The sequence below is a fragment of the Bufo bufo genome, chromosome 4 (assembly GCF_905171765.1).
Source record: "Bufo bufo chromosome 4, aBufBuf1.1, whole genome shotgun sequence".
NCBI lineage: Eukaryota > Metazoa > Chordata > Amphibia > Anura > Bufonidae > Bufo > Bufo bufo.
Window position 1 is genome coordinate 381,793,039 of NC_053392.1, and position 144,179 is coordinate 381,937,217.

The following is a 144,179-nucleotide window of genomic DNA, read 5'->3' on the forward strand; positions in this document are numbered from 1 at the left end:
CTATCTATCTATCTATCTATCTATCTATCTATCATCTATATATCTATCTATCTATTTATCATATCTATCTCTCTATCTATCTATCTATCTCCTATCTATCTATCTATCTATCTATCTATCTATCTATCTATCTATCTATCTATCTATCTCCTATCTATCTATCTATCTATCTATCTAATATCTATCTATCTATCTATCTCCTATCTATCTATCTATCTATCTATCTATCTATCTATCTTCCCATTATCTATCTATCTATCTATCTTCCCATTATCTATCTATCTATCTTCCCATTATCTATCTATCTATCTATCTATCATCTATATATCTATCTATCTATTTATCATATCTATCTCTCTATCTATCTATCTATCTCCTATCTATCTATCTATCTATCTATCTATCTATCTATCTATCTATCTCCTATCTATCTATCTATCTATCTATCTAATATCTATCTATCTATCTATCTCCTATCTATCTATCTATCTATCTATCTATCTATCTATCTTCCCATTATCTATCTATCTATCTATCTTCCCATTATCTATCTATCTATCTATCTATATATCTATCTATCTTCCCAATTTCTATCTGTCTGTCTATCTATCTTCCCATTATCTATCTACCCATTATCTATCTTCCACTTACCTATCTTATCCATTCAATCTATGTTTCTATTATCTATCTATCTGTACAATACCTATCCAATCCATTATCTAATCTATCTTTCCATTCTCTCTCTATCAGAATATTATACACACTCTAGTTTTATTTCCATAAATAATTCTTTCCAATGGTTTTCATTTAGAAATGAGACATAAGAAAAGCCACCAGACTACTCACAAAGAATGAACTAAATGGAATCTGCATAGGCACCTCGTCCAAGTGCGTCAGACACAGGTCCTGCTTGGAGGAGGGAGTGAGGCATTCCAGACACTTAGTTTTTGTTCCCCTATTGATCGTCGTCTTCTTCATCATCCTGGGAGTCACTTTTTCCTCCTCACCAATAGGGAGGTGATGCTGCTGCTCCAGCTGCTGTCCATAGGCTGAGCACACAGTATCTAGAAGGGAATTCAGAGGGTGCAGTTAGTCTCAGGCAGGCTCTAAGACATCAGGGGATTCCCTTGTGTGCGGAAAGTCTTCTTGGTGCTCAGGATGCAGCTCTGCAAGGGACGTGTGCTGGGGATCTTTGTTGCTATAGCACATGGGGTGTTCTCTGGCTCCCTGAACATCCTGCTGAAGTTCCTGATAAGCAACTGCCACTTCACCTTCCTAACCCTAGTGCAGTGCACCACCAGCTTTACTGCAGCTGTCACCCTGGAGGTGCTCCGGCGCTGCGGGAAGATCTCAGTGCCTCCATATGGGCTCAAGCTCGCCAGGACGTTTGTAGGAGTGACCATTTTCTCCACTCTGCAGTCCACCCTGACCCTGTGGTCCCTGAGAGGACTCAGTCTTCCCATGTACGTTGTGTTCAAGCGATGTCTGCCCCTGGTGACTGTATTACTGGGAGTACTGGTGCTTAGGAACGGGCTGCCCTCTGTAGGGGTGATCATTGCAGTATTAATCACCACTTGTGGTGCTGCTTTGGCAGGTAAGTACACCATCACTAACCATTCAATGCTTTCATGCTGCCTCATGTTACCTGGAGAGCAGGGTGTCAAATACTTTGGACTTTAATAAGCAGTAAACCTAATGTCTGCCTTATTTCTGTGCCACTTCAGACTATGGAGAAGGTAACTGTAGTGGTCTTCATCTCAATGACTTGCAGGACACCCATGCCTTGCCTATCTCCAGGGCCTCTGCTGTTAGGCTATTAGCAGCTCTTTTTAATATCATTCTACACGCTGAGGGTTTATTTCTTTTTCAGTTCTTTGCTCCCAAGTTTTGCAGCCCTTGTCATGTTTGCTTACTGTACCATTGCATTATTTTTTTAAATGACTGGCTTTCATTTCACAATAACTGTGGTGATTTTACTGGAAATAAGACTTTGGACATGTGCAACATTCTAGACAAAGTTATACCCACACTTGTCCCACAAACTCAAAATGGCAAAATCAAATCAATATCAGTCCCATTTCATCACAAAAACCCAAATCACAGTCACTATGTAACAAGTTGCTTTAAGTCTTCAGTGCACAATATCATTAGGAGGATCCTCCCAAGAGAAGTAGGTGACTTCCCTGCCCAACCATGCCTAGACATAGACATAGACATGCAGCATGCAGTAGAACATGATGTCAGTTGACCTGTTGTGTCATATATTAAATTTCATCGTATCATAGAACAATAGTGATACTGGACTCAGTGGACGCTTCCTTATTTAACAAGACTTTGAATAAGATGTTAAATGTGACATAATGAATTTGTGTCATGTCTAATGTTTTTGTAGTCACCCCCGCAACTAGCATAATGTCCCCCATTAACCTGTCTTCTTATAAACCTATTCAGTCTAAGGTTATATTTATTATGTCAGATTGTACTGTATTTAACATCCTGGATTTTCTCTTACATTATCATGCTAATTTAAAAAGCATGAAGAAGACATCTCCAGAGTCTTGTTTTGTTCATATATCTAAAAATAAGTAGTATTATTAGCATTACTTAGTGCACATTTTCTTTTTTATATACCTAAAACTACTGAAGGAATATCAGCACTTTCCATTTCAGTCCTACACAGGCAACTTGTATGTATCATCCATATATAACCACAATTTAAATCAGCTTGATGTACCTTAACTCAGGTCATGGCTTGGAGAATTAGAGTAGTTGATCACGTTTTCATTGACATACACATGGAATGGTTAAAATGTATGAACATTACAAAATCAGCATTATAAAAAATTTAAGAGCACCTTGGGACAGCAGGCCCTTAAAGGGACACTACCATCCTATTTTATCTCACATATTAACAGCCTACTGTGAATATTCTATGTATTTTATTTTATTTTTTCATAAAACAAGTGGATGGGTTTCTGGGCATAATATCTGGTCCACTCCATGTATTCTACTTCCTGCCCTGGCTCTTAACTTCCACCTAAGTTTGGATTTTCAGCACAGAAAACAGCCTCACTTGACTATCTCAGTCAGACCATTCACTGCAACCAGAGAGGGAAGGAGGGAGGATTGACTGAAATATTACACTGATAAGTGCAGTACCCTTCTGAGAGCATCTTTCTCTAGGCCTATCAAGCCAACAATAGAGCTGTCATACTGTTCTCTAAATTCTACACCTGCTATTATACTAGCAGATAGCATCTTCCCTTCTCAGCAGCAGTAAACTAAATAGTGGTTTACCTTTCTATATAGGGTTTTATCTCTCTTTGCTAACTGCTATAGAAGGACTATATTTTATATTTAATTTCCAATGGTATATAGTACTGCTGAAGAAAAACAGCCCAAAATTTTAAACATTTTTTTTGATGAATACTGTTTTAAAAAAATCCCTTTTTTGACAAAAGTGTACCTTCCTAGCATAAAAATATTGTCAACAGGACTAAAAGATCTATTACATACTTTTAACTCATTGCTTTCCTCTATGGAGTAAGTCTCTTAAGTATATATTAAAAGGATTTTCTGAGAATTTAATATTGATGACCTATCCTCCGGATAGATTATCAATATCAGATTGGTGGGGGTCCGACACCCGGTGAGTGCCTTGGCCTCTTCAACAGCCAGGAACCTGTGGTTCGGATATTGCTGACTTATCATGAGGATAGGTTATCAATATAAAAACTCGGACAACCCCTTTAAGGTTGAATGAAGCCCTAACCCAAAAGAAAGCAAAATGTAGGTTTTCGCCTAGCTGCCTAGCATTAATTTTAACAAAGCTTAATTTTGCATGCTTTGAAGAGCAGTCCATTATTGGGAAGGAAGTGTAACATCCCGATAATTGGCTGCTCGTTCAGTGGGGGTGAAGCACTGCATTTACATGCTGCAATCACCTATACAGTATGAGAACTAGTGATGGCTACTGCTATGTCTCGTCCCCATAGAGCTGCAATGTTTAAGGGCAGCCGATCGCCGCTTAGACCGCACGATCTGCTGCCCAGAAATTATAATTTACTTGTATGTATTGACTGTTTTACCCAATGAACGAGTGTTCTCCTCATTCATCAGGTGATCGGCTGCACCTCTAGACGAGCAAATTATTGGGAACAAGCGTAGGAACGTTAGTCCCCCGACTTTCGGGCCATGTAAACCTGCCATTAGACTTAGGTTCCGTAAATGACTTACTTCCCTGATACTAATCTAGGATCTGGTAAGCTACAATAAGTAGATCAGTGACATTTTGTTATTTAAAATAGACACTGCAGTGTTTTCAGAGAGCGCTCATTTATTTTGTGCCTTCTTTCACATTATACACTGTAATGTACACAATCTGCGGGAGGACTTCCAGATTATTTCCAAAGCAATTTGTGCAATTGAAAGGAACATAACTTCCATTAATTCATGAAGGTTACATGGCTTGTTGCTTTATCAGTGATTTGGTTTGATCACATAAGTGATTTGTGCTTTTTTTTATTCTGTTCACAGAAATGTATTGATAATAAAGTTAATATGACATTTTATGAATAGGGCCGCAGCAGCATTGTGTACAAGCAAGAGCGCATATTGCTGCTCCTGCCCATGCCCCCGGAGGTTTACTAACTCTTGGCATAATGCCAGGATTACCTGAGCGGAGTGGGCTCCTGCTTCTGCCTGCTTCGCTAAGCTAATCATCCTGCATATCAGCAATTAGCTTAGCGAAGAAGGCAGGAGCCCACTTTGCTCAGCTAATCCCGGCATAGAACATAGGTACAGGGTACCAATGTGCTATGCCAAGAGTTAGTAAACCTCTGGGGGGCATGGGCAGGAGCAGCAATGTGCGCTCTTGCCTGTGCGCACTGCTGCTGCGGCCCTATTCATAAAATGTCATGTCCATACCCGTACACCGCTGAGCAGTCAGCGGTGTACAGAGAAGTGAATTTTAAGCGCACAGGGAATGGTGCACTTTAGGGTGTAAAACTATAATAAAAATACAAAAAGCCTTAATAAAGTATATTAGAAAAAGTTTTACTATGCCATTAGGAACATCTTAATAAAATTGTATTCAAACATTTAGTTGCTCTTTAAAGACTGACAGGGTTTCAAACCCAGGAATACTAAATATGAGGCAACTACCTTACCACTGAGCTATAGGCTTGCCTAGTATCAGCATGGGATTTTCTTCATCTATGTGAATCAGCATACAAATACACAGTAAAGCTAAAAGTCATTGCAACAATGACACGTAAAGAAAGTCACACATCACTTTGTTTCTTATCTAATGTTTAAAAACATTAACTTGTCGTTTTAAGGTTTCTATTGGGTCTTGAATCCAAAAACTCCAGTTTATAAATCAGCTACCTAACCACTGAGCTATGCCTTCATCTACTGTTGTAATACTTTAGCTTACTGCATTGTCCTAAAATGAACACTGTACGAGAGGGTTCCAATCATTTGTGAAAGTTGTTTTCCACTTATTCCAGAATCCACATAGCCAATGTGCCTAGAATTCTGTTATTGGCTCCTAGGTGGTTCAGCTGGCTTCTAATACTTTATTACCCCTACAGTGTAGGTGGAGACTGCAGTGGGTACATTGAGGACAGTTTTCACATTATAAGACTCGCTACATTTCTGTGTGGGAAATATAGTACATGACAAAATAAAATAGAATATGAGAATTATTTTGTAATTTCAAGAATTTATCATCTTTTAGCATAGCATGCAGTTTATTGATAATGTCATACTGACTAGTTTGGTTTTATAATGACAGTGTCGAAGTTGTAAAATTGTGTAGACTGAGAGGATATTGTGTTAGGTTTCAAATGAATGTCATTAATGTCATTAGACCCTAATGCAAAAATTCAGTTCGGGCCCCGCAGCAGAAGTCACATCTTCTCTGATTAGAGTTGTCTGCTTCTCAAATATTGACTGCAGCATTTAACACCGTCTCCACCAGTGATTTTGCGCCAAAGCAGAACCCCTTTCGTTGCAAGTATTCTTTGGAGAACTGGACATCCTATCCAAAAGAAACTCCGTTTGCAGCTGCAGTCCTCGAGAAAAAGTCTTATTTACACAAGTTCACAATAGGGTTGTGCCTATTACTAGTTCAACCCCATAAGGTGAGTCTCCAGATTTCTCACTTCCTGTCGTAATGATACTGAACATACTACCCTATTGTGCGCCCCTTTTCTCTTTCTTTCTCTATTCCCCTCATGTACCGTATTTGAGTGGAATCTAGATACATCCAGTATTAAAAAAAAGAAAGAAAGAAAATTGTGATATACAGAAGCCTGGAGTGGTTCTGTGTGTGGTCTGAGCTGGGAGTGCTGAGAGACCAAGAGGCTGGGATTAACCTGAGGTTTGGGGGGTCCCGCGACGCCTAGGGATAATAGTCGTATGGTCAGCGTCGGGCGGATGACTAGCCCACAATCCCCCAAAAGACACCGGTGTGGTAACAGCCAGGAGGCTGGTGGACATTAGGCTGGGGAAAGCCGCATGGGTTCACGTGTGTGTGAACGGTGACCTAGGTGAGTCAGTGATATACTGTGTTTAGGTAGTGTGTAGCCGGGCAGGCTTTCATTTTGTTTTGTATCGTTTGTTTGTGCTTGTGTCGCAATAAAGCACGAATTGCGACATGAAAACCTGTTGTCTGCGAAGGCATTTGTGAGGATGATCCCCGGAAAGAAAGCTACCCCTCACAATGGACACTGAAGAGTACCACTTCTCTTGTCCTGTATACTGGTTGTAGTTCTCAGTATCTGCTTCTATTCAGTATATTTGGACACTACACAATACCACTTCTTTTGTCCTGTATACTGGGTGTAATTCTCAGTATCTGCTCTTATTCTGTATATATGTACACTGCACAGTACCACTTCTCATGTCCTGTATACTGATGGTAATTCTCAGTATCTGCTCTTATTCTGTATATATGGACACTGCACAGTACCACTTCTCATGTCCTGTATACTGATGGTAATTCTCAGTATCTGCTCTTATTCTGTATATATGGACACTGCACAGTACCATTTCTCCTGTCCTGTGTACTGGATGTAATTCTCTGTATCTGCTCGTATTCTGTATATATGGACACTACACAGTACCACTTCTCCTGTCCTGTTTACTGGGGTAATTCTCAGTATCTGCTCTTATTCTGTATATATGTACACTGCACAGTACCACTTCTCATGTCCTGTATACTGATGGTAATTCTCAGTATCTGCTCTTATTCTGTATATATGGACACTACACAGTACCACTTCTCCTGTCCTGTTTACTGGGGTAATTCTCAGTATCTGCTCTTATTCTGTATATATGTACACTGCACAGTACCACTTCTCCTGTCCTGTTTACTAGGTATTATTCTCAGTATCTGCTCTTATTCTGTATATATTGACACTGCATAGTACCATTTCTCCTGTTCTGTGTACTGGATGTAATTCTCTGTATCTGCTCTTATTCTGTATATATGGACACTACACAGTACCACTTCTCCTGTCCTGTGTACTGGATGTAATTCTCTGTATCTGCTCCTATTCTGTATATATGGACACTACACAGTACCACTTCTCCTGTCCTGTTTACTGGGGTAATTCTCAGTATCTGCTCTTATTCTGTATATATGTACACTGCACAGTACCACTTCTCCTGTCCTGTTTACTAGGTATTATTCTCAGTATCTGCTCTTATTCTGTATATATTGACACTGCATAGTACCATTTCTCCTGTTCTGTGTACTGGATGTAATTCTCTGTATCTGCTCTTATTCTGTATATATGGACACTACACAGTACCACTTCTCCTGTCCTGTGTACTGGATGTAATTCTCTGTATCTGCTCCTATTCTGTATATATGGACACTACACAGTACCACTTCTCCTGTCCTGTTTACTGGGGTAATTCTCAGTATCTGCTCTTATTCTGTATATATGGACACTGCACAGTACCATTTCTCCTGTCCTGTGTACTGGATGTAATTCTCTGTATCTGCTCTTATTCTGTATATATGGACAATACACAGTACCACTTCTCCTGTCCTGTATACTGGGTGTAATTCTCAGTATCTGCTCTTGCTTGGTATATATGGAAACTGTACAGTACCACTTCTCCTGTCCTGTATACTGGGTGTAATTCTCAAAACCTGCTCTTATTCTGTATATATGGACACTGCACAGTACCATTTCTCTTGTCCTGTGTACTGGGTGTAATTCTCAGTATCTGCTATTATTCTGTATATATGGACACTGCACAGTACCACTCCTCCTGTCCTATATACCGGGTGTAATTCTCAGTGTCTGCTATTATTCTGTATATATGGACATTGCACAGTACCACTTCTCCAGTCCTGTACCGTGGGTGTGATCCTCAGTATCTGCTCTTATTCTGTATATATGGACACTGCACAGTACCATTTCTCTTGTCCTGTGTACTGGGTGTAATTCTCAGTATCTGCTATTATTCTGTATATATGGACACTGCACAGTACCACTCCTCCTGTCCTATATACCGGGTGTAATTCTCAGTATCTGCTCTTATTCTGTATATATGGACATTGCACAGTACCACTTCTCCAGTCCTGTACAGTGGGTGTGATCCTCAGTATCTGCTCTTCTTCTGTATATATGGACAATGCACAATACCGCTTCTCTTGTCCTGTGTACTGGGTGTAATTCTCAGTATCTGATCTTATTCTGTATATTTGAACTCTGCGCAGTACCACTTCTTTTTTTTTTTTTCTTCATAAATGTATTTTTATTGAAAATAACACAATAAATACAAAAAAGTAAACCGCACCCCCAGTCCCGCAGTTGTCTCCATTGCGGGAGTAAGGACAATCAAGCATGACAAATCAGCGTGACATGCTCACTACATTTAAACCAAAACAACGGCACCACAAAAGACGCCATTGCAGGGACCCCCGGGCGGCGGGAGGAGGAGTTGGACACGCTTAAGCAGAGAAGGAGTTGTGATCTATATAAAGGAAAGGTGAGTATGCAAATAATATAAGTTGAGAAGGCAGTGTCATCAGGTATACTGAGCTGGGAAGTTACAGAAGGACGTCATCACAGCTTGCGATAAACCTTCCAGGGCAACCAGACCTGCAATAAATATTCATGTCTGCATTCAATCCAAGAGGTAAGTTTCTCAAGCCTACATATTTGGTCAACCCTATTTAGCCACTCTTGATGAGAGCGAGGGGAGGGACTCATCCAATGTAAAGGTATTAACGGTTTAGCTGCCAAGATGAGAAATGTGGCTAGTGCGGTTTTACAGGGGCTGAAGGTAGGAGTGTCCTGCCAAGTGAGAACTATATTTGGAGCTAGTGACAAGGGATCAGGGCAAACCAAGTTGATTGTCTCTTCTACTTTATCCCAAAAAAGCCGGATTCCATCACAAAACCACCATATATGTGATATTGGCCCTGAGTCAGAGTTACATCTCCAGCATTTATTTCTGTCCACTACCCCCCTCATATAAGTATGCAGGTGTTCTATACCATCTAAATGTGGTCTTATACAAATTTTCCTGCAAACGAACGCACCTAGAGAAACCGTGAGACCTAGATAGGATCTGTTGAGCTTCTATGTCAGAAAAGTTGATGTGCAATTCCTCTTCCCATTCCGTCAAGAACACAGGGACCGCAGGGGAGGATGGAATTAATAGTAGCTTATTTAATGGTTGAGTAGAAAAAAGAGCCTTCTCATAGTCCGTTACTTGTCGATTGACAGGGCTAGAGGCAAGAAACTGTTGACAAACTTGACGGAAATGGGAATATTGTAGAATATGTAAGTTATTAGTTAGTTTCTGTGATAGTGAAGTATATGGTGGGATCTTGTTGTGAAGTAGAACTGAGATTGGACATGAGCGTAGTTGGTCCCATAAGTCTCTAGCATGTTGTGGAGGCGGGGAGTCCCCAGACAGGTATGGTAAGTAGTATGATGGTGTTTGAGGAGAGGGGAATGGCACAATAGATGGATGGTTGCGTACCTCATGCCAGGTCAGTAAAAGGCCTTTGGTCAGGATATTAGTGATCCCTGTTAGGGTTTGTAGTCACGGTTTATACCACATAAAGTAGCAATGAGTCGACCAGCACACGCCGAGATGCACGCCGCGCGGGATAGGACCGATTCCACGTGTAGCTAAATGGAAAATCCCAGCAGACGTGGCTTGATCTTCAAGAAATTTTATTGTCATAAATCAATATGTCCCATCCCCTAGACGATGGGACATATTGATTTATGACAATAAAATTTCTTGAAGATCAAGCCACGTCTGCTGGGATTTTCCATTTAGATATACCACATAAAGGGCATGAATGAGCGATCTAGTCCATCTCTCTCCAACAAAGCAGATAGAGAATTGCCCATATATTTGTTAACATCCAGCCAACGTTGTAATAATATAGCTGTAAAGTATAGCTTTAGGTCCAGAATGCCAATACCTCCCCAGTGCTTCGGGAGAGAGAGGAATCCATAGATCAATCTAGGATGGGCATTCTTCCATATAAATCTGGAGAATAATCTTCTGACCTTTTGGAAGAAGGAGTCTAGTAAGTATATAGGAGCAATTTGCATCAAGTATAGAAACTTGGGAAGTATATATGTAGTAAGATAATGTTTTCTCCCTATCCACGAAAGCAATTGGAGTTGATCACAGGAAAGTTGCGTACTTACTTGGTTGAGTAGAGGGCGCTAGTTCAGCTCATAAACCTTGGAAAGATCATCAATCACTTTCAAACTCAAGTAAGTCAGGGAGGAAGTCTGCCATATGAAAGGCGTAGTAGCTTTCAGCAGTGCTGCTTCCTCCCTGTCTAAAGTGATGTTAAGGACCTCGGACTTTCCAAGATTTTGAAATTAGACAGCCGTCCAAAATCCTGGAGTAGGGATAAAACATGAGGAAAGGCTTGAGTTGGGTTTATGATGAATATAAGTAAATCATCCGCATAGGCGGCTACTGTGCGAGTTCCCGATGGAGCTTGCAATCGTCTTATATGGGGGGTATTGTCTTATTGCCTGAATCAAAGTCTCCATGCACAGAACAAAGAGGCTAGCCTAAGGATATAAATTCTCCTCTGTTATTGGCTTTATGAGCCTCCCACACCGTAGGGAATGGGATATCCGGAGTGATATGGAGGTAAAGTAATCAGATAATTTCTCACACAATGATGAGATTGTGGAGTCATCCCTCAGTAGGGTTTCATTGAGCCTCCATGTCCAAGCTTTACGGCAGGGCATCGGCAGTTGTATAACAATATTGATCGGCGCATGGTCTGAAACCGAGATTGACTCTATACCTGGGGATCTCACCCCAGACAGCGATGCCTGAGAAATAAAAAAAATAATCAATACGTTGATAGGAATGGTGTACATGTGAAAAGAAGAATAATTCTTTAGCATCAGGGTGTAGTGTTCTTCAAGCATCTACTAAGTGGAGACTTTCGAGTGAGGCTTTCAGCTTACTCAGATTTGCGAAGGAAATAGAGCGAGAGGAGGAGGAATCCAGTAAAGTATTAAGGGTCATTTTACCTAACCTGTGTTGGGGGCATACAAACTCACCAAAGTGATAGGTATATTATCTAATTTCCCCTTTACAAAGATAAATCTGCCCCCGGGGTATGATTTAGATTGTAGGCAGGTAAATGCTACTCCTTTTTTAAGAGCAAAACTGGCGCCCCTGGATGCCTGAACCCCATTAAAGCTGTTGAACCAACCAAAAAGAATACTGGAGTTTGGGGATTTTGTGGGCCTTAAAATGCGTCTCCTGTAAGAAGAGTATTGAGGGTGAGCTCTTGCACAGCAGTGTAAATACCTGAGACCTTTTTTGCGGTACATTAAACTCCTGACCAGGCCTAATTTTGCAAATCTGACATATCTCAATTTATGTGGTAATAACTTTGGAACACTTTTACTTATCCAAGCCATTCTGAGATTGTTTTCTCGTGACACATTGTACTTCTTGATAGTCATAAATTTGAGTCTATATATTTCACCTTTATTTATGAAAAAATCACAAATTTACCAAAAATTTTGAAAAATTTGCAATTTTCAAAATTTCAATTTCTCTGCTTTTAAAACAGAAAGTGATGCCTCATAAAATATTTATTACTTAACAATCCCCATATGTCTACTTTATGTTGGCATAATTTTGGAAATGTCATTTTATTTTTTTAGGATGTTAGAAGGCTTAGAATTTTAGAAGCAATTCTTAAAATATTTAAGAAAATTGCCAAAACCCACTTTTTAAGGACCAGTTCAGGTCTGAAGTCACTTTATGGGGCTTACATAGTGGATACCCCCATAAATGACCCCATTGTAGAAACTACACCCCTCAAGTTACTTAAAACTGATTTTACAAACTTTGTTAGCCCTTTAGGCGTTCCACAAGAATTAAAGGAAATTGGAGATTAGAGTTGAGCGGACACCTGGATGTTCGGGTTCGACGGGTTCGGCCGAACTTCACAAAAAAGTTCGAACTTGACCCCGAACTCGAACCCCATTGAAGTCAATGGGGACCCGAACTTTTGAGCACTAAAATAGCAGTAAAAATGTCATGGAAAGGGCTAGAGGGCTGCAAATGGCATCAAAATGTGGTTAAGAGCATGGCAAGTGCTCTGCAAACAAATGTGGATAGGGAAATGACTTTAAATAACATAAAATACGTAAAACTAAAAAATAATAATCTTGATCTAGGAGGGCCAGGTCCATATGGAGTAGGAGGTTGAGGAGGCGGTGGATGTGGCGGTGGAGGAGGTAGACTACACTGCTTTTTGGTTTAAAATGTATTTAAATTTTTTTAAATTAGGGTACACTCCAAAACATTGGGAAATATAACCCTCCAGTCGTGCTAAACACACGTTCAGACAATATACTGGCTGCAGGGCAGGCCAGCACCTCCAAGGCGTAAAGGGCAAGCTCAGGCCATGTGCCCAATTTGGAGACCCAGAAGTTGAAGGGGGCATACCCGTCATTCAGTACGTGTAGGCATGTGCACACATACTGCTCCACCATGTTGGTGAAATGCTGCCTCCTGCTAAGACGTTCCATATCAGCTGGTGGTGCTGGTTGTTGTGGCGTGCTGACAAAGCTTTTCCACATTTTGGCCATGCTAACCCTGCCTTCTGAGGTGCTGGCGGTGCCCCAGCTGCGTTGGTGACCTCTTCCTCATTCTCTGCCTTCGCCTTGTGCTTCCACTGTGCCCCCGCTGTCAGGTGGGAATGCCACCAGCAGCGTGTCTACCAGCATGCGCTTGTACTCGTGCATCTTACGATCACGCTCCAGTGAGGGAATTAAGGACGGTACGTTGTCCTTGTAACGGGGATCCAGCAGCGTGGCCACCCAGTAATCAGTTAGAATGTGGGCAACTCGGTGGTCGTTGCGGAGACACTGCAGCATGTAATTGCTCATGTGTGCCAGGCTGCCCAGAGGCAACGAAAAGCTGTCCTCTGTGGGAGGTGTATCGTCTGTGTCCTCTCTATCCCCCCAGCCACTCACCAGTGATGGCCATGAGCTGGTCTGGGTGCCACCCTGCTGTGAACATGGTTCCTCCTCCTCCATCTCCTCCTCCTCATCCTCCACCTCGTCATCCTCCAGAACTGTGCCCTGGCTGGACAATTGTGTACCTTGGGTTTGTGGGTGCAGGAACCCACCCTCGGAGCCACTTGGGAATGACTGGCCGGAAACCCTACAAAATGATCCATCTTTCTCCTCCTCCTCCTGTGCCACATCCTCTTCCATCATCGCCAGGAGCGTTTTTTCAAGGAGGCATAGAAGTAGGATAGCAACGCTGAGAACAGCGTTATCGGCACTGGCCATGTTGGTGGAGTACTCGAAACAGCGCAACAAGGAAGACAGGTCTCGCATGGAGGCCCAGTCATTGGTGGTGAAGTGGTGCTGTTCAGCCGAGCGACTCACCCGTGCGTGCTGCAGCTGAAACTCCACTATCGCCTGCTGCTGCTTGCACAGTCTGGCCAGCATGTGCAAGGTGGAGTTCCACCTTGTGGGCACGTCGCATATGAGGCGATAAGTGGGAAGGCCGAAGTTACGCTGCAGCGCTGACAGGCGAGCAGCAGCAGGGTGAGAAAACCGAAAGCGCGCACAGACAGACCGCACTTTATGCAGCAGCTCTGACATATTGGGGTAATTTTTAAGGAATCTCTGCACCACCAAATTCAGCACATGCGCCAGGCAAGGGATGTGCGTCAAACCGGCTAGTTCCAGAGCTGCTACGAGATTTCGCCCATTATCGCACACCACCAGGCCGGGCTTGATGCTGACTGGCACAAACCACTCATCGGTCTGTTCAAGGCCCGTCCACAGCTCCTGCGCAGTGTGGGGTTTGTCCCCCAAACAGATAAGTTTTAAAACTGCCTGCTGTCGTTTACCCCTGGCTGTGCTGAAGTTGGTGGTGAAGGTGTTACGCTGACCGGATGAGGAGCTGGTAGAGGATGAGGAAGCAGAGTAGGAGGAGGAAGCAACAGGAGGCAAACTGAAGCGCCCTGCAATCCTCGGTGGTGGAAGGACCCCTGCATTTACCCAGTGTGCTGTTATGGAGATATAACGTCCCTGACCGTGCTTATTGGTCCACGTATCCGTAGTGAGGTGCACCTTGCCAGCGCAGTGCACACCTGATTTTGTCCCCTACTTGGTTGTGCAGGGAAGGGATTGGTCTCCTTGAAAAGTAGTGGCGGCTGGGCACATCGTACTGTGGGACAGCCACCGCTATAAGGCCTTTAAAACTATCCGTCTCCACCAGACGGAATGACTGCATTTCAAAGGCCAATAATTTAGAAATGCTGGCATTCAGGGCTAGGGATCGTGGGTGGGTAGGGGGTACTTCCTCTTCCTCTCCAGCGTTTGGGAGATGGAGAGCTGAACGCTTCCGTGGGACATTGTGGAGATGCGTGGTGACCCAGGTGTTGGTGTTGCTGGCAGAATATTTGCGAGGTGGCAAGTGGCACTGTCACTCCAGAGGTGGATAAAGAGGCCGAGACTGCAGCAAAAGAGGAAGCAGGAGGAGCCAGAGACATTTCTTGTTTTTTGAGGTGTCTACTCCACTGCAGCTCGTGATTTGCACTTAAATGCCTGGTCATGCAGGTTGTGCTCAGGTTGAGAACGTTTATGCCTCGCTTCAGGCTCTGATTGCATAGCGTGCAAACCACTCGTGTCTTGTCATCAGCACATTGAAGGAAGAACTGCCACACCAGGGAACTCCTTGGAGCTGGCTTTGGTGTGCTCGGTCCCTTGCTGCGGTGGGCAGTAACAGGCGTACTGTCTAGAGAACGGCCACTCCGCTTTTGCACCCTGCTCCCTCTTCTGCTGTGCTGGTGGCTCTGTGCGACTACCGCCTCTTCCTCCGAACTACATAGGTCACTCGCATGACCTTGATTCCATGTGGGGTCGAGGACCTCATCGTCCTCCACATCATCTTCCACCAAGTATTCACCCCTCCCTTCCTTGTCGGTCTGCACACATTCGAAAGCCCCAGCAGTTGGCACCTGTGTTCGTCATCATCCGAGACGTGCTGCGATTGTCCTCCCATGTACTCATCTTGAAAGATAAGTGGTTGGGCATCGGTGCACTCAATCTCTTCCACTTCTGGGGCAGGGCTAGGTGGATGGCCCTGGGAAGCCCTGCTAACAGAGTCATCAAAAAGCAGAAGAGACTGCTGCATAACTTGGGGCTCAGACTGCTTGGCTGATTTGCAAGGGGGTGAGGTGAAAGACTGATGGACATCGGCTGCAGGTGCCAATTGTGGTCTTTCAGCAGGAGACTGGGTGGGAGACTATGTGAAGGAACTGGATCCACTGTCTGTAACTCAATCTACTATCACCTGTACTTGTTCAGGCCTCACCATTCGTAGAGCCGCATTAGGCCCGACCAAATACCGCTGCAGCTTCTGTCGCCTATTCGCACCTGAGGAAGGGTTTTCACTTGTGCGTGTAGCTGGCACAGATCAACCACGTCCTCTCCCTGCAACAGGAGCTCCACCAGCAGCACCACGACCTGGGCCACGTCCCTTATTTGACGCTCTCCTCATATTTCTCGAATTTAGGATCGTGCCCTAAATTGGTGTGTAATTAATAGTAGAATATAATGACAGTATGTAAAGGGTGTATCTCACACGACCTGACCCACAGTAGGCCTCAATTAAAGATTTGTTTGCCCAAAATGGCTGTATTTCAAATACATGAATCAATCCCCTGTATTTAAAGGGTGTATCTCACACGGCCTGACCCACAGTAGGCCTCAATTAAAGATTTGTTTGCCCAAAATGGCTGTATTTCAAATACCTGAATCAAACCCCTGTATTTAAAGGGTGTATCTCACACGGCCTGACCCACAGTAGGCCTCAATTAAAGATATATTTGCCCAAAATGGCTGTATTTCAAATACCTGACTCAAACCCCTGTATGTAAAGGGTGTATCTCACATGGCCTGACCCACAATAGGCCTCAATTAAACATTTGTTTGCCCAAAATGACTGTATTTCAAATACATGAATCAAACCCCTTTATGTTTAGGGTGTATCTCACACGGCCTGACCCACAGTAGGCCTCAATTAAAGATTTGTTTGCCCAAAATGGCTGTATTTCAAATACCTGAATCAAACCCCTGTATGTAAAGGGTGTATCTCACACGGCCTGACCCACAGTAGGCCTCAATTAAAGATTTGTTTCCCCAAAATGGCGGTATTTCAAATACCTGAATCAAACCCCTGTATGTAAAGGGTGTATCTCACACGGCCTGACCCACAGTAGGCCTCAATTAAAGATTTGTGCACCAAATGGCGGTATTTCAAATATCTGAATATAACCCAAATCTATAAAGGGTGTATCTCACAATGACATACTGTATGCAGCAAAGGCTGACAAATAAACTTTTTTTGCACAAATGGGTGTTGGTTTAATAACTGAATATGGCAGCAGTATATAACCCAGGAATTTCAAACGTCAAGATGCTGCAAGGCCTGAAATATTGTGTATTTTGCCCCAAAAAGGGTGTTTTATTAATGAAAGAATATAAGCCCTGTATATACAGGGTGTATCTCACACAGCCTGACCCACAGTAGGCCTCAATTAAACATTTGTTTGCCCAAAATGGCTGTATTTCAAATACCTGAATCAAATCCCTGTATTTAAAGGGTGTATCTCACACGGCCTGACCCACAGTAGGCCTCAATTAAAGATTTGTTTGCCCAAAATGGCTGTATTTCAAATGCCTGAATCAAACCCCTGTATTTAAAGGGTGTATCTCACACGGCCTGACCCACAGTAGGCCTCAATTAAAGATATCTTTGCCCAAAATGGCTGTATTTCAAATACCTGAATCAAACCCCTGTATGTAAAGGGTGTATCTCACACGGCCTGACCCACAGTAGGCCTCAATTAAACATTTGTTTGCCCAAAATGGCTGTATTTCAAATACCTGAATCAAACCCCTGTATGTAAAGGGTGTATCTCACACGGGGTGACCCACAGTAGGCCTCAATTAAAGATTTGTTTTCCCAAAATGGCTGTATTTCAAATACCGGACTCAAACCCCTGTATTTAAAGTGTGTATCTCACACGGCCTGACCCACAGTAGCCCTCAATTAAAGATTTGTGCACTAAATGGCGGTATTTCAAATATCTGAATATAACCCAAATTTATAAAGGGTGTATCTCACAATGACATATGCAGCAAAGGCTGCCAAATAAACTTTTTTTGTGCAAACGGGTGTTTGTTTAATAACTCAATATGGCAGCAGTATATAACTATCACGGTCGGCGTGGCTATCACATACGTGACACAGAGGGAGGGAACGAGGAAGGCCCTGCCCAAGTGAGAGGGAAGATGGTGACCCCTGACTCACCTGGCGGCTGGCACCTGGCTGCCCTGACGTCCCTAGACGGGTTCCTCACCCGTACGCCGATCACGTGCCTAAAGCCCTGGCTTTCCCTGAGCTGAGCCCTAGGTAGTGAACAGGGCGATGGGAACACTAGTCCGCACCACTAACTCTAAGGGAAAACACCAAGGGGAGGACAGACAACACAGACTCAACATATATTCCCAGGTGGGTGACAACAGGAGACAACAATAAGCCCAACAGGGATCCGGAGGGTAGCACTCAGGAACGACAACCAGGATAAACCACTCCAGTGGGTCAGTATAGATGTCCAGGCAGGAAGCTCTATAACTGGCAACTAGAGAAGTGTGAGGGGAGAATATAAGGAGGTAGGGAGTGGCAGACAAGAAACAGCTGAGGAGGAGAAGCTACGGATCCCTGAGAGAGACAAAAAGGATAGCAAGGCAAACACAGAAAACAATCACTGAGAAACAACGTGATCTTTAGATATAGAGCGCGCAGCCACCCGCTGCGACTTCCTGACCCCGGGTATAACGGAGTCAGACGTGGCTCTTGATACCCTCGTGACAGTACCCCCCCTTTCACGAGGGGCCTCCGGACACTCAGGACCAGGTCTCTCCGGATGAGAGGCATGGAAAGTCTGAATTAACCTGTTGGCGTTTACCTCTGACGCTGGAACCCACATTCTTTCCTCGGGACCGTAACCCCTCCAATGCACCAGATACTGAAGAGAGCGGCGGACCCGACGAGAATCAACAATTCTGGCTATTTGAAACTCCAGATTACCAGCCACAATGACAGGAGGAGGTGGCAGCGGCGATGGTTCTAGAGGTGGAACATACTTCTTGAGTAACGATTTATGGAAGACGTTATGGATCTTAAAAGTCTGAGGTAGCTCCAGGCGAAAAGCCACAGGGTTAATGACGGCTACTATTTTATAGGGACCAATGAACCTAGGACCCAGTTTCCAAGAAGGAACCTTCAACTTAATATTCCTAGTAGACAACCACACATAGTCATTCACTCCTAGGTCCGGACCTGGCGACCGTTTCTTATCGGCCATGCATTTATATTTACCACTCATCTTTTTCAAGTTAACTTGCACCTTCTGCCATACCGATGAAAGAGATGAAGAAAACCTTTCCTCTTCGGGAACCCCAGAAGACCCCCCCTCTTTGAAAGTACAAAATTGGGGATGAAAACCGTATGCACCAAGGACTTGCCAGTGGACTCCTGATAATGATTATTTATGGCAAACTCAGCTAACGGTAAATATGATGACCACAACTCTTGGTTTTCAGACACAAAACACCTTAAATATGTTTCTAGATTTTGGTTGGTACGCTCAGTCTGTCCATTCGACTGAGGATGGAAAGCTGAGGAAAAGGACAAGTGAACCCCCAAACGGGAACAAAAAGCTTTCCAAAACTTAGAAATAAACTGGGTTCCCCGATCCGGAAGCAGGGGCGGGCTGGGCCGGGGGGCAGGGAGGCAATTGCCCCCCAGGCCGCCCGAAATAAACGGCCACTGGGCCGACCGTCTTAAAAAAAAAAAAAATTTTTTTTTTTTTTTTTTTTTATTCTTCAGGGCCGCACCGCCGATCATCACCACAGGCGGCGCGGCCCTGGATGTCATTGCGGCCGTGCTGTGTGCTGTGGGGCAGGGGAGGGAGAGGCGTGTCCCTCCCCTGTTCTTCTGATAGGCCGCAGGCACTAATGCCTGCAGCCTATCAGAGGCCGGCTCAGGCAGAGCAATGACGTCATTATCATTGCGACGCCTGAGCCAGCACACAGCAGGGACACAGGCCAGAAGAGGCTGCATCGCTGCTGATGGAGGTAAGTATTAGTGTTGTTTTTTTTTTCTTCTTTGCAGGGGGCTGGCACTATTGGGGGGGATCTGGCACTATAAGGGGGGCTGGCACTATGGGGGGATCTGGCACTATGGGGGGGGATCTGGCACTTTGGGGGAGCTAGCACTATGGGGGGGCACTATAGGGGGAGCTGGCACTATAGGGGGGGCTGGAACTATGGGGGAGCTGGCACTATGGGGGGGCTGGCACTAGGGGGGGGCTGGTACTATAGGGGGGGCTGACACTATGGGGGGCTGACACTATGGGGTGCTGTCACTATAAGGGGGCTGGCACTATGGGGGAGGAGCTGGCACTATGGGGGGGCTGGTACTATAGGGGGGCTGGCACTATGGGGGGGGGATCTGGCACTATGGGGGGGATTTGGCACTATGAGGGGATTTGGCACTAAGGTGGGGAATCTGGCACTTTGGGGGAGCTAGCACTATGGGGGGGGCACTATAGGGCTGGAACTATGGGGCAGCTGGCACTATGGGGCGGCTGGCACTATGGGGGGCTGGAACTATGGGGGGGGCTGACACTATGGGGGACTGGCACTATAAGGGTGCTGGCACTATGGGGGGGGGCTGGCACTATGGGGTAGGAGCTGGCACTATGGGGGGGCTTGCACTATAGGGGAGCTGGCACTATGGGGGGGGCTGGCACCACGGGGGGGGGGCTGGCACTATAAGGGGGCTGGCACTATGGGTGAAGTGGCACTATGGGGGGGGCTGACACTATAAAGGGGCTGGCACTATAAGGGGGCTGGCACTATGGGGTAGGAGCTGGCACTATGGGGGGGCTGGCACTACGGGGGGGGCTGGCACTATGGGGGAGCTGGCACTATAAGGGGGCTGGCACTATGGGTGAAGTGGCACTATGGGGGGGCTGACACTATAAGGGGGCTGGCACTATAAGGGGGCTGGCACTATAAGGGGGCTGGCACTATGGGGGGGGGTGGCACTATGGGGTAGGAGCTGGCACTATAAGGGGGCTGGCACTATGGGGGGGCTGCCACTATGGGGGGCCTGGCACTATGGGGGGCTTGTACTATGGGGGGGGAGCTGGCACTATGGGGGCATTTCTTGCTGGCACATTATGGGGGGGCACCATGGGGGACAGGAGCACTATGGGGGTATCTGGGGGCTCTAAAGGGGCTTTTTTTTTAATTATTGGCACATTCTGGGGGGCACTATAGGGGAGAGCAGCACTATGGGGCATCTGGGGTTACTATAGGGGCATTATTTGGGGGCACTATGGGGAAGTGGGGGCTCTAAAGGGGCCTTTTGTATTGGAACATTATGGGGGGCACTATGGCATTTGGTAGCACTAAGGGGGCATTTTTTACTGGCACATTATGGCAGGCACTATAGGGGAGAGCGGCACTATGGGGCATTATTTGGGGGCACTATGGGGGAGTGGAGCACTATTGGGGCATATGGTGGCACTAAGAAGGGAAATTTTTTTACTGGCACATTGTGGGGGAGAGGAGCACTATAGGGGCATCTGCTGGGGGTACTAAGGGGCATTTTTTTACTGGCATATTATGGGGGACACTATGGGGAAGGGGGAGAGGAGCAGTATGAGTGCATTTACTGGGGCACTATATAGGGGTATTTTATACTGGCATACATTATGGGGACATTAGCTCAACTGCGGGCACTAAGCGGGGGTATTTCATGTACTGTCATATTATAGGGAAAATTAGTACTACTAGGGGGTATTATGGTGAGCTTTACTACTACTGGGGGGCTATGAGGAACATGATTACTAGGGCACTATTGGGGCATTATTACTACTAAGTGTGCTCTGGCAGATAATTATTTCTATTGGTGGGATTTTGGGGGGCACTGTTACTTTGGGGGCACCCTAGCACAGTATCAGCTTAGCACAATTATTTTTGGGGGACATTATCTTTATACTATTAGTGTCTGGGCGCAGTTATTTTTTAGAGCACTGTGTGCCAATAATTGTTTAAGGGGGCACTATCTGTGTGGTAGTAGTATTCCCAGGGGTACTGTTTCTGCAGTATAGTATTGGGGGTGGCAGGAAACTAATGTCTGTTTCTCAATCTCTGCAGAGACGGGAGATGGCTGAAAAATCATCATGGCGGTCTGGTCTGAATGGAGAAGATGAGGAAAAAGAACGTCTACAACAAAGGTGACATTGGATGTAAGAGGTATGTGGTGCTATGTAGGAGAGGAGATGCTCCGGCTCCTCCCCCTGCCATTTGCAGAAGGAGGATTCAGAGCTGGGTGAGGATGACGAAAGGGGGCAGCAGGCCACGGGCGGGTGGCAGATGGTGGGGGGGAACCACAAGCCTTAAGCAGGATCTGGGGAGGGAGGAGAGCGGAGGAGCTTCCTGGCTGTAGCTTGTTGTATAAGCAGGCAGTGCAGCCAGGACAGGTCCTCCCCTCTTCGTATGATGTGTAGACAGGCCTCAACTATAGAATGTCAGCTGTACAGTGTGTGTTGGGAGTGGCCTATTAAATGTAGGAGGGGCTTTTAATAATGGGCGGGGCTAAAAATGGGCCACTTGACTGGATTTGCCCCCCAGGACTAAGGCTGCCAGCCCTCCCCTGTCCGGAAGGGACCCCGTGAAGCTTCACGATTTCACTGATAAACACCTGAGCGAGAGTTTTAGCATTAGGAAGTGCGGGTAGCGCAATAAAGTGTACCATTTTTCTAAACCTGTCTACTACTACCAAGAGAACAGTTTTACCCGCCGACAACGGTAAGTCAGTGATGAAATCCATTGACAGATGTGTCCATGGCCTATTGGGGATGAAAAGTGGCAATAAAGACCCTGCTGGACGTGTATGAGAGACTTTCGCGCGTGCACAAGTAGAACAAGTAGACACGAAATCCATTACATCCTGACGCAACCTTGGCCACCAAAAACGACGAGATAAAAGCTCCAAGGTTGCTTTACTACCCGGGTGTCCAGCAAGTGCCGAATTATGATGTTCTTTTAATAATTCAAGACGCAGGTTTAATGGTACAAACAATTTCTCTGAGGGGCAAGAGGCCGGGGCGTCCCCCTGAGCCTCTAACACCTTTCCCTCTAGAACAGAGTGTACAGCAGAGACAACCACTCCTCTTTGTAAAATAGGTACCGGATCACAAACATTACCCCCTCCAGGGAAACTACGAGATAATGTGTCTGCCTTGGTATTTTTTGCCCCAGGACGATAGGTGATTACAAAGTTAAATCTGGTAAAGAATAGCGACCACCTAGCTTGTCTAGGGGTGAGACGCTTAGCTGATTCTAGGTACAGAAGGTTCTTGTGATCCGTAATCACCGTGACTGGGTGGATTGCTCCCTCTAAGAAGTGACGCCACTCTTCAAGCGCCAGTTTAATCGCCAACAGTTCCCTATTTCCAATATCATAATTCTTCTCCGCAGAAGATAATTTTTTGGAAAAGAAAGCGCAAGGACGCCATTTGCTAGGAGACGGACCCTGAGACAATACAGCTCCCACTTCCACCTCTGACGCATCTACCTCGACAATAAAAGGCTGGGAGACATCAGGTTGAATTAGAACAGGTGCCGAGGTAAACCTCTCCTTTAGAGAGGAAAATGCACCTTTAGCGGCGTCAGACCATTTGGAAAAATCCGTCCCCTTCCTAGTCATGTCGGTAAGGGGTTTAACGATCACTGAATAATTTTTAATGAACTTTCTATAGAAATTAGCGAAACCCAAAAACCGTTGTAGGGCTTTAAGGTTCTCAGGAAGATCCCAATCTAAAATTGCCTGGACCTTCCCAGGATCCATGCGGAAACCTGAAGCAGATAATAGATATCCCAGGAACTGTAATTCCTGAACAGCGAAGACACATTTTTCAATTTTCGCATATAATTTATTCGTCCGTAGGACCTGCAGTACTTGCCTGACATGCACCTCATGTGTTTTCAGATCAGCCGAATAAATTAAGATATCATCTAGGTATATGACTACAAACCTGCCGATGAGATGACTAAAAATATCGTTAACGAAATGTTGGAAGACAGCAGGGGCATTGGTCAGACCGAAAGGCATAACTAGATTTTCATAATGCCCCTCAGGGGTGTTAAAAGCTGTCTTCCACTCATCCCCTTCCCTGATACGAATCAGATTGTAGGCCCCCCTAAGATCAAGTTTGGAGAACCACTTAGCACCCGCAATCTGATTAAAAAGGTCAGGAATGAGAGGAAGAGGGTATGGGTCACGGATGGTTATCTGGTTTAACTCACGGAAATCTAAGCAAGGACGCAGGCCCCCATCTTTCTTTTTAACAAAGAAAAACCCTGCAGCCACGGGTGAAGAAGAGGGTCTGATGTGTCCCTTAGCCAGACTCTCGGAGATATAATCTTTCATGGCTTGTCTCTCGGGACCCGAAAGATTATACAACCTGGACTTGGGTAATTTTGCCCCGGGAATCAGGTTAACTGGGCAATCATAAGGACGATGAGGTGGTAGTTTCTGACAACCCTTTTCAGAAAAAACGTCCTCAAAGTCCGAAATAAATGTAGGTAGGGAAGCTATGGAGGCGATTAAGCAATTGTTATTTAAGCAATTCTCTCTGCAATGCTCACTCCACTCCAATATCTCCCTGGCCTGCCAATCCACCACTGGATTGTGCGCTACCAACCAGGGAAGACCCAATACCACCGGAGAGGGAAGGCCCTCCAGAACGTAACATGAAAGACACTCATTATGGTGGTCCCCTACCCGAAGGTGTAAATTACGAACAATGTGGGTGAGGTTTCTCTGAGACAGAGGAGCAGAATCTATAGCGAATACGGGAATAGGTCTTTGCAGCGTACAGAGAGACAAACCCATAGTGCGGGCAAAATGGGCATCAATCAAGTTTACCACTGCTCCACTGTCTAGAAAAACAGAAATAGACTCTGTCTTAACACCAAAAACAATGACCGCTGGTAACACAAATTGAGATGTTCGTATGGAGGAAACGTATACCCCCCGGCTGACATCCTCCGCACAGCCCGGGGTTAGTAGTTTTCCGACGGTCTTTTGTTTTTGAGAAAGGAGGGACAGACATTAATGAAATGACCCCTCCCCCCACAGAAAAAACAAGCCCCCCCCCTACGGCGAACCTCGGGAGGACGGACCTGACGAGAAGTTCCGCCTAGCTGCATAGGCTCATCTAAGTCAGTACAGGCTGACTGTTGCTTGGGAGAGGTAACCAATTGCTCCGGAATTTTCGATCTCTCCCTAAGACGTCTATCTATTCTGATAGAGAGGGACATAACAGCATCAAGGGAAAGGGGGGTCTCATACAGCGCCAGTGCATCCTTAACCCTTTCAGATAACCCAGAGCAGAACTGACTCCTGAGAGCCGGGTCGTTCCACTGAGTATCCGTAGCCCACCTACGGAACTCTGAGCAATATTCCTCTGCTGACCGATCTCCCTGTAGGAGTCTCCGTAACTTCGACTCAGCCAGGGCGACTCGGTCAGGGTCATCATATATGAGACCCAAAGCCCCAAAAAATCCCTCCACTGACCGAAGAGCCTGAGAACCAGGGGGTAACGAGAACGCCCAGGATTGCGGATCCCCCTGAAGCAGGGAAATGACAATCCCTACCCGCTGTTCTTCATGACCTGAGGAGTAAGGGCGCAACTTAAAATATAATTTGCAGGCCTCACGGAACGTCGCAAATTTGTCCCTTCCCCCAGAAAATCTGTCGGGAAGAGCAACCTTGGGTTCAGTGACAACCTGGTTACCCATAGCAACCGCTGGGGGTGCGGTCTGCTGCATTTGCTGCTGTTGTCGGAGAACAGACGCCTTCCCTCCTGCCACCTCCAAAGACAGGCTTTGAAGCTGTTCTGCCAAGGCATCAATAGGATCCATATTGGATTCTAAGTAGAGAGAGAAAAAAAAAACAACAAACAAAAAATTATATAAATTTTATTTATTTTTTTTTCTCAAAAAGTAAGGGCCAGTTATAATATCACGGTCGGCATGGCTATCACATACGTGACACAGAGGGAGGGAACGAGGAAGGCCCTGCCCAAGTGAGAGGGAAGATGGTGACCCCTGACTCACCTGGCGGCTGGCACCTGGCTGCCCTGACGTCCCTAGACGGGTTCCTCACCCGTACGCCGATCACGTGCCTAAAGCCCTGGCTTTCCCTGAGCTGAGCCCTAGGAACAGGGCGATGGGAACACTAGTCCGCACCACTAACTCTAAGGGAAAACACCAAGGGGAGGACAGACAACACAGACTCAACATATATTCCCAGGTGGGCGACAACAGGAGACAACAATAAGCCCAACAGGGATCCGGAGGGTAGCACTCAGGAACGACAACCAGGATAAACCACTCCAGTGGGTCAGTATAGATGTCCAGGCAGGAAGCTCTATAACTGGCAACTAGAGAAGTGTGAGGGGAGAATATAAGGAGGTAGGGAGTGGCAGACAAGAAACAGCTGAGGAGGAGAAGCTACGGATCCCTGAGAGAGACAAAAAGGATAGCAAGGCAAACACAGAAAACAATCACTGAGAAACAACGTGATCTTTAGATATAGAGCGCGCAGCCACCCGCTGCGACTTCCTGACCCCGGGTATAACGGAGTCAGACGTGGCTCTTGATACCCTCGTGACAATAACCCAGGAATTTCAAACGTCAAGATGCTGCAAGGCCAGAAAAATATTGTGTATTTTGCCCCAAAAAGGGTGTTTTATTAATGAAAGTATATAAGCCCTGTATATACAGGGTATATCTCACACGGCCCGACCCACAGTAGGCCTGAATTAAAGATTTGTGCACCAAATGGCGATATTTCAAATATCTGAATATAACCCAAATGTATAAAGGGTGTATCTCACAATGAATTCTGCAGCAAAGGTTGCCAACTACATTTTTTTTGCCCAAATGGGTGTTTGTTTATTAACTGAATTTGACAGCAGTATATAACCCTGTAATTTCACATGTGCTGATGCTGCAAGGCCTGAAAATAGTGGTTTTTGGCAAAAAAGTGTGTTTTTAAAACCCCAGAAAATGATGGCTATATTTCTAGCTTAAATTGCACACTGACTAATCCAGATGTTGTATATTGCAAAAAAAGTGTTTTTTTGGTAACAGAATATGAAAGCTGTATATATTAAACTTGAATTTAACACTTGCAGATCAGGAAAATTTAGTTTTTTGGCAAAAAAGTGTGTTTTTAAAACCCCAGAAAATGATGGCTGTATTTCTAGCCTTAATTGCACACTGACTAAGCCTGCAAATGCATCAGATGTTGTAAATTGCCCAAAAAATTGGCATTTTCAATGTCCCAAAAGCTCAGATGCAGTGCTAGTGCACTGAGCTTGCATAAAATGGCCGCCGTCACCGCCCACCTAACTGACTTATTAAAGTTATTTTTTTTCCGGTCACTGGGATAAGAAAATTGTGCCCTGCACCCACAAAACACAATGTATGTAGATCGCTGAGTTAGATTCAGATTTTGAGCAAAGACTCTCTCCTATTCTCTCCCTGAAATCACCAGCAGCATCCTCTCTCCACACTAAGCACAGCAGAGTGACGTGCAGCGCTGCGTGACTCCAGCTTATATAGAGGCTGGGTCACATGCTACACTGGCCAATCACAGCCATGTCATTAGTAGGCATGGCTGTGATGGCTTCTAAGGTCAGACAGCTAACCGCTTGTTTATTGGCTGATCTGCAGCCTTTCAAAAAGCGCCTAGAAAGCACCGAACCCGAACTTTTACTGAAATGTTTGGGTTCGGGTCCACTTTACAGTTCACGTTCGCTCAACCCTAATGGAGATCAAATTTTTACATTTCACTTTTTTGGCAGATTTTCCATTTTAATAATTTTTTTTCTTTAACACATCGAGGTTTAACAGCCAAACTAAATTTTATATTTATTACCCTGATTCTGCGGTTTACAGAAACACCCCACATGTGGTCATAAACTGCTGTATGGGCACACGGCAGGGCGCAGAAGAAAAGGAGTGCCACATGGTTTTTGGAAGGCAGATTTTGCTGAACTGGTTTTTAGATGCCCTGTCCCATTTGAAGCCCCCCTGATGCACACTTACAGTAGAAACTTCCAAAAAGTGACCCCATTTTGGAAACTAGGGGATACATTTCCAGTTTTATTGGTACTATTTTTGGGTACATGATTTTTTGATTATTCATTAGAACACTTTATGGGGCAAGGTGATTGTGGTTGTTTTAGCACAGTTTTTATTTATTTATTTTTACAGCATTCACCTGAGGGGTTAGGTCATGTGACATTTTTATAGAGCAGATTGTTACGGACGTGGCAATACCTAATATGTATACTTTTTCTTATTTATTTAAGTTTTACACAATAATAGCATTTTTGAAACAAAAAAATTATGTTTTAATGTGTCCATGTTCTGAATGCTATATATTTTTTTTTTGGAGCGATTTTCTTATGTAGGGGCTCATTTTTTGCAGAATGAGGTGACGGTTTTATTGGTATCATTTTGTGGGACATATGCCTTTTTGATCACTTGGTGCTGCACTTTTTGTGATATAAGGTGACAAAAATGGCTTTTTTTTACACAGTTTTTACTTTTTATTTTTTATGGTGTTCATCCCCGGGGTTAGGTCATGTGAATTTTTTATAGAGCTGGTTGTTACGGACGCGGCGATACCTAATATGTATACTTTTTTTAAATTTATTTCACTTTAACACAATAATAGCATTTTTGAAACAAAAAAATGATGTTTTAATGTGTCCATGTTCTGAGAGCTATATATATTTTATATTTTTTTTGGAGCGATTTTCTTATGTAGGGGCTAATTTTTAGCGGAATGAGGTGATGGTTTTATTGGTACCATTTTGTGATGTTAGGTAACAAAAATGGCTTTATTTGACACAGTTTTTATGTATTTTTTTTATGGTGTTTATCGGACTGGGTGGATCATGTGATATATTTATAGAGCCGACCGTCACGGACGTGGCAATACCAAATATATCTATTTTATTTTATTTTTTCTATTTTTAATTTTTATTTTATTCCTTTTTTTTATTTACATGTGAAACCTTATTTTTATTTTTTTATTTTAACACTTTATTTTTTTATTTTACACTTTGCGTCCCCCATAAGGCCATACAAGACCTCTGGGGGACATTTATCTTCGCTTTGCTATTTTTTTTCCCCCTATTGATTTCTCCTGTAACTGGGGCTGACATAGTAGCCCCAGTTACAGTGAAAATACACCCCCTAGAGAGGCTGTACAGCGGTATACAGCGCTGTACAGCCTCAGTGCAGGGCTGATCATGGTCTATGATAGACCCAACAGCTCCTGCACTCTCCTGGCCCTGGCTGTCACATGACCGCCGTGCCGGAACATTAAACGCATAGCGTTTCCTGCACTGTATACACAGCGCTCGGTGAGCGCTGTGTATACAGCGATCTAGAAGGCAGGGACACCTGGGAACTGTCCCTGCCTTCTCTAAGGGTTGCCCTGCTGTCACTGACAGCGGGCAACCCGATCTGCAGCTGCACGATTAGCGTGCAGCTGCGATCTCTGAATGGACGTTCAGAAACGTCAATTCAGAGATAGAAAACCACCCCCCGGACTTTTATAGGCAACGGACAGGCGGATAGGAGATGGTTAACATTAAAGGAGTATATTACATGTTTTGTCATGTCACAAATTAAGGAGAAATTAAACACATAAGGATAGTGTGTCCCCATACGGCACCCAAGGATCCACACAGATAACTAATACAAAACTGAAGAGAACAAATAAAATGCAAATAAAAGGAAAATAAGAATGCTAATGTGACGAGCTCAGGCTGGACCATGACTGGGACCTCAACAAGAAGCACCAGATCGTACGCTCGCCTTACAGGACAGAGTATGACAAATGCATTAGTGCGAATGGGGGATGGGGGAGAGTTGGTGTGTTATGAACACCATAACTTAGGCCTGCCCCACATAGGATGCCAAACACGACCAATGCAACAAACAGGGGAAAGGCAAGGACAGAGAAAAAAGCGAGATAGAAAAGGATAAAGATGAAAAAGGTAAAGGATATCAAGGGTAGAGAGAGAGAAAGAAATACTGGAAAGAACCCAGCGGTCATAATAGACCTCAGAGATGTGAGTATGGCTATAAGAGGGGGTGATTTAATCACCTACTCAACAACAATGGGAGGAAGCACCTCACCATTAAGACCCAAATCATATGTCCTTTTGTTTGCGGCTATATGTGTCAGTTAGTATACACATTCCGATAGGGGTAACAACCCCTGTGTACAAAAAATACTTGCAAGAGTCCTGTGTGATCAGGTAGCGGAGTGCTTTAGCAGGGATCTCTTCACCTTCTGCAGCTGTTTCCTTTCACCAGCGATGGACAACGGTTCCAGTGGAGAAGGTAGGCTCTGCAAATCGTCATCCATCGGAACTTGCATCCCGGAGGGAACCTGCATCGGAGGAATTTCCAGCTTAGGCCTGCAGATCTTCTGGAGTGCGGATGATTATCTGCTTATTATTTTTGAGAATCACAATACCGAAGGGGTAAAGCCACCGATATACCAGGCTATGCGCTCTCAGATGTTCCAGAAGTGGCCTCATGGTTCTCATTTTAGAGTAGTTGGTGATAAATCCTGGTAAATATGCACAGGGACCGATTCCAGCAAAACCTCCCCTTTCTCCCGAGCTTGATGCAGAATTGCCGAAGTGTCTGCAAAATTAAGCAGTTTACAAATTACGTTTCCCGGGGGTTCTGTAGGCCCCGGCTTGGGGGCGGAGGGCCCTGTGGATGTGTTTGATCGTTAGTCAAGGCCCGCTCTTGGCCTAATATTGTGGAGAAAATAATGGCAGCTACATGGGGAAGAGCTTCCAGTGCGTGCCCTTTAGGTATGCCCTTTATCCGCAAATTATTCCTGTGGTTGCGATTTTCAAGATATTCGATCTGGTTAAAGGTGGCATTAAGCTGGCGTTCTTGTTCCATGAATTTGGACCTCATCGAGCCGCCAAAAGTAAGTAGGCCTGGCTGCTGTTCTTCCAATGAGTCCACGCGGCCTCCAAGATGGCGGAAATCCACTCTGATATCTTTCTTTCCTCATGATAGGCAGCATGGCCTGTGTTTTTTAATAGTATCTTTTTATTTATTAATTTAGCAAAAAGCATAACAAACACATCAAATACAGACAATCATCAATTGAGTCCAGTACAAATCAAATACATGGGATCAATCATAACAGTTCCTCATGACCCAAGTTCGGGACAGAAGAAAAAGATATCACTTTCAGGATGAACAGTACCCAACATATCAATCCTAAGGAAGATTAAAAGTACTGCACACACACACACACATTCACACACACGCCTTCATTGGTCAGAACAATCTTTCAGTCATCTATGGTACTAGAGTCTGGGCTCCAATCCAGGGGTCCCATATCTTCATGAAGCGATCAGGGGTCCCTCTTCTCTCATACACAAACTTGTATAATTCAAGATCAGCATTAACTAGATGTACCCATTGTTGCACAGTAGAATTCTTAGGAGGTTTCCAGTTGAGAAGGATAGTTTTCCTAGCATAATATAAGAGTATTCTATACAGTTTCCTGCCAAATTTGGTTGGAACAATCTCGTTGGCTACTCCCAACAGACTAGTGAGCTCAGTACAGACGTTAGGAAAGCCTAGTTTGTCATTAAAATATTTATGGATCTCTTCCCAGAAGCCATGAATAATCGGACACTGCCAAACCATGTGTATAAGACAACCGTTTTCATGTCCACATCTTGTACAATGAGGGTTCGGCAATTTACCCATTTTAAATAGCCTCACAGGAGTATAATACCGTATTTATCGGCGTATAACATGCACTGGCGTATAACACGCACCTTCATTTTAAGGGAAATTTCAGGAAAAAAAATGTAATTTCAAATTGTACTGCTATGGGGTGGGGGGATCTGTGGATGGAACTGTTATGGGGGGGATCTGTGGATGACACTGCTATGTCATCCACAGATCCCCCTCATAACAGTGTCCATTTCAAATTGTACTGCTATGGGGTGGGGGGATCTGTGGATGGAACTGTTATGGGGGGGATCTGTGGATGACACTGCTATATGTCATCCACAGATCCCCCTCATAACAGTGTCCCCCAATACACCGAGCCCCGCCGCTCACCGAAGTATTTATAAACGTGAATCCTAATCCTGTTAATAAGCTGCCGTCTCCCATGTTCCCATGTCCCCCCTGTATCCCCACAGCACTTACTTAAGCTTCCATAGCAGGCAGAGCGGACGGCACCAGTAACGTCACTCACTGACGTCGCGCGTCTGCTCCGCCTGCTTCATTCATAAAGGGGGCGGAGCAGGCGCTCGACGTCAGTGAGTGACGTTACTGCTGCCGTCTGCTCTGCCTGCTATTGAAGCTTAAGTAAGTGCTATGGGGATACAGGGGGGACATGGGAACATGGGAGAGGGCAGCTTAATAACAGGATAAGGATTCACGTTTATAAATACTTTGGTGAGCGGCGGGGCCCGGTGTAAGAGTACAGTGACTGCACCGGGCCCCGCCCCTAGTTACGGACTCCAGCCCCTCCTCTCTCCCGGCTCATACAGCACAGTCTGTGATGCTGCATCTTTGCCGGGCCACAATGAATATCGGCGTATAACACGCATACATCATTTGCCCCCTATTTTCAGGGGGAAAAAGTGCGTGTTATACGCCGATAAATACGGTAAATCCTATGAAGCCATTTAACTTGAATCAACTGATCCCTAGCACTTACCACTGTAGATCTCCATGTACAGCTAGATTCTTTAACATGAACATCTTCCAAACCTTCAATGTCCCTTTTCCACCTAACAAATGCCCTGTCTAGGGGGGAGTCCTGCAACGCCATCAACGACGCATACAGGGTCGACACTGGTTTGACCAACGGAACCCTCCTAATCGCTGCCTCACCTGTACCACACTCCAGTTTTAAAGGTTCTCTACCAAACTGAGCCTGACAGGCATGCCTGAGTTGAAGATATCTATACAAACAACGCTGGGGCAAATTAAATTCCTGTTTCAAACTATTAAAGGTCCTAAATAGGCCCTTATCATATAGTTGGGTAAGGTAGCGCACCCCCCTCTGAGGCCAAAATTCAAACTCTAGTAATGAGAACAGCTCCGGAAGCACTCTGTTTCTCCACAAAGGCAAATATGGCGACCAAGTAATATCATTCTCATCAGGGTTACATTTCTGACCCCATTTGACCCACATCTGTACTGCAGCAGCCATCGATTGGGTGTAATGCACTGCAGACCTAGCCCCCCTCCTATATGCCAAGTTCGTAAGTGCCTCATAGGACCCCAATAAAGCTGCCTCCAACACTACCGCCGGATTACCTGAGTCAGCCCGTACCCACCACGCCACATAGCTCAGCTGCACCGCTACATAGTACATGTACAGGTTTGGCAAGGCAAGACCCCCCCGCAGGTAAGACGCCTGGAGGGTGGATCTCGCTATTCTGTGAGAAGACTTATTCCATAGAAAGGGAGCGATTATTCTATCCAAAGTAGCAAAATGTCTCTTGGGGAGTAACACTGGGGCAGCCCTATATAAGTATAGCAATTTTGGGAGAAGAATCATTTTTACAACATTGATACGCCCAATCAGAGTTAAAGGAAGGTTTTCCCAAGCCTCTAGCTTTCGAGTAATGGATTGCATTGTAGGAGAAACATTCAGATCATAAAATTTTGCCACTTCTTTATGAACAATAATCCCCAAATATGTAAATTGCTCCACAATCTGAAGCTTATTGTTCACCGAAATGCGAGCTGGGTCAACATCATCAATCAGACAGAGACTAGACTTAGCCCAGTTCACACGGAGACCCGAGAAACCCCCAAATTGATCAACAACACCTAAAAGGGTATCCAAGGATTTCCCTGAATCTGCTAGGTAAACCAGCATGTCATCAGCATATAATGAAAGCTTTTCTGATATTCCAGCTATTTCCCAGCCTTCTATACCTGAGTTAGAGGATATGAGTATCGACAAAGGTTCCATGATTAATGCAAATAACAGGGGGGAGAGAGGGCAGCCCTGTCTAGTGCCTCTACCCAAGGGGAAGGAGTCCGATGTGTACCCATTCACCCTGACTCTCGCCGAAGGGGATCTATAAAGCATTTGTAACCAGCACAAAAATTTCTCCGGAAAGCCCATTTGAGTCAGCACTGCCCACATAAATTCCCATTCTACTGAATCAAATGCTTTTTCATTGTCTAAGGACGCAAGAGCCCTCATACCTCTGTTATCATGTTTGACCTGAAGATTAGTGAACAATCGCCTTAAATTAATATCTGTGGTTTTCCCTGGCATAAAACCCGATTGATCTACCCCAACCAAGGAGAGAATTACCCCCCGCAATCTTAACGGCAGTACCTTCGCAAAGATTTTGACGTCAAGATTCAGAAGTGAGATAGGTCGATAAGAGCTACACTGGTCAGATGGTTTCCCCGACTTGTGAATCACTACTATCGTTGCCTCCAGAAAGGACGGTGGTAACGAACCACTTTCCAGTGCATACCTCAACAGCTTCCCAAATCTACTAACCAGGTCTTTAGAAAATCGCTTATACCATTCAGCAGGAAATCCATCGGGTCCCGGGGTTTTCTTGGTTGCTAAGGAACTAATGGCCGTTTCAATCTCCAGGTCAGATATATCTGCCGCCAGGGCTCCCCTGTCATCCCTGTCCAAAGAAGGAATATTAATACCTGCTAAGAAATTGACAACTTCCTCCGAAGTACACGTGATCTTGGGGGCATACAATGTCTCATAATAGGAGGCAAACTGTCGGCAGACATCTCTGGGCTCCCTCAATAAGAGCCCCTGATCATTCAGAATTCCCGCCACCACCGTTTGTTGAGTCTCAGATCTAGTCAAGTACGCCAAGGCCCTGCCACACTTATCACCATCTGAAAAAATAGTTTGCCTCTGATTTAAAAGTTTCTTCTCAGTATATTCAGTTAAATGCAAAGTAAACCTACGCTGCGCCTCAAGCCACAAAGTCTGTTTCTCAGGGCACGGATCTAGTATATATAACCTCTCCTTATCAGCTAGTTCCGTCTCTAATTTTATCCGTTTGATATTCAGTTCCTTTCTATGAGTTGCAATAGCAGCAATCAATGCCCTTCTCATTACTGACTTGAAAGCATCCCATTCTACCAGAGGATTCGTAGACCCTTCATTTTCTGCCCAGTAATTCCCCATTGCATCTAGACTCTCGCTCACCACAGGTAATACCTCGAGCCACATAGGGTTTAACCGCCACTGCTTATCAGTCGAAGCCAGCGGCTGTGACAGTATCAGAAGGAGGGGGGCATGGTCTGAAACTCCTCTCGGTAGATAATCACTAGACTTGATATAGGGGGATAAATCTCTGCTGACAAAGGCCAGATCTATACGAGAGAATGAGCCAGTAGAAGCTGAATAGCAAGAGAATTGTGCATCTGTGGGGTGGAAATAGCGCCACGTCTCTACTAAATCATAAGTATTAGCCCAATGTGATAGAACATTGTTGTGTGAGGCCTGGGGAACCCTTCTGTCCCGTATAGGATCTAAAGTGGCATTGTAGTCACCCATAATAATGTAAGGCATTGCTGGAAATCCTGCTATTTTAGCTGTAATTAAGTCTAGGACCTCTCTGCGGAATGGCGGAGGAATATATAGTCCCACAAATAGGTACTGCAGGCCTCTGACACAAGCATGTAAAATCACATACCTACCATAAGGGTCTAGCTGCACAGATAGTATTTGAAACGGAAGACTTTTAGCAATTAAAATAGACACGCCTCTAGCGTGGTTTGAGTAAACCGCATGATATGTGGGGCCTATCCATGGGCGCCGCAAAGCTAGTACTTTCTGGCCCTGCAGGTGCGTTTCTTGCAATAACATTATGTCAGGGTTATACCTCTTCAGATAATTGAACACTAAAGACCGTTTAATCTTATCATTCAGACCCCGAACATTCCACGAAAGTAGCTTAATTACCGCCATTTATTCTTCCAAAGATAACATCTCCATAGTTTCCGACCAATGAAGGCACATTCACGCACACATACAATCCACATCAAAGAACCCCTCAACAGAGAAACTCTCTTCAACCCACCCATTCCCAACCTCCCTAACCCACCCTGCCCAAATCTTCCTAACATGGTTGAGCCTAACACCCCAAACTAGCAACTCCTGGGTACGATAACCTACCCTAACTCATTAGAACATATATACCATATAGGTACGTTGGTGATAGGAAGCAAGTATATACGTCTACCCACAACAGTGCATAGTCATACAGGGTGTTGCCACCCAGCATACCAATATGGGGTTAAACATCTGATCAATAGACAAAGTCAAAGAACAGGGATTCTAACAGGAGTAATAATGGTGCATTTAAACCAGATACTCCCCCCCTCCCCCAACCATCTTGTCAGCAAAACAATTTAACATTTAATCATGTATTATTTGCTCCAGCTGCCATCACTATAGTATAAACCATCAGCGGTGAGGCCTTGCATTTAGATTTCTCTAAATCCATTCAGTAGCCTCTTTAGGAGTACTTAAAAAACGGACTGTTTCACCATCCTGCACCCTCAAGCGAGAAGGGTAGATCATGGCATATTTCACATTTTTGTCCCTCAGTAAACTGCTTCCTTTTCTTCTGGACCTCTGCAGTAAAGTCCGGGTAAAAGGACAAACGGACACTCTCATAGCTGACATTCCCCTTCTGTCGAGCAGCTAGCAAAATAGCGTCTCTGTCCCTGTAGTTCAGGATCTTCATGATGAAAGGTCCAGCAGGGGATCCCGGCGGTAAGGGCCTGGTTGGAATCCGATGTCCCCTTTCTATAACAAAGCAACTGGAAAGTGAGATGGGATGTAACACTTCTTTTATGAGCTGTTCCGCAAAAATTTCTGGGGTAGACCCTTCTGCTTGTTCCGGTAAGCCCAGGATACGGACGTTGTTACGTCTATTGCGGTTCTCAGCGTCCTCCGCCCTGGCTTGCAGCATCTGTACCTGTTGCAGCAGCTGCCTGGTGTCATTTCCAGCTGCTCTGGACGCATCTTCCACATCACTCACTCTTTGCTCCACTGCAGATGTTCTTTCACGTATTTTGTCAACATCGTGTCGCAAACAGCTAAGGTCAGACTGTAGATGGTCTATCTTTGATGTAAGAGCAGCTTGACAGGCAGCTATAGCTTTCATAATTTGAGAGGCTTCAGCAGAGGAACCAGGGACAGGAGACCCCTCACTTTCCTGTTCAGTTTGACTCATGGCATCCATGAATCGTTTAACAGATGATGGAGGCACAGAAGAAGTTTTGCGGCCCATAAAAATAGTCCACAGACACTTTAAAGATCTGCTGGGGTTTGTCACTCATGCAGCAAATCAAGATGAGGCTTTATTGAATTCAGCAAGTCCTGCCACACAGCCAAGTAGACTGCCAGATATCTTTACATTCCTCAGGGGGGAGGGGGATAAGTACACCAGCACCACCATTAAACTTTCATATAAACTGTGGTGAACTCTGCAGCTTTCATATATAAGGGCTCCTAGCAGGATTACCGCTGCAGGACTTCAGGATAATAGTGGAAGTAGGGAGATACAGAGCATTTCGCCGATCCACTCCGTTTGCTGGGGTAGAGAGGAGCGCCGCTGCACATACACTTAACGGCAAGATGGCGCCCACCGCACGGCTTCTTCCCACCTCGGTCATCGGGCTCAAGACTCCAGCAGGTATCGGCAGCAGTCTAAGGTAAGTTGTTAGCAACTTTCAGCAAGCCGTACCTTGCGGCGGATCGTGCCCCGGCCTCACTCCACACTCTCCTCAGTTTGCGTCCCTCCGCTCCTCTCCCTCAATCCGTTGGCATCCACAGCGCCACAGCCAAAACTCAGCAATCCAGCAGCGGGCAGAGTGTCCCCAAGTATGAAGGGATCCAACATATAATGAATGAGCTCAAGAAACCCCGATTATGCCAGGTGTATAAAGGATATTTCACAGGATTTTGTAGGAGCACTGCAATCCTGCTTCCTCACTCCATGCTGGCTCGGCCACGCCCCCCAGCATGGCCTGTGTGATTGTTTGCTTAAAAAATGCACGGGTAATTGGCTCTGAGTCCTTTAGCACTGTAGACTCGGGCCCTCCAGCCACGCTATCTGTATCCGAGTTCTCCGCTGCTTCCGAATCCAGCATCTCAGCAGCCGGCACCATCTTGGATGCTGTAGCACACGGAGGGATCTCTGCTTGTTGTTTCGGCGGTTTAGGGGTTCCAGGGGTTTCCTTGCCTCTATCCCATGATAGGCTGGTATTAGCTAAAGATAGGCCGGGAAAGGCACCAAGTGGAAGAGGAGCTCCGGATTATGCTGCCATCTATGCCGGCCCCCCAGTACCACTTCTTTTGTCCAACAAGAAAAGGGAAAGGATTTAGCTAGAGAAGCAACTGGAACAGGAGAATCACCACACAAGCAGAGCACTCCTCAGAAGAAATATTAGCCGCAGGGAAGCCAGTGAAAGGCGAAACATATAAGGGAGCCACCTGACTGATAATGAGCAACACCTGCAAAGAGGTGGAAACCTGTCATCAACAGTGAAAACAATAGAGATCTGTCAGATTGACTCCTGAGTCTTCCGTCTATATGAACTTCAAAGATCTCTCCCAGAGCCAGCGGTGACACCTGTATACTGGGTGTAATTCTCAATATCTGCTTATTCTGTATATATGGACACTGCACAGTACCACTTCTCTTGTCCTGTATATTGTGTGTAATTCTCACTTTCCTTATCGTCCTTCAGCACACACAAAGGGTTAATGTCTTGCTCCTCAGTCTAGGACAGAAGACAAATCATTAGTAAATCAGACTAATTAACCCCCCCTATAAAGGAGTGCACACCCACTAGGCAGACATGTTTTTTTCTTCTGTATAGGACAGTGAAGCTCACACATACAGATGCTCCTACTGCTGTGAAGGCCAGTATGGTTATTAAGCCTCATATTGTATAGCTGGAAGTGTTTACCAGAGTATCCTGTATGATATGATGTGCTGAAAGTGTTTCCAGAGTTACATACATGTTATGATGTGCTGAAAGTGTTTCCAGAGTTACATACATGATATAATGTGCTGGAGTGTTTTCCAGAGTTTATTTTCCCCATCGGATGTTCCATGGGATCATTGAGCTGATATTTATCCTGGAGTGTTCCTGGTAAGTTTCTCATATGCAGTGAGTGTTCCCTGCAGACTATCAATGTGTGTTGCAGGGTGTGTCCCTGTGAGAAGTGCTAGTTTGGCTGTTATAAGCACATTCATTACCTTCAGGCCTGCAGGCAGTCTCCATATCAGGAGTTATTTTTCTCAATGAAGTATACAGATGCAGCTGGGCTAAACTTGATGGTTAACTAACTGTTTGAACGTATTTCAGTGGCTTTTGTCAAGATGGCACAAGATAAATGTGCCATATGTTATCAGAGTCATTTTTAGCTCAGCTACATCTGTGGCTCTGCACAGGTGTGAGATCTTGCTGCAGCAGTGGAATCACAGCAGCTTTAAGGATCCTGTGTCTTTGAATGGCTCATATGTAGCTTGTATGTATTTGTGAGCGAATTAATATGTTACAATTACAGAACTCTTCAGAGAATCCATAAAGCTAATGGTAGTATGTGCGCCAACTGTGGACAGCCTGTTCCTGTAGACAATGTAGGAGATAACAAAAAAAAACAACAACCAATAACCCCCAAAAAGTTTGAAGAACACTCATATAAAATATATGCAGTTTTATTAGTACATACAATATACACAAAAATAACTTAAGGCACACGGTCATGGGAAGACGGGGAACCCCGTGTAACGGGGAAGTAATCCCCACCCTCATACGTACCGCACTAACAAGGAGACAGATCAGAAAATCCGAAAGTAGTCAACCACACACAAAGGGTCCAATATAGAGTACCCAAACATAACATGTAACTAGATACATATCCAAATAAATAGATGTGAATTGTATCTATTGCTACCACTGCCATGTCAAGGTGACACATAAAAAACAGTGGCCAGCCTACAATTACTAAAGAGCACGAGGTCTGGTCACAGCTGTGCAAAAATATAAACAGAGCAAAGGCCCGGCAATGTTAGGTATACTGTGACAATCACTGATACATGATCACGCAAAAGCGAAAAGTGAATGGCTTACAACTTGAAGACGACATGTTGATAGTGACCTGTGACGTGGAGTCTCTATATATGTCAATTCGGCACAACGACGGCATACAGGCGGCCTCTCACTTTCTGTCTATGTCCAATGTGGAAGGTGAGTATAGAGCATTCATCATCTCGATCTTAAATTTTACATTACATCACAACTTTTTTATGTTCAAGGGATCCTTCTACCTACAGCTCCAGGGGACCGCGATGGGGGCGTTATGTGCGTCCTCATACTCTAATCTCTTCCTGGGGCTGTGGGAAAGAGGGATCTTCTTGACAGAACCAGTGAATCAGATTGAGAAGGTACACCTGTGGAGTCGGTATATTGATGATATACTTATGATATGGCAAGGTACCTTGGAAGACCTACAATCCTTCATGGCATCTTTGAACAACAACGATTTGAACATTCACCTCACATATAAGGTTGGATGAAACAACATGGATTTCTTGGATGTCCTATTACAAGTAGACAGTGATGTGTATATATATATATATATATATATATATATATACGGATCTCTTTCGTTCGCAAACCAACCTCCATCAATAGCCTTCTTCAGCACATCCGAAAAAATTGGTGAACAGCATACCTATGGGGCAGTTCTTACGGCTGAGAAGAATTTGTTCCCGAGACAGTGATTTCGAAGCATAAGCCAAAGAATTATATGAGAGATTTCAAGAAAGAGGGTACAGTGAATCCTCACTAAGAAAAGGATACCAACGGGCAAAACACTCCAAGAGAGACACTCTTTTACATAATCGTCCTCCATTGAAGGACTCAAAAGTGTAACAAGGTACGATTCATTACATCATATACCGTATTTTTCGCCCTATAAGACGCACTTCCCCCCCCCCCAAAAGTGGGGGGAAAATAGCAGTGCGTCTTATGGGGCGAATGCTGCTGATTTTGCTGAATTTTCAATGATACACCCGCCGCGATGCAGCGCGGCGGGTGTATCAGCTGTGAGGGAGTAGGGGCTGGGGGCCGGCATCTGCTTTTATAATGACAGCGGGGCCCGTGCAGTGACTGTATTCTACTACACGGGCCCCGCTCACTGTATAATCGTATCTGTAATAGTTAATTGTTATGTTTATAATAGGGTAATCAGCGCCTGTATACTTACAACTACAAGCGCTCGGTAACAGAGAGGAGGGAGGAGGCAGTCCGGGAGGACGGGCGCTGGCAGCGTGAGTCACTACGTCACGCGCCTGCGCCGCCCACTTTATGAAAGAAGCAGGCGGTGTGGGCGCATGATATAGTGACTCACGGTGCCAGCGCCCGTCCTCCCGGCCTGCCTCCTCCCTCCTCTCTGCTACCGAGCGCTTGTAGTTGTAAGTGTACAGGCGCTGATTGCCCGATTATATACATAACAATTAACTATTACAGATACGATTATACAGTGAGCGGGGCCCGTGTAGTAGAATACAGTCACTGCACGGGCCCGCTGTCATTATAAAAGCAGATGCCGGCCCCCAGCCCCTGTATTGAGGGTCATTCCCTACAGGGACACTTATGGAGGGGATCTGTGGATGACACATAGCATAAGATGCCATATATGTGTCATACACAGATCCCCCCCATAACTGTCATACACAGATCCCCATAACCGTGCCATCCAGATTCCCCCATAAGTGTCACCCACAGATCCCCTATAAGTGTCACCCACAGATCCCCCATAAGTGTCACCCACAGATCCCCCATAAGTGTCACCCACAAATCCCCCATAACAGTGCGTCACCCACAGATCCCCCATAACAGTGCGCCATCCACAGATCCCCCATAACAGTGCGCCATCCACAGACCACAATTAGTTCAAAACCCACCAAAAGCACACGTTTTGGTTCAAAAATTTTTTTTCTTATTTTCCTCCTCAAAAACCTAGGTGCGTCTTATGGGCCGGTGCGTCTTATAGGGCGAAAAATACGGTAATTCTGGCTATATGGAAGTATCATCTATTCTTAGCAAATATTGGAATGTTTTGCTCATGGACCACACAGTGAAGAACTACTTACCTGCTTATCCATCAATAACTTACCGACAGGAGAAAAATCCACAGTCACCACCAGGATGCAAACTCTAACAGATTATTTGGTTCAAAAGGCCCCAAATGGGGATGCCGCCCTTGTGGCAATTGTGTAGCATGCCCTAACATTCTGTCAACTACAGGTTTTAAAAATGCCTCAGGCCACAAAGAATACCAAATCACACATACCATTACATGCAATACGGCTGGTGTAGTTTATGTTGCAAGTTGTCCTTGTGAACTTATGTACGTGGGTCTAACATCACGTGAGCTTAAGCGACGCACTAGAGAGCATGTGTTGGGTATACAGGCAGCGAGGGACGAAGATGATATTGCTTGTCTCAAGACTATTCCCCGACACTTCAAGACACACCATTCATGTGATGGTTCACTCTTAAAGGTAAGGGGGATTGATAGAATTTTTGTGGGTAATAAAGGAGGCAACTGGAAGCGTCTATTGGCATAACGTGAGGTCAAGTGGATTTTTGAGCTGAATACTGTAGTTCCACATGGCCTCAATGAGAGTTTTAGTTTTTCCCCCTTCTTGTAAGATATTTGTAATTTTAGAGCCTGCTAGTATAGGGTATGTAATTGTCGTGTGCTCTTGTTTATTATTTGGTCTTACAGGTCTTGTCTACCATTAGGGGTTCACTGATGGTATGGGTAGAAGGTTACCCAATTTTAATCCACACAGGATGTTTTTAATTGTTGGTCTTTTCTTAATATGTTGTATTAATTTTATTTATTATTTTGTCGTCTTTTTAGAATTTTTAACCACTCGGTGCGCCATGCACAACTCTGATCTACAATGGAAATGACAGTTTATATAGAACATTATTGTCTTCTATTATTAACCTATGCTGCACTTGCACTTTGATTAATCATGTTGTATATTTCACATGTACTTTTTCTGGTTATATTGATGAAATTCATCACTGTATGTATTCACATGTTGCGTTGTTTTTTATATGTGTCGGTTTATATTTTATCACATTGTCACTTGTTGATTATTGATATATTAGTATATTTACACATTTGGAGTCCTAGTATTATTATGTATATTAGATAATGATGATAAATTCTGGTCAGTTATGCACTTTGATCTTCACGAATGCCTTCCAGGGTGGAACGCTAAGGGTTACATCTCTTTCGATCGCTAGAGGCGGAACTTCCGGATACCATCAGCCTTTTTGCGTTCCACAGTGGAACGCATAGCACTTCCGGTATATCGGCATACGATCTTTAGTTTTTCTTTGTATCTCTCTTATTTTAATTATTCACCTCACCTCCTCTATTTAAGCCAGCGTAGGTTTTACTGCTGTCATGAAATTACTGGATAGCGCCAGCATGGGCGGTTCTACTTGAAAAGGAAGTGACGGCATGCGTTCAAACCTGGAACGCATGCCATATACATCCTCATGTGTGGCCACACATCATCAGGTACACCTCAAGTGTTTTTAATATGGTTCATTAATATCTTTAGAAAAAGCCCTGTTTGTCACTATGTCTACACATCCCCTGAGGAAGCTAACGCGAAACGTGCGTCGGGGTTTTTGGGACTCTGCCTGGTTACTATACCTTATCTTTTACCTCTATCCTCTTGTCACTATATTGTGGTGCTGCGCTTTTCACTTTAATACATCATGCTGTAGGCATTTGGTATATCCAATCCTTGTGACGTAAGTTTTATATATGGTGGTCCAATCATCTGTCCTAGCATCTAGCAGGAGGATAGCAGTATATATCCATTGTGTCTTTTAGGTATTGGGTCCCATTTTGTCCTGTGTGTTTTATCCGCCATTGTTTGTTTATGTATAATCTTTTTGTATGTACCAATAAAGAATATATTTTCATACTACTTTTTGTCGTGCAAATTTAATTGAAAAACGCAGAATATAGAACATGCTGCGATTTTCACACAACGCAGAACTGATGCGTGAAAAACAACGCTCATGTACACAGACCCATTGAAATGAATGGGTCAGGATTCAGTGCGGATGCTATGCGTTCACGTCACGCATTGCACCCGCGCGGAAAACTCGCTCGTGTGAAAGGGACCATAGTGCAGAGTTGTGGAATAATTTACATCTCAGGTCCTTTCTGTTCATAAATATAAGGCCTCTTTCACACAAGCGTGACGGATTAGGTCCGGATGCGTTCAGGGTGCGTTCAGTGAAACTCGCACCATTTCGCAAGCAAGTTCAGTCAGTTTTGTCTGCGATTGCGTTCCGTTTTTTCCGCGCGGGTGCAATGCGTTTTGATGTGTTTTTCACGTGCGTGATAATAAACTGAAGGTTTACAAACAACACCTCTTAGCAACCATCAGTGAAAAACGCATCGCATCCGCACTTGCTTGCGGATGCAATGCGTTTTTCACGCAGCCCCATTCACTTCTATGGGGCCAGGGCTGCGTTAAAAACGCAGAATATAGAGCATGCTGCGATTTTCACACAACACAGAAGTGATGCATGAAAAACAACTCTCATGTACACAGACCCATTTAAGTGAATGGGTCAGGATTCAGTGCGGGTGCAATGCATTCACGTCACGCATTGCACCCGCGTGGAAAAGTCGCTCGTGTGAAAGAGGCCTAAGACTTTGTTTATCTACAGCTCCTTTTACCTTATCTACTGTCTCGTCTCATCTGGATTGGACTCTATGTTTGTGATCAGGAAGATTGTGATTCATAATGACTGCATACCTTCATTTACTTTTATTATTAAAAGCTGCGTTAGCTCAACTTGAAATGGTTGCATTTAGAGAGGCTAAGCCCAAAAGGGATGGTAAAAAAACAAACAAACACTAGGGTATTGCCTGATGATACTATATTAAAGGGATGTATGTCAGGAGTGTGGTCACAGCCAGATAGGAAACGTGATGGGGGAGCTAGTGTGTATTACAGATCCTGCAGTCTCAGCTCTCTGGGGAAACTCCACTAAGGTAATACCCCAGTGGCCATTCTGGTTAGGAAGACTTTTTTCTGGCAGTTGGTTATTCCCTGTTTAGACATAATAGTCAGAAGGATTGTTTTCCTGCTGAAAAATAGTAATTCCTTGGCTACAGCAGAGTCCAAAGCAGCTTTTGGCCTCAGTTGTCTAGGTACATAGAGGATAGCTTCGCTAGGAAGGTTTGCTTAGCCACTAAGATTGGGAGTCCATTCGCAGAACCATATCTGTTTTTGCAAACCACAAATTGCAGGTCCTGCAAAACACGAATACAGGCTGTTTCCACGGATGTTACTTTTGTGGATCAGAACATCCTGCCGTTTAATGGCAATGCCTATTCTTGTCTGCAAAACGGACAAGAGTGAAACATTTTCTATATTTTTTTTTTTGCGGGGCCACGGAATGGAAGTGCAGATGGGGATGGCACACCTTATGCTGTCCATATCTCCCCGTTCCATTTAAATCAATGTGTCTACATCAGATCTGTAAAATTGCTGGACTTGTGCGGAAGGAAAAAAATTACAGTCGTGCTAATGGTCACTGAATGTTCCTGAGTTTCATGTGATCCAAATAGACACTCTTCGTGCAGAGGAACAGTCTGGTTAAGAACTGTTTTGTTCCTTACCGTTTCATCTGTCTAGGAGGTTTTGTCCCCAAATTATTACTATTTAGAATCAATCTTTATTACTAAAGGGTCTCCTTTCCACAATATACCTCTAGGTCTAGATTCGTTCTTGTCATTATCATTCCGAAGAACACCAAGAGGTGTTCAGAGGGGCCAGGCAGAGGAGATTTAGTGTTCAGGCTCTCCAAAGCACTAGAAAGTAGACATTTGAAACAGGAAAACATCATATTTAGGACACCAGACTTCCGCTAGGAGCATGATTACAAAATCTTTTCTTAAATTGTGCAAAGATTACGTCAGATGCCTGGATAGAATCTTGCATTCAGAAAGGTTACTCCCTCAAGTTAAAGAAATTGCCCCCAATGCAAATAGAAATCAACCCTTCACAAAGCCTCATATGTTTTTTTTCCCCCATGACTTCACAGAAAATACTTGACCTCTTTCCCAGAAAATTTCAAGAGTCCTTTCAAGAGTATATGCAGTGCTGAAGCCACAGGTAGGATGGATGCTAATAATAGATCTGATGTATCTAAAGAAATACCTTCTCAGTAGAAATTCAAGATGGAGAATATCCACGCTGCCATCAACATTCTCCAGTAGGATGATTTTATGGCCAAGATAGATCTCGGAGATGCTTGTATGCAGGTTAGGGTACTTTCACACTAGCGACAGGATGGATCCGACAGGCTGTTCACCCTGTCGGATCCGTCCTGCCGCTGTTTCGCCATGGCGCCGGACCGCCGCTCCATCCCCATTCACTATAATGGGGATGGGGGCGGAGCTCCGGGGCAGCACGGCAAAAAGCCGCCGGACTAAAAGTACTGCATGTCCGACTTTTTAGTCCGGCGGCCTCTCACCGCAAACTGGCGTGCTGCGCCGGAGCTCCGCCCCGTCCCCATTATAGTCAATGGGGACGGAGCGGCGGTCCGGCGGCACGGCGAAATAGCGTGTCGAACAGCCTGTCGGATACGTCCTGCCGCTAGTGTGAAAGTACCCTTACTGCCAACTCATCGCAGGTTCTCAGGTGGGGCATCACTCACCAGGGTATGGTATCTTCAATTCACTTGCCTTTCCTTTGATTTATTTATTGAATTTCTACTAAATTTGTTGTGACATTAACTGCAGCCCTAAGGTTAAAAGACTTCCAGTTAGATTTCAAAAATTGGTTGCTTAAGCTCACAGGAGCAGATCTTTTGGTTCAAGCAGGCCTACAGCATCTAAGCTGGAGATATTTCAGCTTACAGCCTAGAATCTGATGGTTCATAAAGGCTTGTAAGATGTGGCAGTGGAAACTTTGCTGGCGGCATGCTGGCTACTAATAAAACATATGGTAGGTAAATGTCAAGGTATGGTTTTAGAATCCTAATGCTTATCTTCTGAAGTCTTAGGCCCCTTTCACACGGGCGAGTATTCCGCGCGGATGCGATGCTTGAGTTGAACGCATTGCACCCGCACTGAATACCGACCCATTCATTTCTATGGGGCTGTTCAGATGAGCAGTGATTTTCACGCATCACTTGTGCATTGCCTGAAAATCGCAGCATGCTCTATATTCTGCGTTATTCGCGCAACGCAGGCCCCATAGAAGTGAATGGGGTTGCGTGAAAATCGCAAGCATCCGCAAGCAAGTGGTTATAAGGGAAAATAATAGCATTCTGAATACAGAATGCATAGTAAACTAGCGCTGGAGGGGTTAAAAAAAAATAATAATAATTTAACTCACCTTAGTCCACTTGATCGCGATGCCCGGCATCCACTTCTGTCTCCTTTGCTGAACAGGACCTGTGGTGAACATTAATTACTGGTAAAGGACCTTTGGTGACGTCCCTCCGGTCATCACATGATCCATCACATGATCTTTTACCATGGTGATGGATCATGTGATGACCGGAGTGACGTCACCAAAGTTCCTTTACCTGTAATTAATGCTCACCACAGGTCCTGTTCAGCAAAGGAGACAGAAGGAGATGCTGGGCTACGCGATCAAGTGGACTAAGGTGAGTTAAATTATTATAAAAAAAATTTTTTAACCCCTCCAGCACTAGTTTACTATGCATTCTGTATTCAGAATGCTATTATTTTCCCTTATAACTATGTTATAAGGGGAAATAATACAATCTACAGAACACCAATCCCAAGCCCGAACTTCTGTGAAGAAGTTCGGGTTTGGGTACCAAACATGCACGATTTTTCTCACGCGAGTGCAAAACGCATTACAATGTTTTGCACTCGTGCGGAAAAATCGCGGGTGTTCCCGCAACGCACTTGCACATTTTCCCGCAACGCACGTGTGAAAGAGGCCTTATACTTTGAACTGGAAGGTTTCCAGTTAGGTTTTAACCTAAACACTGGAAGAGTGCATTTCACAGCTGCCAATCCTTATATAAATGCAGTCTTTATGCAGTCATGCATTTTAAAAGTTTTTTTTTAAAGCTTTATTCAATTCAAATTAATTGGTTAAGCCTCCTATTCCAGCCTGGGATTGTACTGTTCTCCTTAAGACCCTGGTTGAGTCTCCATTTGAGCCTCTTACAGAAGGACCACAAAGGTTCGTATTAGAGAGTAGAGATGAGCGAATCGAATCCCACGAAGTGGAATTCGATCCGAATTTCCTCGTGCTTCATTTTAGCGAATCGATTTAACCTGAAATAGTGTAAAAACAAAAAAATTCATACTTACCTTCTCCATTTGCTCACGACGGGCCGGCTGTCACCATCTTGATTGAAGATCTCGGGCGAAATGCCGTGCATGGTGACGTATGATGTCACCACGCTGGATGGAGTGATGATGTAATCTCGCGCTGCGCAAAATTTCGCTCTAGATCTTCAAGCAAGATGGCGGCTGCCGACCTGTCGCGAGCAAATAAAGGCGGTAAGTTTGATTTAAAAAAAATTATGTTAATTTGACACAGTTTTTTTTACACTCAGATGCCACGATCATGTATGAACACGGCATCTGAGGGGTACAATGACAGGGGGCGGCGCTATTGCAGCTCCTTGTCATTGCACCCGCTACCTACAAAAAAATGCGCTTTGTGACGAAGTAATTGGTCACAAAGCAATTTTTTTTTGTAAAATTCGGCGAATCAAACTTTTCAAAAATTTGCTCATCTCTAGTTCGTATCTTGGAAGGTTTTATTTCTGGTTGCAATTGCATCAGTCAAGAAAGTGTGAAATTTGCGAGCTCTATCATGTAAAGGGCCTTATCTGAAAGTACATCAAGAAGTTTTGATTTTAAGGTTGATGCCCTATTTCCTACCAAAGGTCTCATCTCATATGAATGTCATTTGGGAAATTAATCTCCTATCTATCAGAATCCTCAAGCAGCTGAGCAATACAAACTTCATCTACTGGTCATTAGAGGATGGGGGTCCATCATGTCGACTGACCTGCTGTTTATAGAGAGGCATAAAAGTCAGCAAGCCTACACTGCTCGGATCGAGAATACAATCATATCTGCTTCTCAATCTCAAGTACTCCAGTTACCAGGTGGAGTTACAGCACACTCAACTCGATCCACTCAGTCGCTTGGGTGAGGGGAAAAAAAGTGGCATTGGATAAAATATGCAGGGCTGCTACATGGTCTTCTCCTTGCACCTTCACAAAACAGTACAAGCTGGATGTATCTGCAACGAAGCACCAAATCCCAGGGCCCCTTTTGTAATGGTGGCGGTACCTAGGTGTAGGAATGGGCGAGTGGAATAGGGTGGCCTAAAATGTTACTTTATGTTGTATGAGTGAATGTCATGGTGTTCCTGCCTGGATACGGTTAGACCCCAGGCTTTGGCTCAGAAGCAGACAAATAGGGTGGAATAGTTGAGGAATTTGAAGAAATAATTGAGTCCAGACCTTGTGATGAAGTTGAATAGCAGCTTTACTTTGATAAACTTTCATCAGACACAATCTACCAACTTTGTCTTGGTCCCAGCAGGCTTTGGCATTAAAACTCTGGCAGGCTAACTGGTCTCTGCTACATCTGTTGCTCTGTGGCTCTGCTGTACTGACAGGCTGACTGTATGACCCTGCTTCTTCCTTATGCTGCAACTTCTCTCTTTGTAGTCTGTCTCTTAATTATGCCAGGTAACTCTCCTCCTGGCTTCTGAGGTTCTAAGCTGTGGCCTCCACATACAGCAGAGGTGAAGGTCCTCTTGCTGGCTTGGCCTGGGCATGTCCAGCAGATCTAACTGTAGCTCTGCCGTATTTTCTGCCACCTGCTGGTGAACCAGGCATATTACATTTGAACATGACAGTTGCAAAACATTAGAAATGCACAGTGTATAGGACCTGAAATAAATGCATAGATGACATGAAATTAGCATACACAGATAGAAGCAGGGCATAGGAGTGGTAACACCACTCGGGGGCGTTTCATTCAGCCTTTGACAGACAAGTGATTATTAAAGTGCTGCAACTTCTCGGTAAGCAAATTTACACTATCTGCTCTTAATCTGTATATATGGACACTGCACAGTACCACTCCTCTTGTCCTGTATACTGGGGTAATTCTCAGTATCTGCTCTTATTCTGTATATATGGACACTGCACAGTACCACTTCTCTTGTCCTTTATACTGGGTGTAATTCTCAGTATCTGCTCTTATTCTGTATATATGGACACTGCACAGTACCACTTCCCCTATCCTGTATACTGGGTGTAATTCTCAGTATCTGCTCTTATTCTGTATATATGGACACTGCACAATACCGCTTCTCTTGTCCTTTATACTGGGTGTAATTCTCAGTATCTGCTCTTCTGTATATATGGACACTTGTCAGTAAAACTTCTTTTGTCCTGTACACTGGGTGTAATTCTCTGTATCTGCTCTAATTCTGTATATATGGACAATGCCCAGTACTACTTTTCTTGTCCTGTATACTGGGTGTAATTCTCAGTATCTAGTCTTATTCTGTATATATGGACACTGCACAGCACCACTTCTCTTGTCCTGTATACTGAGTGTAATTCTCGGTATCTGCTCCTAATTCTATATATATGGACACTGCACAGTATCGCTTCTCCTGTCCTGTATACTAGTTGTAATTCTCAGTATCTGCTCTTATTCTGTATATATGGGCACTGCACAGTATCGCTTCTCCTGTCCTGTATACTGGGTGTAATCCTCAGTATCTGCTCTTATTTTGTATATATGGACACTGAACTCTACCACTTCTCTTGTCTTGTATACTGGCTGTAATTCTCAATATCTGTTCTTGGTCTGTATATATGGACAGTGTACAAGCATCTGAAGAAGGGATTTGAAGGAGTTTATTTCGCTCGTTGCTGCCATTTTTTTCAAATACATGACAGCCTGTTTAATTTGGGATGTTTGTGATTCAAGGGCATTATGTTTATGGTGTGATGTGGGGTCATAGTATATGAATGTAAAAAATATCAGGCTGTCCATGATTTTTGGTTCTGTTGTCCGGAAAAAAATAAAAATAATTGGTTGTCAACCCTAGACTGGGGTCTGTATTTATTTTGGGTCTAAGGTTTTTATTTACGCTGGGCTTTAAGTTTAACCCCTTAAAGGGACACTGACAGGCCAAATCAGCATATATAGTTAGATATATGACATTACAGGTCTTATAGAGTCTTTTAAAAGCATATAAGTATCCCCCCTGTCCACCTTATAAAGAGCGAAATATAAAGTTTTATAACCTGCTTCTCCAGTCAGCAATCTGCCCAAGGGGCGGCGTTTCATGTGCAAATGCGCCCAGCCACAGCCAGCCTTCCCAACTGCCGTTCTTAAGCCCCGCCCAGCTCATCATTATTCACTTCGCTGGGCGGCGGCTAGAACTCTCCCCAGTCCCGATCCTGCGCATGGGCAATTCAATCCTCTGGGCATCGTTCATGCCCAAACTTCTGCGCCTGCGCCCCGCCGTGGTTAGATCGCGCATGCGTACACACACAGCCTGCCTGCGTCTTGGAGGCAGCTGCAGCCTCAGCCATGCACTGTTCAGAGCAGCGCTTCAGAGCGCTGCTCACTCACATCGTCAAAGGGGTTAATAGTGTGTCCCAGAGGATTGAATTGCCCATGTGATCACACTAGTTCTAGCCGCCGCCCAGCGAAGTGAATAATGATGAGCTGGGCGGGGCTTAAGAACGGCAGTTGGGAAGGCTGGCTGGGCGCATTTTCACATGAAACGCCGCCCCTTGGGCAGATTGCTGACAGGAGAAGCAGGTTATAAAACTTTATATTTCGCTCTTTATAAGGTGGACAGGGGGGATACTTATATGCTTTTAAAAGACTCTATAAGACCTGTAATGTCATATATCTAACTATATATGCTGATTTGGCCTGTCAGTGTCCCTTTAAGGACCCATGACGTACATGTACTTCATTTCTTTGCGGGACTTAAAGACTCATGATGTACATGTACTTCATGGGGATCGGGCGGGTGCAGGAGCTGTGCCTGCCCGATCAGCGGCAGGGGTCTGGCTGTCACTGATAGCCTGACCCCTGCTGCATGCGCTGGCATCGGTGAAATCACTGATGCCGGCGCATTAACCCTTCATGTGCCGCGGTCAGCGCTGACCCTGGCACGTGCGATGTCGGGCGGGGATTGGTGCTGCCATCGGGTCCCTGTTCTGCTGTGACGGGGACTCAATGGCATGGAAGGCAGCCCGATACCTTCCTTAGGCTTAGGCAGCCCGATTTTCGCATCGTTAGCCGGCGCATGCGCAATAGTTACTGTGATTACCGTACAAGGAATGGGCATCTCAGTGCGCATGCGCCGGCCAAAGGAATGAGTGCACCGGTGCGGGATATCGGCAGCATAACAAGTTAGAACAAAGGCGGTCAGAGGGAAAGGATGGGCGGGCAGAGGGTAGGGAGGGGCGGGGGGACGCAATGAGAAGGCTGAGCAAGCAGGGCACCTAAGAGAGTAACGCCGCCCTGGGCACTTGCGAGCCCTCATTTGAATATCTTATAAAGATCGTTTTTGAGGGTTCTATAAGTCCAGGATTGATGCCAGAGGTAACGTTTTTATTAACTGTAAGCATGCTAGGGAGCTGTGGGAAGGGTTAAAAAAGTGAAATGCTGGTGAAAGACTCCCTTTAAGGTGAAATATGACAGGGTCCTTAAGGGGTTAAACATAGTTTAGGGTCTGATCTGGGTTCTGTATTCACTTTGGGCGTGATAAAGGAGTCATATACGCTACTTGTGAATAAGTTAGCAAGGTTTGGAGGACATACTGTATGTAACTGGATGGCAAATGGTAAAAATTTCTGTGTATCCCCTAACACCGGAATGTCTCTCCAGCTGTTGTAAAACTACAACTCCCAGTATGCCCAGTCTGCCTACAGCTATCTGCCTACAGCAGGGCATGATGGGATTTGTAGTTTTACAACTGCTGGAGAGCCGCAGTTTGCCCATCACTGACCTAACACATTCTGTGCATCGGAATCTCTCTAGTGAAAAATAATGAATGGTGGTGTTTGTGTGTCTGTGTGTATGGGGTATATTTGTGTATATATGCTATATATGTATGTGTGTGTGTGTGTGTGTATATGCTCTATATACAATGACAGGCAAAAGGGTAACAATATTTTGAACTTTTGACTTTCAGGCTCCATATTTCACCATCCACTACAGCTTTTACCGTGAGAATACCATCATTTTTTAGATAATCATCTTGGCTATCTCATACATAAATTGGACTTGCAACTATTTAGCATATGATTAGCTATGCAGATTCTTGTCATGTAACTGCATTTCTACTGTTTTGCTCCTAAAATTCTAAATTTAAATTATTATTTTGTAAATCCACCTTTGGCTTTTAACACTGCCTGAATCCTGGGCATGCTCTCGATCAGATTTAGGCATGTCTTGACCGAAATCTGTTCCTAGGTCACTTTTACACATTCCCAATGTTGGTGCATACTGCTAGACTCACTTGGGTACGAATACAGCTTTTTCTTCAACTATACCCACAAGTGTTCGATTGGGTTGAGGTCTGGGGGCTGTATCTCTACTTCATTGTCGTTGAACCATTTCTTGGCCAATCTCGATGTATGTATCTGGTCATTGTCCTGCTGGAACACTGTTGTTCTTTTCATACCCATATTACTCGAGTGTACGAAGTAACTTGTCTTGTAGGATACTCACATGTAGCTCAGCATTGAGACCACCATCGATCCTGGTTAAGTGTCCAATGCTTTTGGCTGTGAAACAACCCCATATCATCAGGCTTCCTCCACCGAACTTGACAGTTCCTTCACTCTCTCAATCCGTTAGCACATTTTTACCTTGTTTCTTCCAGACCCATTTGCACCCATCAGAGCCCAGTCTGTTGACTTTCATCTCATCGCTCCAAATCACCCATTTACAATCTTCTACTGTCCACTGTTCCTACTTTTTTACAAACTCGAACTGACACTTCTTATGACAATATTGAAATTGAGGCTTCTTCACCTTATTTCGGGCCACCATTCCAGACTTGTGTAATGGACGTTGCACGGTGCTTGCATGGACATCTGTGGTCTCACTATTACGAAGCATACGAGTCACCTCCACTGCCTGGATATCCACCTCTTGGCTTTGGAATGGATAAACGGACTTCATTTCGTATTCTTCCAACTGTCACGGCACTCACATGATGCAGTTTGGCCGAGATACTGCTATCGATGAGGTGGATGATGCTGTTTCTCTTTCTTTTTGGGAAATCTTATTTATGGCTCAAACGAATTCCAAATGTGCATAACTGATGCACAGGATCGTTTTTTTTTTTTTACAGGATCCTGTTTTTTTTTCTTTATTTTTCAGAAGAAAGGAAAAGAAAGGAAAAATAACTGTGATGTGAACTCCCCCTAAGCGTGTCCCTGACTCTCTCCCTCTCAGTGTTAGGCCTCATGCGTACGACCGTATGTATTTTGCGGTCCGCAAAACACGGATTTGCAAAAAATATGGATGACGTCCGTGTGCATTCCGTATTTTACAGCTGGCCCCTGATAGAACAGTACTATCCTTGTCCTTAATGTGGACAATAATAGGACATGTTCTATTTTTTTTTGCAGAACGGACATACGAAAATGGAATGCACACAGAGTAACTTCAGCTTTTTTTGCGGACCCATTGAAATGAATGGTTCCACATACAGTCCGCAAAAAAACCAGAATGGACATGGAAAGAGAATACGTTTGTGTGCATGAGGCCCTAATGAACCCACATCTATTCCTGTCTATATGGCAGGATCCCTGGATTCAGCTCCTAGTTGTGGACCGAGGTTTGGCACAGCAGACAGCTCTGAAGCCTTGGGAGGTGAGTAATCAATAAACACCAGATAGTTGACTTATTCTCTTCTATAGACCCGTAAACCCTTTTGCTAACAATTTGCTGCAAATCCAAATGATCTACAGTTGGTTTTGTCAAGGTGGACCACCGATTTTACCCTTTTTTCAAGTCTAAAATCTAGGCCAGATATGCAACAGTGAAATTCTGCTATATTTTATTTCATTTTATTTTATGTATTTGTTGGGGGTGGGGTGGTCATTTCACCTTTTGCCTCCAGTATCAGAAAGGCTAGGTGCATCCCTGACTAGGATGTTTGGAAGAAAAGATGAGTGAGTACATTAAAAAGGTGCACATGAAAAAGTACATGAAAAAAAAATGAGTGAATAGTCCCTAAGTACCAGAATCCCTAAATAGGCAAGCTCCGTGTAGATAGAATGATGATTTGAACCTTTTTTGATCAGCGCTGTAGGCAGGAAACTTGATACCAGTTGGTTCTTGGTAAAGGGAAAGCTTTTATTACCAGTTGGTTCTTGGTAAAGGGCAAGCTTTTTATTATTATGTTGACATAATAATAAAAGCTTTCCCTTTACCAAGAACCAACTGGTATCAAGTTTCCTGCCTACAGCGCCGATCAAAAAAGGTTCAAATCATCATTCTCTCTACACGGATCTTCCTATCCCAATGGCCACATCTGAGGCACGGGCAAAGAACCTTGGCAGCAGTATAGGCACCCCGCATGCTGGATGGTAAAATACCAGCAAGGCTAACTATAGTTGTTGTGGCGTGACACAACACTTAGCGGTAAGCGCAATTTTATATATAATATCTAATCCTGTGATACAGCGACACACACGAGGTGTGGCCTCCTATTCTCTTCTTTTTTCTATAAATAGGCAAGCTGAGTTTGACATGGCATGTGTGTTGACAAGTATGGGATGCATTTTTTCAGAAAACCTTATAGTGGATACTGGTCTGGCGGAGATCCGGATGCTACCCGCCAAAAATGCTGGGATTCGGCTGGACAAAAAACACTGCTGTTCTCTGCTGGAGCAGCCTGCCGGAACTATACCGCAAGTGTGAAAGAAGCCTAAAATGAGCTTTGGTAAAGAATATCCGTTTTCACAGCACAGCACTACAAAGATGCTGGGCTCAATGTTTTTGCCCTCACTGATCCCTCCTACACCTACATTTCAATAAATTAGAATATCATTGAAAAGTTAATTTATTTCAGTAATGCAATTCAAAAAGTAAAACTCATATTATGTAGAATATACTCTAGATTCATTACACACAGAGTGATCTATTTCAAGGTTTATTTATTTTAATGTTGATGATTATGGCTTACAGCTAATGAAAACTCAAAAGTCAGTATCTCAGAAAATTTGAATATTTAAAAAAGTTCTATTTTGTAGACTCGTGGTGTTGTGTAACACTCTAAAGAGCCAACCAACAAAAAAACCCTGAAAATGTTTCCTAAGCCTTTAAATGGTCCCTCAGTCTGGTTCAGTAGACTGCACAATCATGACTGCTGACTTGATAGTTGTCCATAAGCCATTGACACTGTCCACAAGGATAATAAGCCACAAAAGGTCATTGCTAAAGAAGCTGGGTGTTTACAAAGTGCTGCATCCAATGGAAAGTTGAGTAGAAGGAAAATGTGGTAGAAAAAGGTGCACAAGAAACAGGGATAATTGCAGCATTGAAAGTATGGTCAAGAAAAGGCTATTCAAGGATTTGGGGGAAATTCACAAGGCGTGAACAGTGGCTGGAGTCAGTGCTTCAAGAGCTACCTCAAACATAGAAATGTAAAAATGCAACAAATAAAGTATATTAGAAAAACATTTCTGATCACTACCCCTACACATTAAAAGAAAAAATATAAATGGCAGCTACACTTTTATTATATTTAAAATTCTGTTTAAAAATAAAAATGCAGTACTCACCTCATGGATCCTCTGCTTCTTGGTCCAATGATGATGTCTTGACCCTGGGGCATGTGACCACTGCTGCCAATGTTCGGCTGTAGCTGTTCACCCCTTTAAATGCTGTTTCAGCTAGAGCAACATGGTGACTGCCTTTTAACACAGTGGTAGTGTCACCCAGAAAATATCACAGTGAAATTGTAAGTCAGACTCCCATTTTCTTAGAAAAGAATAACTGTCAGCAGCAGGGTCGGACTGGAATTAAAAAGTAGTTCTGGCACATAAACCTCACCAGCCCACATGCAATATCCATCCCCCTAACCCAGAAATAGTCGTATAATGCGCACTATGTCCATTACAGAAGTACTGACCTGTGTATGAAGTAGTACTGTATAATGCACACTATGTCCAAAACATAAGCACTGACCTGTGTATGAAGTAGTACAGTGCCACTATGTCCATTACAGAAGCACTGACCTATGTATGAAGTAGTACTGTATAATGCACACTATGTCCATTCCAGAAGCACTGACCTATGTATGAAGTAGTACTGTATAATGCACACTATGTCCGTTCCAGAAGCACTGGCCTGTGTATGAAGTTGTACAGTGCACACTATGTCCATTACAGAAGCACTGGCCAGTGTATGAAGAAGTACAGTGGACACTATGTCCATTACAGAAGCACTGTCCTGTGTATGAAGTAGTACTGTATAATGCACACTATGTCCATTCCAGAAGCACTGACCTATGTATGAAGTAGTACTGTATAATGCACACTATGTCTATTACAGAAGCACTGTCCTGTGTATGAAGTAGCACAGTGCACACTATGTCCATTACAGAAGCACTGGCCAGTGTATGAAGAAGTACAGTGGACACTATGTCCATTACAGAAGCACTGTTGTTACTGTACCTTCTGTGACAGAGGTTAGAAGATCGAAGAGACTGACTGCACGTGAGGATAACTGATTCTCAGTGTTGTGGTTTGGTAATGACCACACCTCTTGCCAGGTGCAGCCCGTGGTCATTACTGCTTTCCCTGCCTATTTTGGTCTCACACTTCATACCATGCGGTTGATATTCTCTGCTTGGATTTGGAAGAGTTGGTGTGTGGACCTTACCTGTGTTCCTGCTCATCCATTTTCTAAAAAATAAGTTGCACTGCTCTTTGCATTTGGTTGTTCCCCTGTTCTTGTGGTTACTAGGCCTCAGGGAGACGCTGGTTCGTTCACCTGGGAAGAAACCAGTAGTCTCATTCCCTGCCACTACCTAGGGCATTTCAGGGCTCCTAGGGTTTAGGTTCCGGCGTATATATTTTCCCACCTTCAGGGTCTATACATACTAACAGGAATCAGGGCCAGGTTTAGGGGCTTCCGAGGAGGTGACCTTTCCCTAGCATTGAGGCCTAGTTCTGTGTCCCTCTCCTGTATTCGTGACAACTGTCCTGTGTATAAGGTAGCACAGTGTACACTATGCCCATAACAGACGCACTGCCCTGTGTATAAAGTAGTACAGTGTACACTATGTCCATTACAGAAGCACTGTCCTGTGTATGAAGTAGCAGTGTGCACATTGTGTCCATTACAGAAGCACTGCCCTTCGTAGACACCCGCGGCTAATGTCTACAATTGGCAGTAATGCCAACTGCAGACATGTATCCCTTCAGATGGCATGGTCACATGTGATCACGGCATCTGAGAGTGCTAAAATCTAGAAGCGCGTGTAGATTGGGAAAAGCGTCCTTTGCTAATAATGAGTCTGAGCCTGTACTAGGCTTATATGCTCATTATTTGTATATCACAGTTCATGCCAGCAGGTGGCAGCACTGAACTGGGATATAGCGAATTTTGTATAGAATAAAGGAGCAAATTCTATAACTTTATACAAAATAAAGAGCAGAAGTCAGTTTTATTGCATAGTGAACGCTGTAAAAATAAAACCCTTAAAACTGTGACGGAATAGCATTTTAGTTTTTTTGTTTCACATTACACCCTATTTGGAATTTTTTTCCCACTTCCTACTACAATGTATGCAATATTAAAGAGTAGGGTTGAGCGAACTCGAACTGTAAAGTTCGGGTTCGTACTGAACTTTAGTATTTTTAGACCCGAACCCGAACATTTCAGTAAAAGTTTGGGTTCGGGTTCGGTGTTCAGCTATTTTATGGCGCTTTTTGAAAGGCTGTAGAGCAGCCAATCAACAAGCGTTTAACTCTGTGCCCTTAGAAGCCATCACAGCCATGCCTACTAATGGCATGTTGTGATTGGCCAGTGCAGCATGTGACCCAGCCTCTATATAAGCTGGAGTCACGTAGCGCTGCACGTCACTCTGCTGTTACTAGTGTAGGGAGAGGATGCTGCTGCTGTGAGGGAGAGAATAGGAAAGAATCTTTAATCAGAAATGCTTGTTAACTCAGCGATCTACCTAGATTTAGTTTTGTGGGTGCAGTGCACAATCTTTTTACCCTGCCCTGAGCCCAGTGACACAGAAAAAGAACTTTTATCCGTCAGTTAGGTGGGTGGCGGCTTCCATTTTATGCAAGCTCAGTGCACCAGCACAGCATATGTGCTTTTGTGACATTCAAATCCAAGCTTGAAATACTTAATAATAATAATAATAATAATCTGGGTTTACAAAAACACACATTTTTGGCAATATCCTACATCTGGTCCCTTTGCATATTCTTTTATTAAAAAAACACCCATTTTGGGCAAAGTACTTAATATTGCAGCCCTTGCTGCATCTGTTATTGTTAAAACAAGCTTGAAATACTTCAATAATTTTCTGGGTTTTAAAACACACCCATTTTTTGCAATACCCTCCATCTGGGGCCTCTGCCGCATTAGTCAGTGTGCAATTTAAGCTAGAAATACAGCTATAATTTTCGTGGTTTTTAAAAACACAAATTTTGGGAAAAATACTTAATTTGCGGCCTTGTATGCATCTGTCAGTGTGAGATACACGCTTTAGATACTGCTGTGCTATTCTGGTATAAAAAAAAACACCCATTTTGGGCAAGATCCTAAATATTAGAAATATGAGGAGAGCGTCAAATAAGGGACGTGGCCCCGGTCGTGGTGCTGCTGGTGGAGCTCCTGTTGCAGGGAGAGGACGTGGTCGATCTGTGCCAGCTACACGCACAAGTGAAACACCTTCCTCAGATGGGAGTAGGCGACAGAACCTTCAGCTGTATTTGGTTGGGCCTAATGCGGCTCTACGAATGGTGAGGCCAAAACAAGTACAGGCGATAGTACATTGGGTTGCTGACAGTGCCTCCAGTTCCGTTACATTGTCTCCCACCCAGTCTCCCGCTGAAAGATCAGAGTTGGCACCTGCAGCCGATGTCCATCAGTCTATCACCTCACCGCCTTGCAAATCAGCCAAGCAGTCTGAGCCCCAAGTCATGCAGCAGTCTCTTCTGCTTTTTGATGACTCTGCTAGCATGGTTTCCCAGGGCCATTCACCTAGCCCTGCCCCAGAAGTGGAAGAGATTGAGTGCACCGATGCCCAACCACTTATCTTTCAAGATGAGTACATGGGAGGACCATCGCAGCACGTCTCGGATGATGATGAAACATAGGTGCCAACTGCTGTGGCTTTCGAAAGTGTGCAGACCGACAAGGAGGGCAGGGGTGAAGACTGGGTGGAAGATGATGAGGAGGACGATGAGGTCCTCGATCCCACATGGAATCAAGGTCATGCAAGTGACCTGTGTAGTTTGGAGGAAGAGGCGGTGGTCACACAGAGCCACCAGCACAGCAAAAGCGGTGCGGCTGTCCTCTAGACAGTACGCCTGCTACTGCCCGCCACAGCAAGGGACCGAGCACACCAAAGCAAGCTCCAAGGAGTTCCCTGGCGTGGCAGTTCTTCAGACAATGTGCTGATGACAAGACACAAGTGGTTTGCATGCTGTGCAATCAGAGCCTGAAGCGAGGCATAAACGTTCAAACCTGAGCACAACCTGCAAAAACCAAGAAAGGTCTCTGGCTCCTCCTGCTTCCTCTTGTGCTGCAGTCTCGGCCTCTTCATCCACCTCTGGAGTGACAGTGCCACCTGCCACCCTGCAAACAGAGGATCTGCCAGCAACACCACCTGGGTCACCAAGCATCTCCGCAATGTCCCACAGAAGCGTTCAGCTCTCCTTCTCCCAAACACTGGAGCGGAAGAGGAAGTACCCCCCTACCCACCCGTGATCCCTGGCCCTGAATGCCAGCATTTCAAAATTACTGTCTTTTGAAATGCTGTCATTCCGTCTAGTGGAGACGGAGAGTTTTAAAAGCCTTATGGCGGTGGCTGTCCCACAGTACGTCGTGCCCAGCCGCCACTACTTTTCCAGGCGTACCATCCCTTCCCTGCACAACAAAGTGGGGGACAAAACCAGGTGTGCACTGCGCAATGCCATCTGTGGCAAGGTCCACCTAACTACGGATACGTGGACCAGTAAGCACGGTCAGGGACGTTATATCTCCATAACAGCACACTGGGTAAATGCAGTGGTGGCTGGGCCTGAGGCGGATAGCAGTTTGGCGCATGTCCTTCCACCACCGAGGATTGCAGGGCGCTTCAGTTTGCCTCCTGTTGCTTCCTCCTCCTACTCCACTTCCTCATCCTCTACCGGCTCCTCATCCGGTCAGTGTAACACCTTCACCACCAACTTCAGCACAGCCAGGGGTAAACGACAGCAGGCAGTTTTAAAACGTATCTGTTTGGGGGACAAACCCCACACCGCGCAGGAGCTGTGGACGGACCTTGAACAACAGACCGATGAGTGGTTGGTGCCAGTGAGCCTCAAGCCCGGCCTGGTGGTGTGAGATAATGGGCAAAATCTCGTAGCATCTCTGGGACTAGGCGTTTTGATGCACATCCCTTGCCTGGCACATGTGCTGAATTTGGTGGTGCAGAGGTTCCTTAAAAATGACCCCGATATGTCAGAGCTGCTGCAGAAAAAGCGGGCAGCCTGTGCGCACTTTCTGCGTTTTCACCCTGCTGCTGCTCGCCTCTCAGCGCTGCAGTGTAACTTCAGCCTTCCACTCACCGCCTCATATGCGACGTACCCACAAGGTGGAACTCCACCTTGCACATGCTGGCCAGACTGTGCGAGCAGCAGCAGGCGATAGTGGAGTTTCAGCTGCAGCACGCACGGGTGAGTCGCTCTGTGGAACAGCACCACTTCACCACCAATGACTGGGCCTCCATGCGAGACCTGTCTTCCTTGTTGCGCTGTTTCGAGTACTCCACCAACATGGCCAGTGCCGATAATGTTGTTCTCAGCATTACTATCCTACTTCTATGCCTCCTTGAAAAAACGCTGCTGGCGATGATGGAAGAGGATGTGGCACAGGAGGAGGAGGAAGAGGGATAATTTCATAGGGTTTCCGGCCAGTCATTCACAAGTGGCTCCGAGGGTGGGTTCCTGCACCCACAAATGCCAGGTACACAATTGTCCAGCCAGGGCACAGTTCTGGAGGATGACGAGGTGGAGGATGAGGAGATGGAGGAGGAGGAACCGTGTTCACAGCAGGGTGGCACCCAAACCAGCTCATGGCCATCACTGGTGCGTGGCTGGGTGGATACAGAGGACACAGACGATACACCTCCCACAGAGGACAGCTTTTCGTTGCCTCTGCGCAGCCTGGCACACATGAGCGATTACATGCTGAAGTGTCTCCGCAACTACCACTGAGTTGCCCACATTCTAACTTGTGCTGATTACTGGGTGGCCACGCTGCTGGATCCCCATTACAAGGACAACGTACCGTCCTTAATTCCGTCACTGGAGAGTGATCGTAAGATGCACGAGTACAAGCGCACGCTGGTAGACGCGCTGCTGGTGGCATTCCCACCTGACAGCGGGGGCACAGTGGAAGCACAAGGCGAAGGCAGAGGAGAAGGAAGAGGTCGCCAACGTATCTGGGGAACCCACCAGCACCTCAGAAGGCAGGGTTAGCATGGCCGAAATGTGGAAAAGCTTTGCCAGCACGCCACAACAACCAGCACCACCAGCTGATATGGAATGTCTTAGAAGGAGGCAGCATTTCAGCAACATGGTGGAGCAGTATGTGTGCACACGCCTACACGTACTGAATGACGGGTCTGCCCCCTTCAACTTCTGGGTCTTCAAATTGGGCACATGGCCTGAGCTTGCCATTTACGCCTTGGAGGTGCTTGGGTGCCTGCCCTGCAGCCAGTGTATTGTCTGAATGTGTGTTTAGCACAGCAGGGGGCGTTATCACAGACAAGCGCAGCCGCCTGCCCACAGCCAATGTGGACAAGCTCACGTTCATTAAAATGAACCAGGCATGGATCCCACAGGACTTGTCCGTACCTAGTGCAGAATAGACATGTATACCGGCCTTAACCAGCCATTGTTATACTACAGCGCAATTGCTCATTGTTGTACCCTAATTAAAAAATAAAAAATAAAAATTTAAACCAAAAAACTGTGTTGGCTACCTCGTCCTCCTCCACCACCGCTTCCACCTACACCGCTACGTCCACCGCCTCCTCAAACTCCTACTCCATATGGGCCTCTACCTCATAAATCAAGTTTTTTATTTTTTTATTTGTACGTATTTTATGTTATTTCACTAATTTGTCTGTTTCATTTTCGGGTGAAATTTACCACTTTTTGGGTGTGATATACCCCGGCTGTACCTAGTTGACAGTTAAAAACATTTCACTAATTTGTCTGTTACATATTCGGGTGAAATTCACCAATTTTTGGGTGTGATATACCCCGGCTGTACCTAGTAGACAGGTCAAAACATTTCACTAATTTGTCTATTACATTTTCGGGTGAAATTCATAGATTTTTGGCTGTGATATACCACTGCTATACCTTGTAGACAGTTAAAAAAATGTCATTAATTTGTCTGTTACATATTCGGGTGAAATTCACAATTTTTTGGGTGTGATATACCCCTGCTCTACCTAGTAGACAGGTAACATTTCACTAATTTGTCTATTACATATTCGGGTGTAATTCACCAATTTTTCGGTGTGATATACCACTGCTATACCTAGTAGACAGGTAAAAAAAAAAACATTAATTTGTCTGTTACATATTCGGGTGAAATTCACCAATTTTTGGCTGTGATATATCCCTTCTCTACCTAGTAGACAGGTTAATACATTTCACTAATTTTTCTGTTACATTCTTGGGTGACTTTTTACAATTTTTGCCGTGAATAAACCCCTGCTCTGCATAGGTGACACGGACCGAAATTTTTAAAAATCATCTGTTCCATTGGTGGGTGACATTAACACATTTCTGGCGATGAAAAACCCCTGCTCTGCATAGGTGACAGGGAATTAAATTTGTAAAACTCGTCTTTAATTGGCCCTTTCATTCGATCCTTCTGCTTTAATAACTTGTCCCACATTTTAGCTAGATCACATTGCAGCCATTGACCTCCCTTGGATGTGGTATCCCTTTCTCACGCTCCCTCTCCGGCATGGAACCCTGATTCGCCGATAACCATGATCAACATGGTAGGCTCAGAAAAGAACATCGAAAGTTGATAGAGAAAATATCCAAATGGATCGTGGACGTCACGGAGACGTGCGATCAGGCAGAAGTTATCTAGAGTCAACAAAGCGGCAGCAGGGCCTCACCTGGCTAACGTTTCCAAATCCAAAATACCACAGTGACATTTTTTATTAATCATTCCAATAACAGGGCATCTTAAGAGTCCTGTATTGTTATTTATCGTCACTACCTCCTCGAGTCGGGAGTGGGTAATTGCCGCGTGCCCCCTCCTTTCCTTCAATTCTTCTGCTTTAATAATTTGCCCCACATTTCCACTCAATCACAATTAAATTTCATCCATTAATCTTGTAACGGATCTCCTGGCACCCCGACCAGGTACCTCCGTCGATGGATGCTCCTAGTGCTTCCCGAGGACTCCAAGCACTCCACTTGACACCGTAAGCACTGCAGACCCCACGAACCGCCGAAGTTTGGTTGAGGTCTCACCATCTCCTACCCACCCTGGACCTACGACAAGGCTCCAGGCTCCAGTGGGTGAACCTCTCCTAAATCCAGAGAGCAGGAACAGCTCTTACAAGAGCTAGGAGTTATAGCCAGGGGAGTATGCAGCGTATAGCAATCCCCATACACATGAGACGAGGCTCTATGTTGAATGTAAAACAGGAACTCTTTATTGAACACACAAGCATTGACTTATATACACATTTTCCAACAAGGGTACCACCCCCGTGGACCTGGTTGGGAACTGAGGACATGACATCGCAGCCAATCCTTTACAGTTTAAACACAAAAACTAACCCTATTCAACAAAAACAATGGCATTGTCTGTGACACAATTAACAAACACAACATGCAAACAGACATCTTCACCCCCTCCATAATGAATGAATAGGGACAGTGGAGACACATGTGATGGGATTATCTCCTGAGTGTATCATATGGTGATCTACTCATCTAGGAGTCGGCTGCTATTATAATCAACTATCTTAAACCCATCACTAACACAATCAGTGGGAGTCTCAGTGCAGAGTTAACCCTTTTTGTGTTGCTGAATCCACACCATGCCTTTTTAATGGGCAATAGGAAATATGTGGCCTATAAATACACACATAAATCAGGGTTCATAGTTCCTTGTAACCCCAAAAGGTCTTAGGGGGTCTCCATAGTTCTCTGTTCATAGTCTATAGGAAGGAGGCTGGCCCTCAGGCTTCTCCAGCAGCCCCAGTGACGGTTCAGTCCGTCACAGATCTCCCTTGGATGTGGTCTCTCTTTCTCACGCTCCCTCTCCGGCGTGGAACCCTAATTCGCTGCTAACCGTGATCAACATGGTAGGCGCAGAAAAGAACATCGAAAGTTGATAGAGCAGATATCCAATTGTATCGTGAACATCACGGGGACGTGCGACTTGGTGGGGCAGTATTTTTGCACACGCCTACATGAACTGACTGATGGGTCTGCCCCCTGCAACTTCTGGGTCTTCAAATTGAGCACATGGCCTGAGCTTGCCCTTTACACCTTGGAGGTGCTGGCCTGCCCTGCAGCCAGTGTATTGTCTAAACATGTGTTTAGCATGACTAGAGGGGGTTATCACAGGTTATATTTCCCAATGTTTTGGGGTGTACCCTAATAAATAAATAAATAGAAATACATTTAAAACAAAAAAGCAGTGTAGGCTACCTCCTCCTTCTCCTCCACCGCCGCTTCAACCTACACCGCCACATCCACCGCCTCCTCAACCTCCTACTCCATATGGACCTCGTTCTCCTAGATCAAGATTATTATTTTTTATTTTTACGTATTTTATGTTATTTAAAGTCATTTCCCTATCCACATTTGTTTATAGAGCACTTGTCATGCTCTTAACCACATTTTGATGCCATTTGCAGCCCTCTAGTCCTTTCCATGACATTTTTACAGCCATTTTAGTGCTCAAAAGTTCGGGTCTCTATTGACTTCAATGGGGTTTGGGGTCAAGTTCGGGTCACGTTTGGGTCCCGAACTCGAACTTTTTTGTGAAGTTCGGCCGAACCCGTCGAACCCGAACATCCAAGTGTCCGCTCAACTCTATTAAAGAGGCTCTGTTACCAAGATCAACCCTAGTAAACCAGACATACTGCCTGGTAGGGCTCATCATGCTGATTAAAATGATAGCTTTGTTTTGCGTGTACTATAAACAGCTGCAGAGAAATCTGTGTTTTTACTCATATGCAAATGAGAATTTCTAGCACTAGGTGGCGGGGCTGAATCCTTTGAGCACTGCTTTGTAAAACCCTTTGTGCTCTGCATATTCTCTCTCCACTTGATTAACAGGGCTAGACATGCTGAGGGCAGAGCTGTGTGCTAGCAAGTAGATATCATATATTCCATATACTATAGCTATACCACATTGAGATCTGCTCAGAAAGCTAATCTAAGTATTACTAGCTCCATACCTGTGCCTGAACAAATGCAGAAGGTGAGGTCCAGAAATGAATGTCCGAAGTTTTATGAATTTCCATTTTCACAATATCCAATATTTTGTTTATATAAACCATTTCAATGTCCAAGTTGGATCTTTATAGGTCACTATATCAATGGGACTTTTAAGCCTGTTTCCTAATTTATGGACCCCTGTTGAATAAAAGAGAAATGTGCTGAAATGTTAGTCATTTTTTACATGTAGGAGGACATTTATCAACAGGGGTGTAGCTAAAAGCTCATGGCCCTGGTGCAAGAGTTCAGCTTGGGACCCCGTTTTCACTCAGTGCTTTGTGGCAAGGGATAGAGGTGCACTGAGGCAAAAATTGAAACGGCACCCTCCACCCATGCCAAATTTTCAACCTAACCTCTTCCCACTTGCACTACTGTGAAAGACATTCTTGAAAAACATTACATACAGCGCTACAAAACATGCAGGAGAATACAGCGCCGCATGCTTTTTACATACAGTGACATCTCATCTGATATATGTATATATTCTCTTTCCTCATCCATCTCTTGTCTCTGTAGCGTTTCCTACTTTTCCATCACCTGAACACCCCTCTACCACACAGATAGTTATTGGCACATAGTGCCCTAAAAATAACTGCGTTAAGCAAATGGTGTCCCTGGCACTAATAGTCTACACAGAACGTCCCCCAAAAATAATTGTGCCAAGCTGAAACTATGCCAGGGTGCCCTCCACAGAAATAGTGCTCACCAAAGTCCCACCAGTAGAAATAATTATCTCCCAGAGTGCATAGTATTAACAGTGCCCTCAATACCCCTTTATATTGTGCACCAGTACAAAAAATACCCCCTTACCTTTAAGATCAGATCCACATATCAGATCAGACTCCCATATCGCACCTCAGATCAGTCCCCCATATCAGATCCTTAAATAAGACCCCAATATTAGAACCTCAAATCAGACCCCATATATGATCCTCAGATCAGACCCCATATCAGGTCCTCAGATTAGACTCCCATCAGACATTAATGTTAGACCCCCATATCAGACCACCTTTAGACCTTCATTTGAAACCCCCATATCAGGCTTCAAACCTCAGATCAGGACTCCATTTCAGATTCCCCCATATTAGATCCTCAGATCGGACTCCCATATCGCACCTTAGATCAGTGCCCCATATCAGATACTCAAATCAGACCCCCATATCAGATCCTCAGATCAGACCCCCATAAGACATTCATGTTAGACCCCCCCATATCAGACCCGCTTTAGACCTTCATGTCAGACTTCCATATCAGCCCTCAGATCAGACCACCTTTACACCTTCATGTGAGACCCCCATATCAGGCCTCAAATCAGACCCTCGTTAGACCATGACACCCACATCCAACCTCAGATCAGAACTCCATGTCAGACCCCACTACCCCAATTTCATCTGACTGACTGTAGCTGTACGCAGTCAGGACAGTGCAGTGCTGCTCCCAGAGAAGATCAATCATGGAGAGGTGAGTACCGACAGTGCTTCACTCCCCCCATAATGGAAGCACTCACTAGTATTTTATAAGATGCACTGCAATGTTGCAAATTTTGCAAAGATTAGGGAATGCCCAGCTTATACAACATTTTTGCAACTTTTTTTTGCCTTTTGTGCCCTGCACTGCCTTGATGGCATAGATTTCAGGTTTGGTGCATGGACCTGTAGAGGTGTGCTACAATTAAGATGTGTGTGCCTCTTAATAATCGTGGCTCATCTCATTAGTAGTAAATAGATTAAGGGGCTATTCACAGAGAGCTACCAATGCTAAACATTCATTTTGATTGAAGTTATTTGTAATTTGTGAAGGACCTGCATTATCACAAACGTTGTCCATCTCTAAAAATCTGTACAGGTAATTGGAGAATGCTCCCCAAGTGAAAAAAAAAAAAGAACTTCACAGTGCTTTTAGATCTTCCTGTATGATCTTTTGTGAAGTATTTCCCTTCAAAAATTACTTTATCTGTAGACCTCATTCTTCTTTATTCAACAGGAAGTAGTTATCATAGCCTGCATGTTACAGATTTAGTGAAGATACAGCCTAGTCACCGGTCTCCAATTCTTCGAGCCTATTATAATTCTCTCTCCTCTCCAACCCCTGCTCACACTGCAGAGGGAGACATTGCCTTCTTGTATATTGTCAATTTTCTAGTGAACACGAATGTAACAGATTTCCACTATAGGCACACAGCTTATAAATCCCTTGGGTAAGATACGCGAGATATTGAAGTTATATTGATCATTCTCTATTACTTAGCCATCTCTTTCTCAACAAAGTGTAGAGCTTTAGTGATTCACATCTCTCCCATTCTGCCTTTTATTGAAATACATGGAGAGTATAGATTGCAAGTAAATGATGCTAATATACAGCATAATACACTCATCGTTTAATACTAGATTAGAAATTTGAAATGACACACTGAGCTATATAGCCCATGAGGTTTTCATGTTGTGTAGATCTCTGGAAACATGCTTTAACATATAGAGGTTAAATTTATGTTTTGTAATGGTTATTTATTATATTGTTATTTATTATATTATTTTGCCTTAGTTCCATTATTCATTGTGAAATAAGATATTGTTCTTAAACATGTTTAGTTTTGTGTTTGAACTAAATGGTTTTATCTTATATTTCAAACAGGGGCCGGTGACCTGAGCGGAGAAGTTGTAGGATACATAACGGGAGTGCTGGCTGTATTAGTTCATTCTGCTTTTCTTGTAATTATCCAAAAGACAAGTACAGATAGTGAACATGGGCCTGTGACTGCGCAGTACATAGTTGCCATTACTTCAACTCCTCTGCTCCTAATATTCTCCTTTGCCAGTTTGGACATGATCAAGGCATGGTCTTTTCCAGGTTGGAAAGACCCAGCCATGGTTTGTACTTTCATTGCATGTACTCTAATTGGTTGCGCCATGAATTTTACCACACTACATTGTACATATATCAATTCAGCCGTCACAACAAGTTTTGTTGGAGTAGTAAAGAGCATTGTCACCATTACAGTAGGCATGCTTGCCTTTGATGATGTGGCACCGACTTCCCTTTTCATAGCCGGTGTCGTCGTCAACACATTTGGGTCCTTAATCTACTGTGTGGCCAAATATTTTGAGATGAGGAGACAGATCAACTATGAAGATCTGGAAAAGGAAGCAATTAAAGATGAAAAGGAGCCTCAAGCTGGACAGCCTCCACCTTTTGTCATGGAAGAAATTTTACAGGACAATAGTTCTGAAGGAAATGCACAAGAAAAGTCAGTGACTGAAACTGAGAATCCCACTGAAGAAAAGAAAGGAAGCACATTGGCTGCAGTTTTGAAATCACATGGTCCAGCAAAGACTTCTGATGAAGACGGCAGTAGTCCGTTAAAAGATGCTTATCTTGGAGTATGGAGGATGGTCAGGGGTACTAGATTTTTAAAGAAGGATTACCTTATAGAAAATGAGGAGCTTCCTAGTCCTTAACAATTACATTTACCTACATTATGGTAATCATGGAACTGAGATTTTATATTCAGTCAGAAGGGATGATAAAAATATCATGCAGAAATGTTGGCACACTTTCAGTTAAAGACAAATATACATTTCACACAAATTTTTAAGGTCATTTCCACCTGTAAAAGAGACTATTATATTTGAATACATAATTTTTATGTACATTATTAGTCTTCCTACTGAGACAAAATTAGAAACAATGTGTATGCATCTTCTAAGTAATATATGGGATAGGATAAGTTTAACCATAGGATACTTGTTACTTTTTTACATTCATGACTTAAAGGGGTTGTCCGCTTGTTACTATTGATGACCTATCCTCAGGATAGGTCATCAGTATCAGATCGAAGTTTTTTTTTACCACTGGCACCCTCGTTGATCTGCTGTTTGAAGAGAAGGCAGTGCTCATACAAGCGATTCCTTCTCTGCTCTGCTTACCTGCTCATCGCAGTGATTGCAGTGGAGAGAAGGTGTAATTACAAGTATGGCATCTCCATTCACTTTCTTGGGACATCTCTGTCTGTTCAAGTGAATACTACAGAGCTGTTCCATAGAATGGGGACGCCATACTTGTAATTACACATGCTCGCCACTGCAATTTTTGCGGCAAGCAGGTAAGCAGAGCAGAGAAGGAGGCGCTGTTTTCTCATCAAACAGCTGATTGGCGGGGGTGCTGGGATTTGGACCTCCACCGATCTGATATTGATGACCTATCCTTAGGATAAGTCATCAATAGTAAAAAGCAGATAACCCCTCATCTCAGACTTTGACCCACTATCTCCAAAGAGGCCACCGAAGTGAAGGAGAGCACACAGTGCTTGTGAGCACACCATGCTCAGTCAGCTATTTTCAGAGCTCCCATAGCAGTGAAAGGAGAGAACACCACGCATGCATGACCACCTCTCCATTCACCTCTATGGGACTGCCGGGAATAGCCAAGCCAGGGTTCGGCTATTTTCGGAATTCTTATAGCAGTGGCAATGCTTGCACAGTACACTCTACTTCACTTTAGGGGGTTCGTTCAGGAGATAGGTGCAGGTCCCAGATATATATATATATATATATATGCGGTATATATAAATATATGTATGTATATATATATATATATATATATATATACACACACACACACACAGTATATATAGTATGTTAATATATTAAGAAAATATTTAGTTTTACCTATAAGAAATATTATTTATTTATATATCTTGCCTCATGACCATGCCAAAATTAACCTCACAGTAGTTTCTTCAAGCTGGCACTTGGACTAGATAAAGGGTTTGGTATAAAAAAACTTTTTTAAGGTAGCCAATATAACATCATGAAGTGGCAATGTTCAGTTTTCACTTTTGCTATTACTATACCGTATATCTATATGGTTTATTAACTTAAAACAATGCATTGCATTCACTAAAAAGGGTTTAATAAGGAATTCTGACATTATCCATAATTCCTTTGTTCCAGAGGTGTTCCATCACGTTTTTTATGCTGCTGTTATTTTCCTATGTGGCACCAAGACCCCGGTGCAACTTTAACCGCTGCATATAGTTACACATTAAGTTATACCTCTTGCTGTACTACTGCAGTGAGGAGGATGTACATAAAAGATTCGGACCGCGCGTATCATAAATATAAGGTATAAAACAGGTTATTTTCTCTTCCTCTCTTCAAAAAGGTACCGAGGTCTGCAGATCTCCTACTGATGGATATCCTGCAACTTACAAAGAAAAACAATAGGGTAGATCCGTATGGTTGTACTGCCCTGTGATCCACAGATTGTACTTACACGGCACTCCACCAATCACAGGCGTATCACGTGATTGGTGGAGTGCCGTGTAAGTACAATCTGTGCATCACAGGGCAGTACAACCATACGGATCTACCCTATTGTTTTTCTTTGTAAGTTGCAGGATATCCATCAGTAGGAGATCTGCAGACCTCGGTACCTTTTTGAAGGGAGGAAGAGAAAATAACCTGTTTTATACCTTATATTTATGATCCGCGCGGTCCGAATCTTTTATGTACATTCTTTGAAAGTGTGATCGACCCCACAACACTCCTCGGACCTGCAGCATTTTTTTGCGGACTGGTGATTAAGTATATATTTTTACTGCAGTGAGGAGGAGTTTGAATATAGTGGTGGTCACTAGTGATGATCGAGCACCAAAGTATTCGGGTGTTCGGCCCGAACACATTGCTATATTCGTGTGCTTGGCCGAGCACCCGAGTATAATGGAAGTCAATGGGAGACAACCAGGCACCCCCTGCTCGGAAGAGAAGAGGGTGTCTGGTTCATAAAAAAAGTTAAAAATTGATGGAAACCCCATCAAAATGGTTTGGAAACAGCATTAAGAGGATAGTTGGATGCCTCTTAGACTCCTATTACGTACGACATACAATAGACAACCACACAAAGGCTATATGCTAAAAGCCATGTATGTGCAAGCCATCAATATATCCATGAGGCAGATGACAGGCTTAGTCAGCATACCTTACAATGGCAGCCTTGTGCACCATAAGATATTCCAAACCAGCTCTCATCTGATTGAGAGCCAGTAAGCCTCAAAGTTATTTTGCATCTGTTAGATGGCTTGGGTAGACCTGTACACCTAGATCAATAGCATTAGGGCAACAAAAAGTTTTCTGATTGTCCTAACATAATATTCAATAACCTTTCTATACAGTTTTGTCATGTAAAAACTAATTTGCATAAACATGGGCATGGGAACAGCGCTTTCTATTGGTTTCACAGTCTTATGACAAGTCTAATATTCTTGTCAGAAGACTATAAAACCAATAGAGGGTGCTGTTCATAATTCAATAGCGCCATCTATTGGTTTCATAGTCTTCTGACAAGAATATTAGACTGAGTCTTATGACAAGCTTATTAGTGTAGCCTTTTGCATGGAAAATTCGCGATTAGAATATTCGCGATCTACACTAGGATGATATATGACACTGGGACATCTGGGTAATAACTCAGTGATAAAATCTGACACTGGGAAAGCTGGGTAATAACTCGCGATCTACACTGAGTTATTACCCAGCTTTTCCAGTGTCAGATATTATCACTGACTTACTACATAATTATTACATAATATTCGCTATATTGCTATAGATTCGTTTTTTAGAATATTACGAATATTCTAAAAAACTAATATAGAGCAATATAGCGAATATGATCTTAGCGAATAGTCTTGTCATAACACTATGCAACTAATAGAGGGTGCTGTTCATAAGTCATGAATTATGACTCATGAACTGCGCTCTCTATTAGTTGCATAGTGTTATGACAAGACTATTCGCTGTTGTGAGTGAATAGTCTTGTCATAACACTATGCAACTAGTAGAGGGCGCTGTTCATGAGAGATTCTGCTAATTTGCATGTCTTTCCATAATGCCAATGTTTATGCAAATGAGTTTTTACATTACAAAACTGTATAGAAAGGTTATTGAATATTATGTTACGACAATCGGAAAACTTTTTATCGCCCTAATGATATTGATCTAGATGTGCAGGTCCACCCAAGCCATCCAGCAGATGCAAAATAACTTTGAGGTTTACTGGTTCTCAGTCAGATGAGAGCTGATTTGGAATATCTCATAGTGCACAAGGCTGCCATTGTAAGGTATGCTGGCTGTTATCTGTCTCATGGATAGATGGATGGCTTGTACATACCTGGCTTTTAGCATATAGCCTTTGTGTGGTTGTCTATTGTATGTCGTACATAATAGGAGTCTAAGACGCATCCAGCTATCCTCTTAATGCTGTTTCCAAACCATTTTGATGGGATTTCTATCAATTTCTAACCTTTTTTTATGAACTAGACATCCTCTTCTCTTCCGAGCAGGGGGTGCCTGGTGTTCTCGTATTGACTCTCATTGTATTAAATTGTATTCGAGCACCCAAATTATTCGGCTGAGCACTCAGATCTGCCGAGCATAGCGATGCTCGAGCCGAACAGCAGTTCGGCCGAGCATGCTCGCTCATCACTAGTGGTCACGCATACATACTGTTGATACATTCAATATTTGACTGACAGAAACAGCTGAACGCTCAGACTCTGGAGATCACTAATGTTGGTTGGGGCATTGTTAAAGGAAACCTGTCAGGTTGAAGCCTCCATGACTTCAAAGCTCAGAATGAGCAGGAATTTAAATGAATAAATTACATGTTTTACTGAATCTTTGCTGCCAGTAGCTTACATTGCATTTTCATGGTGATAGGTTCCCTTTAACATTATTCGTTTTTTTAGAAAGTTTAGAAAAAGCTTTTGGGGATGTGAGTTCACCAGGACCCAGGGGACATTGCTAGAGTCGTAATAGATTAGTGGACCAAGCCCAAATAAATATGTGTTAAATTTTTTATGCAAACCCATGGTTCCAGTGCCAAAGACATATTTGGATGGACATAGCATTTAGCGCTATCACACATACAGGAAAATACAGCACTACATACCTATTACATGCAGTAATGTCTCCTCTGATGTAGACTTTCTTTATCTTCTTCATTCAGCCATAACTACCATGATGACTTCTTTCAGCCATGTCTCATCTCTGCAGAATTTGGCACACAGACATCTTACATTCCTCACTTTTCTATCCTCCTCCTCCTGGTGTCTCTGTCTTATGCCTGCTGTGCACTACAATGCCCCCAAATACTATACTTCTGAAATAACAGTGTGTAACAGAAGCCCTCTGTTTGTCTGTTGGAATATTGTGAATTTTGGGGTACTTTTTAATGCGTTATAAAAAAAAAAGTGGTTTACTGTCTGGATATGATTGGGTTGCCTACAGTGTCTGACCTACCGTATTTTTCGCCCTATAAGGCGCACCGTCCCATAAGACGCACCTAGGTTTTTGGGGAGGAAAATAAGAAAAAATATATTTTTAACCAAAAGGTGTGCTTTTGGTGGGTTTGGAACTAATGGTGGTCTGTGGATGGCACTATTATGGGGGATCTGTGAAGGACACTGTTATGGGGGGATCTGTGAAGGACACTGTTATGGGGGGATCTGGGGATGGCACTGTTATGGGGGATCTGTGGATGACGCACTGTTATGGGGGGATCTGTGGATGATGCACTGTTATGGGGGGATCTGTGGATGCCGCACTGTTATGGGGGGATCTGTGACAGACACTGTTATGGGGGGATCTGTGAAGGATACTGTTACAGGGGGGGGGATCTGTGGCTGACACTGTTATGAGGGATCTGTGGCTGACACTGTTATGGGGATCTGTGGATGGCACTGTTATGGGGGATCTGTGGATGGCACAGACCCCCCACCCCATAACAATGCCATCCACAGACCCCCCAGCCCATAACAGTGCCATCCACAGACCCTCCACCCCTTAACAGTGCCATCCACAGATGTCCCCCATAAAACTGTCATCCACAGATTTCCCCCTCCCATTGCTCCAGTATACAAATATAAAATGTCTCATTCAATTAAAAGTGATTAAACATGCCCCCTCACTCCTAATATTACTGTACACCCTAACAGCTTCTGTACAACGCAGGCAGGCGTCACTCACTGACGTCACATGCCTGCGCCGCCTGCTTCATTCATAAAGTAGGTGGTGCAGGCACGTGACATCAGGGAGTTACGCTGCCGCCCGGCCTGCCTGCCTGCATTCTACAGAACCTGTTAGGGTGTACGGTAATATTAAAAGTGGGGGGGGCATGTTTAATCATTTTTAATTGAATGAGACATTTTATATTTGTATACTGCAGCACTGGAGTGGCGGGGCCGGAGTACAATGACTGCACTGGCCCCGCCGCAATTGCCGGCCCCCAGCTCCTCCTCCCAGTCCCTCGCCGCTCGCTCATACATCGCAGCCTGAGATGTAAAAATGTCAGCATTCTAGTACCCCCAGTAAATATAATACCCCTATAGTGCCCCCAGTAATAATGGCTCCCTGTAGTGTCAATGTAATTTTTTTCCCTGCGGATTTCACCCTTTTCAATGGAAGGCTAATATTTGCGGCAGAGCCGCATCAAATCTGCAGGAAAACCACACAAGAAAAGTGCTTAATCTGAACTGTGTGCAGGCATCCTAAAAGACAGATACTACTTTTTTTTTTATCTACTCCTGGTTTTGGCTTTAAAAGAGTACCATTGGTGTCTAATATTGCAGCTCAGCCCAATTTATAGGACAAGCTGAGAGGCATTGCTAGCTTTTAAAAAGATCAGGGCCACAAGCCTCAATGCATATGATGCATATGCTGAACCTCCTTCCCTCCCAAAAAAATTGTAACCACATGTAGACACTAGAATGTTAGTGCCAAACAGTGGCGATCACCATGTCACATCATAAATCAATTAAGGGCACACAGCACAAAAATAGTAAAATTAACCTATTACTGGCCCTAATATTGCCCTACCTTGTGACCTCTGGAACCGCCTAATATATATATCCAACCACTCTCTGTGTTTAACCAGTGACTACACCAGTGTTTAACCAATTATCCATCATGAAGCACCACTGGCTAGTAAAAACTATTAGCATGCCCTATCAATTTTAGGTAACAGGTATTCCTCAAATACCAGTGTATACAGACAATGGTTTTGACTAACCAAACTTCATAAAAGTCCTAAGTAAAGGCGGGTTAACACGGCACAATGTTACAACCGATTGTCGGGAAGGAACAGTTCCTTCCCAACAGTTGGCGGCTTGTTCAGTGACGGAGACTGCTGCATTTACTTGCATTGATCTCCTTCACAGTATAAGGACAAAGGATCACTACTAAGATCCATTGTCCCTATACAAAATCATTGTTGCTGGGCAGCAGATTGCTGTTTAGACAGCAGAATCTGCTGCCCATAAATGATGATCGTTGGTGCCTGCACGAACTACAGGATCACCCGATGAATGAGCTTTTCACTCGTTCATTGGGTAATTGGCAGCATATTTAGATGGGCAGATTGTAGGCAACAAGCGTTTGCAGGAACAGTCATTCCCGAAAATCGGGCCATGTAAATCCACCTTGAAGAGATACACAACTGTCTGAAACTAGAATCTGTCTAAAAAGTGGCACACTTTGGGGACACTATATATGCTGAGGGCAATGTATTAATACTGGGGACACTATGAGGGGAAAATAATTATACTGGGATCAATATGGGGCAATACATTTAGCCTGGGGAACTATGGGGGCTGTTATAGTGAGGGCACTGTGGGGGAGGTACATAATATATACTAAGGGCACTGAAGGGGGTGGGATTAAAAACAGCCAATGGAATTCATCTATTTTTAACAGCTATTAAAAATGGATGCAAAACGGTCATTAAAAACAGATAGGCGAACAGAAAATAGATACACACAATTATTCTAAATGGCCATGAAAACTAACAGTTTATCCGGATTTATTGGATTTTTTCTTCACTTTTGTGTGCCTTTACCTTAAATGCACTGCAACCTTTAGCATTCACATTGCACATGTATAAATACATACACATGACAAAACAATTATTACAGGTATATAGATACACATTACACATATATACATACATATAACACAAACATAATACACACATCACACTTACCCTTTATGTAGATGGATGGACATCTGTCATGCAAGCAGTAAAGCTTTCGGTCCCTACACTTTATAGGGAATGGTGAGCAATTTAGGAGGGAAGCGCAGGACAGGTCTTTGAAGTTTCTTGTATTGGTCCTTTGCTGCTATCTTCACTGTCTGCTGACTCTCCCCTCCTCTGTCTGCCCGACTACTACTGTGAGCTGCAAGGGCAGGAGAGGCATGGAGCTGCAGGGTCTTTATCAGGAAGAGTGATGGGGGGCTGTGGGAGGACTCAGCCAAACTAGTGTAAGCCATTGTGTAGTGGCCGACTTACTAGCATAGAGCAGCAGCTCTACAGGAGACTCAAGACTGGTGGGTGGTGCCTCTGTTGTGAGCAGAAGTGGCTGTTTCCTTTAGTGAAGCTGATGTGAACAGGGCCCAAGTGGTTGGGGTGAGGGTTTGGCATTGTAGCCTGTAGTCCTGAGAGGAGGAGTCCTTATGCTCTCAGCAGCAGCGTATGGCAATGAAAAAAATAGAAGATTTCCTTACTTAGGTGCTGGCTGGAGGTTTGGGGCACGATGCTTGTAATCTGAGGCACAGGCCCCGGATCTAAATGCCTAGCAATGCCACTGAATAAGCAGCAATACCACACACACCTCATTGTCAAAAGTGCTGCCGTTTCTAGTCAACCTATTTAAGTGATAATTATACTGTGTGTGTTTCCTATCTTTTATTAATTTAATTGAATTTAGATAACATTTTAAAGGGGTATTCTTATTTAGATATTAATAAGGAACTCCCTCTCTCAACCAATTGGCTTCCTGCAATACAAGAAGAAAGTTGAAAAGTGTCTTCTAAAAATAAACAATAATTGGGCAGACTAGATGGACCAAATGGTTCTTAATGGTTCTTATCTGCCGACACATTCTATGTTTCTATGTTTCTAAATGGAGTCATTTATCAAACTGGTGTAAAGTAGAATTGGCTTAGTTGCCCATAGCAACCAATTAGATTCTACCCTCCGTTTTTAACTGCTCCTTTAGAAAATGAAAGGTAAAATTAAATTGGTTGCTATAGGCAACTAAGCCAATTTTACTTTACACCAGTTTGATAAATGACCTCAAAAATTTAAAGTTTCAAAAAATGCATTAATCCATATACTAATAAAAAAATATAAAAAAAACATATTAGGTATCACTTCGTCCATAACATCTGACTCTATAAAAAATACCACATGATCTATTCCGTCTGGCCAACGCCGTAAAAAAAAAATGCCAGAACAGCCATTTTTGGTTACCTTACTTCCCAAAAAACATATCAAGCGACCAAAAATGTATATGTACCACAAAATGGCACTAATGAAAACATCACCTCATCCCACAAAAAAAAACCTCACAAACAAGACCAATGTCAGAAAAAATAATGGCGACCCAAAATCATAATTTTTTTACCAAAAATATTTTCTGTAAAAGCGGTAAAATGTGTGTGTGTGTGTATATATATATATATATATATATATATATATATAGCAACTGCAGTTGCTGCCTTTTCTTTATCCTGCTTCCCAAAAAGCTAAATAAAAAGTGATAAAAAAGTTGTATGTACCGCAAAATAGAACCAATGGCAACTCATCCGGCAAAAAATAAGACTTTAAACAGCTCCATTGAGAGAAAAATAAAAATGGTATGGTTCTCAGAAAACGGCTGAGTCTGACAGCAACATGGCACCTGTAAACTATCAAAATCTGCACTGCAAAAGCCAAAAAGTGGTCTTTTCCTTTTGAACCCTGCAGCGTAACCAAACAGTAGTTTACGTCCACATTTATGGCATTTCCGTACCCAGTACAATCTGCCTGACAATGCAAGTAGTGTAGTGTAGTAGTCTAGGCATATCTTTGGAAAACTTGCAATTTTCACTTTGCACGGTTTGCTGCGCATTAATTTCAGCAAAGTACCAGTGGGGTCAAAATGCTCATTCCACTCAATAAATACCTTTATGATTTTCCCAAATGGCTTTGGAGGTTCTATTTATTATTTCACCTCAGATCTTCTACAGTTGTCAGCACAAGATGCGTAATTCACCACATTGGGCATCAAATGCACATGGTGCTATTTTACTCTTGAGCCCTTTCAAACGTTCATACAAAAGATTAGAGCCACATGTAGGGTGTTTCTAAAACCAGGAAACATAGCATAATAATAGGGCTGACTGTTTATACTGGCACACAGTGGACACAACATATGGGGTTCTGAAATGGCATACAGTATCTGTGGAAAAATAGCAATTTTCACTTTGCATCATCTGCTGTGCATTAATGTTTGCAAAACACTTGTGGGGTCAAAATGCTCACTCCACCCCTCAATAAATACCCTAAGGTGTGTAGTTTGCAAAATGGGGTCACTTAAGAGATCTAAATAACCAGATTGGGCCTCAAATGCGCATAGTCCTCCTTTTACTCCTGAGCCCTGTTGTATGTCCAGGCAAAAAATATAAATTTTCACTTTGCGTCATTGTCTGTGAAGTAATATTTTGCAAACCACATGCGAGATCAAAAATGCTCACTATAATCCTTGGGAAATTGTGTGATTTGTTATGGTTTCTAAAATGTTTCAATTATAGAAAAATAATAGGACCTCTCAGCATATGTAGGACATATACTTTCATAGTCACAATCAAAACAATTGGTCTTTAGACCATATTTCGTCCTTTTCATGTGCTGCTAATTAAAACAACTTTTATGTGACACTATTTAAAAATCTCAGTGTTTGAGCTGGATTATAGGTGATTCTTAGCTAGTTGTGTCTATTGCCGCTGTTATCTTTCACAGCAGCACTGAGTGATTGGAAACACTGTAGCTGTTCAGCCCTGTGCACTTGGGCTGGCTACATTTTACTCTGCTGTCATTCGAATTACTTTTTTTTCACCTAGATATCCTGCTCACCACTGAATCTAAAACCACACACAGACAGACGACCTGCTTCCCAACATGTTTTGCTGGAGAACCAGCGTCTTCAGTGGATAATACAGGTATACAGGTGCTCTTTTTTTTTATCTGAACCCTGCTGTGTGTCCATACAGCAGTTAATAACCACATATAGGGAGTTTCCATAACTAGGAGAAAATGCGTAACAAAATGTGGGGTACATATTTTCCCTTTGTGAAAAAAATAAATCTGGGGATAAAACAATATTTGTTTGGAAGGAATGTAATTTTTCATTTTCACAGGCAAGTATTTCTAAATTCTATGAAACACCTGTGGGGTCAAAGTGTTCACTACAGCCCTTGAAATATTCCTTGAGGGTGTAGTTTCCAAAATAGGGTCACTTTTTTTTGTTTCCTTTGTAGGGGTACATCACGATCTTTTCAAATGTGACATAGTGTCCAAAAACCATTCCAGCTAAATCTGCCCTCCAAAAGCCATATGGCGCTCCTTCCCTTGTGAGCCCTGCAGTGTGCCCATACAGTAGTTTACGACAACATATGGGGGGTTTCTGTAAACTGATAAATCAGGGTAATAAATATTGTGGTTTGTTTTGCTGTTAACTCTTGCTGTATTACAGAAAAAATTTATAAAATTGGAAAATCGGCAAATAAATCTCACCTTAATTTTGCTTTAACTCCTGTGGAACATCTAAAGGTTAACAAAGTTCATAAATTAGTTTTGAATAATTTGAGGGCTTTCTTTTTTAAAGTGTGGTCATTTATGGACGGTTTCTATTATGTAAGCTCCTCAAAGTCACTTCAAAACTGAACTGGTCCTTAAAAAAGTAGGTTTTGGAAATTTTAAGACTTCGAACTTCCTAAAAAATGAAAAGACATTTACTAAATCATGCTAACATAAAGTAGACATATGGGGAATGTTATGTAACTATTTTTTAGGTATAATTACTGTAAATTCAAATTTAGAAAATGTTTAAAAATTTTCTGTTAATTTTAGATTTTTTATATAAAGGTTACACATATTGACTCAAATGTATCACTAACATAAAGTACAATGTGCCAAAAAATTGTATCAGAATGTCTTGGATAAGCAAAGCATTCCATAGTTATTACCACATAAAGTGATACATGTCAGATTTTCAAAATTAGGCCTAGTCAGGAAGGTGAAAAGTGGCTGTGTTGTGAAGGGGTTAATGAATTTCCCAGATAAATCTATGTAATTATCATAGTCTATGTTTTTATGAAGATGTATTTTTAATGGTAATGAAGATTTTCTTCTATAAGAATAACAATATAAAATTGCACTTGTTTCTTACAGGTAAAAAAATCGAGGTCTCTGTATTTTTTACAAGACTATATTTAAGTAGACACATAGGGGGAGATTTATCAAGACTGGTTCTTTCTGTACCTGTCTTGATATCCCCTGTGCTGCCCAAGGATGCCCTAATTTATGACGAGACGCATGCTTTATCATGAATTAGGTGCATCCTCCTACAGTCCGTGCACCTAACCAGAAATCTATGACAGCTCAGAGCTCCCGTAGATTTCTGGCTTCATTTACTCCAGAAAACTGGGGAAAATGAAGATAAATTTGTTGTGGTGACTTGCCACGCCTTTTCCCAGCTTTTGCCACTCCCCATTTTAGAAAAGTGTCGAGGACTGCGAGAAAGGGGAGATGTGACAATTTTTTTAAATGTCACAGTTAAAAAGTCACAGTTGTGACTTTTTAACAACACTTTTCTGGGACACAAGCAATGATAAATCTCCCTCATAGTTTATTTTATTAGAAGGATTGACTATATTAAATTAAGTGTTTAAAATAATATACTCTTACAACCACTTGACTCAAGTGACTATTGTGCACTGAACTATGATGCATTACTGCACTACAATGATTTACGCCTTGTAAAATGTGTACTTTCTTAAACTGTAAAAAAGATAAATCTTATTTATTGTTTGTACCATATAGTTCTAGTAAATGTACTGAATTATGTGAAGATAAATGAAATTTAAACCTATATTTATTGGTCAAATCTGAAGAACAGATGTTCTCAAATGCAGTCTGACACTAGAAAGTTGAAAAATACGAATGCTGGTTTCCAAACCTTATGTTTAGAACCAGAAAAATTGTATCTAAGGACTCAAATGTAATATATATTTTCAATCAAAATCTGGTAAAAGACTAAAGTTCCTTTTAGCGTAAAAGTATGTATGCATTCTTTCAAATTAAATATTTGCAAAATTTACGACTGTATGGCATTCTGTTTTCTAATTCATTTAATTCATAATTATGTGTGACCTGTGCAACATTTAAAAACAGTAGTACAAAATGTCTATGAACCCTAAATAAAATGATATCTACTCAAGGCTACATTCACATCCCTGCAGAGGAACAGTCTACCGGAGTTACCATATCTGGCATAGCTGAACATTGCCAAACACTTCCAGGCACCGCCAGATCCCCTTTGCCTATAACAGAACCTGACAGGGATCCAGAAGGTTTCCAGCATAAATGCTGGCATTCTGCCAGACAAATACCGCTGAATGTTCTTCTGACGGAATAGACTACCAGACTTACCAGCCAGAGGTGTGAACATAGCCTAAAGCTACAGTTGCAAGAAAAAGTATGTGAACCCTTTGGAATGATATGGAGTTCTGCACAAATTGGTCATAAAATGTGATCTGATCTTCATCTAAGTCACAACAATAGACAATCACAGTCTGCTTAAACTAATAACACACAAAAAATTAGATGTTACCATTGTCACTACCAGAGCTTTGGGACGTTCTCACAGCTCTGTTTCTCCACCCCTGTGATGATGTCACTACTAGAGCTGGGAGGAGTTTTCTGTTTCCTTCCTCCCAGCTGTTCCTCCTCCGTTTGATTTCCCTGCCTTTATATTCCCCCTCCTCCTATTGTAGGTGTGGATTATATTTCTCATTTGGGTTGTAGCTCTTGCTTGAGTATCTTCCCTTGTATGCTATCCTTTCACTGGACCTGTGTTCTGCTGCAGCAAGTACTCCGGATATTGCCAGCCTGTCTTTGGATCCGTCTTCACTGAGGCTGCAGCCCTTCAGCTAAGTGTGCAGACATTGCTGTGTATCTGTGTGTTTTCTGACTGGATCCGAGGCGACCACGGTTCCCTCCATATACTGAGCAGGGCACCGGTGGCCGTGCCCCTTCCACTATTGTAGGGGTTACAGTGGTCATCAGTCTTAGGTATGCGGGCATGCCTCCTTCCACCATTTGGATCCGGGCATGGGCTTAGCAGCATAGGGAGAGCTTTTGAGGGTCTGACAGGGGTCACCCTTTATCCTCCCTAGTTTGGGTCCGGTCAGTAGCTCTATTTTCTGTGCATGCTCTTGTTGCTCACATACAGCCGTGACAACCATGTTTTTATTGAACACACCATGTAAACATTCACAGTGCAGGTGGAAAAAGTATGTGAACCCTTGGATTTAATAACTGGTTGAACCTCCTTTGGCAGCAATAACTTCAACCAAAAGTTTCCTGTATGTCATGGTCTTACCTTCCTGCTGTTCTCCTTCGTTTGACATGTGCTGGCGGCCATCTTGGTTTCTGGGTTTCTTGTAGCCTTCCACCCTGCGGCTCCTCCTTCCCACTGGGAGGAGCTGGATGCCTAGCTCATATATATAGGAGGTCTGTGGCTTCAGTTCCTTGCTTGGTCCTCTTGTGTTCACATGCTTCTAAGACTGCTGCTGCTTCTGGTTCCTGATCCTGGCTTCGTCTGACTACCCTGCTGGTTCCTGATCCTGGCTTCGTCTGACTACCCTGCTGGTTCCTGATCCTGGCTTCGTCTGACTACCCTTCTGGTTCCTGACCTCTGGCTTCGCAAAGACTCTGCTCGGTTTCACCATCCGTTTGGACTTTTGCTTTACAGCTTTATTTTCAATAAAGCCTTCTTATTTTCACTTATCTCTTGTTGTACGTCTGGTTCATGGTTCCGTGACATTAGGACCAAGCCATGAATTCTGACGGTACAGGGCCATCCTCGCTACCCACGCTGGTTGCCAGACTTGATCAGCAGGATCACCTGTTGGGTCGGTTCGCTGTGGCGTTGCAAACCCTGCTTGAACGCACGGCTCATTTCGCTCCCGTTGCCGATGGGTCGGTTGTCGCTCCTGGGCTCGCTCCTACTGCCGCTCCGGTTGTTGCGCCAGAGTCTACCCCGACACCTGTTGTTGCGCCTGCGGTGTTTCGGGGTATGACCGGTTCTGCCCCTCTTCCACAGCGCTTTGGGGGAGAGTCAACTCAGTGCCGAGGTTTCCTTAACCAGGTGGGCATTTATTTCGAGTTGCTGCCACATGCCTTTCCTACTGAGAGATCAAAGGTGGGCTTCTTGATCTCGCTGCTCTCGGACAAGGCCTTGGCCTGGGCCAGCCCTTTATGGGAGAACAACAATCCGGTGGTTGCCGAGTTTTCCGGTTTTGTTGCTTCTCTTCGGAAGGTATTCGATGTGCCGGCTCGTGCTGCCTCTGCTGCGAAGCTCCTTATGTCCATCAGACAGGGTTCACGATCCGTAGCTGAATACGCCATTGAGTTTCGTACCCTGGCAGCAGAGGTGGGCTGGAATAATGAGGCTCTGGTCGCTGCTTTCTCTCATGGTCTCTCGGATGCCTTGAAGGATGAGGTTGCAGCTAAGGACCTACCAGTTGAGCTCGAGTCTCTTATTTCTTTCCTGATTTTGATTGACACCAGACTCAGGGAGAGACCTTCCTTTAAGGAGAACCTGCGGAGGTCTTCTAACAGATTGGTGCCTACGTTTGCTGTCCCACCCGTGCCTCCCTCTCCTCCCACGCCTCCTGGGGATGACTTGTCTGGGGGTGAACCCATGCAGCTGGGGTTTGCTCGCCTGTCCGAGGGGGAGAGGGCACTCCGGAGACGCGAGGGCCGATGCATGTACTGTGGTCTCGGTGGGCATTTTCGGTTGGCATGTCCGAACCGTCCGGGAAAACGCTCGTACCTGAGATCCTGTCGGGGGCAGATCTTGGGTGGAGTCTCCTCGTCCCCGGTTTCCCGTGTTGACAAACCACTGATCACTGTTGTCCTCTCCTGGGTCGGGGGCTCGGTGACGACCCAGGCGTTGGTGGACTCTGGTGCTGGTGGTTTGTTCATTGATAGTGTGTTCGCTGCCGCCAATTCCATTCCTCTGCAGGCTCGAGGTTCCCCACTGGCTCTTGAGGCGATAGACGGCAGACCCCTTCTGCCGCCACACGTGACTCATGAGACCCTTCCAGTGGGGATAGCCATTGGTGCCGTTCACAGAGAGTCGGTCTGCCTCCAGGTTATTTCGTCTCCACACTACTCGGTGGTCTTGGGGTACCCCTGGCTCCAGAAGCATAATCCGACTTTCGATTGGAGATCGGTCGAGATCCTCTCGTGGTCACCGCAGTGTGGGGCTAGTTGCATCCATGGGTCTGTCAAGTTGCTGTGTACTTCCTCGGACTCTCTGTTGCCTCCTGAATACGAGGAGTACCGGGATGTATTCGATTAGGTGCGCGCGGTTGCCCTACCTCCGCACCGCCCATACGATTGTGCCATAGAGTTACAATCTGGTGCCGTTCCTCCTCGTGGCAAAGTCTATCCACTGTCGGTAGCGGAGAATGAGGCCATGGAGGAGTACGTGAGGGAGGCGCTTTCACGCGGACACATTCGCAAATCTTCGTCCCCGGCAGGGGCTGGATTTTTCTTTGTGAAAAAGAAGGGCGGTGAGTTGAGGCCTTGCATCGATTACAGGGGTCTCAATCGCATCACGATCAAGAACGCTTACCCGATACCCTTGATTTCCGAGCTGTTCGATGGCCTTAAAGGGGCCACGGTCTTTACCAAACTCGACCTGAGGGCGGCATATAACCTGGTAAGGATCAAGGCGGGCGATGAGTGGAAGACCGCGTTTAACACCAGGACCGGTCATTATGAATCCTTGGTTATGCCCTTTGGGTTGTGCAATGCGCCCACAGTCTTTCAGGAATTCATCAACGATGTTTTCCGTGACCTGTTGCAGCAGTGTGTGGTGGTCTATTTGGATGACATCTTGGTATATTCTGAATCCATGGAGGCCCACATTCTGGATGTCAGACGAGTGTTGCAACGGTTACGAGAGAACAAGCTGTTCGGTAAGCTTGAGAAATGCGAATTTCACCGATTCCAGGTAACCTTCTTAGGTTACATCATTTCCGCTGAGGGGTTCTCCATGGATCCTGAGAAGGTTTCGGCTGTCTTACAGTGGCCCCAGCCCAGTGGTCTTCGTTCCCTGCAGCGCTTTTTGGGCTTCGCCAATTATTATCGGAAGTTCATCAGGGACTTTTCTATGCTGGCCAAGCCTCTCACGGATCTGACCAGGAAGGGCAGTAATTCCCAGGTCTGGCCGCTCGAGGCCATCCGAGCTTTTGAGGCCCTAAAGTCCGCCTTTGTGTCGGCTCCGATTCTGTCGCATCCCAACCCTGGGTTGCCCTTTGTCCTCGAGGTGGACGCGTCTGAGACGGGAGTAGGCGCCCTTCTGTCTCAGCGTAGAACACCAGAGGGTCCTCTGCTTCCCTGTGGGTTTTACTCCCGGAAACTGTCTTCCGCGGAGTGCAACTATCAGATTGGTGACAGGGAGTTATTGGCCATCGTGCAGGCCCTTAAAGAATGGAGGCACTTGCTCGAGGGTTCGGTGGTTCCGGTTCTCATCCTGACGGACCACAAGAATCTGACCTACCTTTCTGAGGCCAAGAGATTGACACCACGTCAGGCCAGATGGGCTCTGTTCTTGTCACATTTTAATTACGTGGTCTCCTACCTACCCGGTTCCAAGAACATCAGGGCGGATGCCTTATCACGGCAGTACTCCGAGCTGTCCAGGGAGGAGTCGATTCCGACTTCGGTCATACCTCCGAATCAGATCCTGGCCGCCATTCGCACCAGCCTGACCTCTCCCCTGGGTGAGCAGATTTTGGCGGCTCAATCTGGTGCTCCCTCTGGGAGACCCAACGGCAGATGTTTTGTGCCTGAGGAGTTGCGCACTCGGTTGTTGCGAACCTACCATAACTCCAAGACCGCGGGGCATCCTGGAAAGAATCAGCTGTCCTGGGCTGTTTCACGTCTGTTCTGGTGGCCTTCCCTACGTTCCGACATCGCCGCATATGTAGCGGCATGCTCCGTTTGTGCCCAGAGTAAGTCCCCTCGGCACCTTCCGTTGGGCCTTCTGCAACCCATAGCCACCGGGGAGCGCCCATGGTCACACCTGGGGATGGATTTCATTGTGGACCTCCCTGCATCCCGAGGCCATACGGTCATTCTCATGATTGTGGATCGGTTTTCCAAAATGTGCCACTGTGTTCCTCTCAAGAAGTTACCCTCTGCACAAGAGTTGGCCACGATTTTTGCCAGGGAGGTCTTCCGGTTGCACGGTTTGCCCAAGGAGATTGTGTCGGATCGGGGGAGTCAGTTTGTGTCCAGGTTCTGGCGCGCCTTTTGCTCCCAGTTGGGGATTCATCTCTCCTTCTCCTCGGCCTACCACCCTCAGTCCAATGGGGCCGCAGAACGATCCAATCAGGCCTTGGAGCAATTCCTTCGTTGCTATGTCTCCGATCACCAAGACAATTGGGTTGACCTCCTGCCTTGGGCTGAGTTTGCCAGGAACACGGCGGTGAACTCTTCCTCTGGGACGTCTCCCTTCATGGCCAATTATGGGTTCCAACCTGCCGTGTTACCGGAGGTATTCTCTCCCCAGGATATTCCGGCTGTGGAGGATCACCTTTCCGTCCTACGTGCTTCTTGGGTACAGATCCAGAAGTCCCTTGAGGTCTCTGCGCAGCGCCAGAGACTCCAGGCTGATCGCAGACGAGCGCCTGCTCCTTCCTACCAGGTCGGAGACCGTGTATGGTTGTCCACCCGCAACCTCAACCTTCGAGTGCCCACTCCCAAGCTGGCGCCTCGCTTTGTTGGTCCCTTCCGAGTGCTTCGCAGGGTAAACCCGGTAGCCTATGCCCTTGCGCTTCCTCCTGGCATGCGGATCTCCAACGTGTTTCATGTCTCCCTGTTGAAGCCACTGGTGTGTAATCATTTCACTTCCTCGGTCCCTCAGCCTCGTCCGGTCCAAGTGGGCAATCGTGAGGAATATGAGGTGAACAATATCCTGGACTCACGCCTGGTCCGCGGTCGGTTGCAGTTTTTGGTCCATTGGCGTGGTTATGGTCCAGAGGAGCGTTCCTGGGTTCCCTCCGCAGATGTCCATGCTCCTGCCTTGCTCCGAGCCTTCCACGCACGCTTCCCTCAGAAACCGTTTTGTGCTCCGCGGAGGAGGGGCCCTTGAGGGGGAGGTACTGTCATGGTCTTACCTTCCTGCTGTTCTCCTTCGTTTGACATGTGCTGGCGGCCATCTTGGTTTCTGGGTTTCTTGTAGCCTTCCATCCTGCGGCTCCTCCTTCCCACTGGGAGGAGCTGGATGCCTAGCTCATATATATAGGAGGTCTGTGGCTTCAGTTCCTTGCTTGGTCCTCTTGTGTTCACATGCTTCTAAGACTGCTGCTGCTTCTGGTTCCTGATCCTGGCTTCGTCTGACTACCCTGCTGGTTCCTGATCCTGGCTTCGTCTGACTACCCTGCTGGTTCCTGATCCTGGCTTCGTCTGACTACCCTTCTGGTTCCTGACCTCTGGCTTCGCAAAGACTCTGCTCGGTTTCACCATCCGTTTGGACTTTTGCTTTACAGCTTTATTTTCAATAAAGCCTTCTTATTTTCACTTATCTCTTGTTGTACGTCTGGTTCATGGTTCCGTGACACTGTAGTTGCAGATCAGACGTGCACAACGGTCAGGAGTAATTCTTGACCATTCCTCTTTACCGAACTGTTTCAGTTCAGCAATATTCTTGGTATGTCTGGTGTGAATCGCTTTCTTGAGGTCATGCCACAACATCTCAATCGGGTTGAGGTCAAGACTCTGACTGGGCCACTCAAGAAGGTGTATTTTCTTCTGTTTAAGCCATTCTGTTGTTGATTTACTTCTATGCTTTGGGTCGTTGTCCTGTTGCAACACCCATCTTCTGTTGAGCTTTAGCTGGTGTACAGATGGCCTTAAGTTCTCCTGCAAAATGTCTTGATAAACTTGGGAATTCATTTTTACTTCGATGATAGCAATCCATCCAGGCCCTGACTGTCACGGATGTAATAGGGGAGAACACCAAAAGACAACAAGATGGAAGGGAAAAGACACTAGGCCTCACCGCTAGGGAAGGAAAAGGGTCACCACCTATGAAACCCTGCTCCTGGCCCTAACTCCTATCCGTATGGGCACCTCTCGATGGTAGAGATGCCTATACACAGGAACCTAGAAAACCCTGGTGGCCCTCAGATGCCCTAGACTTATGACAGGGCAGAGACAACCCGCTCCTTGCCTGGTGAAGGAACCAGCGTCTCACTGAGGCCTAGTAAACAACAGAGGGGGGGGGGAGGAATACAAAACACAACAAGCGGAACACTTAACTTCTAAGGATGATGGATGATGGATGATCAGGACTTCAACTAGAACCACACTCCAGCTCTTCCAACACCAAATGAAGCTATCCAGAGCAAGGAGTGATGGGTGGAGTCCAACTAAATAGGGGAAGGTAAAGGTCACATGATCCACACCTGAACAGGAGGTGTGGGCATACAAGCAACACACAGACAAAGTGAAACCAAAAGATGCTGTCAGATCACTAATGAGCAGATAATCTTTCAGATCTTCTCAAACCTGTCACCGGTGTGACAGTACCCCCCCTTCTACGGGTGACATCCGGGCACCCAGGACCAACCTTATCAGGATGAGATCTGTGGAATGCTCTCACCAGACAAGTAGCATTAACATCGGTCGCTGGAACCCACATCCTCTGCTCTGGTCCGTACCCTCTCCAATGAACGAGATACTGGAGGGATCTCCGGAGAACTCGGGAGTCCACAATCCTGCTGATCTGAAATTCCAAATTGCCGTCCACCATGACAGGAGCGGGAGGCAAGGAGGACGACTCAACAGGTTCAACACATTTCTTTAACAACGATTTATGAAATACGTTATGGATTTTTAATGCCTGAGGAAGTTCAAGACGGAAGGCTACAGGGTTAACAATGGCAGTGATCTTATATGGACCAATAAATCTTGGTCCCAACTTCCAAGACGGTACCTTAAGTTTAATGTTTCTTGTAGACAGCCACACAGAATCACCCACTCTCAGGTCCGGACCACTCATACGTCTCCTGTCAGCCGCACGCTTATACCTGTTGCCCATCTTTTCCAGGTTATTTTGGATTTTCCACCAAATAGAAGACAAAGAAGAGGAAAATCGTTCCTCCTCAGGAATACCGGAATTATGAGCACCAGAAAATGTACCAAACTGTGGATGGAACCCATATGCCCCAAACTGCGACTTATCAGTGGATTCCTGTCTACGGTTATTTATAGCAAACTCAGCTAACAACAAAAATGAAGACTGATTCTCTGAAACAAAACATCTCAAGTAAGTCTCCAGATTCTGATTAGTGCGCTCCGTCTGTCCGTTCGACTGAGGATGAAAAGCCGAAGAGAAGGACAATTGTACACCCAGACGAGTACAGAACGCTCTCCAGAATCTGGAAACAAACTGAGTCCCTCTATCGGACACCACATCAGAGGGAATGCCATGTAGTTTCACGATGTTGTCGACAAACGTAATGCAATAAAGTGTGCCATTTTACTAAAACGATCGACAACCACCAGAATCACGGTCTTTCCTGAAGAATTCGGTAAATCCGTGATAAAATCCATGGACAAATGGGTCCAAGGTCTGGACGGGATGGGCAATGGAAGCAGAGATCCGGAAGGCCGAGTATGAGTCACCTTAGCACGTGCACAGGTACCACAGGCTGACACAGAGTCCTCAATACACTTACGCAACCCCGGCCACCAGAATCTGCGAGAGATGAGATCGATAGTCGATCTGCTCCCAGGCTGCCCAGCAAGCACCGTACAGTGATGTTCCTCGAACACCTTGTGACGTAATTCGGGGGAACAAACAATTTCCCCTGAGGACAAGAGTCCGGAGCATCCTCCTGTGCCTCCAACACCCTGGACTCGAGATCAGGATAAAGAGCGGAAATAACTACCCCTTCAGATAAAATGGGACTAGGGTCATTAGACTCACCCCCCCCCCCCCAGGAAAGCTATGTGACAAAGCATCCACCTTGACGTTCTTAACCCCAGGGCGGTAAGTGACGATGAAGTTAAATCTGGTGAAAAACAATGACCATCTGGCCTGCCTTGGGTTCAGTCTCTTAGCCGACTCCAAGTAGGCCAGATTCTTGTGATCCGTAATTACCGTAATAGGATGAATTGCTCCTTCCAACCAATGCCGCCATTCCTCGAACGCCAACTTAATGGCCAGCAATTCCCTATTCTCCACATCATAATTCCTTTCAGCAGTCAAAAGTTTTTTTAGAGAAAAATGCACATACGCGCCATTTACTGGGTGAAGGACCCTGCGACAATATTGCTCCTACCCCAACCTCTGACGCGTCAACCTCAACAATAAATGGCTGAGACACGTCCGGTTGCACCAGAATAGGGGCCGAAGAAAAACATTCTTTCACAGCAGAAAAGGCCTGTAATGCCGCATCAGACCAGATAGAAATATCAGCACCCTTCCTAGTCATGTCTGTTAAAGGTTTAACCACCGATGAATAGTTTAAGATAAATTTACAGTAGTAGTTGGTAAACCCCAAAAACCGCATAAGAGCTTTCAGATTTTTGGGTCGATCCCAGTCCAACACGGCACGGACCTTCTTGGGATCCATACGAAAACCTGAGGATGATAGCAGGTAACCCAGAAATTGCACTTCCTGTACAGCAAGTACACACTTTTCCATCTTAGCATACAATTTATTCTCTTTTAGGATCTGTAACACCTGTTTCACATGATCCTGATGAGTCTCCATATTAGGCGAATAAATTAGTATGTCATCAATGTATACAACGACAAACCTCCCCACCAGATGATGAAAGATGTCATTGACAAAGTATTGAAAAACCGCAGGAGCATTGGTTAATCCAAAGGGCATGACCAGGTTTTCAAAATGACCCTCAGGGGTATTAAAAGCGGTCTTCCACTCATCCCCCTCCTTGATCCTTACCAGATTATATGCCCCCCTCAGATCCAATTTAGAGAACACCTTGGCACGAACAATCTGACTAAACAAATCCGGAATCAAAGGAAGGGGGTAAGGATCACAGACGGTAATACGATTGAGCTCACGGAAGTCCAGACATGGTCTCAGGGTACCATCCTTTTTCTTTACAAAGAAAAATCCAGCAGCCACTGATTACCATTCTCAGAAAACACATCAGAAAATTCAGAAATGAACGAGGGTACAGTTTTAGTGGTAACCATAGAGAACGATGCATTAAGACCATGCAAAAATTGTCCATGCAAAAATCACTCCACTCGAGAATCTGTCTCACTTGCCAATCGATGTTAGGGTTATGTTTGCTTAACCATGGTAAGCCCAACACCAATGGAGCAGGCAGACCCTCCAACACATAACAGGAGATAGATTCCTGATGTAAATCACCCACTCTTAAATGAATGTCATTCACTACCTGCGACAGGCATTTTTGGGCGAGAGGTGCTGAATCAATTGCAAAGACAGAAATACTATTCTCTAATGCATTAGTAGTCAACCCGTGAATGCCTACAAACTGTCCATCAATCAATTTAACTCCTGCCCCACTGTCGATAAAAGCTTAGATTTTCACAGTTTTGGACTCTAGCGCCACCTCGGCTGACAGGAGAAAACAGGTACTACCAGTAAAAGACAAAAGTAGATTTTCTTGCTGCCCACCAACACTTCCAATAGTAATTTGGGGATTAAACTTTTTTTTTCTTTGGTTTACACCTTGATGCTTCAAGTACGGACAAATATTCACAAAATGTCCCTTCTTGCCACAACAAAAGCAGACTCTTTTCACATGACCCAAGCTTTTGCCAGGAGTAGCTCCTCCTAACTGCATAGGCTCATCATAAGGCACAACCACCCGAGTCTCTCCACCATAAGTGTCAAAGGAAGCAGTAACCTTATTGGACAGTACGTTCTGAAGGTGAGGACCCCTAGATCTCTCCCTCAGGCGTCTATCAAGACGTACAGCAAGGGACATAGCTGCTTCCAATGACTCAGGATTTTCGTGAAAAGCCAATGCATCCTGCAGTCTCTCAGAGAGACCCTGGCAGAATTGGCTACGGAGAGCAGAATCGTTCTCCTAAATTCAGAGCAAAAGGTCTCCGCAGAACGTTCTCCCTGCCGCAAACCCCGTAACTTGGTCTCGGCCTGTGAGATCCGATCCGGGTCATCATAGATTAGACCCAAGGCTCTAAAGAATTAATCTACCGACCTGAGGGACGGTGATCCGGTCGGCAGAGAAAAAGCCCAAGATTGTGCGTCCTCTTTAAATAATGAAATAATCATACCCACATGTTGACACTCATCACCAGAAGAGTATGGACGAAGCCTAAAATATAATTTACATGACTCCCTGAACCGGATGAAATTGTCACTACCCCTGGAAAACCTGTCCGGGAGAGCTACCTTCAGTTCAGGGCAGGCCTGGAACCCACCACCGGAACCAGCAGCCTGTGGGCTCTGAATTTGCAAAATCATCGCACGGAGGTCTGCTACCTCCAAAGTCAGATTCTGCATCTGTTCGACCAGTGCAGTCATAGCATCCATAGCTGCACAGATCAGAACAAAAAAAATGGCGGTATTGGCTCTGGATAATGTCACGGATGTAATAGTGGAGAACACCAAAAGACAACAAGACAGAAGGGAAAAGACACTAGGCCTCACCGCTAGGGAAGGAAAAGGGTCACCACCTATGAAACCCTGCTCCTGGCCCTAACTCCTATCCGTATGGGCACCTCTCGATGGTAGAGATGCCCATACACAGGAACCTAGAAAACCCTGGTGGCCCTCAGATGCCCTAGACTTCTGACAGGGCAGAGACAACCCGCTCCTTCCCTGGTGAAGGAACCAGCGTCTCACTGAGGCCTAGTAAACAACAGAGGGGGGGGGGGGGGAGAATACAAAACACAACAAGCGGAACACTTAACTTCTAAGGATGATGGATCATGGATGATGGATGATCAGGACTTCAACTAGAACCACACTTCAGCTCTTCCAACACCAAATGAAGCTATCCAGAGCAAGGAGTGATGGGTGGAGTCCAACTAAATAGGGGAAGGTAAAGGTCACATGATCCACACCTGAACAGAAGGTGTGGACATACAAGCAACACACAGACAAAGTGAAACCAAAAGATGCTGTCAGATCACTAATGAGCAGATATTCTTTCAGATCTTCTCAAACCTGTCACTGATGTGACACTGACGCAGCAAAGCAGCCCAAAACCATGATGCCCCCACCACTATACTTCACAGTTGGGATGAGGTTTTGATGTTGGTGTGCTGTGCCTCTTTTTCTCCACACATAGTGTTGTGTGTTTCTTCCAAACAACTCAACTTTGGTTTCATCTGTCCATAGAATATTTTGCCAGTACTGCTGTGGAACATCCAGGTGCTCTTGTGCAAACTGTAAACGTGCAGCAATGTTTTTTTTTGTATCCTCCCATGAAATCCATTCTTGTTTAGTGTTTTACGTATCGTAGATTCGCTAACAGGGATGTTAGCATATGTCAGAGACTTTTGGAAGTCTTTAGCTGACACTAGGATTCTTCTTCACCTCATTGAGCAGTCTGCGCTGTGCTCTTGCAGTCGTCTTTACAGGACAGCCACTCCTAGGAAGAGTAGCAGCAGTGCTGAACTTTCTCCATTTATAGACAATTTGTCTTACCGTGGACTGATGAACAGCAAGGCTTTTGGAGATACTTTTATAACCCTTTCCAGCTTTATGCAAGTCAACAATTCTTAATCGTAGGTCTTCTGAGAGCTCTTTTGTGCGAGGCATCATTCACATCAGGCAATGCTTCTTGTGAAAAGCAAACCCAGAACTGGTGTGTGTTTTTATAGGGCAGGGCAGCTGTAACCAACACCTCCAATCTCATTTGATCTCATTGATTGTACTCCAGTTGACTGACACCTGACTCCAATTAGCTCTTGGAGATGTCATTAGTCACATACTCTTTCCACCTGCACTGTGAATGTTTACATGGTGTGTTCAATAAAAACATGGTAACATTTAATTCTTTGTTATTAGTTTGTCCTAGACCTATTATTGTGACCTAGATGAAGATCAGATATTTAATACAATTACTTCAAGAGCACCTGTCAGTAAGGTCAAGCCTATTAGGTCCCTTTCACACGAGACGATTCCGCGTGGGTGTAATGCGTGACATGAACGCATTGCACCCGTACTGAATTCTGACCCATTCATTTCAATGGGTTTTTGCACATGAGCATTGTTTTTCACGCATCACTTCTGCGTTGCGTGAAAATCGCAGCATATTCTATATTCTATCTATATGAATGGGGCTGCGTGAATAACGCATTGCATCTGCATGCAATGCGTTGCGTTCCGTTTTTAACCTCTTAAGGACACATGACGTACCGTTACGTCATGATGTCCTGGTACTTAAGGACACATGACGTACCGGTACGTCATGTGTTGTTCCGATCACTGCCGCCCGGCCGGCAGTGATCGGAACCCGGTGCCTGCTCAAATCATTGAGCAGGCACCTAGGCTAAATGCGCGGGGGGGTCCCGTGACCCCCCCATGTCGGCGATCGCGGCAAACCGCAGGTCAATTCAGACCTGCGGTTTGCTGCGATTTCTGCAGTTTCTGATCCCTGCGGTCCCTGACCGCGGGGATCAGAAACTTTAGTATTCCTAAAATAGATCTGTATCCCTCCCCCTGCACCCCCCGAGTGATTTTAGCCCGGTGGGAGGTGCAGGGGGAGGGTTGCGGGCAGTGCGGGCGGTGCGGGAGGCGGGCGGTGCGGCAGGCGGGATCGCGATACCCCGCCCGCCTCCCCTTGTATAATCGTTGGTTTCTAGTGGGTATACCAGGGTGCCAGCACATTGCTGGCACCCTGGTATAAACGGCTGACATCTGCGATGCGATGTCAGCCGTTAACCCTTTCCATACAGCGGTCCGTACGGACCGCTGTATGGAAAAGGTTAACAGCGCAGGGGGCTCCCTCCCTCTCCCATCGGGGGGCTGCTGTGCCTTTGCAGCCCCCCGATGGGAGAGGGAGAGAGCCCCCAGAGAGCCCCCCTCAGCCCTGTGCTTACCCTTCCCCGTCTGCGCAGTTCTGAGCAGACGGGGAAGGTTCCCATGGCAACAGGACGCCTCTCAGGCGTCCTGCTGTCCATGGTGCTGAACAGATCTATGCTAAAAGCATAGATCTGTTCAGTGTAAGTAAAATACAGTACAGTACAATATATATTGTTCTGTACTGTATTATACAGACATCAGACCCACTGGATCTTCAAGAACCAAGTGGGTCTGGGTCAAAAAAAAAGTTAAAAAAAGTGAAAAAAAAGTAAAAATCAAAAAACACATTTATCACTGATTAAAAATGAAAAAAATAAAATTCCCTACACATGTTTGGTATCGCCGCGTCCGTAACGACCTGATCTATAAAACGGTTATGTTACTTTACCCGAACGGTGAACGCCATAAAAATAAAAAATAAAAAACTATGATGAAATTGAAATTTTGCCCACCTTACTTCCCAAAAAAGGTAATAAAAGTGATCAAAAAAGTCGCATGTACGCCAAAATAGTACCAATCAAACCGTCATCTCATCCCGCAAAAATCATACCCTACCCAAGATAATCGCCCAAAAACTGAAAAAACTATGGCTCTTAGACTATGGAAACACTAAAACATGATTTTTTTTGTTTCAAAAATGAAATCATTGTGTAAAACTTACATAAATAAAAAAAAAGTATACATATTAGGTATCGCCGCGTCCGTATCGACCGGCTCTATAAAAATATCACATGATCTAACCCCTCAGATGACCACCGTAAAAAAAATTAAAATAAAAACGGTGTAAAAAAAGCCATTTTTTGTCATCTTACTTCACAAAAAGTGTAATAGCAAGCAATCAAAAAGTCATATGCACCCCAATATAGATGCCAATCAAACCGTCATTTCATCCCGCAAAAAATGAGACCCTACTTAAGATAATCGCCAAAAAACTGAAAAAACTATGGCTCTTAGACTATGGAGACACTAAAACATTTTTTTTGTTTTAAAAATGAAATCATTGTGTAAAACTTACATAAATAAAAAAAATTGTATACATATTAGGTATCGCCGCGTCCGTGACAACCTGCTCTATAAAATTACCACATGATCTAACCTGTCAGATGAATTTTGTAAATAACAAAAAATAAAAACGTGCCAAAAAATCTATTTCTTGTTACCTTGCCGCACAAAAAGTGTAATATAGAGCAACCAAAAATCATATGTACCCTAAACTAGTACCAACAAAACTTCCACCCTATCCCGTAGTTTCTAAAATGGGGTCACTTTTTTGGAGTTTCTACTCTAGGGGTGCATCAGGGGGGCTTCAAATGGGACATGGTGTAAAAAAAAACTGTCCAGCAAAATCTGCCTTCCAAAAACCGTATGGCGTTCCTTTCCTTCTGCGCCCTGCCGTGTGCCCGTACAGCAGTTTACGACCACATATGGGGTGTTTCTGTAAACTACAGAATCAGGGCCATAAATAATGAGTTTTGTTTGGCTGTTAACCCTTGCTTTGTAACTGGAAAAAAAATATTAAAATGGAAAATCTGCCAAAAAAGTGAAATTTTGAAATTGTATCTCTATTTTCCATTAAATCTTGTGCAACACCTAAAGGGTTAACAAAGTTTGTAAAATCAGTTTTGAATACCTTGAGGGGTGTAGTTTCTTAGATGGGATCACTTTTATGGAGTTTCTACTCTAGGGGTGCATCAGGGGGGCTTCAAATGGGACATGGTGCCAAAAAAACAGTCCAGCAAAATCAGCCCTCCAAAAACCATTCAGCACACCTTTCACTCTACGCCCCGCTGTGTGCCCGTACAGTAGTTTACGGCCACATATGGGGTGTTTCTGTAAACAGCAGAGTCAGGGCAATAAAGATACAGTCTTGTTTGGCTGTTAACCCTTGCTTTGTTAGTGGAAAAAATGGGTTAAAATGGAAAATTAGGCAAAAAAATGAAATTCTCAAATTTCTTCGCCATTTGCCAATAACTCCTGTGCAACACCTAAAGGGTTAACGATGTATGTAAAATCAGTTTTGAATACCTTGAGGGGTGTAGTTTCTTAGATGGGGTCACTTTTAGGGAGTTTCTCCTCTAGGGGTGCATCAGGGGGGCTTCAAATGGGACATGGTGTAAATAAACCAGTCCATAAAAATCAGCCTTCCAAAAACCATACGGCGCACCTTTCACTCTACGCCCCGCTGTGTGGCCGTACAGTAGTTTACGGCCACATATGGGGTGTTTCTGTAAACGGCAGAGTCAGGGCAATAAAGATACAGTCTTGTTTGGCTGTTAACCCTTGATTTGTTAGTGGAAAAAATGGGTTAAAATGAAAAATTAGACAAAAAAATGAAATTCTCAAATTTCCTCCCCATTTGCCAATAACTCTTGTGCAACACCTAAAGGGTTAACAACGTATGCAAAATCAGTTTTGAATACCTTGAGGGGTGTAGTTTCTTAGATGGGGTCATTTTTGGGTGGTTTCTATTATGTAAGCCTCGCAAAGTGACTTGAGACCTGAACTGGTCCCTAAAAATTTAGTTTTTGTAAATTTCTGAAAAATTTCAAGATTTGCTTCTAAACTTCTAAGCCTTTTAACATCCCCAAAAAATAAAATATCATTCCCAAAACAATTCAAACATGAAGTAGACATATGGGGAATGTAAAGTCATCACAATTTTTGGGTGTATTACTATGTATTACAGAAGTAGAGAAACTGAAACTTTGAAATTTGCTAATTTTTTCAAATTTTTGGTAAAATAGGTATTTTTTGGTGCAAAAAAAAAAATTTTTTTGACTTCATTTTACCAGTGTCATGAAGTACAATATGTGACGAAAAAACAATCTCAGAACGGCCTGGATAAGTCAAAGCGTTTTAAAGTTATCAGCACTTAAAGGGACTCTGGTCAGATTTGCAAAAAATGGCCTGGTCCTAAGGTGTAAAAAGGCTGTGTCCTTAAGGGGTTAATGCATGTTACTTAGCAACAGTTGAAGGTAGATTCCACAGGAAGTGAGCATTTTCAGTGTCTGCCTCATACTGCCTGTGCGGAGCTGGTTTCTTGGAGGTATTGCTGCCCTTGCTGAGCTCCAGACAAGATGCCAAGGCAAGCCAGCAAGCCTATGGATGTTGAGAAGCTGATCGTGGTGGTCCAGGAGAGGCCCTGCCTTTGGCACAGCAGGTCTGGCGACTACCATGACTGACTTAAGAAGGATGCCGCCTGGGAGGAAGTAGTATAGGAGGTGTTCGCCAGTGTTTGGTCCAAAACCTCTGAACCAAAGCGCATTACTTTAAGTAAGTGCACTCACCTAAAGAATTATTTGGAACACCTGTTCTATTTCTCATTAATGCAATTATCTAGTTAACCAATCACATGGAAGTTGCTTCAATGCATTTAGGGGTGTGGTCCTGGTCAAGACAATCTCCTGAACTCCAAACTGAATGTCAGAATGGGAAAGAAAGGTGATTTAAGCAATTTTGAGCGTGGCAAGGTTGTTGGTGCCAGACGGGCCGGTCTGAGTATTTCACAATCTCCTCAGTTACTGGGATTTTCACGCACAACCATTCCTAGGGTTTGCAAAGAATGGTGTGAAAAGGGAAAAACATCCAGTATGCGGCAGTCCTGTGGGCAAAAATACCTTGTGGATGCTAGAGGTCAGAGAAGAATGGGCCGACTGATTCAAGCTGATAGAAGAGCAACGTTGACTGAAATAACCACTCGTTACAACCGAGGTATGCAGCAAAGCATTTGTGAACGGAGGACAACCTGGAGGAAGAGAGTGAGCAGGCTAACCAGCAGCATTCTTCCGCTGCTGAGGAGGAGAATCCCCCTTCCCAGGAGACGGAAGAGATGGCTGAAGCCGGACCGTCCACAAGCTCCTGGCCCCACATCCCTCCTGCAGAGTCCACACCTTCACTTCAGCTGGCGGCACATCGGAAATGGCCGTTGCCTTCAGCTAAAGTGGAGGTGAATACTCGTCAGGAACACTGGGTGCTAAACCGCTCTATAGTGGGTGAGATGTAGATTCACCCAAAATAACATATAAATAGACGCATTCCGCAAATGTACAAAAAAATCACCTAGTCACACATATCAAGGTTGCCCACCACATATAGCGATCGTGGCCTGCCTGTATGAAAGAGCAAACAGCTAGGTCACATGGTAATTAGGATCATAATAGAGCAACAATGGTATGTGTAAGCAGTAACAACAAAATAAAGCACAAAACATAGATTACAGAATGCATAAGTTACCCATGATATGCGGAAGCGTTTCGCCAAGACCGACCCCACCGATGTTTTTGTTGCGCTTGAAAATTGGCGCACCTATAAGAACATCTATGGGCCACCACCTAGGGCTCCTGCACATATTCCTATCAGGGCTCCCCACTACCCTCCTTCTCGACAAACATTACCCCCTCCACCCCAACAATATGGCCACCAATACATTAGTGCGCCAGCATATGTGCACCATACTCCCTCCGCAGCTCTGGCTGCTCCACCACAGCACTTTGGCCCCTCTTCTCAGGGCACTTACCAGCCCTCTCAATCTGATGTTCCCCCGCCCACACCATCATGTTATTACAACTTGTAAATTATGTTTTCTATATATTTTATATATTTTCTTTATCTTGTCAGATCTGACTATATTTTTTGTTCTGATTATTTTTTAAGTAAATAAATAATAGAGACCACAAATGGACTTGGTGTTTTATTTTATTAAAAGTAATATACACTGTACTTTTATGTACATAAAGTAGTAAAGATGACTAATTATGTTGTCATAATGAGGGATTAGTTGATATTTCACACACATTTTTATTTACATTTTATGCATGCGAAATATGTGATAATTATGTCATAATGAGGGATTAGTTGATATTTCACACACATTTTTATTTGCATTTTATGCAGGCGAAATATGTAATCTCGCAACCCATGTCAAGGGTCCTCATCGTTTTGCGAGTCAATAACAAAAAAAATGCAAATATACTAACTAAAAAATTTTCCATCCAGGATACATACTATGTATAGTCAGCCAGTAATGAAACAATATTATCTTGCTCCACGTGTAGAGTGCTGTTGCTGAAAGGAAATGAACCAGCAGGAGACATGAAATTGTCAGAAAATAATTCCCATACTCTCAGTCCTGCTGAACCAGCTCTTCCAAGTTGAGAGGGGTCTCCATGGGCTGCTGCAGTAAAGACGTCCGCATCTTTATCAGGACTGGCCTCATACATGCGAATGTAGTTATGGAGCACTCTACACGCTTTTATCACATTATTTAAATTTTCAGGGGCCAGCTGGATGAGAGAAAGAAAAATATGCCATTTGCTGGCTAAGATCCCGAAGGCACACTCAACAAACCTTCTGGCCCTGCTTAATCTATAGTTGAATGTGCGCCTTTTCTCATTCAATCCTCGCCTGGGAAAAGGACGCATCAGGTTTGGCGATAGGGCAAACTCATCATCGCCAACTATAACATATGGCGCAGGTGGGCCATAGGAGCCAGGAAGAGGAGCTGGCTGGGGAAGGTCCTGTTGGTTGGACTGAAGACACCGACCCATTCTGGAAGCCCAGAAGATGCGAGCATCTGCTGAACTTCCATAGGCCCCGATATCTACAATAATAAACCTGTAGTTTGTGTCAGCCAAGGCCAACAAAACCACAGAGAAAAACTGTTTATAATTATAGAATCGGGACCCTGAATTCGGTGGCTTCTTCACCCCTATATGCCACCCGTCAAGGGCATCAATACAGTTGGGGAATTGTGCCCTCTCCAGGAAGCCCTGGGCAATCTGAAGCCACTGCTGCCTTGTTGGTTGTGGCAGCACAGCAGCGCACAGTCGCAACCAAATGGTGGCACAGGTTGCCCTCACTATAGAAGCTATTGTGGAGATCCCTATGCAAAATTCAAAATGTAATGAGGAAAATGAGTTTCCTGTGGCCAAAAATCTGTGAACACATAAAAGTCAACATCAGGTAAACGCTATAAACACTATCACCATCACATTTATTTTGATATTATGCAACTTTATATCATCTATATATTGGAAATAAACTACATTTCTGTTTTTATAACTGCACAAAAATTTACATACCTCAGAGTTATAATTGGCCGTTCCTCAGCTGAAAAACAACGCCGCATGTTGGTCAAGCCAGGCCAAAAACTCTCCCAAAAGCCGATCAAAAGTAGGGATCGACATTCTACAATAATTGTAAAATTTAGCAGGTTGCTTACGTAGGTCTGCATACAGACTTGTAAACTGACCTTTGCAAGCCCTCTGCACAATAATAGGGTCAACCCACATCCTCTTCCTCCGCGGTTCCTCCTCGAGCATTTCTCTCCGCTCTCCGAAGCATCGGTACACCAGCAAGTGCAAAAGCACAAGGTCAGGAGTTAATACGGGCAAAGAGGACATCCTGCTAAAAGGAACAACTTCAAAAACACTCCACACACTTTAGATCCACACAAAATGGAGCTTCCCCAAACAGAAGAGCATACTGGGTTTTTTTAGATGTGTATCCAATGGACGTGACTATAGAGGATGGTTGCGTTTTTTTTCATGCTCGGAAAAAAACGCTAACACTGAACGCAATCGCAGTCAAAACTGACTTATTTTGGTACCAAAATCGCGTGTTTTTAACTGAACTCACCCTGAACACATCCTGAGCCAATCCGTCACGCTCGTGTGAAAGGGGCCTTAAACTGGGCATACTGCCTGGTATGGTTGATCCTGCTAATTAAACCTGTCTGGTAAGGATATGTTCTGGCATTCCCAAGAAACTGCTTTTTATTCTTTATGTAAATGAGGGTTTTAGTGAACTGAATGCAGGGGCATCACCCCTTAGTGCACCTCAGCTTTCCAGTGTTGGCGATACTCCTTGGTGCATGGAAGCCCTCATTTACACAAAGAATAAAAGAACACTGGCCTCAGCAGTGACCAGCTCCCCTTACGTCAAGATAGGATCTACATATTTTTACAGTTAATACTGACCCATATTTCAATTGATTTGTGTCCAATAAGGACCTCAATATCTCCACCAAGAGCTTGATGGCTTCGGTGAACAGGAAGGGAGACTAAGCACAACCCTGCCATGATCTCCTATTTAGGCAAAATTTGCTCTAATTCTAGCTGTAGGACTTGAATAAAAGAAATTGCACCAACAAAAGGTAAGTAGCTCCAAAACTCATACACCTCAAATCTTGCCACAGGTACTTCCACTGAAAGCTGCTGAAGGTTTTTGCAGCGTCGTGTAGAAGCATTATTTGACCCCTAATGATGTCCGTCTGAAACTGAAAATTATGAAACAATCTCTACAAATTAATTGCTTAGAAGGCCATAAAACCCATTTGTTGTTATTATTAATAAGTCTCAACACCAACACCTTTGCCAACAATTTAATATTGGTCATTAGAAATAATATGGGCCTTTATGATGCCAACAGCATGGTAGAATCTTTACTCAGTTTAAGCATAGATTTAAGCGAGTCACCGACTCAGAGTCTGGTGTCACGGGGTTCCGAAGGTGCACTCGGTCCCCCATCGCCCGCAGACCTGTTGCTTAGCTTTGGGAATGAGGATCTGTGTTTGACCTCATTCCCAGGGCGGCTTTACTAGCTGGGTGGCTCCCTGCTCCTAAGTCTGCCTTGAGCTCCGAGCTGATCACTCGGTGCTCGACTGGTTGGTCTGTCAGTCATGTGACGCTGGCCACGTCACATGACCCTCACTCCCCACTATAAATACAGGCAGGCTGCTGGCTACAGGTTGCCTGTTAATTTCTAGGTTCCTGGCTATCTGTTGGACTGCTGAATACTTACCTGATCCTGTTCCTTGACCATCCTTTTGCCTGATCCTCCTGTACTGCGCATCCGTCCTGGTATTGTGACCTCGGCTCCCACCTGACTACTCTCTTAGGACTCCTCTTGTACTTCTCTGCTCTCCTGGTATTTGACCCCGGCTTCTCCTGACCATTCTTTGCTTAATCCTTTGTACTTTGTAGCTTTCCTGGTATTGACTCGGTCCGTTCACGTCCTGTTGTTTGTCTGTCTGTCATCCCTGCACTTATTCCAAGTTAGGGATTGATGTCCAGTTGTCCCCTGTCATTAGGACTCGCAAGGCAAGTAGGCAGGGCCAGGGGTAAGGGTGGAGCGCAGTGGTCACTTCCCTCCCCCCCTGTGTGTGTGTGTACGTGACCGTTACAGATTAACAGGCCCAATAACCACTGTATTATGAATCCTGTGGTGACCCTGACTAAATATGTCTCTAATCTGACGCAGATGGTGCAGGAGTTAGGGGAAAAACTCAGCTCTTTTGAGTTAGGGCAAGGCTCTTCCACTCCTCAGGCCTCCAGTCCGCATTTTGAGCCCCAGATTAAGCTCCCAGAAACCTTTTCTGGAGACCGGAAGAAGTTTCTCTCTTTTAAGGAGAGTTGCAAACTTTACTTCCGTTTGCGCCCCGTGTCCTCTGGGCCCGAGAGTCAACGCGTGGGCATTATCATTTCCCGATTACAGGGTGATCCCCAGGACTGGGCGTTCTCTTTACCTGCTGGCGCCAGTTGTTTATATTCTGTGGAGGGGTTCTTTCAGGCCCTAGGTACCCTCTATGATGAACCAGACAGGGCTCTAGTAGCCGAGACGGCTCTAAAGGCACTGGTTCAGGGCAATTTACCAGCGGAGGATTATTGCACCCAATTCAGAAGGTGGTGTGTCCCCTCAGGATGGAACGAACCAGCCCTGAAGAGTCAGTTCAGATCAGGTCTGTCTGATAAATTAAAGGATCTTCTGGTCAGTTATCAACTTCCAGAGACCTTAGAGGAGATGATGACCCTTGTGGTCCGACTTGACCGACGGGTTAGAGAGAGACGACAGGAACAACAGTTCTCTTCCCAGATGGTGGTCCAGCCAGAGGCCTATCCCAGAGACAATGCTGAGGTCTCCACCGAGGAACCCATGCAGGTTGGCATGACCCGAGGGAATCTTCGCCGCAGACGTGGAGAATGCTTTTACTGTGGAGATTCTGACCATTGGATCAACCAGTGTCCTAAGAAGGTCCTCTCTGTCAAGTCTCCTAAGGCAAGGCAACCTAAAGACCAGGTACACCCTGAATTTTCTAAATGCAAGCTTTCGGTACCCATTACGATTTCTCTGGGAGTAGATAAATGGCCGGGTAAGGCCTTTATTGATTCTGGCTCAGCGGCTAGCTTTATTGACTCTGAGTATGCTGTTAGATTGGGTATTCCTATGTTTGCCTTACCAACTCCTATCCATGTCATGGCTATTGATGCTACTCCTCTTATTGGTGGTACGGTGAGCTTGTGTACCTCGGAGATTTCTCTAACCGTGGGTGTGTGCCACTCAGAGAGATGTTCGCTTCTAGTCCTGGAGAACCTACCTGCTGAGGTGGTACTAGGGTTGCCTTGGCTCCGACTACATAACCCCACTATAGATTGGTCCAATGGGGAGTTGGTGAGATGGGGGCCTAAGTGTGACTCGTGCCTGTCCGTGTTACAGGCTGGGGTCTCAGTAAAGTCTGATACTTTACCCTCTGTTGTTAGAGAATATTCTGATGTATTCTCATCACCAACCCCGGAGGTTCTACCCCCCCATAGACCTTATGATTGTACCATAGAGCTAGTAGAGGGGGCCAAGTTTCCTAAAGGACGAATTTATAATCTTTCTATGCCCGAACGCAAGGCCATGGAAGATTATATTAAGGAGAGCCTTGGTAAAGGGCATATTAGACCTTCTGTCTCTCCTATGGGGGCGGGGTTTTTCTTCGTTAAGAAAAAAGATGGTGGTCTTAGGCCATGTATCGATTACCGGAGATTAAATAAAATCACTGTCCAGAATAGATACTCCCTCCCATTGATTCCGGATTTATTTAACCAGGTCCTGGGGGCAACCTGGTTTTCCAAAATTGACCTGAAAGGGGCATACAATCTAATCCGAATCAAGGAGGGAGACGAATGGAAGACGGCGTTCAATACTCCGGTAGGACACTTTGAATATCAGGTGATGCCTTTTGGACTCAGCAATGCCCCAGCTGTGTTCCAAAACTTCATGAATGACATTCTTAGGGAGTTCTTAGGTAAATTTGTTATTGTCTATCTTGACGACATTTTGATATTCTCTCCTGACTTCGAATCCCATGTGTCTCATGTTAGAAAAGTATTAGAGGTGTTGAGGGAGAATCAGCTATCCGCTAAACAAGAGAAATGTGTCTTTGGTGTGCAGGAGATTCTGTTTCTAGGGCATGTTCTGACTCCTCACGCCTTCAAGATGGATCCTGGTAAGGTACTAGCAATTAAGGAATGGGTAAGACCATCATCCTTAAAGGCCTTACAACGGTTCTTAGGTTTCGCCAATTACTATCGTAAATTTATTATGAATTTTTCCGTAATTGCTAAACCGTTGACCGACCTTACTAAGAAAGGGGCGGATTTGGAGAATTGGTCTACTGAGGCCATTTCTTCATTTGAAAAATTAAAAAAGGCATTCAGTAGCGCTCCCATTCTGATCCAGCCTGATCAGGAGAAACCTTTTATTGTGGAGGTGGATGCGTCCGAGGACGGCGCAGGAGCAGTCCTTTCACAAGGTCCTGCTAGCCTCACTAATCTGAGACCATGTGCCTTCTTCTCCAGGAAATTCTCTCCCACGGAGAGAAACTACGACATAGGGAATAGGGAGCTGCTGGCCATTAAATGGGCATTTGAGGAGTGGAGGCATTTTCTGAAGGGGGCAAGGCATTGTGTAACTGTTGTCACTGACCATAAAAACCTTATGTTTCTCGAGTCTGCTAAGAGGTTGAATCCCTGTCAAGCCAGATGGGCTCTGTTTTTTACTCGTTTTGATTTTTCCATCACGTTCAGGCCGGGAAGTAAAAATGTGAAGGCGGACGCATTATCTCGGAGCTTCCAGGCTTTTCAACCTACTGAGGTACCACCTGAATCCATCCTACCAGCAAAAATCTTCTTAGCAGCTCTTACCCAGGATATCTCGGCTCGCATTAGGTCGGAACAACATCTGGCACCGGTATCCACCCCAACAGATAAGTTGTTTGTTCCCGTACAATTTCGTCTCCAGCTGTTGGGTGAGTGTCACGATTCTGCCTTTTGTGGACATCCGGGTGTTGAGGGCACTAAGGATCTGGTTTCTAGATCTTATTGGTGGCCCACTCTAACTAGGGATGTCAAGTCCTATGTGTCAGCCTGTGAGGTTTGTGCCAGGTCCAAGACACCTAGGACTCGCCCTGCTGGTAACCTACGACCCCTACCCATTCCCAGTAGACCCTGGTCCCATATCTCGATGGACTTTATAACTGACCTACCGCTGGCGGAGGGTAAGACTGTAGTGTGGGTAGTGGTGGATAGGTTTAGCAAGATGGTCCATTTCATTCCCCTGTCTAAACTCCCGAATGCCAAAACCCTGGCGTCTATTTTTGTGAAAGAAATTGTTCGATTGCATGGTATCCCGGAAAATATTGTTTCTGACAGGGGTGTGCAGTTTGTGTCCAAATTCTGGAGGGCCTTCTGTCAAAAATGTAAAATTTCATTGTCTTTTTCCTCTGCCTACCACCTTGAGAGTAATGGGCAGACTGAACGCCTTAATCAGTCTGTCGAACAATTCTTGAGGTCGTATGTTGCTGATGACCAGCAATTATGGGTGAAATTTCTTCCATTGGCTGAATTTGCTTTGAATAACCGTGTCAATTCTTCCGCTGGGGTCTCCCCTTTCTTTTGTAACCATGGTTTTCATCCCCGTTTTCATTCTGGGTCGTCCGTCTTCTCCTCTAACCCTGAAGCGGATAAACTCTCCTCCGAACTGTGCACAGTTTGGGCCCGGGTTCAATCGAACCTAGAAAAGGCTCAATGTTCTCAGAAACTCAAGGCTGATAGGAGATGTTCAAGGGGGGTAAACTTTCAGGTTGGGGATAAAGTATGGTTGTCCTCCAAGAATCTTTCTCTCAAGGTAACTTCTAAAAAATTTGCTTCTCGTTTTATTGGACCATATAAGATCACGGAAGTGATTAACCCGGTATCTTTTAGGTTGGAGCTGCCCGAGTCATTCCACATTCATAATGTGTTCCATAAATCTCTGCTTAAAAAATATTTTGAACCGGTAGTACCATCAAAAGCCTCGCCTCCGACGGTTCTTGTTAATGATGCTGTCGAGTATGTGGTGTCTAAAATAGTGGATGTCCGGAAGGTGCGTAATTCCTTGCAGTACCTGATTCACTGGAAGGGGTATGGACCTGAAGAGAGATCTTGGGTACCTGCCAGGGAGGTTCATGCTCCTAGACTTGTTCGTAAATTTCATTTAGAACACCCTGAAAAGCCATCGCCTGAAGTCTTGGGTCCGGTGGCCCCTCGTAAAAGGGGGGGTACTGTCACGGGGTTCCGAAGGTGCACTCGGTCCCCCATCGCCCGCAGACCTGTTGCTTAGCTTTGGGAATGAGGATCTGTGTTTGACCTCATTCCCAGGGCGGCTTTACTAGCTGGGTGGCTCCCTGCTCCTAAGCTGATCACTCGGTGCTCGACTGGTTGGTCTGTCGGTCATGTGACGCTGGCCACGTCACATGACCCTCACTCCCCACTATAAATACAGGCAGCCTGCTGGCTACAGGTTGCCTGTTAATTTCTAGGTTCCTGGCTATCTGTTGGACTGCTGAATACTTACCTGATCCTGTTCCTTGACCATCCTTTTGCCTGATCCTCCTGTACTGCGCATCCGTCCTGGTATTGTGACCTCGGCTCCCACCTGACTACTCTCTTAGGACTCCTCTTGTACTTCTCTGCTCTCCTGGTATTTGACCCCGGCTTCTCCTGACCATTCTTTGCTTAATCCTTTGTACTTTGTAGCTTTCCTGGTATTGACTCGGTCCGTTCACGTCCTGTTGTTTGTCTGTCTGTCATCCCTGCACTTATTCCAAGTTAGGGATTGCCGTCCAGTTGTCCCCTGTCATTAGGACTCGCGAGGCAAGTAGGAAGGGCCAGGGGTAAGGGTGGAGCGCAGTGGTCACTTCCCTCCCCCCCTGTGTGTGTGTGTGTACGTGACCGTTACATCTGGTTAACAAAATATGTTATTATTCTTTATATATTTCAATTGGCTGGCCATCTACCCACAGGAGCCTTATTTTATAAAGTGCTCATGATGGTTTCTATGCAAAATTCAAAATGTAATGAGGAAAATGAGTTTCCTGTGGCCAAAAATCTTTGAACAGATTCCCAGTCACTTCTGGGAATTGAGTTTTCCCAGAAGTGACTGAAGCTCATGCATCTTAAACTTTTTTTAACCGACTTCTTCCCAGAAGTGACCTCGCTACTTCCCCCTTTAAATCAGCCAACTTGTCCATAGGCAATCCACATTCCATCTTAATTGTGTCAATCACTATTCCTAAAAAACTCAACTCAGTAACTGGCCCTACTGTCTTATCTTTTGCCAATGGGACCCCAAACACCCCAAACAGCTACCCAAAGTGTGTAACAACAGTGCACACACCCTAGAATCCGGGGGGCCAATACAACGGAAATTGTCCAAGTGGTGAATGATCCGGATGCGCTGGCAGTAACCTAAACGCTGCCTCAATATCAGTGTTTGCTAGCAATGCCTCTCAATAGTACCTCGGTAGTACCTCTGTTAAAGGGAATCTGTCACCATTTTCATGGTGGCCAACATGAAGGCTCCAGAGTACCTTATTAAAATGTTGGTTCAGTTATTTGAGTTTACCCAGTCATTTTGCTAAATCAGTACTTAAACATCTCCAGGGCAAGTTGAGCACTGGAATCCACTCAATACAATGCATGAGCTCAGTGATGTTGGAGCTTGCAAGAGGAAACACAGTACCCTGTTGATTACTACAAATAAAAAACTGGGATCTACACTGGTTTAATGACATTATGGCACTTACATAAAAACACACAAATCTAAAGATCAGTGTTGATAACACTGTTGTAAGGTCTATGTGGACTCAACACTGACCCGTTTGAAGTTGCAATGTAATTGTTCATAGAATTATTCAAGTTATATTCTAGAATCTTCAAGTATTCTGCATCACTAGGAATGAATAACAAAAGTATAATAACACCACCTAAAAAGCATAGAAACTAGTAAGCTTCTGTGCCCTGTATGAAAATTTTAAGCATCAAAAATTGCTGTACCACTGACGTGTAAACAAAGAAAAAAATGTAATATTCCATAGAACCAATACGATCTGCTATTGTTTCTTTAACCGCTTCCCGACCGCCTAACGCAGGGATGCATCCTGCGGGCGGTCGGTTTGTTCCTCCTTGACGCATCGGTGCATCATCTCGCGAGATGCGAGATTTCCTGTGAACGCGCGCACACAGGAACGCGCGTTCACAGGATCGGGAGGTAAACGAGTGGATCTACAGCCTGCCAGCGGTGATCATTCGCTGGCAGGCTGCAGATGTGATGTAATCACCCCATATAGACTCCCTGATCACCCCCTTTCATTGATCACCCCCCTGTAAGGCTCCATTCAGACGTCCGTATGTGCTTTGCGGATCCGCGGATCCACGCATCCGCGGATCCGCAAAACACGGACACCGCCAATGTGCTTTCCGCATTTTGCGTATCCGCACATTGCCAGAACTATATAGAAAATGCCTTTTCTTGTCCGCAATTGCGGACAAGAATAGGACATGTTATATAGGCTCTACAAAAAACGCAGTGTTCGCCCGATCAGGCCTGATCTTGTGCGCACACTTGCGTTCAGTCCGCCCCACCGCAGTGACAGAAATATATTTTTTTCTGATCACTGCAAAAACACCATAAAATCGCTACGGCGCTATAAAGATCACTTTTGAGGGGCATGGCGAGTTCATAGAAGATTTATTTTTTTTTGGCACAAGTTAGCGAAAAATTATTATTATTATTTATTTTTTTCTTACAAAGTCTCATATTCCACTAACTGGTGACAAAAAATAAAATCTCACATGAACTCACCATACCCCTCACGGAATCCGAATGCGTAAAATTTTTTAGACATTTATATTCCAGACTTCTTCTCACGCTTTAGGGCCCCTAAAATGCCAGGGCAGTATAAATACCCCACATGTGACCCCATTTTGGAAAGAAGACACCCCAAGGTATTTCGTGAGGGGCATAGCAAGTTCATGTAAAATTAATTTTTTTGTCACAAGTTAGTGGAATATGAGACTTTGTAAGAGAAAAAATAAATAAAAATAATAATCATTTTCCGCTAACTCGCCATGCCCCTCACAGAATACCTTGGGGTGTCTTCTTTCCAAAATGGGGTCACTTGTGGGGTATTTATACTGCCCTGGTATTTTAGGGGCCCTAAAGCGTGAGAAGTAGTTTGGAATCCAAATAAGTAAAAAATGCTCTGTGAAATCCTAAAAGTACTCATTGGAATTTGGGCCCCTTTGCGCACCTAGGCTGCAAAAAAGTGTCACACATGTGGTATCGCCGTACTCAGGAGAAGGAGGGCAATGTGTTTTGAGGTGTATCTTTACATATACCCATACTGGGTGAGAGAAATATCTCTGTAAATGACAACTTTAAAAAAAAATGTATACAAAGTTGTCAATTTACAGAGATATTTATCTCACCCAGCATGGGTATATGTAAAAAGACACCCCAAAACACATTGCCCTACTTCTCATGAGTATGGCGATACCACATGTGTGACACTTTTTTGCAGCCTAGGTGCGCAAAGGGGCCCAAATTCCAAAGAGTATCTTTACGATTTCACAGGGCATTTTTTACTTATTTGGATTCCAAACTACTTCTCACGCTTTAGGTCCCCTAAAATGCCAGGGCAGTATAAATACCCCACAAGTGACCCCATTTTGGAAAGAAGACACCCCAAGGTATTCCGTGAGGGGTATGGTGAGTTCATGTAAAATTTATTTTTTGTCACAAGTTAGTGGAATATGAGACTTTGTAAGAAAAAAAGAAATAAATAATAATAAATCATTTTCCGCTAACTTGTGACAAAAAATAAAAACTTCCATCAACTCACTATGCCCATCAGTGAATACCTTAGGGTGTCTACATTCCGAAATGGGGTCATTTGTGGGGTGTTTCTACTGTCTGGGCATTGTAGAACCTCAGGAAACATGACAGGTGCTCAGAAAGTCAGAGCTGCTTCAAAATGAGGAAATTCACATTTTTGTACCATAGTTTGTAAACGCTATAACTTTTGCGCAAACCAATAAATATACACTTATTGCATTTTTTTTTATCAAAGACATGTAGAACAATAAATTTAGAAAAAAAATTATATAGAAATGTAGTTTTGTTTGAAAAATTTTACAACAGAAATTGAAAAATTTCGGTCAATTTCGATTAATAACAAAAAAAGTTAAAATGTCAGCAGCAATGAAATACCACCAAATGAAAGCTCTATTAGTGAGAAGAAAAGGAGGTAAAATTCATTTGGGTGGTAAGTTGTATGACCGAGCAATAAATGAATGGCCCCTTTTAATTCCGCCACAACTGGGAGTCAAGCCCCAACCATGGAGCCCTCCCATCATCCTCCCCTGTGAATATAACTAACTTCAAGGACCTCCCCCCGCCACCGACGCCAAGACTTGACCTCTTAAGTCTGCGCGTCCGTCCATAAATTCAAAGCCGTCTCGATGCCATCTTGTACCGCCAGACTCCACATATCCAAACCAACTGCATTTAAATGCACCCCCTTAGACTTCCAAAACCCTCCAACACCTTTCTCGAGTTCCATAAGCCTCACTGCCACAGTCCCATTCCTGGCCATGAAACGACCCATTGCCCGGTTCACCTTAACTCTCGCCCTGTTTACACCCTCCACAAATCTGGCACCCCTCCAAACCATCCTCTGGACTATATCCGACCATACCGTCACCATTTTAGGAAGCAGCGCCCATAGCCTCAGCAGGTCAAACTTAATATCCCGAAGAAGTTCACGAAAAGGCCGTGCTGCCAAATCATTGCCGCCCATGTGCAGCACTAACACATCGGGTGGCCTATTCTGCCTAACAAACTGATGTATTTCACACCCCAGCCCAAACCGTGCACCTGCGTCCCAACCACGTTACCATCGCCGTCGACTGTGGAAACCCCAATTGCTGACCGTCCAGCCGAACCGCTGCCCGGACAGCTGCCCAAAAGACATGAGAATGTCCAAGGATCCACACTAGGGCAGTTACCGCAACTGGAAATAGAAGACCCAAAGCAAAGAACAATCCAAAGAACTATAAGAAACCCAACTAAACTAATACCGCCCTCCCCATGACCCTGACTATTTCCATTACAAATTATTTAATCGCATGTAAGATTTAGAACGAATAGACTCCCAATGACCGATCCGCTTTATAATCTCATCCCCCAACCCCCACCTAGCTGCCTCCGTCGCCGCTCCGATCCTGAAGGAATGACTCGAATACCCCACATGGCCTAACCCTAAATGATCCAAACATTTAGAAAAAAACGCTGTGAACTGAAAACAGGACAGAAAAGACCCATCAATGTGTACTAACAACGGTAAAACCCCACTCCTACTGTCCGCTCCATAATCACGCATACATTGCACTGGACACATAGCACAGCATGGAATGCAGAACAGTACCACTCTACGCCCTCTACCCTCTACATCCGTCTTCGAACGTCGGATGATGAATTCCCCCCTATCGTGGAACAACTCCATGTCTTCCTTAAGCCACCCCCCTCCACCCGACTAACCATCGGACAAACCAACTCCCCCAAGCGTAATGCCCCAAAAAACGCCAATGAAAACGCCAATCTAAATAACCGCTCTTCTGAATCCGAACTACAAACCTCCCTTAACTGTTCCCCTAACTTCAACAGCAACTCAAACGACACTGGTCTTCTACTATCTTCCTCTGCCAGTAACCGGTGCCACCCTTTTAACGCCCACACCACCAAAAAGGACTTCGTAACGTCTGGCAACTTTCTCAATTTGAACCCAAATGCCAACCCGGCTATGCAACTATTCATCTTTGCCAGCGACCAACCCTTCTCTCTACAATGACCCACCAACAATAACAGGGGAACTTCCAACTCGTCGTCCCCAACACCCAACCTACCACACCCATCCTCCCAGTACTGCCAGGCTTTTAAGTATGTTGTCCACGTATCGGGCGCCAATGATGCCTGAATGAGCCCTGCTATGGTCCCTCCAGTAGCTCCCACAGACAACTCTGGCACTCCCTCCCAAACTCTTCTGCCTCTGGGGCCAGCTGCCGGAAACTATCCCACTGTGAACGAGAGAGAGTGTCAGCAATACAGTGTTCAACCCCCTGTACATGCACAGCCACCACCCACGTATTGAGCGACAAACACTCTAATACCAGCCGCTGTAGCAGCCGCACCACTAAAGACGACGAGGCAGACAACCCATTTATCGCCTGAACCACTCCATGATTATCACAGTGGAACCAAACCTTTTTATTCCGAAAAACTTCTCCCCACAACATAACTGCCACTACTATGGGAAAAAGCTCCAACAATGCTAAATTTTTAACCCAGCCCTTTTCCACCCAACTATCTGGCTATACCCCAGCACACCATTGACCCCCGCAGTAAACACCAAAACCTCCACTCCCCACCGCGTTCGAAAATAACTCAAACTCAAGAGTTCACCACTTCACCCATGAATAGCGAGCAAATAATTTTCCAAAAATTAACATCACACTTTCAAGTCCGCTCTTAATTCCTTTCCCAAACAAATGTAGTGATGTGACAAAACCACCCCCGCCGTCGCCCCCACTAACCGTCCACTAAATACTCTCCCCATGGGCATAATCCGGAACAAAATAGAGTTTTCCCAGAAGTGACTGAAGCTCACTCAACTTTAACTTTTTTAACCGACTTGCCCTCGCTACTTCCCCCTTTAAATCCGCCAACTCATCCATAGGCAATCTACATTCCATCTTAATTGTGTCAATCACTATTCCTAAAAAACTCAACTCAGTAACCGGGCCTACTGTCTTATCCTTTGCCAATGGGACCCCAAACACCCCAAACAGCTACCCAAAGTGTGTAACAACAACGCACACACCCTAGAATCCGGGGGGGCCAATACAAAGGAAATCATCCAAGTGGTGAATGATGGATTCACAACCTGACGAATCCGCCACCGCCCATTCCGGAAATGAGCTAAACGCCTCAAAGTACGCGCAAGACAGAGAACAATCCATTGGCAAACACCGATCTACAAAAAATCCCGTCCCAAAAACACACCAACAGATGTAAACAATCCGGATTCACTGGCAGTAACCTAAACGCTGCCTCAATATTAGTGTTTGCTAGCAACGCCCCTTTTCCAAACTTCCTAACCCACGCAACTGCCGCGTCAAATGAGGTATATACCACCGAACACAAGGCCGGGTCAATACCGTCATTGACCGACAATCCCTTTGGAAAAGACAGAAGATGAAGAAGCTGAAACTTATTTATCTCCTTCTTTGGAACCACCCCCAAAGGTGACACCCGCAAATTCACTAATGGCATGTCCAAAAACGGGCCTGCCATCATGCCTAGCATGACTTCTTTGTTAAGTTTCTCTGCCACTTCCTCCGGATGCTCCGTAGCCGACCTCAAATTCATTTTTAACAACATCGCCTCTCCCGGCACGAACTGAATTTTAAAACCAACTGAAAACCACCCCTCCCGTAACAAAGCCGCCGCCTCCCTATCCAGATATCTATCTAGAAACGGCTCCATCTTTTCCAGATGGACCGGCGTCTCCCCCTATGCTATTGACGTTCCCCCCTTTCTGTTTATTACCCCTAAAGCACCGCGCAGCTCCATGAGACCCCCGCAAACGGAGAAATCGTACTTAAATTTACACTTAGCTCCGAATTTACAGTTCCCGTCATTAAACGGGAAGCACAATCCCTTAGCTGAGGCTGCCGTGATGTTGGATTGCCCCCCGCCTCCTGATTCCCCCGAAAGGACTGGCCCGGCCTAACAGGCGCAGTCACCTTCAACCACAAAGCTATATCCTAATGGTCCCACCTCATTTCTGGACACACCGCCTTCCGCTGCCTGAACTGTTCATCGTAACGCAACCATGCTATTCCCCCATACACCACCGGACTCGCAGCAGCCCCTTTCCTTCCAAAGACCTGCTCACGCTGGGGGGGCACCTTCCTCCCCCGGTTCTGGGAAGGTGCCCTTTGTACCTGGTCCTGCTCCCACACTGCTCCTCACAGAAGACCGAGGTGACCGGGCCCGGCCACCTCGCAGGCTCCGCCTACATACCGGATTCCTCCCACGGCAGGGGGTACGGGAGGAAGCTGTCCCTGCCGACCCCCGGTGTGGAGGGTGCCTGGAGGGGCTCCGTATACGGCGCCGAGCCCGGGGGGGTTGGAAAGTCTGAGGACTGTAGCGCGTCGGCGGCCTGGCCCCACTCCTGTATCCAGCTGGCACTGCAAACCTCCGCTGCCTTCCTCAGCTGTCTAATGGTCTCCTCAAGCTGCTCCATCTCACAGGTAAAGCCTGCACTACCTTGCATTTCTGAGCTCATTTCAAAGATACCTAAAATGGCCCCTTTCTTCTCCTGGCCTTAACTATTTAACCCCTTACCCACTCCCCCTAAACTTAAGTCTCCTTAAACTACCTAGCCTATCCCTGTCCCCCGGGGTCTCCCTGAACCAAATCCCCCATCATGATGGCCTCCCTTAAAGGCTCTGCCCCCCAGTCCGACCATAACTTGATAGGCCCAGGGCTGTCTACCAGGGGGGCCCAGGGCTGTCTACAAGGGGCGGATTGGCCATAGACCTTACAGGAAAATTTCCCGGCGGGCCGGTGCCCATGGGACCGCCCATGCCCTCCTCTCTGCCACTGGCCAGGTACATAATGAGCTCTCAGCAGTAATTAACCCTGTGAGAATCAGAAACTCATGTACCCCGCCAGTGATCGCACATGCACTCTGAATTCAACTGCTCTGGCTCACATCTCACCTCCTAAGCCCCCTGCTTCATATCTTAATCAAAGACAACTGGAGGACGACATAATATGGCATCTAATGATGGCCACAACAGACGGACAGCTTTTGGTGCAATATATTGTGCTGCTTTGTGGTATATGTTTCTGCTGGGACAGTATTTTGAACTATGGTATTGCTGGTCCTGCCTATTTATGTTGCTCCACCTTCTTTCAATTTGGACACCGCTACAACATGGGGCCACTTTTAGTTTTTTTTTCACGGGCCAATTTAAGTTTGGGCCCCTCCCTCCATTTTATTTTATTTTTTGTATGAAGGTTACTGCTGTGCTTCGTGAGCACTACAGTCCCTTCCTAGGTCATATGACACCGCATTCATCTAGGACACAGCAGCACACAGTGCTCCAGACTAAAAAAAAATACCCCAAATTGGCTCCTAAACTGAAAAAGTTAGGAGCCAAATAAAATTTTTGGTTGCCAAATTTTAAATACATATAATTATAATAAAAAAGACTTGGAGGAGAGTACAGCACCACATACCTCTTACATCATGTAGACCTTCCCTTTCCTCTTCTCCGTTTGACCCAGACCGCCATGATAAATTCTTTCGCATCTCGTCTCTACAGAGTTTGTTACACAGACACGTTAGATTTCTCAATTTTTCCATCAACCTCCCCACCCTGGTGTCCCAACAATGTCATCCTGCTGCCACTCCCCAATGCCCCAGGTACTATACTGCTGAAAAATGAGTTACCCTAATAGACCCTATAAATGACCCTAATTGGGGTCATTTATCAAACTGGTGTAAAGTACAACTGGATTTCCAAAGGAGCTGTAAAAAATGAAAGGTCTACTTTACACCAGTTTGATAAATGACCCTAAGTGTCCCTATAGTGTCCACAGCAGCTATAATGTCCCCTAGAGTGTACCAGTAATCATAATAACACCCTATATTGTGCTCCAGGTAGTAATCCCTGTATAGTGTCCGCAAAAATAATGTCCCCTAATATGTCCTTGTGATAGAAATACCCCCACAGTGCCTCCCCAATAGCAATGCCCCCATATAGTTATTTCCCCCCCACACAGTAATTTCCCCCACAATGCCCCATATAGTAATCCCACATAAAAATCCCCCCCCACACAGTAATTTCCCCCACACGTCCCCCATATACCGTAGTAATTTGCCCCCCAGAGTAATTTCCACCAGACTGCCCCCACACAGTAATTTCCCCCCACGCTGCCCTACATAGTAATCCCCCTATAGTAATTTGCCCCCACATAGTAATTTCCCCCACATAGTAATTTCCCCCACATTGCCCAACATAGTAATCCCCTTCATAGAAATTTGCCCCAAACAGTAATTTCCCCTACACTGCCCCCATATAGTAATTTTCCCCCACATGGTAATTTTCCCCACACTGCCCCCACATAGTAATCTCCACAATAATGCCCCCACACAGTAATTTTCCCCCACATGGTAATTTTCCTCACACTGCCCCCACATAGTAATCTCCACAATACTGCCCCCACACAGTAATTCCCCCCACATAGTAATTTCCCCCACACTACCCCATATAGTAATTTCCCCCACACTTCCCCCACATAGTAATCCCTCCCATAATAATTTGCCCCCATATAGTAATCCCCTCCATAATAATTTGCCCCCACACAGCCCCCACATAGTAATTTCCCCTCACATAGTAATTTCCCCCCACACAGCTAGCCCCAATATAGTAATTTTCCCCCACACAGCCGCCATGTAGTAATTTGCCCCCACACAGCCAGCCTCAATATAGTTAATATGTCCCCACACAGCCAGCCCCAATATAGTAACATGTCCCCACACAGCCAGCCCCAATATAGTAATATGTCCTCTTGTGCCCCAAGCCCGTAATAACAAATAAAAAAACAAAACTAAAAGCTAAATACCCACCTATGTCCAGGCGCAAGAGGATGTCATCACACCCGCCTGTGTGGGGATTTCACTAACGCTTAGGCCTCAGGCCTTCTAGGCCTGAAGCCTATGGTGGTGATCGGCGGTGGGGCAGCGAACTATGCGCTCCCGTGCCCCGCCGCAGTATGTGGGCGTTTGGGTCAGATTTGGGCCCCCCAGCGATGCCGGGCCCGGGGCTGCCGACCCAAACGCCCCTATTATAATCCACCATTGCTGCCAGCACTATCAGACATACAGGAGAAAACAGCACCACATACCTGTTACATCCCGTGACATCTACTGTGATGTAGACATTCTATTTTCTCATCTTCTCAGTTTGGCCCAGACCACCATGAAAAAAATCTTTCAGCTGTGTCCTGTCTCTGCAGAGTTTGTTACACAGACATGTTAGATTCCTCACTTTTGCATCAGTCTCCTCACCTTTTCGACACAAACTACCCATTCTGATGCTCCAACTGTGTAATCCTGCTGCCACCACCAATACTGTGCCTGCTGTGCTCCTGTGCTCCCCAATGCCCCCAAATAATATACTGCTGAAAAAATAGTGCCCCAGTAGTAATAATGCCCCCTAAAATGCCTCCATTAATAATAATAATAATAATAATAATGCCTGCCTATATATTGTCCCCAGTAGTAATGATTGCTATTTAGTTCCTCCAGCAATAATAATGCCCCTATAGCTCCCCAGCCATAATAATGGCCGATAAACTGTCTCCCAGTAATAATGTCTCCTAAAATGCTCCTAGTAATAATAATGCCCCACATTGAGCTCCCAGTAATAATGGCTGCATAGTGTCCCTAGAAATAATGCTCCCCTAATATGCCCCTGTAATAGAAATGCCCCTCCAGTCCCTCCAGCAATAATAGCCCCTATCTTAAAAAGTGTTTACAGTGCTCCCTGTATTAATAATGTACCCTATAGTGCCCCCCAATAATAATTTCCTTGTACAAAAAATACATAGTATATTTACCACATGAAATATATAAATATTTTGTTCACCCTACTTCTAAAAATAACCAAGGGCCCCTGCTATACCCTTCATCATCTACTATTTTGATAAATGGAAAGGTAAAATAACAATTGTGTTCTTGTTATTGTTTTTAATATATTGTGTGTAAGATATTGTTTTTATGCTACATAAAAGAACATGGCAATAACAATAATGCATATGAAAATATATTTCACAATATAACTAAAACAAATATACAGTATATCATCAAATCTGTACTGTGGTTGACAGACTCCTTTGTCTCGGTGACACCACTAGTGTGAAATAATTTACAATGTGTGTAAAAATGTTTGTTATTATTATTACACCATACTAAAAGGCCATGGGAGACGGCGTTTAATTGCCCAGGTGTTGGTAACAGTAATACATATCTTTTTATTTTTTGCTTCAGTTTTTATCAGTTCTTGTATGGTCTTTGTCAGTTTATTTTTTTTTACAAAGAAGGATCAGTTATGACGGGTGATTTTTGTGGTTTTACTGATGGCATTGGGTGAGAAATTGACATAGCCTATTATTGATGCTATAATTAGAGATGAGCGAATTTTTGAAAAATTCGATCTGAATTTATTCGCGGCGAATCGTGTTAAAAAACTGCTATTTCCTTGCTGTAGAGAGCCCTTATAGTGGTGTAGAACACTGTGCCCTAAAGTAACACACATAAGGAGTCTGCTTTGGTAGTGAAATAATACTGTGAGTCAGTATGACATGCAGATGACAGGCGTCGCTCTCAGAAATACTGCACACTTCACTTATTTGGACATTCTCAGAGCCAAAACTGACCAAATAACTCAAGTATGAACTCAGCCTTACAGGTCGATGTTAGCATCAAGAAGAAGTGCACTCCTTTTACTGTACACCATCATCAGCTGATTCCACATAGATGTCTACAGAACCTATTATATTAAACGCTTATACAAGTAGAGCCCCCCCCCCCGACAGAGTGGAGAGGGTGTCAGCAGTAAGTTTGTGTTAACGTCACTGATTATTATGCCCTTCCTCTGATCCGTCAGAACAATAACCCCCAACAAAAGTATCCTGTCTGTGGAGCATCTGCCTTCACTCGGTCAGCATTTGGTCAGTAATCCATCAGTATTGCTAAAGCCAAGAAAACACAGGAGTGGATCCAAAACAGAGATGACACATGAATGGAATATTTGCATATCTTCTGTGTTTTGTACCCACTCCTGCTTTAGGCTACCAAATCACAAGCCAATTCTGATGGGACCATACAGGCCTTACAGCCAGGGCTGTCTTTGCCGCAGGGCAAAAGGGGCAGCTGCCCCGGGCCCAGTTGCTCCTGGGGCCCAAGGGAGCTCCGTTTCCCAATTCACTATGCAGTCTTCTTCAGAACAACTTACAAGCAAGCACGTCGTCGGCGCCGTCACGTGGTTGGTAAAGGGTGTGTGTGGCGCCGCGGCGGAGCAGCCAGCAGCAGGGACTAAGTCTCCGCCTCCGGAGCTAAAGGGATTGGGTGGTGAGTCACGGACTCATGTGACCTCCAGTGACTCACTCACCTTACACAGGCAGACCTGCCACTGCCGCGCCAGGAGGAGGAGGTAGGTAGAGGCTAGAGCTGCACGCATATTGACTTCATTTATATTAGAAATTTAGACCGGTCAGTCGGTCAGGTAGCCGAATTATTAATTAACCCTTACCCCATCCATAAATTAGTGGGGGATTATTATAGAGACGGCCCCAGCCCCAGGAGACATAAGGGGTTGGGTTCTCTCTGCTGCTGAACTGTGGCCTGGGGGCACCCAGCCTCATTTACTAATCTTTGCTCAGGGCAGGGGGGCCCTCATGGTGTGGTGTGGACTAGTCATTTTCAATAAGGAATATACTGTAGTTTAACCATTTATGTGCAAAAGAGAAAATAAGAAGTCAGCTCCAATCAGATATCTCTGCACATAGACCAAGAGTCTTGGTCTATGTGCAGATATCTGATTGGAGCTGACTTCTTATTTTCTCTTTTGCACAAGAATGGTTAAACTATATTCCTTAGTGAAAATGACCAGTCCACACCACACCATGAGGGCCCCCCTGAGTAAAGATTAGTAAATGTGGCCCCAGCCCACAGTTAAGCAGACAGGGAGAAGCCCTTATGTCTCTCGTCTCTCTAATAATCCACCAGTAATTTAACCACCTCAGGACCGCCGTACGCAGGATTGCGTCTTTGCGGCGGTCCTGTTGTTCTGGGTGGACGCGCCGGTGCGTCCTCTCGCGAGACGCGAGATTTCCTGTGAACGCGCGCACACAGGCGCGCGCGTTCACAGGATCGGAAGGTAAGCGAGTGGATCTCCAGCCTGCCAGCGGCGATCGTTCGCTGGCAGGCTGGAGATGTGATTTTTTTAACCCCTAACAGGTATATTAGACGCTGTTTTGATAACAGCGTCTAATATACCTGCTACCTGGTCCTCTGGTGGTCCCCTTTGTTTGGATCGACCACCAGAGGACACAGGCAGCTCAGTAATATGTTGCACCAAGCACCACTACACTACACCCCCCCCCGTCACTTATTAACCCCTTATTAGCCCTTGATCACCCCTGATCACCCCATATAGACTCCCTGATCACCCCCCTGTCATTGATTACCCCCCTGTCATTGATCACCCCCCTGTAAAGCTCCATTCAGATGTCCGCATGATTTTTACGGATCCACTGATAGACTGATCGGATCCGTAAAAATCATACGGACGTCTGAATGCAGCCTTACAGGGGAGTGATAAATGACGGAGGTGATCACCCCATATAGACTCCCTGATCACCCCCCTGTCATTGATCACCCCCCTGTAAAGCTCCATTCAGATGTCCGCATGATTTTTACGGATAGACTGATCGGATCCGTAAAAATCATACGGACGTCTGAATGGAGCCTTACAGGGGAGTGATCAATGACTGTGGTGATCACCCCATATAGACTCCCTGATCACCCCCCTGTCATTGATTACCCCCCTGTCATTGATCACCCCCCTGTAAAGCTCCATTCAGATGTCCGCATGATTTTTACGGATCCACTGATAGACTGATCGGATCCGTAAAAATCATACGGACGTCTGAATGCAGCCTTACAGGGGAGTGATCAATGACTGTGGTGATCACCCCATATAGACTCCCTGATCACCCCCCTGTCATTGATTACCCCTCTGTCATTGATCACCCCCCTGTAAAGCTCCATTCAGATGTCCGCATGATTTTTACGGATCCACTGATAGACTGATCGGATCCGTAAAAATCATACGGACGTCTGAATGCAGCCTTACAGGGGAGTGATCAATGACTGTGGTGATCACCCCATATAGACTCCCTGATCACCCCCCTGTCATTGATTACCCCTCTGTCATTGATCACCCCCCTGTAAAGCTCCATTCAGATGTCCGCATGATTTTTACGGATCCACTGATAGACTGATCGGATCCGTAAAAATCATACGGACGTCTGAATGCAGCCTTACAGGGGGGTGATCAATGACAGTTGGGTGATCACCCCATATAGACTCCCTGATCACCCCCCTGTCATTGATCACCCCCCCTGTCATTGATCACCCCCCCTGTCATTGATCACCCCCCTGTCATTGATCCCCCCCCCCCCTCTGTAAGGCTGCATTCAGTCTTTTTTTTGGCCCAAGTTAGCGGAATTTTTTTTTTTTTCTTACAAAGTCACATATTCCACTAACTTGTGACAAAAAATAAAATCTCACATGAACTCACCATACCCCTCACGGAATCCAAATGCGTAAAATTTTTTAGACATTTATATTCCAGACTTCTTCTCACGCTTTAGGGCCCCTAGAATGCCAGGGCAGTATAAATACCCCACATGTGACCCCATTTCGGAAAGAAGACACCCCCAGGTATTCCGTGAGGGGCATATTGAGTCCATGAAAGATTGAAATTTTTGTCCCAAGTTAGCGGAACGGGAGACTTTGTGAGAAAAAAAGAAAAAATATCAATTTCCGCTAACTTGTGCCAAAAAAAAAAAATTTCTATGAACTCGCCATGCCCCTCATTGAATACCTTGGGGTGTCTTCTTTCCAAAATGGGGTCACATGTGGGGTATTTATACTGCCCTGGCATTCTAGGGGCCCCAAAGCGTGAGAAGAAGTCTGGTATCCAAATGTCTAAAAATGCCCTCCTAAAAGGAATTTGGGCCCCTTTGCGCATCTAGGCTGCAAAAAAGTGTCACACATCTGGTATCGCCGTACTCAGGAGAAGTTGGGGAATGTGTTTTGGGGTGTCATTTTACATATACCCATGCTGGGTGAGATAAATATCTTGGTCAAATGCCAACTTTGTATAAAAAAATGGAAAAAGTTGTCTTTTGCCAAGATATTTCTCTCACCCAGCATGGGTATATGTAAAAAGACACCCCAAAACACATTCCCCAACGTCTCCTGAATACGGCGATACCAGATGTGTGACACTTTTTTGCAGCCTAGGTGGGCAAAGGGGCCCACATTCCAAAGAGCACCTTTCGGATTTCACTGGTCATTTACCTACTTACCACACATTAGGGCCCCTGGAAAATGCCAGGGCAGTATAACTACCCCACAAGTGACCCCATTTTGGAAAGAAGACACCCCAAGGTATTCCGTGAGGGGCATGGCGAGTTCCTAGATTTTTTTATTTTTTGTCACAAGTTAGTGGAAAATGATTTTTTTTTTTTTTTTTTTTTTTTCATACAAAGTCTCATATTCCACTAACTTGTGACAAAAAATAAAAACTTCCATGAACTCACTATGCCCATCAGCGAATACCCTGGGGTCTCTTCTTTCCAAAATGGGGTCACTTGTGGGGTAGTTATACTGCCCTGGCATTCTAGGGGCCCAAATGTGTGGTAAGGAGTTTGAAATCAAATTCTGTAAAAAATGACGAGTGAAATCCGAAAGGTGCTCTTTGGAATATGGGCCCCTTTGCCCACCTAGGCTGCAAAAAAGTGTCACACATCTGGTATCTCCGTACTCAGGAGAAGGTGGAGAATGTGTTTTGGGGTGTCATTTTACATATACCCATGCTGGGTGAGAGAAATATCTTGGCAAAAGACAACTTTTCCCATTTTTTTATACAAAGTTGGCATTTGACCAAGATATTTATCTCACCCAGCATTGGTATATGTAAAAAGACACCCCAAAACACATTCCCCAACGTCTCCTGAATACGGCGATACCAGATGTGTGACACTTTTTTGCAGCCTAGGTGGGCAAAGGGGCCCACATTCCAAAGAGCACCTTTCGGATTTCACTGGTCATTTACCTACTTACCACACATTAGGGCCCCTGGAAAATGCCAGGGCAGTATAACTACCCCACAAGTGACCCCATTTTGGAAAGAAGACACCCCAAGGTATTCCGTGAGGGGCATGGCGAGTTCCTAGAATTTTTTATTTTTTGTCACAAGTTAGTGGAAAATGATGATTTTTTTTTTTTTTTTTTTTTTTTCATACAAAGTCTCATATTCCACTAACTTGTGACAAAAAATAAAAACTTCCATGAACTCACTATGCCCATCAGCGAATACCCTGGGGTCTCTTCTTTCCAAAATGGGGTCACTTGTGGGGTAGTTATACTGCCCTGGTATTCTAGGGGCCCAAATGTGTGGTAAGGAGTTTGAAATCAAATTCTGTAAAAAATGACGAGTGAAATTCGAAAGGTGCTCTTTGGAATGTGGGCCCCTTTGCCCATCTAGGCTGCAAAAAAGTGTCACACATCTGGTATCTCCGTACTCAGGAGAAGGTGGGGAATGTGTTTTGGGGTGTCTTTTTACATATACCCATGCTGGGTGAGAGAAATATCTTGGCAAAAGACAACTTTTCCCATTTTTTTATACAAAGTTGGCATTTGACCAAGATATTTATCTCACCCAGCATGGGTATATGTAAAAAGACACCCCAAAACACATTCCCCAACTTCTACTGAATACGGAGATACCAGATGTGTGACACTTTTTTGCAGCCTAGGTGGGCAAAGGGGCCCACATTCCAAAGAGCACCTTTCGGATTTCACTGGTCATTTTTTACAGAATTTGATTTCAAACTCCTTACCACACATTTGGGCCCCTAGAATGCCAGGGCAGTATAACTACCCCACAAGTGACCCCATTTTGGAAAGAAGAGACCCCAAGGTATTTCGTGATGGGCATAGTGAGTTCATGGAAGTTTTTATTTTTTGTCACAAGTTAGTGGAATATGAGACTTTGTAAGAAAAGAAAAAAAAAAAAAAAAAATCATCATTTTCCGCTAACTTGTGACAAAAAATAAAAAGTTCTATGAACTCACTATGCCCATCAGCGAATACCTTAGGGTGTGTATTTTCCGAAATGGGGTCATTTGTGGGGTGTTTGTACTGTCTGGGCATTGTAGAACCTCAGGAAACATGACAGGTGCTCAGAAAGTCAGAGCTGCTTCAAAAAGCGGAAATTCACATTTTTGTACCATAGTTTGTAAACGCTATAACTTTTACCCAAACCATTTTTTTTTTACCCAAACATTTTTTTTTAATCAAAGACATGTAGAACAATAAATTTAGAGCAAAATTTATATATGGATGTCGTTTTTTTTTGCAAAATTTTACAACTGAAAGTGAAAAATGTCATTTTTTTGCAAAAAAATTGTTAAATTTCGATTAATAACAAAAAAAGTAAAAATGTCAGCAGCAATGAAATACCACCAAATGAAAGCTCTATTAGTGAGAAGAAAAGGAGGTAAAATTCATTTGGGTGGTAAGTTGCATGACCGAGCAATAAACGGTGAAAGTAGTGTAGGTCAGAAGTGTAAAAAGTGGCCTGGTCTTTCAGGGTGTTTAAGCACTGGGGGCTGAGGTGGTTAAATAACCCCATTAGTGGGGGATTATTATAGAGACGGGAGACATAAGGGGTTGGGTTCTCTCTGTCGGCTGAACTGTGGCCATCCGGCCACATTTACTAATCTTTGCTCAGGAGGGCCCTCATAAATAAAGACCCACATGGTGTGGTGTGGACTGGTCATTTTTACTAAGGAATATAGTTTAAAAGAGACAAAAGGAATATAGTTTAAAAGAGACAAAAGAGAAAATCAAAAGTCAGCTCCAATCAGATATCTGCACATAGACCAAGAGTCTTGGTCTATGTGCAGATATCTGATTGGAGCTGACTTAGTGACTTCTTTTTTTCTCTTTTGGACATAAATGGTTAAACTATATTCCTTAGTAAAAATGACCACTCCACACCACACCATGAGGGCCCCCCTGGGCAAAGGGTGACACCAGCCATAGCAACGCCACTGCCTCTATCTGTAAGTCGCTGGAGTGCATGGCAGGCTTGCTTTTCTGAAGGAAGTGGAACTGTGACCTGTCTGAACTCTGAATGGCTGTACAGTCAGTAGTGGCATGTGACACATGTGGCAATAATAATGTGTCTGCTGGCCTGCAGCCTGGTAAAGACCTGTGTCATGTCATGTGTGATGTGCATCCCATTTATGCCATACATACGTGTGCAGATACTGGTCCTGTACTCCTGTGAGGCTGCAAGGCAGGGGTGTGGTGTGGACCACTCCTGAGACTGCATGTGCTTAGGCCTCATGCACATGGCCGTTGTTTGGGTCTGCATCCGAGCCGCCGTTTTGGCGGCTCGGATGCGAACCCATTCACTGTGTGTTGTGTGTTGTGGTGGAGGGCGTGATTGCATGCTAGGGTGTGTGAAGGCGGGATCCAGGGGGCCCAAGTAAATTCTTGCCCAGGGTCCAATCAATATTAAAGACGGCCCTGCTTACAGCTGCTACATAGACAGGATCCGTTGTGCGTCTCATTTTTCCTTCCTTCTGACAGATCAGAAGAAAGGTCAAATAAATGATGATGTCAGCCAGGCCGAAAGGCAAAATAGTGGCCCAGTCATGAAGTGGGGAGGGTGGGAACAGCATGAGAAGTTCACAGAGTGGCCCTATGACATAGTGGTGAGGTGGAAGCAGCATGAGGAGACCACAGAGTGGCCCAATGACAGAGTGTGAAGGTGGTGGCAGCATCAGGAGACCACAGAGTGGCCCAATGACATAGTGTGGAGGTGGCAGCAGGCATCAGGAGTCCACAGAGTGACCGGGTGACAGAGTGGGGAGGTGGGTGGTAGTGTTGGGTGCGAATATTCGTATTGCGAATTTTAATCGCGAATATCGCCACTTCGAGAATTCGCAAAGATTTAGCATATAGTGCTATATATTCGTATTTGCTAATATTCTAGATTTTTTTTCCATCAGTAACCTCACTTCTTGCTTGTGGGCCAATGAGAAGGCTGCAATGTCTTTGTCTGAGCTTAGCAACATCCCTAGCAACCAATAGGAAAGCTGCCTACCCCTTACTATATAAGAACCTCCCCAGCAGCCCTTGTATGCAGTATTTTGCAGATGTGAGAAAGACAACAGTGTTATTGCTGTGCTCTCTGCTTTCCTGTGTCATTGCGTTAGATAGTTAGTTAGTTAGCTTATATATATATAATACAGATAGTTAGTGGGAGATAGTCAGTGTTGGTTAGATCGTGATATAGTGTAGCTGATAAGTTCCAGTCAGTGTCAGACTGGGGTACTTAGGGCCCACCAGTGTAACTGATTTTGGGGGCCCACCTTAGGGCTCCTGCTCACAAACTTATTTTTTTTCCATGTCTGTACCATTCCCTTCACTTCAATGGGGCCGCAAAAAAAATGACTCTGTGTGCATTCTGTGTCTGTATGTCCGCATGGCCAGTCTGCTAAATAATAGAATATGTCCTATTATTGTCCACATTACAGACAAGGATAATGTGGAACGCACACACCCGGTATCCATGTTTTGCGGATCCGCAATTTGCAGACTGCAAAACATCCGACAATCGTGTTCATGAGCACTTACAGTGATAACAGAAATATTAAAGATGAAGTATGATGACAGACATTCACAGCAAAATGCACAAACATACATGTGGCAGAATTTACACATATATGGATATCCTGCACTTAAGTCAGTCAGAAACAAGACACATGCAGCGCACACCAATCACTCATTGGACAGATGTGGGACACAAGACACTTATACATGGCTCACGTGCCACTGATGCATATGGCACATGCTGCACATACACCACTGATACATAGATTATATATAGCACACAACAATCACACATAGGAAACACGCAATGCATACACCAAGACATTTATGTCTAACCCTATTAAATGTAGCACACCTAAAGGGGTTGTCTCACTTTAGCAACTGGCATTTATCATGTAGAGAAAGTTAATACAAGTCACTTACTAATGTATTGTGATTGTCCATATTGACTCTTTTCCATTACATTATACACAGCACGTGTCCATGGTTATTACCACCGTGTAATCCAGCAGTGGTGGCCGTGCTTACACACTATAGGTAAAGGTGTTGGCCTATGCGCACTTCCAGCCTTTCCCTATAGTGTGTAAGCACGGCCACCACTGCTTGATTACACGGTGGTAATAACCACGGATACGTGCTATGTATAATGTGATCGAAAGGAGGCAATATGGACAATCACAATACATTAGTAAGTACCTTGTATTAACTTTCTCTACATGATAAAAGCCATTTACTGAAGTGAAACAAACCCTTTAATCCCTTTAACTATAAATGTCTGGCATGAAATTTACCAAATTGTAACCTTGCACATAATCGACAGTATATTTAACAGGGTTGTCCCACCATAATGATCTATTGCCTATCTACAGGATAGGTGATAAATATCAGATTGCTGGGGTCTAACTGCTGGAACACCCACTGATCATAAAAAAAGGGGTCTTGAGACATTCAATTACATTACCGCCAATCTATGTACACAAGAGTCTTAAGGCCACGTTCCCTTGATCATGGGGGTCCCAGCAGTCAGAGCCCCATCAATCAGACACTTATCGCCTGTTTGATCATAGCTGTTGGACCTTTTCACATTCCCTATCTTTAAAGGTTTTCTTTGGGTGTAAAAATAAATAAATAAAATAAAAATAAAAAATCTGGCCCAAAATATGTGTCAAACTAAAATAGAAATGCTCACCTGTTAAAGGACCTGTGTCCACTTTTCTAGTTATCCTCTATCCACAGGATCGGGGATAACTAAGTGATCTGTGGGGGTCTGAACGCTAGAGCCCACACTGATCCCCCTTCTTGATTGAGTGGCAGGTCAAGCATATGCCCTGCCTCTCCATCCATTGTCTATGGGGTCGCTGGAGATGGCGGAGTACAGCGCTGGCTATTTCCAGTGGTCCCAAAGAGAATAAATGGAGCAGCAGTGCATATGTGTGGCCTGCCACATCATCAAAAGGGGGAACAGGACCAGTTCCTGGAATCAGTGGGGGTCACAGAATCAGACCCCAATATTCATATAGTTATGCCCTACGGTGTGGAGAGGATAACTTGAAAACCTGGACAATCCCTTTAAATCCTCCACCACCAGTGTCTCTTTACATGGCAGCAGTGATGCCTGTAAATACGGAATATCATCACTGCCGTCATGTAAACCCTACGTGTCAATACTGGAGAATGTGACGCACTGTGCAGAATTTTTCAGTCATAAGTCCAACGCCCTTTGCAGGTCACAACCTTTAACAAAGCCCAAGCAAAGGTGCTAGAGGAGCAACGTGAGCAAAGGGCACAAACGGAGAGTCATAACCGAAACAGGCATTTAGGGTCACCTAAGGCTGGGTAACAGTGGGGATCCTGGAGCAGGGGTAACTGGAGAAGAGGCAACATTAGCAGTGCATTTATAGTGGGGGCATCTGGAGCTGGGGCATTTATGAGGATGCACATAAAGCAGAGGCATTAGGGTCGCCTGAGGCAGTGTAATAGTGGTGATCCTGAAGCAGAGGTATTAGGGGGCAACTGGAAAAGATGCAATATTAGAGGTGCATTTAGAGTGAGGGCATTGAGGGGCATCTGGAGCTGGGGCACTTATGAGGGTGCACCTAAAGCAGAGGCATTGGGGGGACCTAGGGCAGAGACCCCCAATGCCACTGAACTCTGCAGAGAGCAGCACACATTCATAGATCTATATCTGCTATAAACAAATCCCCTATTTCCCCCTTAGTCTCCTACAGCTCACTACTGTCACACACCTGAGAAATCAGCCCAGCACCGCAGAAGAGTCCTGCTCTCCAGCAGCCAGTTTTCTGACAGCAGGGAGGGCAGGAATCCCCCACCTCCCCGGTGGGCCAGTCCAAGCCTGATTGTAAATGCAATAGTGAGAATCTATACCTCAGATCAAAAAGATGAACATTTATGGAGCAAAGAGGGACTTGGGTCAAAAAGAGGGACTGTCCCTTCAAAAGACGGACACTTGGGAGGTCTGCCCATACCATCTCTGCCACCCAGATTTTAATCACGGATATGAGTCAAGTCCGATGATGACTAGAGATAAGCGAATCGACTTCGGATAAAACATCCGAAGCTGAATCGCATAAAACTTTGGTCCAATACTGTACAGAGCGAGCGCTCCATACAGTATTATAATGTATTGGCTCAGATGAGCCGAAGCTATTACTTCGCTAAGTCACGCGTGACTTTGCGTAATAACTTCATAGATTCATTTTTAATGTAAAAAAAAAACATTTCTCAAACTCTGGTTCGGAACCTGAGTTCAGGAAATGTTTTTTTTTCAGCAAAAATTAATCTATGAAGTTATTACGCGAAGTCACGCGAGACTTTGACGTAATAACTTCGGATCATCTGAGCCAATACATTCTAATACTGTATGGAGCGCTCGCTTTGTACAGTTTTGGACCGAAGTTTTATGTGAATCGACTTTGGATGTTTTATCCGAAGTCGATTCGCTCATTTCTAATGATGACAATGGACGTCTATGCTTCTTGCCACATCTGCAATGCAAATCTGCCGCTGAGACCTAGCTACTCAATGACAGCATGAACCCGTATTTATTAACTTTTTTTTGAAATAATGTAACCAATATGCAAATAATTACCCCCCAAAAAAAAAAGTTTGTACTGTGCCTAAGGATGAGCCTCCAAGCCCAGCAGCTGGATGACACAAGCCATTCATTCTCCTCTGTGCTTCTCATTCATGACAATGAGCACTGTCACTTCTCAGGAGACAGGGCTGAGGGTCTGGTGCATTTGCAGATGTTGTCGCCATTTCCTACAATTGCCTGTATTTTAAGGGACTGCACAGAATGAGGAGTAAGTAGCTGCTAGAGAAATGCAAAGCACTGTTAATGGCTGACTGCCTCCAAATTCTTACTGAACACAGCCTGGATGTCCCCCTCACCCCTAAAACAGACCACAGGCTTCCAAAAACAGAACCCCCCCCTACTCCAGGACAGCAGCCATGCATGCACCGGGGGCATCATGTCAATAGTGAGGTGCCCCAGAGATAGAGCCATTCCCCTCCTGCAGACTGGGGTAATGCAGAGCTGCTCGTCTGTCAGCAGCAGCACACTGACAGCCTAGTGACAGCGCAGGATACAGGGGCAGGCTGTGGGATTTACCTAGGCTGGAGCTGGCATGGTCGGGACCTCTGCTGCTGCGGCTTTCACGTTGGTACAGGAGTTGTGGGGAAGTATTCAGCAGGAGACGGACGGGGAAGTCTTGCAAGATGTGGCCGCTCCGCCAGCTTCTCGCAGTGTTTGGAGCTGATGTTACATTCATGGCATAGTTACTGATATGACAGCCCCTGGGGCAGCCCCATTCATGTATGGCTGCCTCAGCTCACTGGACTGATGGCAAGTGAAGTGATCGTCAATCAGTCATCTCGCCACTTGCTAACGTTAAGTGTGAATGCTTAGTGAAGTGGCAGGCAGCATCTCTGGAGATGCCTGCTGCAATAATCATTAACTGTAAATCCCAGGGGTCCACCGAGGATTTCCCCGGCTCCCCAGTGGGCAAGTCTGAGCCTGGTTCCAGTTCAGGGTGTTAGGTAGTGTGATATGTTCTGCTGTCCATACATACATGCTACATAGTGCTGGGATGTCACAAGTTCACAATACTTAGTGCACCAATCAGTAATATGTAGTCAGACCTGCTAAAATGTGAAGTTGCACGTATTGCGCAAAAATTTGTGCATCATTAATTGCCGCGAATGTATTGGAGCACTCTATCTGCATGTAAAGCTATTGTAAATGTTCTGCCGTGCCAACCATTTTCTCCAGTCTCAGGAAACTTCTAGCAGCTTGAAAAATGTAGCAACAGTGACCCACACCTGTATTGCGCACGCAATATTCGCATATTATATTGCAGCTTTTCGCAATCAAGAAAATAATCGCAAATTCTTGAATTCGCAAATATATGACGGATATTCTACCAAATATTCGTAAAATATTGCGAATTCAAATATTTCCCCTGCCGCTCATCACTAGTAGGTGGTAATAGTACCTGCTGACGATGGTGGGTGTAAGAAGGAGCACTTGGCATCAGATGTGTGGCATCAGGCGGGTTCAGCATCAGAATAGTAGCTGAGGCAGGTTGTCAGAAGAAACCGGTCTCTTTTGTAAAAGTGTTGGTGTGGCACAATGGATGATATAGTCTAATGCATCAGGCATTGGTGGGTGGAAATCCTGGCTGATTCACGCCTAATTCATCTTGACAAAGGTCAGTCTTTCCACATTTCGGATGGACAGGCGAGTTCTTCTTGGGGTCTCTATGGCCTCCGCTGCACTAAACACCCACTCTGATGCAACACTACTGGCCGGGCAGGACAGCCTTTCCAGGGCAAACTTTGCCAGTTGAGGCCACAAATCCAGTTTGGCTGCCCAGTAGTAGTCCAGTGGATCTTCAATGTGGGGTGGCAGGGTGCTGTGCAAGTATGCCACCACCTGCTGGTTCAGGTGCTGCTACCTGCTGCTGCTGGTGAATAGTTTCTTCACTATGCGGGTGAAGAAAGCTGCTCATCAGCGTCTCTAGACTCACGCTGCTGCTGATGGAGATGGTACTGCTTCTGCCATCCGACCCCTCCCCAGCAGCCATGGCAGTGGAACGTGAGTGCAGAGGGCCCATGTCAGACCTGCGAGAGGATGGGCGATGGCGCAGATAGGCAGCGGCCAACTGACTACATAGGATGTCTCTATAGTAGTTCAGTTTGTTCTCCCTCTCAGCGGGTGTAAAAAAAGCCCCCATTTTGGACCGGTAGCGAGGGTCCAACAAGGTGTAGAACCAGAAGTCATCCCTCTGCCGAATGGTGACAATTTGGTTGTCACTACGCAAGCAAGTGAGCATGCATTGGGCCATTTGTGCAAGTGACTCCCTGCCTACATATCCACTGCATACTGCCACGGTGTATCTGGGTCCTCGTCTTCCTCATCACCCTGTAGCTTCTCTGGCTGCTCCTGCTTCTCCTCTCCTGTCACCTGTGTAGAAAAACCACCCACTTTGCTACACATTGCTTGTGCTCCAATGTCTTCCTCCAGTTCAGCCCCCACAGGGCTCATGTGGCCGTGAGATGTAGGCGCCACGTCTCCAATACCCTGACCAGCCAGATTTACCAGCATCTGTTCCAGGACATGAAGCAGTGGAATGACATTGTTTATCCCGTAGTCCAGGTGACTGACAAATAACGTGTCCTCCTCAAAGGGCCTGAGCAAACGGCAGGTGTCACGCATGAGCTGCCACTGGCTGACATTGAAGTTACACAGGGGAGTACTCCTTTCCGCTTGGATCATCGAGAAATTGTTTATGGCCTTTCTCTGTTCGTACAGTCAGTTCAACATATGGAGGATTGAATTCCGGGTGGAAACGTTGCATATCAGCCTACAGATGTAGCAGGGTTAGCACTCAAACTCTTAACTCAAATTTCTTAAAGGGAACCTATCACCTCTACTATGCTACCCTCATTAAGCGTTTCTAAATGTTCATTGTGTTACCCTAAACATATAAATTACACTTTTAATTTCATTCGCAGACAAATTCAATAAGTATTATGCATTTTTGTACTTCCCGCCTTTTATGCAAATTAACATAAAAGAGTCATATCTTACTTGTGTGACCAGAGAAGAGTCATATTTTGAAGCTCTGACTCATCTCAGGTTAATATGCATATGTATTAAATCGTTTTTGTTACACAATAAAAGCACACAGAGCTATGGGGACTGGGTATTGCGGATGTGCTAGCCGCCATCTAGCAACCCATGTTCTCAGCTCTATACCTAAAATCCAGGTGACAGGTTCCCTTTAAATCATCGTGTTATCGTGAAACAAAAGCCATTGAAAAGCAATTGAATGGTTGAATGTGTTTGCTTAGTTTAGATAACACATCTCAGAAATCTCAGAAAGCATGAGTGTTAACTTTACTACATTGGTATGTTGGGGGATGCGGTTCTGCCACTGCAGCTCAAGGAGGGTGTGCTTTGCGATATATTAGTGTCAAGTTTTCTGGCCATTTTTAGGATGCCTTTCAGATGGATGGAAGACTTCAGGAACCCCTTGACAACCAGATTAAACACGTGTGCCATGCAGGGCGCATGGCTCAGCCCTCCTTGATGTAGCGCCGACACCATGCTCTTCCCGTTGTCATTCACCATGGTTCCGATTTTCAGTTGTCGAGGAGAAAGCCAGGATTCAGTTTCTTGATGAAGGACACGGAGCAGTTCCTCCCCTGTGTGACTCTGTTAGCCCAGGCAAACGAGGTGCAGAACAGCGTGACACCATCATGCCCTGCACATGTGGTATGATGGAGGGGCACTGCGAATTGTCCCTGCAGTGGAGGCTGAGGACACGGTGGATGATGAGGAGGCAGAGACGGATATTGTCGCAGGACCAACAACGTGGGAAGGTGGAGGCGGAAGCGGCATCACCTGGCCAAGTTGCTGGTGCGGCTGTCCAGGAACCACATTGACCCAGTGGGCCGTAAAGGACATGTATAGTCCCTGACTGTAGTTACAGCTCCACACTTCGGCGCTGCCGTGCACTTTGGCAGACACCGACAGGCTCAAGGACTGGCCCACCTTCTGTTCTACATGTGTGTGCAGGGCTGGTACTGCCTTTTTGGCAAAGAAATGACGGCTTGGGACTCTCCACCTCTGCTTGGCACAAGCCATCAGTTCTCTGAAAGGTGCAGAGTCCACCACTTGGAAAAGGACTGCAGCACCAGCAACTTGGACAGGAGCACGTTCAGCTTCTGCGCCGCTGGATGAGTGCACGCATATTGTTGTCTCTTGGCAATCGCTTCGGTGATCGATTGCTGACGGAATGACTGACGAGGAGTAGGAGGGCGAGGAGCAGGAGCATCAGGACCGGCAGATGATAGAAAGGACCGACAGCTCCCTTCGGCTGAGGTGGTGGAGCCTTGACTGCCTGAAATCGGCTGCGTGCCACTGGGTGATGCAGCGATTGCTGCGGCAGGCTGGACCACCACATCGTAGCACCGGTTCTCCCAGGCTACTTTATGGTGAAGCTGCATATGCTGACGCAGGGCCGTGGTGCCAACTTTGACACCCTGGCCATGCTTCACTTTCTGCCCACAGATTCTACATATGGCCATGTTCACCTCCTCCGGCGGCTTAACAAAAAACTGCCACACCGCCAAGTAGGTGATTTTACCCCCAACACTACGCACTGACTGACTGCTACCGCCGCTGCCTCTCTGAACCCGTGCACCGCTACTTCCCAGGCAGGTAGGCTCCTGCGAAGCGGGTGGTCTACCCTGGGCACGTTTGGCTCCTGACCTCCCAGTGCTGCCACCCTGCTGACTCCCGGCCTCGCTAGCTACTTGCTGGCTCCGCTGATGCCTCACGGGCAAGCTGCCACCCTCTTGTCCCGATGATGATGAATCCCCTTTGTCACCCAGCTCCCAAGTGCGATCAGCTACAACATCATCATCATGTACTGTCTGCAATGTACTGTCTGCACATCACTGATGTCCTCCTCAACCGTCTCTGGGTCAGGAGCCTGATCGCTAGCAACACCATCTCCCATGCCACTCTCCTCATCACTACTTTCCCGCCTAGTGGAGGAGGTGGCAGATGGATCCTCCACATCTTGGCTTGCCAGTAGCTGCTGACTGTCTTCTAGTAGCTAGTCCTCACTGTATAGTGGAGCTGAGCCCACAGCATACAATACTTCTCTGGCTGAGTGAACAGAAAAGGACAGAGGCAGGTTGAGGACATGTGAGGGCACAGGGCCTGCTCCCGGGCCACGCCAACTAAGGGTTGTGTCTGACGAACCCACTGACTCTTGGCTGGGGTGTGTGATGTCACTTGCTAAGAAGTCAAAGATTGAGTCAACCATTCAAGAACCGCTGAGTTGCTGGTCAAGACATGACTTCTAGCTGACACTGGGAGCTCAGGCCTCTCGAAGTGACTCCTGCTGCCTGGGCCCTTACTCTGCTGCAACCTCTGCCTGCACCAGAAACATTTAGGCCACTGCCACTCCCATGTGCAGGGCCTGGCACTTCTCTGTCTGACATACTGTTAGATCATATAAATACATAAAAAGGCAATTAAAACACTTCAGAAAGTCTGTAGTTTTCTTACTTCACCACACAACGGCTAATAAGCCCTTTTTTCCACACTAATACACACAAAAAAGGGCTTTAGAACATATAACTGCACCGCCGAACGGCAAATATATTTTTCTTTTGCCAACAATACACTCCACAAAAGGCTTTAGAACATATAACTGCACCACTGAATGGCAAATATTTTTTTCTTTTGCCACTAATACACGCCACAAAAGGCTTTAGAACATATAACTGCACCGCTGAACAGCAAATATATTTTTCTTTTGCCACTAATGCATGCCACAAAAGGCTTTAGAACATATAACTGCACCGCTGAACGGCAAATATGCACTGTAATTTTAGCACTTCACCACACAACGACTAATAAGCCCTTTTTCCCACCAATACTAGCCAATAAATGCTTTAGAACATATAACTGCACCGCACAAGGGTAAATAGGAAGTATAAATATTTCCCTTGTAATAAACCCTGTTAATGGCTGTAACACCCCAATAACAAGAAAGGTTTGCTGGAATTAGCTTTATAATGAAAATTTGGGCCCCCAGTCAGTGCAGCAAGGTGTAATAGGATTGTTCCTATTACCCTGGCTGTAACCTCCCCTACTGAACCCTGTTCAACATAAATGCTGTGGAATAATTCCTCCCTATTCTTTCCCTACACCTTGAATAATCTTTCCCTGCACTTGTAAATCATTTTTTTTTTTAGCACAATAAAGTTTTTTCTAGCACTGTCCCTAGTGCCTGCTGACGTCTGTCCCTGCACTAAGTATACTGGAAAATAGCAGAATCCAAGATGACTAAAGCTATTTATAGGGCTGTGACATCACAGGGCTGGCTGGCTGCTTATTGGCTGCATGCATGGCATTATGGGTGATCCCTCCTTCCCAGAGTTCCTTGCTTCATGTCCTCACACGTGCATTAGCCATTGTGATTAGTTACAAATTGAATTTTTCCTGAAATTCGGATTGAATTCCACTTTGTTCATCTCTAGCTATAATGATTTATTTTTTATACTTTTTGAAAATTATATATCTTTTTATTTGCTATATTGCAGTTAATGAAATACTGAAGTAAGAAAAATAGACATTATGTTAGGGAAGCTTTCCCAATCCCAAGCTATATACATTGATTACAGAAGAGTGGTATGGTGCTTTCTTTACATTACATGAAGGATTCTTTTCATACAGTCTATGCTCAGAGATCTGACCAGATGGTTGAGTTAATGAAACCTTTCAATAAAGAAATTTCATTTAGCATTCTAAGTGAGAGTGGGTAACTCGTGGCAATCTTCATCAGGGTAGATAGCACTCCACTGCATTGTCAATCTTTGTTTCAGAACGTTAGGTCTTGGCTATTACTGAGTGTAAATTACCTATTTGACTTTCCAGCACTCTTCCATTTTATTCTGGCACGTGATTTACACAGCAAACTGACTAAGAGAACAGAAGTCCTTCAAAACATGGCTTCATTGTGAGAGCTATTTAGGGTTGTATTATTAGAAGCAAATGCAGACTATGAGCCAATCAAAGCTCTTGGCTTTACCATTCAGATGCCTCTTTAAGGAAAATGCGATGTTAAATCTGGCACCGAGCTTAGTATCATTCCATTGTGATGATATAATAACAATCTGTTGCAATTTGCAAAGTTAAAAAATAGAAAGTAAGAGCCGCTTGTTAAACATTATAATCGTTTGGAATCTTCATGCATTTTTTCCAAAATGTTCCTGTCTATTTTCAAAGCTTTGTTTATTCAAACTATTGCTTTATGTCTGCTGCTCTCCTTAATCTCATCCAAAATGTACTTCTATTTCCAAAATGACAATTAGCGACACAATATGATCTATAATATTTCTGAGTTAACAAAAAGATGATTTAGCTTTGCAATCACATTTTGGAGGCTGAGGATTTGATTTCAGTAATCTGTATACATGACTTATGGTGGTAGACAAACCGATACTTTATAAAGAAAAAATATAGTGGCTCATCCGTTTCGATTTCTGGATCTAGGTGCACTGTTATCAGACTGCCCCACAGTCTATCAGTACAAAATTATATTTTAAAGTGTTAACAGGCACTTAGTCACTGGGATCTGTAACGAAAACCGATATTTATTTTATTATACCAAGTGTAGATAAATAGGGATGAGAGAATCCGGTTAAGTTCCGGTTCACCGGGTTCGGCCGAACTTCTGGTCAAAGTTCGAGTTCAGGTCAATGGGGACCCGAACTTCACTTTATTATTTTCCGTTATAACATGGTTATAACGGACAATAATAGAATTCTTAAGATAGAATGCTAAATAAAATGGCCATTGAGGGGTTAAAAATAAAAAACTCACCTCATCCATTTCATTGCGCAGCCGGTATCCTCTTCTTTCTTCAGAACCTGCAAAAGGACCTGCGATGACGTCACCATGCTCACCACGTGGTAAGCGCGGTGATGTCATCGCAGGTCCTGCTGAATAAAAATAAGATATTAAATAACCCTTAAAGTATGGAAGGTTCAGCCCTCTCTTTTTTTTATCGGTTTATAAAAATGTTCCATTTTAAGTCTCACATGCTTTCTGCCCCAGATTAGGTCATTAATAATTCTCTACGTTAATTTAAAGAATTTATCCACAATCCATATTGGGGAGTTCCTCAGAATACACAGGAACTGAGGTAGAATCACCATCTTAATAAGGGATATTCTATCCGTTCTAGAAAGAGGAAGTCTGAGCCATGTCGCAATTTTGGCTCTCGTTTTAGTTATCAGTGGAATCAGATTAGAAGAAAAAAAATGTTCAATACTAGGAGATATCAAGATACCCAAATATTCAAAGATCTTCAAAGTATTCAAGAGCCCCCCATTGAACAACTGTAAACTATCTAATGGCATAAGTGTGGTTTTTGACCAATTAATATCTAAGCCTGATACCGAAGGAATTAACTATTTGAATAATTCTTGGGAGTGTAGTATTAGTATTTTGTAAAAAAAAAAAAAAATAATACACCATCTGCATGTAGAGAGATACGATCCTCCCTTCCCAGTATTCCAAACCCTTCAATCGCAGAATCTTGCCTTACCCTAGCCACAAGAGGCTCGATATATATATCGAATAGTAGTGGGGAAGGTGGGCATCCTTGACTGGTGCCTCTACTCAATAGAAAGCTGTCTGTGAAGCCCCCATTAATATTCAACCTAGCCTTCAGAGACTTATACAAAAACTTAATCATGTTTATAAACCTAGCTCCAAATCCCATTTTATTCAACACCTTCTAGAGGAATCTACACTCCGCCCTATCAAAGGCCTTAGAGGCATCAAGAGACAGGATGGAGCGAGAGACCCCCCCCCCGAAGATTGTATATTCACAAATAACCGGTGTAGATTGTAATGCGCACCCTTATAAGGGATGAAGCCTGTAAGATCCTCACCTGCTTTGCACTCCAGGGGAACCAAGAGGGGTCCTCGTGGAGTTGCGGGACAGGTTATGCGTGTCTCTGATGCACCAGCGCTGACCCCTTTGCGAGCCAGTGCGGGGATGCGTTCGCGTGGACATCGGAGGGGAGGACCGTCGGAGTCCCGGGGACAGAGTGGCCAGGCGAGTGACAAGACGCCGCGGCCAGGGTTGTCTCCGGTGTCTCCTGCGACTTCCGTTTCCGCATCTGGGTCCACGCGCTCGCATACTCGCGCTGAGTCAATCATGCGTCCGTGCGTACGCACGAGGGCAGGTTCGCAAAGGGATACACGGTCGCGAGTACGCGCTTCTTATGCGCTTCGTCGACCAGTGGCGCATAATATACTGACTCACAAGAGCAAAGTGGATTAGGGAGCCAGCCATGGGTTAATCAACTTGTGATTGCCTTAGGCCTTGTACTCAGGTGCAGGGCAATTTGTTCACCTATGGTAGTGGACACTTGGCACCCTGGGATTGGTCAGCAGGCATTTAAAAGGAGGTCTCTCAGGGTGATCAGTGCCCACTGTTATTTTCCCTCAACCAGGTATAGGTCACAACTGCTAGTGACTGAAGACTGCCAGGAACTTTGTCCTTTGCAGCGGACCCAAGATCTGGAGTGACTCGACTGCCAAGTGCACAGCATCATTCAGCACTGGTTGGGACTATTCCTGGAATCTCCTTGCCTGGTTTTTGTTATTATTCCTTGTTACCAGCAAGTGTCCTGGACGTTTATGTTTCTGGTGAATAAACACCTTTTTGCTTTCATCACTGGTCTGTTTGTTGGTGCCTTGCATTACAGAACAGTGGGCCCAACTAACAGTTGCCATGGACAAGATCCAGCAGCAGCTGAGTGAATTAACGGGAGCCGTTAACCTGCTGTTCCAACGACGCCCAAATATACCAGCAGCCGCTGCAGCGCAAATCCAAGAGCAACTGACAACTGTGATGGAGGAGGTTCAGCAGCTGATCCAGGGAGCCTCAGCACTACCCGTCACTATCGCAAGGCATCAAACAGAACCTAAGATCCCTCTGCCTGACCCCTTCACAGGAGAGCGACAGGAGTTCTTAAACTTCAGGGACTCCTGTTTCCTTTATTTCCAGTTGCGTCCGATGGCTTCTGGCACTCTCAGGCAGAGAATTGGGATTGTAATGTCACTGCTACGTGGAGACCCCCAACGTTGGGCATTTAATTTGCCTCAAGACCATACAGCTTTTTCGTCAGTGGACGCCTTCTTCGAGGCTATGGCTGTGATTTACGATGACCCGGATCGTACTCGTACCGCAGAGACCAATCTTGAGCATATTCAACAAGGCCGCCGCCCAGCTGAAGAATACGCTGCAGAATTCAGGCGATGGGCAGCTTTCACCACCTGGGGCGACGCAGCCCTACGCCATCGCTTTCGTTTGGGACTTTCGGATGCGGTCCGGGATCTTCTTTTGGCCTTGCCTACCCCCTTCTCGTTGGAAATGGCTATCTCTCAGGCAATCGATGCCGACAGGCGAATCCGTGAGAGGCGAGTGGAACGGTCGTCTCGGTTTTCATCCTCTCGACCACATCCAGGGCCTCTTAAATTGGCCGAAGAGCCAATGGAGGTTGGATCCTCCCATCTCACACAGGCAGAACGAGCTCGTCGCCAACAGAAAGGCCTGTGCCTATTTTGCGGAAAGTCTGGACACCTCGTTAAAACCTGTCCCCTCCTGCCGGCGGGAAACGAATGAACCTAGGGGGCATAGAGGAGAACCCCCTAGGTGCTATTATCCCTCCTCCAAGCCGGGTGATGGTATCCATATCCTTACGGTGGCAAGACAAGGTCCATGAGTTTTCAGCACTAATCGATTCTTGGGCCGCTGGGAATTTTGTGGACTCAACCTTGGTTCGTCGACTTGGCATCCCGTTGATCCAGCCGAAAACCACCATGTCAGTGACCGCGATTGATGGTTCCCCTCTTCAAGATGGTCGTGCAGTGTGGATGACTCCGGGAATACAGGTAACGGTGGGGGCTGATCATCGGGAGACCTTAAGCCTTTTTGTCCTTGACATGCCATCCACTCCCGTGATTTTGGGTCTCCCTTGGTTAAGGCTCCATAATCCAGTAGTGGACTGGCGCTCGGGTCTTATTTGTCAGTGGAGTACGGAATGCCTTACTAAGTGCATTCGTCCCGACCTGTCACTAGCCTCCATGGAAGTATTAAGTACTTTACCACAGCAGTATCATAATTTCCGAGATGTGTTCAGTCCTCAGGGGGCTGATGTGTTACCTCCCCACAGGTCATATGATTGTCCTATAGACCTGTTGCCAGGTACCATGCCACCACGAGGGCATCTTTATAATCTCACTGGGCCTGAGGTTCAGGCTCAGCGGGAGTATATTAAAGAGAACCTTGAGAAGAATTTCATTCGTCCATCCACTTCCCCTGCTGGAGCTGGATTCTTCTTTGTGGAGAAGAAGGATGGAGGCTTGAGACCTTGCATCGATTATCGTGCCCTTAATCGGATTACGGTGAAGAATCGGTATCCACTGCCTCTGATTGATGATCTGTTTTCTCAGGTGGCAGGGGCCCGAGTCTTCACCAAACTCGAAGGGGTGCTTATTATTTAGTTCGCATTAGAGAGGGTGACGAATGGAAGACCGCATTTAATACCAGAGACGGGCATTACGAGTAT

The 144,179-nt window shown here is 44.8% G+C and overlaps 1 protein-coding gene across 1 annotated transcript; it reads left to right on the top strand.

Moving 5' to 3' along the window:
* Positions 1–1,158: 1,158 nt before the first annotated feature.
* On the top strand, positions 1,159–70,072 carry SLC35D3 (solute carrier family 35 member D3). The gene is made up of 2 exons (XM_040427054.1): positions 1,159–1,594; positions 69,249–70,072. Exons 1-2 carry the CDS (start codon positions 1,159–1,161, stop codon positions 70,070–70,072), a joined length of 1,260 nt encoding a protein of 419 aa, XP_040282988.1.
* Positions 70,073–144,179: the final 74,107 nt, after the last annotated feature.

Excerpts from the sequence above, each read along its gene's own strand:
- SLC35D3 (XM_040427054.1), top strand. The coding sequence starts at position 1,159 with ATGCAGCTCTGCAAGGGACGTGTGCTGGGGATCTTTGTTGCTATAGCA. Across the intron at positions 1,595-69,248 it reads TTGTGGTGCTGCTTTGGCAG|GGGCCGGTGACCTGAGCGGA; the intron begins GTAAGTACACCA and ends TATTTCAAACAG.